This window comes from Platichthys flesus, chromosome 1, assembly GCF_949316205.1.
Source record: "Platichthys flesus chromosome 1, fPlaFle2.1, whole genome shotgun sequence".
Taxonomy (NCBI): domain Eukaryota; kingdom Metazoa; phylum Chordata; class Actinopteri; order Pleuronectiformes; family Pleuronectidae; genus Platichthys; species Platichthys flesus.
Window position 1 is genome coordinate 10,789,822 of NC_084945.1, and position 127,014 is coordinate 10,916,835.

Sequence of the window (127,014 nt, forward strand, 5' to 3'; positions counted from 1 at the left end):
GAGAGAAGATTCAAGTTGTTGTCACTGTCACTCATCAATATTGTGGCAAAACTTCCAACACATTCAAAAGTCTTTCCTTGGCAAATTAAGTTGGTTCTAATTTGGTCTGACTACGCATGTACTCTGTCATCTAATGCCTGTGGCAAGAAAAATGTCATTTCTTTGCAGCCTGCGTCGACACATTTCTGTCGTAAAGACACAAGATGGCATAATACGATTAAAATTAGAAGCATGTATTTACCATATGGTTATCACTTAACAGGAAAATATGCACTTTCCCATATACCATACAGTCAACAAGTGCTGCTGAGCCGGAGAGTCACACATTGATTATTATCCTTGAAATCCCTCCTCTTCATAATGTAGGCTTTTCACACGGTTGCCACTCATTACAGGCTATACTGATAAAAAAAAAAACAGAGTGACGTAGAGAGAGAGGTAACACATATCAGCTGGGCTACACAGCATGCTGTGGTCGAAAAATCCCACTTCATTTGCCTGACACGATTAAAGGCTCAGGATGTGCGTGTCCCCATCACCTCTCGGACTCCTACCATCGTCCTACTCTCGGTCCTTTCTGCCTCCTGACGTGGTTACTTGACTTGCTCCTACTTATGATGTTGTTAACACTTCCTCTGCTCCCACAGCTTTTCGCAGACTCGGTTACTGACTCATGCTCGTCCCTTTTCCACTATCCATGCCCTCCCCCGCACTCTCCACCACGATATCTTATGGCTGACTCCCGAGGTCACAGATCAATCATTGCATCCCCTGGGCTGCATATGATTGCATGGCATTTTGCTCTGTGGTGTGCCAAGATACTTCACCTCTTGTTGAGCGTATACTCTCAGAACTTTTTCGTGTCGAGTGGACTGTGTTTTGGCAGAGGGAGTGCGACGCCGACGGGGTTGCACTGCGGGGCAAAGTCGGAGAGGAAAGTGCACGACTGAAGATCTATGTGGCCTGTGAAAAGAGACTGGGATTGATATAGATATCGATGATCAGTAAGCACAGCAAAGTAAAAGTGTGAAATAAGAAAAAGCTCTTCATCGTTTCTTCCATGCTCGCAACCTGCCTTAAAGATCCTGTGTGATTTCATCCAACCTCTCCCAAGTCTGAAAATGAATCCAGACTCCATCCTTTCAAATGACAACTGCACAAAATCCCCCGCTAAAGAAGCCATTTCTACGCTGCAGCCACCATAGCTCCATGTTTACATCTGCTAATCACATTTGTGCCCTGCCTGGTCTCTGGAATCATTACTAAAATGCAAACAGCCAGCCTAAAATTTTAGTCTATCAGCACTTTCCTCCCCCTCGCCATAATGACAACTATTAGGCGAGGATGGATCCAGTCGGGGCGGTGTGTATCATTACTCTGTCTTAATCTTTGTTCCATGAATATTGATAACAAGAGCCCCGTGTCATGTGTTACTAGCACCTGCTGTTAAAAATAGAAGGCCCACTGATGGCAGGTTATCTCTTACTGTCAGATCCCAGTGTATCTCCCCCCTCTCATACCTCTTGTATCTACAGGAAGTTGAGCTCTGGGACAAACAAAAGAGCAGACAGAAAAAAACAAATACTCTGATTACACAGCAGCAAATCCATCTGCTGCACCTCTTGTCTCTCCTAAGTGTAGATTGTAGAAGAAAAAGAGAAACGGCCTCCCGTGCAAAGTCTTGATTCACTGACATAAAAACACGATTTAAAAAAAAATCAAATGAAGGAGTCACAACAGCTTAATCCAGTTACCCTGTTGACAACGTGCTTCATGCTGTCCATCTGTCATTCTGCCGAACGGCTTCATAATATTTCTGCGGAGTGTGGAATTAATTATCAGGTTCGGTGGGTGACTCAGAGCTCAGGTCTTCAGAAAGTAATGCAGCCCCGTAAATAATCGCCCCGGCGCCGCCATACTTCACGATGATGGCGAGTGCTGCATTTGTGCTAATTTTGCCGTTCTATGTATAGAGTGATGGACAGTGTAGGGATGGATGATATCTGGGCAGCCCCGGTGGCTCGGAGCGGGCTTGAAATTGAAGCCAACGTGCTGGCCCTGATATTGAGGGGTTTCTATCTGTCTTTTCCGCGTACAGTGTGATCCGTCCTCTCCCGGCCCTCCTTCACCAGTAAAACACCCAGGGACTATGTAAACACTGTCTTTTAGTGCCTGAGGGGAGAAATGTAGACCTCTGGGTGTGACATGTAAGTGCATTGATCTCCTAACTTTGACTAACCTCCCGACAGCCCGGAGTGGCGGATGCTGCCTGTCTGCCATTAGCTTTATGATTGCCTGGGTGAGACAGGTAATCTGGGCCTGCCACCGGGCTGGGAGGCTGCCACACAGCACTGGTCAACAAGGCGAGCAAACATAAGAAATGAGATTTTAATTATGTAGAACACCTTGGATACGTTTTGAACACAGGAATATGGATCCAAACTGGTCTCGGATCAAATATCGCCCGAGGAAAGCGACATGAATGAATGCTGTGCAGTGTAATTGTGCAGCGCGGTGCAGCAAGATGGGATTGTTGTGTGAGTGTTTGTGTGAACTCAAATGTGTATGGAGTGGTGTGAATTTGAATAGACGTATTTGCATCTTGTTGCTTAGCCAAAGGCATTATTAGTTCCCAGTAGTGGTGACCTGAAATTTTGCATGCACGGCAACTCTGCGAATGGTAGCCCCTTCATGATCGGCCAAATATTGCACAGTGGAAGTGTGAGGCACTGACCTTCAATGCAGCACATATATGTAACACACGCTGGCAGAGATGTTCACATTGCATGATTGTCTCTGCTTCCCAGATTCTCTGCTGAACTCTACGAGGAAAAGGAGAGACAATAAAAATTAATTTAATTCTGGATTTGGAGTTTTACGCCTCAGTGTCTTCGGTCATAAATATTCAAACCCTGGACTAGACTTTATAAAAAGATGGACGACATGATGGTTTCCAAAAATGAAGCCGTGTTTGAGCTGTTTTTACTGTCGTCTGATATAAAGGACATCAACAGCGGTAGCAGCAGAGGAGGCGGAGGACTGTGACTTGGAGGCTGATAGTTCAAATCCCTGGACTGGCTGACGAAAGCTGTGTGGGCAAGTAACACCGTGCTAGGCCTCAACAGCAACTGTCAAAATGCTGTTGGACAGAGTCACTGAAGTCCCAACTGTTCAATGACACCAGTGTAAGACTGTGACAGTTCACTGGGAAGCTCCCAGGAGCGTGAAGTCTCCTCACCTCGTCTTGTTATATGGATGATTTTAGGGCGTTTCACAGCTTGAAGTCCGGATCAGGGTTCACTTCTTTGTTGCATTTGATCCAGTTAGTTTGGGTTTCACGTTGCAATTCAGCTCGAGGACCACAGACGTTTTGCATGACATGCGCACGGTGCGTCTGGACAGGATCCCCTGGGCTGCGTCTGCCTACACTTGATGTTGATTGTTGGCGTGTTGTCAATTCAGCGGGTTGTAGTCTTTCCCTCTCAATTAGGAAAATGAATTAACTGATTCATTTCAAATATTATGTAATTAGAAGTAAAGACCGCAAGCAATCCTTCAAGCCACTTCCCGGACCGAGACAACCTCTGTGGTCGTTGGTCTGGGGAGTCGTCTGAGGCACCATCACACCTGATATTGTGGTTCGGAATGAACTGGTAAGTTGGTGAGAGGTGTGTTGTCTATATCTGGAACAATTTTCAAAGTCTATGGTTTGCTAAAACATCGATCATTGAGTTTTTATCTACATGCACTTAAACAGATTGTTCTTCTGAAAGTAAAACTTTTAAGGTTAAAGTTTAAGGTTAAAGTATTCAAACTCTCTAATGATGATATAAATGACAGCCACAGTATTGATGTGGTTATGGAGTTTTCACATATTCAAACTGAATGACAATAAGTGAAAGTAAGGTAATATCCTAAAATACACTGTAAAAAGTTTGAATAAAAAAAATTAACATTAAGACATAAAGTGACGATTAGATCACTTTGGATGTTCTGGTGAGTGGATATTGTAACTTTTAACTTAACTCCGCTAAGCTAGGCTAGCTAGCTCCTGACGGTTGCATTAACGATATGATAACTTATGACAAAACAAGTACGTGAGTATACAGCCCCAAATGTTGCTCTATTCTTTTAAAAATTCTCATTTTAACCTAAAAGCTCCAGAAACGCTAATGCGTAATGAGATGTTTTTTTTAGTTTCTACAACTCTCGACTACAAATGACAAACTTCGTAACTTGGTCAGGTGATATTTTTTTCATATCTGAACTACATGGCCCAAAAACTCCACTTCCCCTTGCTACCCGAACCCCCTCCAGGTACAATACAGTCAAACGAGATTCCCCCATTACAGTTGACAGACAGACAGTAGGCACAAAGTTTAAAATAAAGGTCTTAAAGGGAATAAAAGCTTTGCCGTGAATGGTGAGGGGATTGTTAAGGATAATACAAAGGAGTGGGATTTCTGGTGCATTTGTCTGCGAAGGATACCCCAGCCAAAGTTTCTCTATACATCAAAGGGCCGCTGCAAATAAAAGCACACTTGTCAGGGGCGAACAAACTGCCTCCTTTGTGCCTTCTACCAGCCAAATTCAGACGCACAAAGCCTTTGGATGTACAACACTGCAAAGAAGACATACTATTCACATGACATGCTTTGCTCTCTGGTGGTTTGCTGTGAGCTTTTGTCTGCCCTGACCAGAACAGATATATAATATCACTGGATCAAAATCCTTTCAGTCCCTTTTACTCCCCGTTAAAGACTCCCATTACACTCCCTCCCCCATACACCCCTCCACCATTCTTTCTTTTCTTAAACAAAGTAAACTTGATGCAGCCAGATAACACTTGCAGCCCTCAGGCCTAATGCCCAAAAATGAGTCTCAGGTTCATTCAGTTTTTTTGTTTTTTTTTCCTCTCGTACAAACTGCGGTCAGAGTGGACACGTTTCACAGTTGCCTCAGGAAATCTTTGTCCTTTTTGTTTTTTTCCATTTCTATCAACATCTGTCACCTGCATCTTTTACATGTCTGTGAAATAAATCACTTTGAAAGTTTCTCCGTATGCCAAGAAATAAATATACGGAGAAAGTAGTTTTACTGCCCACACAAACTGACTCACAATTACACACACCTGAATCACAAACAACTGTGCGGCTCCTTTTTTCGTCATCCAACTACAAACTGAAACAAACTAAACAAACTAAATTTTAAAAGCATTTTTATTGTTTTTTTTTGTGCAACCAATGGCTATTTCCATTATCATTTAATTGATTGTTGTCTCAGTTAATGTTTTGTGAAATTTATATGAAATAATGTCCATTTCAGTGTCCGGAAGAGACAAGTTGATGTTTTCAGATTTTTTTTCTTTGTCTGATCAAAATTTCATAACGTAGACATTCACTTAATACCTGAAAAAATCTGTCAATCAATGAATCAATCGTCTAATCGTCTCTAAAACGGATTAAATATTTTTCCAAGATGCTTATTTCAGGGTATTTGCCCCAAACGTAATTTTTCTTAGTAATGATTACTTACTTTTTTTTTAATTAGAATATGTTGTTTACAGACATTGCTCTAATCTTTGTTTGTTGTAATCTGGATGGTTTTACAGATTCAAAGCTCCACATCATTTATAAATCTGCAAAAAATAAAATATCTCACTTAATGAAAATGTACCAAAAAAAAAAAAAGAAAAAACATGTTAATTACAGCGGAAACCAACATATTCTTTACTGAGATATTGTGTAATTTATAAGTCCGACACATAATATATTTGCTTTAGTTAATTTATGAAAATGCATTATGAATAATACCGTTTTCCCTGTCACCATAACTATTATCACAGCAGGTTCTAGCTGCCTTACAGAGCTATTGTACTTCCTGCCAGTCTTTATTATAGACTCTTTTCATAATAATGACACATTTACACCTTTAAGACTAATTTCTAAGGAGGACTTAACAATTGATTGGCTGCAAATATTAGTAAAAGCCCAGTATGGTAACTGGAGAAAGGAGCCCTTTTTAATTGTTATGTGTGTGTGTGACTAAGAGTGCGGTCTGATTTTAATGGATTTTAATGACACTGGGCTATTTAGCCCCCTCTCCTTCTTCTTCTTCTTCTTCTTTAAATCAGAGAATAACGTGAAGGAACACCTGAGGCATCATGGCAAGAACCACTGCCTCACTTTGCCTTAAGAGATTTCAGTGTATTGAAAAAAGCGAGTCTGTGAGTGAATGCAATGACTCATCACCAGGGTCATTTGCCTTTCACTGCAAATGAGTGTGGGTGTCTGACTAACTTGCAGTTATAAGCTGGATCTGTTTTTTTAATCATTGGAGAGAAAGAGAGGAGGGGGGGGGGAGAGACCTATGTAAAGTGAGTATATGAAAGAGAGTGAGAGTGAGAGAGAGTGTGTGTGTGTGTGTGTGTGTGTGTGTGTGTGTGTCTGAGTTGTGTGTGTGTGTGTGTGTGTGTGTGTGTTTGCCATGAGAGACAAAGACTGAGGGCCACATTTGGAGTCTGGAGCCACGTGTTTTCCTTATCAAACTGACGCGTCAGCCTGGAAGTGCAGTTTCCTGTCATCTGGCAGCGGAGCCCCTGTGTGTGTCAGCAGTGAAGCATGCCTCGCTCCCACATGCAGTTGAGGGAGAAGCGTGCACATAGTGGGAGGAGATATTATAAGTGCTGTTATTTGTGCTTTCTGACTGATTCCTTAAAGTTAAACTTCACGTCTGTGGGCAGCACTTTCTCTACGAGGGGCATCACGGGGTTCAGTATCTTGCTCAAGGTCACTTCAGCAGGCAGATGGGGCATTTGCCCTTGCTAGATTTTCGAAAGGATTACCCAGCTGAGCTTTAATGTACTAAGGTGTTGTCGAACATTAAAAAGAAGCTGTCAAATTATTGACGCTTTCGGAAGAGTTGTCATATTGTCATGTAATAAACTGTTATTTCACATAGTCATTTCCACATATGTCAGTAGTGTTAAAATGTAGAATAACAGTCAATTATTAAAGGGGATTTATTTTAACCTAGAGATATTAGAGCAAACAAACTTGACAATTTCCACTAAAGTTATTGTTGGACCCTTCTGGTATGTCAGTAAAAAAAGAGATGTTAACACTTTGTAGGTATACACACTATCACATCCTGTATGATACAAACTGCTTCAGCTCTCCTTCAACCACAAGAGCAGTCTTTTCTTTTATCACACTTCACCAGAAATATCCAATAAATTGTCAGCGTGTTGACTGGAGAACAAACTCATAATTATTCTCATATTGACGTATTGATCCCAAAATGCAATCCCTGCTCTCCCTCAAGTGTTTGAGTCTGTCCCACCAAGAACAACGACGGCATTAGTTGTTTCAGCGAGAGCTCGGAAAACAGTTGTTTCTGTTCAAGTGGCAAAGTCCTGCGGTGGCTGACACGAGTGTCATTTACACCAAGGACAAGTCCTCTTGCACATTTTTGTGTCCATTTTTAAAAGCATTATTGATAAACATCTTGCATCATGAAATGTCAGCTAAGTGATTATCAAGAGGCATTCTCAACGGTTCTACATTTGAAATAAAAGGATGCCATACCGCACCAATATTCCCAATGGAATTATTCAGTAGCTGTGTCCCGACTCAGGGACCACATCCTTCAGGGGCTACATTTGAAAACCCTTTCAATTTGAAAGAATGAGACGTTTTAACAAGAAAGAAGAGTAGGCTATGCTGTTAAACTGAGCTTTTTGAAGGGCAATATCCTCTGAAACCAAGAACAGGACAGGTAATTCTGAATGGAATTCAAATATAGAGCTTAGCAGAATGGAATAAAACTTGGCCATGACCAAAATGGGAGGTATAGACCAGATTGATCTCAGACATGAAAAGGTGATTAAGACTATACTATTAGGTATTACAGACCAATTTACATTTTGTGTTGAGTGCCACAAAAAGACCTTTGTTGTCTATGGACAGAACAATAAAGTTTGGGAGAATTGCATTAACTACTGCGAGATCTGTAAAGATGGATTATTCAACAAACATTGCAAAAAGTAAGCAAAACGTCCAGGTTTTGTTTTTTTCTTTCACATTAAGAACACAGAAGAATATTGTCCAGGTAAGACAAGAAAATGTCCAAAAGCTTCAGGTGAGGGTTTTTCTTTACTCACATAGACACAGGCGTTGGCCCTTATCCTCAACAGCTCATGAATTCCATTGTCTTTCCCAGTTGATATCTTCATCGGTACTTCTTGTAATTATATATAATTTCTATATTTGTTGAGTACTGGTACTAGGAGTTTTTAGTCAGAGGCTGGCAGGAGAAACTCAGGAGACTATCATCCTGAAATGTTCCGAGCAACTGACTTTGACATTTCCGTCGTCACACACACACATACCTCTGGATAATTTCAGAAGATTATCTGGAGTTCAGCTTCACCTTTCTCACTCACATTCAGACCTTTAGAGTTTGCCTTTGGACTGTTGGAAGAATCCGGACTACCTGGAGAAGATCAATGAAGACACAGGGGAGAACATGCAAACTCCACACAGTAAGACCCCAGGCAAACCGGCATCTGAACCAGGAACCGTCTTCCAAAAAGGAAACACAGCTCTACGCCTATTATTCACCTAAAGACAAGACTCAGTCGTGGGTTATGGCCACTGGTAGCTAGGATCGGAGAAGGACATCGAGGACACAATCTGCCACAGGGATTAATAGTGTCCAATTTAAATCAAAGGAACCTCTACATAGAGCGGCAGTCATCAGTGGAGAATCCTCCCCAGTAGTGACAAACTTCAGAACACAAACAGCACAGAGACAAAGCACCGAACAACCGGATGCTGCGAGCTGAATGAAGAATGAGGGAGTACGCTGGGAGCATGCAGGTGTGGAGGGCTCCCGGGAAAGAGAGATCATTTGAATGTCTGTGCATTCCCAAACCATACCGAAGAGGTGGAGTCATCCATCCACCGGGCGTGCAGCGTTTCCTGGAAGTTGCGGTAAAGGGCAATGAGCACACACTCATGCACTGTATAATACCAGTAGGTTTGGGACTTAACCCCGTCTCCATGGCAATTGCTGCAATGATGACAAATTTTTCTTATTCAATAACATTAACACGGGAGGATCTCTTACACCGTGCGCCTCACAGTCAGAACACGAGGGGAGCGTTTTGTCTTGAGTTTTGCAGTCGGCTGGGTTCAGACTGGGAGTCAGCCGAGCACTTCAGTGGACTCTGCAAATGGTGAAATGTTTATTTGCAAGGCTACCTGCGCCGTGCAGCTCACTCTCCCGAGGATGAGTCATCCACCGGCTACACACGGCACATTTGAGGTGGGCTTCGGAATAAGCTCCTGGAGGAGAATGTGGAGGGGCGAAGAACGACTGCTGAGCCATCGCAGCCGTACTGATTTTCTGTCACATTGTTTCACAACTGGAGACGTTACCTAGTAAAGGAAACTGTAAATCTCACCCATCCCCCCCGCGGTAACCACTGCACAGTCAGGTCCTGTGCGTGTGTGTGTTGATAAAAGCGGACCCGGGTATTTGCTGCCACATTTTTGTTTTTTTTCCTACAACTTATTTGTTTGCCGAGAAAAATGTCAGAGGGAGATTACGACGTGAAAACTGCAATAAAAGAGGATTCAAAACAAAGCATTGTTTGGTCACATTTGACTGATCTTAAGAAACATTTAGTGATTTTCTCTTTCTCTTCCTTTCTGTTCATGACAGACTGTAAACGTAAAATGTCCATGAGGAGTGATGTCTGACGTTCTCTCAAATGAAACTCACTTCTCTGTTTCTTTGTCTTTTTTTTCTTTTCTCTCCTTTAAGACAAAAGTGAGCCCTCTTTACAATTTGGCATGTGTTCGTGAAGGCTCATCCGAGGCTCCTGCTGCTCACAGAATCTTTCAGTGAAGATTAAGCCAATTGATTCAATATTTGCTTGATTGATTAAGTGTTTGGTTCATAAAATCGCGACAAGCCTGACACAACCTCTGCAATTATTCCCAAAGACCAAAACTCAGAGAAAAGCAGCACATGAAATCAAAACTAATAAATTTTACCTCCATTGTACGGAGACAGGCCGGGTGATTTATCGTCCGGCTCCAGATTTAATCTCTGTAAAGTTGTAATCTATCCAGACTTACCTTATCCAGAATCAGTTTGTTTTTTCTTTTGATCGCAAGTATATCCAACAAACGTGCTCCAATTAAAGTTTGTTTTTTCTGTTCCTTTTGTTCCCCGCAGTCAGATTTACTGGACACAAATGGACGTGGTGTAAACAACAATCTTCCCGTCCCTGCTTTAAATGACAAATCCAGTGTGCATGCCAGGAATTTCCATAACCCCCATTTAAATATTTGCATTAAGCATCACGGGACGGGACGATAAGCAGGAGCCTGTGTCTCGCTTATGATGCCGTTTACTGCTAAATTCAACATTAACCTTTCAAATGTTTTCAGTTTTTTTCTCTCCTTGTTATTTCAATGAACTGATCTATCTTCTAACTAATAAAGAGTCCAAAAAAGGAAGCGTGGAGAAGCATCAAATAATAAATACCGAGGCTGCTCTAGACAAATATTTAAAGCACTACTTGAATCTGAAATATTCATCTTCATTTTTCTGCATGTTCACACCAACATTAGACCCAGTTGGTGCAAACCTATCGCAGGTGACATTTACATGCAATTTTAAGGCTAACAGAGGTAAAAGAAAAGGCAAAAAGCAACACTATTAGTAGCGAAAGGACAGACAGTACTGGAGGTCAGCTCTGTGCGAGTCGTTCCACCGTGACATATTGCTTTAAGATATCAGGTCATCTAATTAGACAGGGGACGAAAAGTTCACAGCTGTGACGTGCTGCCTTGTGGGAGTCGGGAACATCGTAGGAGGGACTGATGCGTATATTTGTATGTGATTATCTGGGTCTCTCTGACTGAAGGGAACAAATGTAAAGGCCCTTTTCAAACGCTGGGTCTACAAAAAAGAAACGCTCTGAGTTTCATGTAGGTCAACACGAGAGGTGTCTCGAATAAGAGTTGTTTTTTTTTTTTAAAGAAAAAAAACTCCAAGCAAAATCTGTGTTTTTTTTTTCACAAGTGCCTTATGTTGATGGTGTGTGGTAGGGTGAGGGTTATATTTACATGTGGAATCAATCTTATCTGTTGTCCATGTTTATTGCCACTCATCTCTGACGCTGCATGAGATTCAGTAGAGGCCATTTCCCCTCCGATCAGAAGAACAACACGACTGTAACATCTGAACTCCTGTGACTGTAGTAACCCGGTGACAGTGAATTAAAATCGCTCTGTCTTCAGGGTGAAATGCCATCAGAGTCTGTGTGATCTCTGTTTAACAATACAGAAATAGAGTTAACAACTTTGTGACGCATTAGCACAGAGGTGTTTTTTTTCTTTTTTTTTTTTTACTAACAAATCACAACACATAGCATGTAACCTCTCTCATGGAGGAAAGATAAAACAATGGGTCCGACATGATCTGAGATTCTACCTGCAGTTGCTAAGCAACACCCACCTCCAACCTCTCGATCTGTCCCATTGGTCAGCGGGAAAAACGCACAAGGCGCCCCATTGGCTAATAGAAAGTTAATAAACTTTAGCCAAGACCTGCCTCCCTGTGTGCGCACACACTCTCTCCCTCTCCACCCCCCCCTCTCTCTCTCACACACACACACAAAATGAAGAGATTCTTGTGAATGAGAGCATGAGAGGGTGTCAGTGCTTGCGCAGTACAGTGCTGATATATGCATTGAGCTCCTGAGCTAAAAATAAAGATCACACTGAACGCTGTGCCACTGAAAGTTGCAAGACTGAATTCAAAGTGACAAGTCTGGTTCTCTCCAGACAGAGCAATCAGGTCCCACCCTCATCACAGATACATGCAGGAGGTATTTTTTGACATTTGTTTTTTAAGTCCTGGAGATCTAATAAAAGCTCGTTCACAGCTTTTCCTCACATCTGATCTGGCTAAATATGCATCGTCTGAAAACCTGACATGTTTTTGAAAATACGACTTTAAAGTGTTGTCTAGCTGTGGCTCCTGAACCTTTTTACCATGGTTGCTGTTGTTTTTTTTATGTTGCGAGCCTGCGTGTGTCATCACGGCACAATGAGGTCCAGGAGACACCCACTGTAGCAGGAACTACCCCGGAGGTGGGTGCTCAGTGCTTCGGAGGGTGTTTGTTCTATGGACAGATTTTGTCACCACATCGTCACGACCATAGAAGATGCCGTCACCAAACATCCCAGGTGTGCAGTTCAGATCGTAATAAAGGCCGTGATCAATCGAGGGTAGCTCAGAGGAGCTGGTTAAGCTTTGTGTAAACAATGCTCCAGTGTGGGTTTGAATCTTGTCGTCCCCTGAATTTCCCACAGGATCAATTAGGTTTTTTTATCGATCTCTGATGGGCGTGGTGTGACCCATGACTATTGAGTAAAATATAGTACTACTGAATACTCATGGGTGAGAACGTCAACATGTTTACAGGAACGCAGTTTTCCTGTGTGAACCCATCACAACAAGATCTCTAACGTTTCCCTAAATCCACATCAGTTGAGCAGTAACCCTTCACTGACAACACAGTCAGTCAGGAATGGTTCTTAAAGTGGCGTGATGTTGTTTAACACCATTTATGGATATCGTTATTATATTTCTTCTTACATTTGAATTGTCAGTGTTTACGTTGCATTTGCATACGATGACTCGGAGTGCAGGAGCTTGACATTTCAATAATCATGAGAAGCTGATTCATGAAAAGAAGGAGTAAGTGGCTCTTGTTTTCCAGATGGGTTTTTCCTGCATAGAGAACAGCGGGGGGGGCCGCCTCCACCTCCCGACAAAAACACTAGTTCTTGTTTTCACCAAAAACAATAATGTATTAGAGAAACTGTCATATGTTGATTATTTAGTTTGTTGTGTTTTAATGAGTACACTGTGTGGTGACTGGACCAGTTTGTTAAATGAAATACAATTATTGCTTTAACTGTCGTTTGTCATTTCTTGAACCCCCCCCCCCCCCCAAGGTTTTAAAGACAATAATGATTGAAATTCAAGACATAAGTCAAGTACGACAGATATAAAGGAATATTGGATCAATTACTTACTTTCCAACAATGACCTTGTTTACCCCGGAAACATGACAGAGAGACTGTAGGTATCCATAGTCTTTCCCACAGATAAGCTGGGTGTACTATGATCAATCGCGACCAGGGTGTTTGTAAGCTTTCAGTTACCAGTTTTATTTTATTTAAATTTATCAATATAAATAACCCACGTTCACAAAACAAAAAGCTACAACAATAAAACCATAAACAACACAAGGGGAAAAAACAACACATGCTCCCACAACAATAACAAACAAATACATTTGTTTGACAGAAGAAGTGTTAATTGAAGGTAGACATAAATAGGACCTACCGATAGATAAGACTTAAGGCCTGAAATTCAGATGAAATGTTATACTTTTTAAGACACTGTGAAAACCCTGTTCATGGAACCACAGTTTGTGACATTTTACCAAAGCCAGACCTTTTCCCAGTATTTGTTAATTTATACATTAGTAAGATAAAATTTGAATAATACATAAATATGAGTCATTAATATTTAAACCCACCTAATGACTAAGCAAGAGATGAAAATACTAATTTTTATTTTTTCTTAATGTGAGTCTTTGAGGTTTTGAGGTCATGACAGCACCCGCTGCAGGACTGAATGTTGGATGTCTCCATACCAATCTCTACACCTAAGAGTTTACCATTATCTCCTCAATACAGATCAAATGTTCGCCTTTTTCATAAGAAAACTAGAAAGTGATCAATGTGAGATGTGCTTCAAGCCACAGTGAGTCATAAAAGGAACTTTACTTTTTGACTCGGTTTTTTCATCTTCCCCGAGCCTGTCCTGACGCTACTTATGTTTAGTGTTGGCACATCTTGAAATGCAAACTTCATTTAAGACCACAATAACACTTACAGCAACTAAAAGTGGATTTATTTGTTGAAAACATTGATTCAGTTACAACCAGTTTCATTATGGATTATCAATAACCCCCATGTTGTGCAACTGTACAAGAATAAAAATACAATGACAAATAAAAACACAAACTTCTCAGTGCAAAGCTGATTCCTTCTTTTTTTTTCAGCCATACCTGCATTTGAAGTCATGTACAGTCTACTTCTGATAATAGCTGCCCTGTGAAATATCGTTACCTACAAGGCGGCTCACTGCTAAAGTGAATAGCTGCATTAGGTAAGGAAAAGTAAAACATCCGGAATCCACAGGACATTTTTTATTTCTCGCAGTCTGTACATGAGTATTTAAAATGATATCTTAAAATCTATGGGTAGGCTTAGAAATAAAAGACTGCAAAAAACAGATGACAACAACTATACATTTATATACAGTGTAATAACATTTTACTGTGGTGTGATGCTGAAGTTAAGAGTAAGAAAACAATACAACTTACACATTCCATGTTACTGTGTTAGTAATTATATGTTGGAGAAACCTACACAATAGACGGCTTCTTTAGGTTTTCAGAGAAAAGGACTAGAGGCGATTCATTTGGATGGAATAGGGGTGGAGAGACTTGGGAGTGTCCATAAAAGCTGAGTTTGAAAAGTTCGACCATGTTGCTTTACATCCGCTTGGCCACTTTTTTTATCTGTTGGGAAGTTCTGTAGAAAAGGGACCTGGATTTCTGAGGCTCGAGGAGGTGGAGATTTCCCTCAGAAACGCTCCTCATAACTCTACCCGGCTTGTTTTCTTCTGAACCTGAGGACAGACACCAAACATCCTCAGAAAATAGTCAGACCCCTTCACCTTTTGCACACTTTATGTTGTGACTGTAATTGTAAATGAACACAATTTGCATCTTGACTCATCAGTCTACACTCTTTAATCCACGATTACAGCGTGAAAACTTGTTTGTTTTTTTTGCCAATGTCATAAAAATGAAGTATTCACACCATTATTTCAGTAGTTATTGAGTCTTAAAACATTTGATTTAGTCGATCATGGTCTTTTTCTCCAAAGTCTGAAACGTTTGGGCTTTAGCATTTCTGTGATTAATTTACCGGAAGAACTTTGTGTGTCCAGAGAAAATTACAACTCTATCTTTAATTGTAAAGGCAGGTGTTCCCCAAGGATCAATTTTGGGACCAATTTTATTTTCTATAGACTTGCTGTAGAATTTGGAAAAAAGGAAACATAAACCATTATGCAGACGATACTGCTGTTTACACTATGGTATCATCCCTAAAAGTGGCAACAAATTTCCCACGGGATTAATAAAGTATCCATCTATCTATCTATCTATCTATCTATCTAACATAAACCATTATGCAGACGATACTGCTATTTACACTATGGTATCATCTCTAAAAGTGGCAACAAATTCTTTAATCTGCTTTTGATGGATTACAAATGTCTCTACGCAAATTAAATAGCTGTACCTCTGGAACTCGTCTGGAGACAGAGTTCCTTGGACTGTATGGCTTGATGTTTGTCCTGTAATGCAGTGTGACTTATGGCAGCTTATACAGTGCTCTTCCATGGCTAGTAAATTCAGTTTAACACCTGTGAGCTCTGATCAACTTCCATGCACATCTCATGGACAGTTAAAGCCAAAAGGATGAGGTGCCACAGCAAAGGGTTTTAATGTGTTTATCAGAGTTATCAGTTTTAAAATTTGTAACAATTTTTTTGCAATGTTTTTAAAAGTGCGTTTTCACGTTTTTATAGTTTGAGGGTGGATAGATGGTCAAAAAACAAAAGGTATGACTGCATTTTTAAGATATTTATTTGATTTTCAAATTTTAGATTAAAAAATACATTAAACTTTTAATCTCACAAAGTGATGAATTAAAAGCATTTTACATTATGGATTATGACACATAAAAAACATCATTATGGTCGCAATAATAAAAAATTAAAATCTCTATTTTATTATCAACACTGTGTGAGGATGTATTCTTCAGGTCACTTTTCCTGTGTCGACACTTACCAGCAAACCGATGCACTCTGAGTGGTCTCTGGGTCACCGACGGGTCTTTCTTTATACGCTTTGGTGCAGATCCCTGAGTGATCTCTTCTCCGATGCTGTTTCATTGAATAAAAGAGAGGGAAAATAGAAAACGTTAAACCAGCAACCAAAGTTCATTGTCATCTGACATCAACTAGATATAGCTATTATTGTTGGTAATCTTTTATATTTTGTAGCCGTAAAATTTATAATCCACTACCAGCACCTTCAAAGACCTTATTTGCATGAATTAAGGGAAACTTACCGATTAAATCTACGCTTTCCTTGCGCAGCAGACGTCAATGCCATGTAGGTCGGCTTGACTCGTCGGATATCTTGTAAAGATGGAATATGCTGTCTATGGAGCAGAGGTTCATGTTACCACGACATTTACCACTAACGTTTTCAAAAATAACATGTTAAAAAAACAACAATAAACAGATTTTTCCTATAGCATTTTGTTTCTGTTCTATTGCGAAAGCTACATGTATTGAACTCTTTTAGTATTAGATTCCTCATTACAGTAGACTGACATTTAGAAATTTGGTTATGAAAAATGTTATGTCTCTCAGATGAATTTGACGTGTTTTAGTGTGCTTGCATAGGTTGTCTTGTTTATGGATTTGACAAGTTGCATAAGGTGTCTCCCTGAATTATCAGTTATTAGGTAAAAAATCATTTAGCAGCTTCATACTTCTTGATGTTTAAATCACTGTTAGAAAGAACAGAAAGTGGACAGGTTTAAGCACGAAAGCCAAACCCAATGTGAACACATTCTATTGCAGGACAGTCACACAGCACCAGCAATTTCAAGACCAAACATGTGATGGAGTCCTATGAGCTGAAGGTGGCATCTAAAAACACAGAGTAATGGATTGTTTGGAAAAACGTGGTGAAATCTGTATAACCTGAAATCACCATATGTAATTAACCCTCCGCAGGTCTATACATTTGTTTTACTGGAGTTTTTGGCCCTAGTCTCCCTGCTCACCACCGTAAACTTGTTCTGCTTTTGCTGTCCCTGTCTGCTGCACTTAGCTTGAACTCTGCCCAGGGAACTGCCACTCAACCACCTTGCAGTTTTAAAAATGTATTTTCTACATTAGCCAGGGTAAAATGTCTCTTACTCTAAATTCACCCACTTCTTCACAGGGCCCTCTACAATATCCTGTGTGTTGGTCTTAATAATTACAAAAGGTTTTGTTTTGTCTTGATACAAGAGTTTCCCTTTGGGATTTGACTTGTCTGTTGCAGACCAGCTTATCAACCAGATGCTCTCATAAAGTCTGATTATCCCAGAGCTTTAGTCTCTGAGGAAAACATGTCCTGAATGTTCATGGGGTAGCACAGATATTGTCCAACAAATAAAATGATCCACACTCAACGTCTTAATGTGAAGCCTCTTCTGCTTGGAACGTCAATCACCAACACAAAGCCATTTTGCTGCAGTAGCTCCAAATGCTCCCTGTTTTGTTTCCCACTTCCAGCTGAAGACACCAAGGAGCTGCTCAGATGACTTAAACCTCTTGACCCAGTGTTCCAGTCTGGAAATATGCCACTGGTGAGAATAATACTATTTGAACTGCAGTGTCTGTCTTGTTTTGAATACCGTTTAGGGGATTTACCACTTCTGAATGGTTTAGTCACCAACAAGACTTTCACACAAGAAACATTGAAACTTTGCATCGGCAGCCAGGGAAAAGTTTTGTTGCTTTCAGGGAGCAATGTTTAATTAAAATGTGTGGGACAGGAGCTGTCCAGATTCAAAAAGGCATTAACACGCAAACCTTCAATCATTGTGCTTTTTTTTTGTAATCATTCCTTTTAGAAGGAGTAGTGGTTCAATTTATTTAGTGACATATGTTAGTCTCTGACATCTAAAAGCAAACAGCCGATAACAACACATTTTCTGTAGGGATTTTTTATGCCACTTAAATGTTCCTACTTTAACATTTCTCTCTTATTCCTTTGTCTGTACAAGTGCAGCCCAGAGAAAATGATAAGAAGTAGATATAAACCTAAGAAATACAAAAACATGAGTACTACATCAATTAGTAATTACGTTTGGAAAACATCCAAGAAAGGCTTTGTCTCAAACTGTAATCATGCTTATCTTGCTCACTGATCGTTCTGCATCGCTCTCCCAGGTTAACTCTCCAGTGCTGAAAAGTGCATGTTGAGATACTTTGTTTTCTGGACAAGAAAGCGAGACAGTTGGTTCTGATAGATTGTGGCATCTGTTACAGTTTTTCCTCCCTGAACTCACCATATCACAATCTATGTCTGCAGCTAAATTGTGGTGTTAAATCAGTTTTTTGTTGTGACAGCAGTATTTTCTATGCCATTTCCCAAAGTGTTCTCAGTTACCATGGATGTTTTGTATGGACTTTTCTGTTTATGCAGTAAGAAATATACAGTTCTGTAGCAGTAAGTTGTGGCGTAACCACAGGAGTGCAGTAGGCAGTATGCCCATGTAGCAATGCATTCAATGTAAAAAAAAAGAAAGGCTGCACCATATGGAGCAGCAAGAGAACCAATGAACTCTGTAGAGTCAAGAGAACTGTAATCCACATTATAGGCCAGCCTGATAACAGACATGTACGGTTATATAACTGACTTTAGTGGGGATCAAATATATTCTGAGATCATGAGAAGTGTGTCGGACGGAGGTTTTAGGTCAAAGACTTCCGTTTTGCTAAGTGTTTCGCTTTGGGCTCTATTTTTGGACCAGTCAAAATAGTACAAGTAAATTATATTTTTATTTCCAAATTTTATTTGGAATCTCTACACATGTGAACACAGGGTTAGGAATGGGGGGAAGGAAAATGGTAGTTGAACATATCCAGTTAAGGGATTTTAAATGATAAAGCTCAGAAACATCTAAAAGTGTTGCTTTAAAATGAGACTAATCCCCTGAATTCATAGAGAAAATAAAGACATTTTCTGACCTTTTAGATGCAATCTGTGTCGCCTCATTGGCCTTAGGAGGCTGCTGTAGTCGGCTGTGACCCGAGAAGTCAATGGACCTGGATGGTTGGCCGGGACTTCCAACGCTTATTATGATGGTTGCATTATTTGCAGTCTGATCATCGTTGTCCAGAACTTCGAAGGTCATGTTGGGATCCATATCAGTGGAAGAGCTCAGCGGCAGCGCCTCAACAGTTTTTCGAGCAGGTTCTGGTGTGCACTGGAGCGGAAACATGCCCTCCTCAAACACTTGGACCTTGGCAGCGGACTGAGGGCTCTGTGGTGGCAGTGACGCAGACAGATTTCTCCTGATGGGCATTCTGGGATGTGGTTCTTGTTTCATGTCGGCCTGATGTCCTCTACCTAAAAATCAAAACCGTCAAAAGTTAATGGGTTAAATTAATTTAAGTTTAACCCAACTGTCCAAAAAACTAAAACCTTTGAAGAATGAGCGTTGTAATGAGGAGAGTTTTCGCCATAAACCGGAGGACATACAGTATGTTCTCAATTAGCGTCTCTGTGGTGGGAATCCGGCATTAAAATAAACTTGTCTGCCAAAGCTACAACCGTTTTGGACATTTGAGATTTCTGTATTTGTGTCTGTTCTGTGCTTTTCTCACAGCGGTGATGTACCACACACTATCTGCATTTAAATCTGTTAAAAGTTTGGGTCTGTTGCTTATGCCTGGCACCGTCAATCCCTGTTATACCTCCTCACTGTGCTTATACAATGCATAAGCTTTATATCCTTATATACAGTATATCATTTTTATTGTGCACCTATTGATATGGTTTTTGCCCTATTGACACCTCAGCTTACTTTAGACAATGAGTAAATGAATTAGCCGGCGTAATCCTTATGTTTCATGGTACTGTCAGCAGACCTGTGGTCAGACTTTGTCTTTGACGTCCTTTATACTTGGTCCAATCATCAAGTCATAATTTTCCATCATTTCCAGCCTGATTTGTATCTGTAACAAGCAAGCTTTAAAAAACACTTATCCATTCATTGTCTTAAAGGTAGGACGACATCAATCCACTTTATAAAGGAAGCGGGCCGCATCGCTCCCATAATCATTCTGTTTCTCGTTCTCAATCAGTAAAATGTGCCAGCTTCAGGCTAAACAGTGCAATTTAAAAATACGTCATGCCAGAGAAATGAGATGGATCATGCCCTTAAGTTACAGTGTGATCAGTAGGCTTGGATTTGTTTTGCACAGTACAAGGTAATTAAAAACTGAAGCCCCTCCTGACACAAGTTTTCTAAGCCACAATGGAACTGGAAATGGAAGTACTGCATTTTATCAAGAAACCAGTACTTGAGAGATTTATCTATCAGTCTAGATGTTTGTTTTTTATAAAGGATGTTGTTTAAAGAAGAAAATGTATTTATGTGCAGTTATACGTGCCAATATAAGCCACTAGTTCTGTGAGATTTAACTGCATTACTGGGACCCAACACAGCAAGTTCCTTTCATGTTCTTTTGTGGCTATGTTCATTATTTTGTTGGACTCTGTTTTTACTTTCTCTTGCACTGCTTTCCAACAGTAGGTCACCATTTAATAGCTGTAACTATAGCTATGACTAGCCAGGAACTTTTGAGGTTTGATACATTTTTATTCGTGCACATAACAGTGGTTGTAAATTAAACCATTTGTGAAGGACAAGGGGACGGGGTCTGAGGGAGAAAACATTTATGCATTCTCTCAATTAAGATATTACTTATTTTTTCTGTGCTACTTTGAGACTGTGATAAAAAGTCAAACCCGTCCAAGAGTTTGCACTAGAATTTAATGTTGTGAAAATGACCACTGTTAACCATAAAACGTTCCATCACTCTGACCACCCTAGAACAGGCTGTTCTCCACCGAGTCAAAGGCACAATCAGAAGTGCAATTGTCCTTCTATTCATTAAATTATTAGTTGTATAAACATTTAATGAGAGAACTAGCCAAGCCCCAAAATGAGTTTGCAACCAGCTTTTAAAGGTTTGTTAGCAAGTGAATACCACCTTACTTTTATAAGATATCTACAACACTGGCAAGACGAACAACGTAATGTTGCATTTAAAGTATGTCATTTCGTTGAAAGGATAATGAACTCCTTATTAATTTTACACTAAAAAGAGAAGTGCCAAATTATACATATTGATTGATATGTGAAATTATATCCAGTGAGTGCTTTTGCTAGGTCTTCATTTAAAAGCGACAGCTGCAGAGCAGAACGGGGTTAAACCGTGGTGTCTGCATCGCATTAGGAACACGATTACACGTGTGGCATTTCCTGCAGAGGTGTGGGGTTATGAATGGGACTAAAAAGGGAAAATGCCAGCACGTAAACGAAGTGAGAACACTTAATAGAAGAGTAAAAGACTGATTTGGACATTAGCCAAATGCAATATTTAGAAAATGTGGGTTGGACAGGATGTAGAGTGATAAATAGCTTTTTTTCTGTGGCAGAGGAGTTGTCCCTAGCAATAAATGGCAGCAGAGATCCTTCTATCACATATTTTTGGCTTGTAGGGGATTAATACATGCATGAGTTGCTATTTCTGTTGGAGGCTGCACTGAATTAGGGTCGCCTGGTTGCTGCTGCCAGTTTTTTATAGTGCGCCTTTTCTGGTTGGTGGAGCAGGGGACTTTACGTCTGTTGACGTTTTTTCCTGCCCTGCTGTGGATCTGCGTTTTCATGAATGAAGCTCAAGAGGGATTGGGAGGGTTAGATGCTAGACAGACAGAAAAAAGGAGGAAAAGAGGAAAAGGAAAAAGCCAGGCTAACAGACATTTCAAGCAGAAGAGACAGAAAAAAATCTATGGGAGAAAAAATAGAAACGAGAGAGGTAAGGGTGGGGGATTGAATAGGAATATAAAAATAAATGTAAGGAGGGGGCCGTGGGAGAAAGCTGAATGAAAAATCTGGGAGCTATTTATAAATGCATGTGTGGACATGTGATAATCAACAATGAGTTGTGGAATGAAGAAATGGTCCTTCAAATAGATCCCTTTTGTGTGGTTTGCCATTATTAAGCAGTCCACAAAGAGTTAATGCTTTTTCAAAACCCCAACCCTCTCTAAAAGCGATGAAATTTGATTGGCTTGGCAAGCTGCAGGGTGGAGCCATTTCTCTTAACATGCTGCAGTGACTACCATTAAGAGCTGAAGAGGCAGTAAAGGACTAACAAACAGCACCAGGATAAGATCAGAGCAGTTTGTCTGAATGCTAAGTTAAAACCGTATTTATTAAAACATCCGTGCTGTTTCCCTACATAACTCAGAATCATTAATTGAGCAATGGTGATTATGCTGGACAACATGTACTAAGCTGTAGCTCCAGACTGTAGTTAAGATGGACAGGGTGGTTTTCAAGGATGCAGGTGTGAGTCAGTGAATGCATAATTGAGAAGGGATGCACAGGAGTTATGATTTATTAGAGAGATGAACCTGAAGCTAAAAAAGTAATGCAAAAACAGCTATTTAAAGACTGAATACATGACACTGATTACACATAAATTATAATTAGTGTAAAGCTAACGTTAAGCCTTTAAAACTAAAATGTATGTCACATCAAGATGGAATCCGTGCCTGGGCAAAGAAATATTTATATAAGGTGTTAATTCTGAATTAGCTGTGACGATTTTGTAATCTTTCCACTACTTTTATTTATTTATTTTTTATAATATTGTGCTGTACATAAATCTTTGTGCAAAGCACTTTGTTTAAGGATGGTTTTGGATTGCAACAAAATATTTAAGTCATTAATCAATAGAAAAATGCTAATGCTAATGGTTATTAATATAAATACTATTCGATTGTATCAAAAATATTAATGAGATTTTTCAAATAGCAGATCCAGAGTTTTTAGTCAAATTCTGCATTTAAAATCAAGTTATAAACATAAAATTATCACCACACTATTACAAGTGTGATAAGGTTTTGCCTCTTGTGATTAACTGACCACAAACAAATTTGCAAAGAAAAGCACAATTATGGTTGAATAACAACAAATAAAGGAATGGAACAAAACAAACTATTAAAACAACTGGCTTGACTTGTAGGGTACAAAGATGGGTAGGACTGACGATACAGAAAAAGTAGGGCTTCTTATCATAATTAAATACTCGATCAGAGTTGACTTATCAAAATAAGTTGTGAGGAAACTTAATAGCAGTGGTGACAAATTCCCTGGTGCTTTCATATTTAATTCCCATTCAAGGAACCAGTCATCTGGAAGAAGTATTTTCTTCAAAAGTTATATTTCCCACAATATGTTTCAGGGAAATCTAGACCACCTGCAGTAAATATCATTACAGCCAATTTGAACTGCAATATTTCACAAAGGCTTATGTATTATATTTCCCCAAAGGTTCCACATGCACAGTTTTCCCTCTCTTAAACCGGTTGTGAGTATTCACATAATTTTATTATTCAAGTTTTGGCCGGGACAGAATGTCTGCAGCAGAGCTATAAATCAATTATATTACATGTCGGATTTTTATTGTGTACTTTACTGCTCTGAAGAAGTCGTTTTAGCAAAAAGGATACAAACGTGTTCAGCAAATAAAAAGCAAAACAGCAAAGTGAAATTTTAGGCTTACACAAAACCGTTAGAAATTTATATTTCACATTAAAAACAAATTTGATCCGTGTGCTCAGCTTTAATAAAATCGCAGCATTGTCTCTTGAAGTATGTTTGTGTGAGTGTGAAGGATGGAGTGAGTGAAAGGTGAAAGGGTGATAGAAAATAAGTGAATGATTGAGGGGTGGGAGGAATTAACAGGGGGTATAGATTAATGACTACAGGATGTCAGCAAGATGGGGGGGCAGAGGAGAGCAGTTTTACCTTTTGGGGATGGAGCCGCTTTGCAAATTGATGCTCTTTTTGCCTGCCCCTCTGCACCTGAAAAAATCGTAATGAGAGTCAAGGAGGAGCAACATTAGCATCTCATCAAAAAATCACTAGACCTAGAAAAGCTTCTGTAGCCCTTATTAGTAAATGTTAAATTATGACAATGTTTTATCGGTCAAGTGGAGATTTAAATTCCCCAATGTCAAATCCTTTCGTTCATCCCATAGTCATTTAATACTTTGTATAAATGACAACAAATTTAATTGAAACTAGTATATGTGATGTGATTTAAAGCAAGCCAGCATTGACGGAGAGAAACCGCTGTTGTTGACACCATCACAGTACTTGAGTATTGCTGGCCAGCTTTGGCTCGTGCTCCACTATATGTCTTGGCTTATATGACATGAGTGAACTGCTGCTGCTTGGTCATGCAGAGATGACAGTTCAAAAGTAACTGCACATTGTATAATCGCATTGGACCCAAAATATACATCTGACCTTGAAATTTGAAAAGTTAAAGATGAATGTGGGAAAAAAAGTTCCTGGATTTTGCCTATGAGAGAAAAGAACGGCCAAGTGACATTTTCTCTCATAAAAAATCTCTCTCTCTTTCATACATTCTGAGAGCAAGAGGGGTAAGAATTGAAAATAATTGATATGTAGTTACTTGGGGAACATGCCTCCCAAAAAAAGTATCCGTTCTCTTTATTTTTTTCACAGTAACATAGTTCTGTTCTGTTTGAATCTTTTTATGAGGTTAGGTTTCCCTTTATTTATCTAGAATTCAAATACATGCTAATGTAAGCACAAGTGGGCGCATTATTGGTCAAACAAAATAGGAAACATTAAAGTGGGCACTGGGACTGTGAGACTTTTTTCACTTCTTCTGATACTTTGAGCTAAACCCTAATCTTGCAGCATTAAATGATTATGTAATTACCCCCCCCAAATCTTTTAAATGCCTGCTAAATAAACACAAACAGTAAAATAAATTGGAGAACGGTGATGACTTACTGCAGGGGCTACTCTGGTGGTATTTCAAATTTGAGAAAGACAGGATGGGTGCCATCTCGCCGTGGAGCCCAATGCTTCCCATCTCATTTTTCTTCTGTGTTTCCACTCCAGTCCTTTCACCTTTCTGCCCCACCCCCTCCAGGTCTGCCCAGACCACGCCCCTCTCCCTCAACACAAGGTGCTCCAGTTCGTCGTTCGCCATCTCATCTGCTGCAGTGACCAGCCCAGACCCCTGCAACGCAGAGTAGTGCCTACTGTATGCGGGCAACAAGATTTCCATCATTCTGAAACACAACAGAAATATTATATTGAGATGTTGTTTAGTTCATTCACCTGCAAAATAGCATTAATTAACTTAATCTAATGGGAATTGATTCTAGGTTTTGTCAACCTACTTCTGAATCCTCTTGTTCTCCAGATCCTGCAGTGTAGTGAGCGCCACGATCTGCTTGATGTGTTGTTGGAGGTCATTTACCTGCAGCTCCAATCTGTGGCAATGTAGTTCCTTCTCTAACACCTAAAGAAACAGAAGAAGTCAGGTCAGATATTTAATTATATCAGCATATTGAATTAGAGGAAACTAAATAATTGTCGGGGGTCAGGATAGTAGAGGTAAGGTGTTAAGCTCTGTTTTCATCGCTGTTTCATCAGACAAGCTGTGTGCTCAGGGTAAGGGAGGGGAGAAAAAAAAAAAAACTCTGACGTAAAGAAACCATGAAACAACAGCAGAGAGAACATTTGACCGGTGGGTGCGTCATAGTTCTGGGTCAGTTCCTGGAAGAAAGGATAAAGAAGAAAAAATAACATGGACATGGTTTTAGGTAACTGGCTGCTGTGTGAGGGATGAGTAAATGGTATTGATTTATTCTCTTCAGTGATCCATGAGTGAGCTGGAGAAATAAAATGAGCACGGTTCTAATTACTGGGTGAACAGATGGGAAGAAAACAAAGACAGTCACGACTTCAGTAGAGACACAGCCTACTTCCAAAAACAAACAAACAAAAACAAAGGACAAGCAATGAGTTTTGAAGTAACTGACACTGAAACGTTTTTCTCTTGATCTAATTAGGCTGATTTGTCTTCTAACATCAACTCTAGTTTCATCCTGTCTACAAGTTATGTAATTAAGCATCTAGCTTTACTCACTGTTCCCTTCTCTAGATCTGTTGTCCACAGTCTTACAATAATTTATGAACCTGTGTAAGTGTGGCCACAACAATGTCAGTTAGGTAAATTAATTAGAAATTTAAATAGAATTTAAAATAACTTCTGCATGTAATTGTTATAAGATGAAAAGTTCAAATGTCAATGTACTGTCACAACAAAAACACAAGTCTTTCAGGCCGATGTGAAAGAGTCGATAGGATCTACTTACCTCTGAAGTCTGGTCATTCAACTTCACCAACTTCATCTCATTCTCGACACGATGAAGCCAGCCGTCGTTTTCCTGGAAACGTGTTTCTGACTCCCTCAGACGCTTGCAAATGTGTTCCTGCTGAGTGCGTAAGCTGGCAATCTTCCGCTCATGCTTACAAGTGGCCTAGTGAAAGCAATACAAAAAAAAGGGCACTTAAGTAATATTATGAATGGACTATATAATATTAGTATTGCATACTATTAAATCACAATAATCACAGCTTGTATGACAACCAGGCTTGAGTCTAGCAGCACAGATTCATTACAACTCTCAGTAAAACTCCCACACTTTGGTTTATTGTGGATAAGAGTGGACCGTTCTGCAGAGTTTGGGACCAGGATTTTTGAGGATTCACTTTTTCTACTTCAAGTGGCATTGGGCCCTAATGCTCAAACAGGAGAGAACAGCCAGGACATGGGGAGCAGTGACCCTTTCCTGTAGTGGCATAAATGAGAGGCTAACCCAACTGTAGAGAACAGAGATGTGAAATGATGACTCAGCAGCTGCTTTTCTGCAGGGTTGATGGAATCTGTGGAGAGCAGTGTAAGCATCAGCTACCTTCTCCGTCTTTTCTTTGGCACAGAAAGTTTGGACCTGCAGGTTGTCCTCCTCGCTGTAGCGCTGGCGCAGCTCGTTCTCCTTCAGTTGCCTCTCCAGATCCAGCTGTTCTCTCCTGATTTGGGTCCGACTAGAGAAGATTTGCTGCAGAGCTTCTGACACCCTAGAGAGTGGGAGAGAGAGACAGAGAAAATTACACTATTTTTCCTTTAAAGGGTTGTATTAGGGAATTTACATTTTTCATGCTATACAAATTGTCTAAAAGATTATATTTGGCTGTCAGACATCATGACAATAAAAAAGGTGGACAAATAGGTCAGTATGCATTTGTAACTCACATATGCGTGGTTCAATGTAGTCCATTACATTATCTTCGCAATATAATGCTGTTGCGGTCAAAGGCATTCATTCATTCATCAATGATAATTTTTAGCCTTGCACTTGTATTGTTTTGGACCAAATATACTGAGAAGTGTTTTTTGCTGTCCTCTCTGATGCGCATACATGAGGGGGGCAAAATAGGAGAAGCACCTCTCAAAGTGCAATCCAATAGAACATCACAGGGATTCAAGCTAGATGTGATAAGATGTTGCTGTGCCACATGTGAAGAGCAAATTTAATTAATTACTGTGCCAGGAATTCTTATAAACCACTTGCTCACTATGTTATCTATTGTGACAGAGTTGAGGTAATTTCCAGATTGAATGCAAGCGGATATCTAGCTGAGATAGAACCGGAGGAGAGACAGGAGAGAAATGCAGGTAAATAAGACCAGAGAGCCGTCTCTGAAATGTGACTGCACTCTTCAATGTAACTCCAGTGACGTAGGAGACGTTGTGGCCTTGCTAGACTGCTGAATTTTTAATAGTGTGAGACACGTGCAGCCTCTATTCAGAGCCTCTCACTGTGCAAGTTGTGAATTCTGATGCCAGTGAATGAAATGTGTGGGAGTGAGACTCATTCAGCTTTTCCATGTCCCCCGCCCCAACCCAAATACCCCAACAGATGCAATAGTATGTTTTTAAGACGCCTGGATAGGATTTGGTTGATCTTATTGATGTTACAGAATGCATATATACAATTTCAATTTATATACATGATTTGAAATTAAAGTGTAGGTGCTAAAAACCGGTCATTATTAAAATGTTGATTGATAAAGACATACTTAAGGATAATAAGGATAAGGGATAGTTGAGATTAAATTGACATTTCTTGTCTTTGACCCACTGTTTGGAATATAGCGCAAAATCTGATAATTAACTGAATTGGAAATCATTTAAAAAATAAAAAAGAAGAGCCATTTGCCAGGGTGATAAACAGTGAGCCGTGCAAATACTGCAATATCAATTACCAGCCATATCACCCAGTCCCACCAACACACACACCTATTTACAGTTTAATATCAATGTTCTAATAGCTAATTAGGCTCTAAAAGAATTTTACAGTTTTACTTCCAAAACAATAACACTAACAAATAAAAGCGTGAAATCATGCAGAAAGAACCTCTTGCACTCTCTGACACCCCATGAAACGGTATGAAACTGAAGGAAAACATTCCAGCAGCAGAGTAGACCGATATAGATCATCTATTAGTGGAAACCAATGGGCAATCAGCTTTGGCGAAAATGGCCATTTATTTTGACAGAAAGATGGGATTCCGATAGAAAACATTTATGATGAGTTTTTGATGGAACTTTTGTTATATCCACCAATGCAGCATGAGGTCATTGCTAAATATTCAGTTTTCTAGCTAATAGCAGTTTCCTTCTTGAAGGTCCAAGCACTGATTTCATGGGACAACAACTCAATGAAAGTAAAACAAACAGCAGTTAAACAAACAAGAAAGCAATCTGGTAAACTAGGGATTTAGTGAGCTGAACACAAGCTTGTATTAGCAATTTGCTGCATTTTGCTGAAAGTCCACTCTGGGAACGTTGGCTGTCAAAAAATAAGTTTGGTGTTGTCAGCCTGTGTATACCCTTGACTACTGCAGAGTCATGTGACCAAGGAAGAAAATGCAGATTCTACCCTTTCGCACTGAAGAGAAAAAGCCTGGATAATCTGATCAAAAGTGGTCAGCAATAAATTCCTTCTGTGTTCTCAATGCGTCTTGAGATCTGGAGGTGGTTTTACGTATGTGGCCCTAATCTTTTTTCCCTTTGTGAACACAAATGTGCTCTGGGCCATTCATTCACTCAGCCCCTCCTGACTTCTTCCTCCATCTCTGTCTCGCGCTTGAACCGGCACTTGGACATCAGACTAATTTGTAAACTCAGACTAGAAATTAGGATTATGTGCAAGTATAGAGGCTAAGTGAGATCCGATCATAAGTGGTGTGAACAGACAAACTTGGAGATGTCCACTTGTAATTGGATTTCTCAGGTAGGATGTTAATGACATGTCTGAACAGGTTTTCCATCAGTAGTTTTTGTCCGTTGAGAAAGGGGCTTTAGGGACACAGTGAGATATTCAGAGATCCAGACAGAAACTGAAGTAGAACTGCTGGTCCTTCAGATGAGTCACTTCACCAGCTGATGTTTTGCTTTTTTGCTCGTCACATGTTCACACATCGACTTCTCCTGGATTTCTACGGACTTTATGGTCGGGGGGACAAAGTCTGTAGAAACAGCAAAGTTTCTCCCTCTGAATTTGCGTTCACATATGCACCTACTCCGGATAAAATACAGAGGAACTGAGCAGTTCAATGCATGTCTGAAAGCAGTTATGGACCAGTCGAGGAAGTAGGGGTGTTTGATAAGGATGCACCAAAGATGCCTCCCTGCGGAGGTATTTCAGGCATGTTCAGCTGGTAGTAGACCCAGAGGCAGACCCGGAGAACACTGAAGGGATTATATATCTATTTGGACTGGGAATGCCATTGGAACCCTCCAGGAAGAAATGGAGACAGTGGGCAGGGAGCGGAGTTCATTTCATAAAGTATTTTTAGATTTCGTCATAGACCCGAGATAAAAGTATGGAAAGAGGCAATAACATGATCTAGCAAAGCAATGAACAACAACTACTGACCAACAGACTTTCCAGCAACAACCACCCTCTATATTAATTAATATGCATTTATAAAAAACGTGGAATGGATGTCATCATGTATCAGATGCTCAAGTCGTGTGTTCTTTACTATTTAATGACATTTTACTGGCATACTGTACATGTTTGTGTGAATCAATAACAATGCTGAGCTCTTGTTTCTTTATTAAAAGGCATATGTTTGTTATAAACACTTAATATAAGAACTAAATGCAATTTCATAGTGATGACAGTACTGCCTATCCCATTGAGAATCAACACCCAAGACTTAAATGATTTTCCCTGCATGGTTTTTTCATAAGAGCCCTGTAAAAATCTGCCATATAAAACAGTTTTGCTGCCACTGTCAGGGTGTAAGCACATGAGCGTCTCTGTATTGTAGACATTAATATTCCTATTACACTGTTTACAATTTAACTGGTTTGAATAAAGACACAACCACTGTCACAAGCTACACTCTGGTTCACACTCATGTGTTCACTTACCCTTTGAGCTCAGCTGGTTTCTGAGAAGAGATTGTGTTGGAAGTCCCAGGCACCATGTTGTTCTCTTCGTATTCTTTTAGTTTTTTCTTCAACTGGAGAATCTTTCGAAATGAAAAATACAAAGAAATAAAAAGTCAGAAATGAATATTAAGTATAAAAACTTTCCACTGGGTTTTGTGGATTTGTTTTACTAGGCAATGAATATTGGTTGTTTCATATTACCTCTTGCCGCTGCTTCTCACATATCACTGCATACTGGCCAATGTGACTGTCCAGGCTTACAACATTACTCTTGAGCTGATAGGTAATGATAAAGAGAAAGATGTCATGGTTTAAGAGAAATTCATAAATTTACAGTCCATGATTCACATCAGTATTATTACAGTTGACAACTATATTACAATACAACAACCTCAATACTAACCGATGACTTTATCTCCTTGGCCCTGTTGGCATATTTAAGTGTGTTGTGGGTGTCATCATATGACTTGGATGAGGGGCCAACATTGGCAATCATGACTGTTCTGCAGTTGCCTCCCAGGGAGTCCTTCAGTATCCGTGTCAGCTTGCTGTCCCTGTACGGTATGTGAGCTTTCCTGCTCTGAAACAAATGAGAACAATGGACATTAGCCACAGAATATAATATAATAATACTTTTTTTAACGATTTAGGTTAAATTGAAGTGTACACAAATTATGGGAAATTGTTAAAATATGTGCCTCATAAACTCTGAGAGGTACTTAATAAGGTCCTAATAACTTCTGATTAGTGTCTGTAATTATTGTTAAAGTGTAAAAGTGAGAGCAGGTCAGCAGGAGAGTGGAGGGAAAACACTCCCCTGCTGACCGGAAACTCTGACCCGGTAAAAAGACGACCGGACCTTAAATGTTTGTTTGTCCTGGCCCTGAGGCAATGGTGGTCATAATTATACAGCGGTGGAACATCCCAAAAAATCGTTCTGTGTTCTGTCTCGGCATTGATGCAGAGTTGTCCATATCATGCATATAAGAATTGAGAATTTCCCCCACCTCTACAGCCAAAATAAGTACTCTACAGTGCTGCAATTTTTTTTGTCCAAACTAGTCCGAGCATGAGAGGAAACAAACCCGACAATCATTCTTATATTTGTGTTTTAACTCCCACCCTAAGCCTGGGGTTTTCCTAAGCTACAGGCAATTGGAATGTAAAAAAAAGAATCACGTAGCTAGCCAAGCTAACGTGATCAAACCTGACCCGATACTGAATATAATTTCAACATTTTTGTTCGTACCAGGCCCGATGGGCCGCATTTGAACAGTTACTATAACCATGTTCAATTTTACTGTGTGGTAGATACAGATTTGATGATTAGGGACAAAATCGAATGTGTCCACTTTATCCAACATTTTCAGAGTGCCCATTTTTGAGGGTGAGAAACCATGGTGTCGATGGAAGATCAACAAAGGGAAGAGATGTGTTGTAAAATGTATCTGCATTGGCTTGGACATCGCCTAAGGCAAACCACTTTCAACAAAACCCTCTGCAGCATAGCATGAGGATGACATACTGAACAGCGCAGACAGAAGGAGCAGACTTTCTCCTCACTCATCGAAAGGCATGTCAGCCCAGACACAAGTGGGGACATTCTTTCCCGTAAACAATGGTCACTACATGAATTCCTTGTCTGCCAACAGTGTTCACTGGACCACCAATAACCATGTGGATTGGGTGGGGGAGCACTGGGGATCAGTGGTTGGCCTTGTAGCCAGAACAGATCAAACTATTCCAAGACTGCAACACTCAAAGAGTGAGAAGGGTAAAACAATAACAAGTGGACAGTGTGTATGAAAGAGCAGAGTTTAAACCCAAGAATGCAGTAACCTGTTGAGGAAGGATCACATTTCAACATGGCTGTGGTACATTTGCAAAGCACTTTCTAAATGCATGTGGCCTTGCATGCGCCTCATCCCTTGAGAGTGGTTTGTAAAATGAGAAGACTGCTTGACAGGTTAATGTATGCAACTGGAATGAATTAAGACCCAAATACTGAGTTGACTCTCAACTTCCCAGGCGCTCTGTTTTATATGGAGGTCAGTGAATCATGTCCTAAACCTATAACCATAATAGTCTTAAAACCATGATGGAAATCCACCTGTTCGCTGAGGGTTTGCTGAACAACTACTGACATAAAAATGTTATATAGAAAAATATATCTTTTACTCAGCTAAGAATTTGTGATCCGTGTAAAACTCTGCACATTCACTGTACTTGAGCACTTTGTTTGCAATGCAATCAGTGTCCATCTCTGAACCCGGTTTATAAAGCATATGTAGGTTTCCATAAACTCACTTTTGGGTCAGCAAGGGCGTTGATAACATTTCCAAGGGCAAGGAGTGAGCGATTGATGTTAGCACCTTCCCGCATACGTGCCCCTTTGGTGTTGGTGGCACTGGCCCTCTCGGAGCCTGCCAGATCAATCAGGCTCATCTTGGCAACACAGGCGTTTGGGTTGAGGCTGGCAATTTTGTCCTGCTGTCTCAAATATATCTGGAAAAAGAACAACAGTCAATTAAAGACAATTCAAAGTTCAGAACTGTGATGCATTGTTAGACAACGTTCCCACAGCTCCTCAAGCATCAAATTCAAGGCATTTTCAAGGGTTATTCAGGCTCACAGATAACACTTAAAAAGAGAGGGGCTTGAATACGTGAACACTTCTCAATCGTGCTATGATGGCAGACTATGTGGCGTCTGCCTTTTCTTACAAAGCACAACAAAATAATAATATTGAGTAAGCTTGAGGATAGAGACAAAGATATACTCATGAGCTGAAGAGTAGACAGACAGGTAGACGTTTTACTTATGCTAAGGAAAAGGATATCAAAACACATTCAATTTGTATTGTTGCACGAAACATTTAAATAGAACCAGTGTAAAGGGACCATGTTTAGCTTTGTTAATTTTCACAAACTTTCCCCCCTCAAATTCATATATTTTAAAGGGTTTCAAGTTGGGATAATTTAAATACTAATTATCTTTAAGCCGAATATATGAATAGTTTGCAGTCAAGCATTTGAATGCAAGTTTATTCTCTCCTGTGTTTTATTTCATGACACCATGATTTCTTTAGGACGGTATTGAAATACCTGAAACACAGCATGGGACCGAGAAGAGGTGGCATTCATATCAGTGGGGTGCTGTGTTCTGTTTCGATTGCCAGAATCCAAAGCCTCAAGAATATGCTCTGCAGTTTTAGGCTGTAAAAAGAGAATAGATGGTGTGAGTCAGTGAAAGGAACCATCACAGCACACCCGAAAAAAACACCATCAACAGAATAGCAAAAAGAAAGTAATTGTAAAGGTAACCGACTTGTGTAGAACAGTAATTGGATGTTCTTTTAGGCGTAACTTTGACAGATTTGATCAATTTCTCTGTTACTTGAGGAAACAGCCAGCATCTTACAGACCACCTGCATAATTGCTGCCACCACAAAGGTCAAGTTTCAGTTCAAAAAGTTCACACAACCTTAATTTATTAAGAGAAAGACAATCGCTAGAGAACTTTTGCTTCCTGAATACCATCTCCTTTCTTGTCTGAACACATGACATGCATTTTTAAACATTGGTGCTTGTCTTTCTTGATGAGACAAACATTTTTCTAGTTTAAAAACTACATCATAAGTTGCAAAAGTGACAGAGTGCCTGTGATATATTGATTTTGTAGCAACAACAGTATTTACAGTGAATAAACCCTATGATCAAGCAGTGTGTGCGATGCATGTTACTACTGACCTGATGCAATGTAAGGCCCTGAACAACCACTCCCTTAGTACCATCGTCTCTAACTGCAAGAGGGCCTACATTAGCCAACAGGTCTCGGATCTGTTCATTGTAAACCTGTAAACGAACAAAAAATACAACAGCAAATTCATTAAAAACACCCCAAGAAATTACTCAGGACACAAATTGCTAAGTTAAGGCTCTGTAAAGGATTGAGTAAACACACAAGCTATCTAAAAATAAATAAAGCTATTAAAACAACGTATAACTGCTGCAGACCTCAGTTAAAGTCTAACACAAAAGTGGAGGGTGATGCTCTAATACAGAGAAGAAAAAGAACCAAACAGAAAAAAAAACACACTCAAATATTCACCTCAAGATATGAGAATGCAACAGCAAACTCCTTCTCCTCCTTGGCATCATCCATGCGTTTGAACAGCTCCTTCATGGTGCGGTACATGACCCCAGGGTTATTTTGCGAGCCTAACATGGTGTGGGTCTTTCCTGCTCCAGTAGCACCATAGGCAAACACTATAATTAAAAAAATGTGTAAATTAAAAGACAAATTCACACATATCAATACTAACCAGAACATTAAACTTGCTTTGAATTGAATACAACCACAAACTGATTTGAAAACAAGAAATGTGAGCAATTAAAGCAACAAATAGTTGATTTCTGAGTCATAAGTTGAATGAAAATTGCTTGCTGTGATAATGCTGGCTAGTGCGAGATTATGATGCAATTATATTTTAAAATCAGCTTGAATTTAAAAGTGGGTCTACACTATGCAATACTGTCTCAAACATAACCTAAATAATAAGCTTTAAACTCACACTAGACCTGGACTTATTTAGTTATTGACCAATAAAAATTGGCCGATATGAATCCCTTACAGACATATCGGTAGCTGGGTTAATTTTGCTAAATGAAAAGTGTTATTCATGTTTACTTAAAAAATTATATTTTCTCACTTCAACAACATGACTGGGCTTTGATTTTGGCTGCCTGGCTTATGTTGTTATGAAAAGCAAAGAGTAGTCACAGTACAGCTAATGAACAACATCCATAGCACCATCAAAACAAATACAAGTGCAGCAATAACCATAACACAGCCACTGCTTCACCCACTACACTTAGACGGAGCAGCTCCAGCTGTTGTGTTACAAAATGAGTAATGTGCAACACATAACATGAAGTGTCACATCATCTCTCCTCTCATATGTGTCTACAGAGCATTTCCTTTAACTGTTCCTATGGATGAGGGGGCAGGCAAAAAATATTGTGATGGAATGCAAATCTTAATGTGAGGTAATGTAAAAGGTAAAGGAAAGGTTAATCAAGGTAACACAAAAAGGGTTGTAAGATGATGCAAAAGTATTGTAAGGTGACAAGTATTTGGAGGAAACTGAAGAAATGAAGGGAAAAAAATCCTACAATGACCCCTTTGTGTTTAAAAAACTATAAAAGAGAAGCAAGAAGTGAGGTGTAATTCTCTTATCTTAACACAGAGTTATCAGTTGCTAATTGCAATAGTTTCACATAAGCCAACATTAGAGTTGGCGCTTTAATTGCAGCTGCAACATTTTACCTGCAACAACAGATTTTGTTAACCTATCATCACATTTAATAAGGTTCACAAGGGGAACTTGTTAGCAAACAGTGCTGCCAAACACTTTGCCAACAAGCTTGGCAGCGTGCTGCAGCTTTGGCTGTGTTCAGACCTGGTATTAACATCTGTCCCGTGAGATCTGATCAGAAGTGGACAGCTCCAAGTACGTCAGCTCACACCTGGCATTAGAATGCATCCTGGATGAGTCTCCAGTGACCACTTGTGATCAGATCTCGCTTCCCTGCTCTATATGCAAATCAACACTTACGTCATTTGTGTTTGCAAAGACCAAATTATGTTGATTTTAGCCATTCTGACTATACAGATGGGTCTGTTGTCAATGTGTTGGTGTAAGAGAGAGAGATGGAGCTAGTGGATTCAGGATGGGCTGAGCAAATCAATGTTCTTCCTTGAGGTTTACAATTAATTAACATTTAACACATTTGGATAAAAAATTGTTCCAGTCAGAGTTAATGTAGTGGTAGAGATAATCAATTCAATCTATGGGAAATAGTAAATATATTTGCATATTCATTATGAAATTGCAGCAGGTCAAAAGATGTTATTTGAGTTGGCAGTCCTTCAACGGGGGCCTGGGACGCATTTGTGTTTGCAATGCTCAAGAAATGTGGCCAGATGCACATCAGACCACCTACGGATGTGGTCGGATCGAAAATGTGTCTTCAAAACATCTTGGAAGCATTCACACCTGTACTAAGAGCCGTCAACCTGTGATCATATCACTCAAGGGAAACTTTAACATCAGATCTGTAAGCGGTGTTCAATGCACCAACTGTATTTATCAATGTGTTACCTGTGCAATTGAATCCATTCATCACACCATCCAATATTCCTTTAGTGGTGCTCTGAAATATGTCGTCCTGAGTAGAGTTCTCGTCGAACACATGGTCAAAAACAAACTTCAGGTCCTTGTTGGCCCTCTTGTTGATGTTTCTGTTTCGTAGTCTTTGAGCCCCAAAACATGATATGTCCTGTTCTTTGGGGTCAAAGACGAGCATGTGGTTATCAACCACCTGGACCACATTTCGGCAGTTCTCTCCCTTCTCGCGGTCATTGGTTGGCCTCACCCGAATGACCACCTTGACATGGCTACACACGTCACTTGCCATCCTGGTCACTCTGAATCGACTTCAATGTTGCTGCAAAAGAGCAAAAACAAAGGCTTAGCTTACATTTCAAATTGAGAACACCAAAGTTATGTTTAAACAATATTCTGGTTACATCAGTGGAATACTGTAATGTTAATCAAAATTTCAATCCATCCATCATTTTGGAAGTATAGAGAAGAAAACCTAATCTTTCAGCTTGCATTAAATTGCCTTGTTTTTTAAACAGGTGTACCCACTAAAGTGTGAACAGGCAAAGACTGGGAGTGCAATGTTTATGTGTTGTATTTCTGCAACGATGATTCACAAGCTTTATTTCTACTCATAACAGGGAAACTGAAGCACTAACGCTATAGCTGCTTTGAGGCGGTTTATCTCACCCGAAATTTCACTTAGATTAAAGAGTAAACAGATAATAATTTATCATCTCAGTTGGCTCAAAAATCAACTCAACTTAAACTAAATAATCATATAAAATCTATCTATGCCCTTCCTCACAACCTGGTTGTCACAGTAACAGATAAACATGATCCTGTAGTAGAGCAATAAAACAACATTAATCATTCCTGTGATTACATTTTCATCAATAGAAACATAACAAATGTTTATACGTCAATATAATACTTATGAATAGTGCAAGCACAGTGTGGAGATTTAACACACAATGGATCTACCTCAGATTTGAGAAATGTTTAGCTGTTTATCAGGTATCTGTCATTCACAGCACATAAAGAAGATTAAACCACAACTGTTTAAAAGTGCCATTTAATCTATTAGCACAGGGTAAATACTTGAATGATGCAATACAACGGTTTTTTTTTTTTAAAGGCGAAGCAATTGAATATGGAGCCCAGCTTCGTGGTGTCATCACAAATCTTTGCTGTGCAGCCCAACAGTGTCCAAACACATTGAGTCTACATGCATTTCACAAACAAAACCGAAAGTTTGAAACCAACCATACAAACAATTCCATGCTATATTTTGAGGAAGCGTATCACAATACAAAGGAATGGAAACGTAGCATTATATGGATATTAATAGAAACGGTGGATGTAGCTCTGTGTGAACATAACAACAATTCAGGGAAGACCAAGACAAAGCTGCTGTGGAGGATGAAGTTGTCAAGTCGTGTAAAACAGCGATATGGAGAAGAAATGGTGGATGTGTTACCGTGGAGGACGGGTCGGCTAACGCCTGCTAGCTTAGCCCTCATACAAAGTCCAACGGTGAGTTAGCATTGTTGTGTTCATGTCGGCTACACGGTCTCTGAGTGTTACACGTAAACACGACTTACCTCTTTACCAGCAGCCGTTATCTCCCGTTTCATTGCCACGGTAATACTCAATGGTGAAAAACAACGATTGTGTGTTCGCATTAAAAACAATACAGCCGCTAGCAGCGCGGACAGAGCGTCATGGAGAACACGGCAAGCGCCAATAAATTCAAAAAACAAGCCCTCTTCCTCTGTCGCAGTGGATTGGCTGCGAGCCGCTGGTCACGGGGCGAGGTCACGGTGACGCGTACGCGGCTGCCATGCTGCCGCGATGGAAGGCGGAGCTACGGCCCCCGGTCCCCTACGGTAAGCTCCAGCCGACTTCCCCGAGTTGAACGCACGGTTGTCCGGTACAGTTCACCCGGGCTAACCGTCCTTGAGTGTAAACGAATGTGCTGCTTTGCTCCACATGCTAATTGATAGTAAGGGTAGCTAGCTAACTGTGCTAACAAACATGTCGGGTGTTAAAATACCACTGCTCATAAATACCGTTACAGCCACCACACACTGTCACGCGTCAGGGTAAGAAACCTAATGTTCGCACTTGCTAACACAGTGTCATGTGCATGTGTTGCTCCACACGTCCATTTGTGTACAGCTGCTCCACATTAGCTCTGGTGATTGTGTTTTTCCTATATCATGGTAGGTCGGTTAGCTAATCTGCTGTAGTATTACCCAATATGTCAACATAGCACGATGTCACGCGTTTGGTTAAATTACATAAACCAGCAACAAACCAGGGCTGTAAAGTCATGCTAACCTCCTACCCACACCTAGCTTCATGGCTAGCAGATAAGTAGCTATGGCAATGAGAGGACATGTGGGCGTTGCTACTATGACAGGCCCTTGGAAAACATAGTACCATAAAATACATAGATATTATTTCTTGTTATTATTATCATTTTTTTTTTATAATGCACTTCATCCATTCACTCAACGTATTGCTCTGGTGAAGAAAACAACAGATTAAATCAACTTAATTATCATGAGAAAACAATTAGGTTCTACTCGATTGACAATTAAGGTAAATAACAAACATCACTAATCACAAAAAGATTAGTACGTGATAAAATAAAGCTATGGCTTGGTGATGTGGCCAAAAAGTTCAATTGTAGCCCTGACCCTGTTCATAGCAGTTGATATTGATAATGATCATTTTATGTCCGATTGTTGATTTATGTCCAATGCACCAAGGCAATTTCCTGTATGTGTAAATATACTTGGCAATTAAAAGAATTCTGATTCTGATAAATGTCATTATTATTTCTTTAGTGCTCTTCTGGTTAGATATAATTCAAGATGTCACGTTTCAATTACGTGTATGAATGTAAAAAGTGGAATTTGATTTCCTGTAGTGTCGCCTGGCCAGCAATCTGACAGCAGTAACCCATCTGCAGTATAATATTGCAACCTATCCAAAAACTGTGTGACTCTGCTGCCATTAAACATTTCCACTGTGTTAACCAATGTCGTGAGCAGACGTGTTTGTGCCATCAGCTTCTGAACAAAATTCTATTTTGCTGGAATCATGCATCTTAACTGAGCCCTTATTTTCAATACAAATGGTTTCCAGGATACACCTGAATACCTTTTCAACCATGTGGCTGACTTTGGTGCATGGTGCGGGTGGTATTGTTCACGTACTATGTTAGACGAATCAGACAAATAATGACTTTCTCTTATTGTAGTTGTGGTGGTGACACGGTATATGATCCAGAGAGAGGTATTTTGTAATGGGTGCAACCGTTAAGAGGGTTCTGTACTAGCTTAAAGCAGCGATGTCCTCTTGTTTTGATTGAGCATCCCCAGGTGGGAAACCATCTGCTTTGTACAATTAAAATATATTTGCACATAACACATGGCCTTACTTCATGTAACCAGTAAACCAGATCACATTATTAAAACTTAATAGTGTCTGTCATCACCTGCTACTTGACTCCATCAACATCTTGCTTCAAAACACTTCCCATATTCTGCAGTTTTACTATTTCCCAGGCCTTGTAGTCAGTATTAACACTCAATGACATTGCTTTTATTTTCTTCCTAGATCATTGTAAGGACCATGATTTCCCACATGTTTCTGCGTTCAAACCCAGTGTTACGGAAAACCCGTCTGGCTGTGTGGAGATCGTGGAGGTCATGGAAATTAAGCCTACACTCTTCTACAGTTGCTGCATCATCTGGTCCTGGTCACATTGACAGATCTGAAGAACTGTCTTCTCCTTCCTCTGAAAAGCCCCCTCACATGCCTGTTATGCTCAAAGAGGTGCTTCATTACTTAGACATTCAACCTGGTCAGGTACGTTTGCAGCTTTGCCTATTTTTGATGGCTTTAGGAAAAGTTGATCTATTCAAATGACATTTATTCAGACCAAATCTGTGTCATGTGAAAGTATTTAAACAAAAATCAATGCTATAATTTTACCTCCTCCTTATTAGCATTATCGACAATACAATGTATTCAATGGTAAAAAAGTTCTTAGAATATGTTTAGACTGGAACATTTCATGTGTGACTGAAATTAATCCTTCACACTGTCCACACTGATATTTGCAAGTGATTAGTTTCTATTTCAGACATTGTGATCTGGCCTGCCTTGGTTGCCCTGGTAATGGCATAGACATGCAAACTCATACTGAGAGATGTTTCGTACGTTCTGTCCATCTAATGTGTGTCAGAACTTATTGAACACCTACCAGTGTCATACATGTCGATACGGCTCGATACTTAGATGATTCTTGCTGTTTTGAGTTTGTACCCTCATGGTTGAATGCACAAATTGTAAGTCGCTTTGGATAAAAGCGTTAGCTTAATGATATGTGTAATAAAAAAATAAAAAAATGCCAATGGTAATAAGTACATTTGAAAATGCTTGTAGTATTATTCCTTTAATTGCAATTTGAAGATAATGTAGTGGAAGTGGAAATAACTACTTTACTGATTGTTGTGTTTACTGAGATGTTAGTTTCTAAGGTAAAAAAAAATCCCTTCACACATTATATCATGGCTTGTTATAAAGGCAAAGAGGAAATTGTACAGGGTGCCTGCATCTTGGCTTTCCCTTAATGTATGTACTATGAGGACAGATGGGCATGAGTCAAAAGCCTTCTGGTGTGGCAAGCAGCATAGGAGGGGAAGTGATGCCCCCCTCCAATATAATGCATAGTCAAGGCAGGTGGGGGCCATGGGTCAACAACTTAGTCAGGAATTGCGCCACTGTAAGTCTGTTGGCAGTACACAGGGTGCTGCGTCGCTCCTGCCTGAACTTTAGCACCTCTAAACTCCTCCGCTGCCCGCCCATTTGCCAACTGTCCCAAGACAGCTTGCCAATCAGATGCTATTAAAAACAGTTTGATAGATCCTTTTTTGTACAGTTCATGCTGTTGCACACAATCAGTTGACATTCTGTGGAAATGTTATCTATTACATTCAGATATTTTAAGTCTTATCTGTTGATTTATTTATTAATGTGATACATATTATTGCAGTTTCACTGATTATTTTATAGCCACAGCAACATTACAAAGATATTAGGGGTTCTTGAACCTTGTCATGTTACACATTCATATGACTAATTGATAATTCTGTAGGGACAGCCGCATGCTCTGTAAGCTGTAGGGACAGCTAAATGCTCTGTCAGTCTTAGTCAGGCAATTAGAAATCTGCAGTCTGACATAACTCTCTGACACAGGCAAGTATGTGGTGGTGAAGTGTTTGTGTCACTGCTGTGAAGAGGAACCCCTTCCCTAATATCAGACAAATGTCCACTATAATCACTGACGGCAGTGATATTAGTAGTATGAATGGCTAAAATAATCATCAATATGTAATTGCTCTTGTCAGCTGAAGCAGAGTACATATGAATGGAGTACTTAAGCGATGATGGGTGTCAGGGCAAATACTGCAGTTAAACTAAAGTGTGTAAATGGAGCCTTTCGGTGTCCTGCTGCCTCCCACACAGGACAGCTGGCTGTAAATGTGTTTGCAGGTAGGCAATTTGAACTGGTAGCCCATAATATATTTTGATACTTTTACAACCAGCCAGATTTTGTACAATGCTTAAAGGTCCAATCCATTTAAATTTATATATGTGGATACAATATTTAATTTGATACAATTTTCTCATTAGTTTATAATCATCTGACACAAAGAATTGTGGTTTTCGTTTTAGAATGGGCCCTTTATATCTAATGGGGGGGGTGCTTCTTCTTCTCTACAGTCCACCATGTTTCTACAGTAGCCCAGAACAGACAAACCAGACACTGTCTCAAGAGAACCTGAAGGCCACCATAGTTTCTTCTATAGCAGTGGTCGCCAACCGTCAATCGCGATCTACCGGTCGATCAAACAGTCTTCACTGTCCATCCCTGAACTATATATGGCGGTCATTGTGCTGCGGATCAGCTGTGTGTCTGTTGTCTGTTTTTCACACGCGCTGTGTGTGCGCTACATTTGGGTGTACTATGCAATTAACCAATCAAGTGCCCTCCCCCAAACCCTTTAAAAGCCAGGTGCACCTGTTTATATAATGCTGTTATAATGCTTTTATGAAACCTCCCCTTAAACTCAGTAATAGTCACTCTCAGTAAGAAGCATGAGGAATCCTTCACGGGCGCAGACTGCTTGAGCAGGGGACCTCCTCTAGAATAGATTAATGAGCCATCAGCTCATAGTCCAGGGGAGAAACCCTGTGCTGCTGTAGAAGTAGAAACAAGCTGCCTACACTTACTTTTCAGTCTCAACACACTCCCCCTTGTGGAATTAATGAGGCCATAAATGTTAAACCTACTTTTGTATCAATCTCAGCCTTTCAACAGTCAAGTTATTTTTTAGCGGGCAAAAGTGGATAGTTATATATGACACCATGTACTTTTTATGTCAGGCAATGTAGAGCGGGATCGCTGACAAGTAAACTGAATAAACTAGAAGATTGAGTGTGTTATGTTGACATTGTTTCATAATTAAGAATTCAAGTTTAGTTTCTGAAATGTGAGCATCCGCCATGGCATTGGGCCAGTCTCATAAATGACCACATACGTAATTCACAGTCGGTATTGTTTTTGGTCTCTTCTGTTTCTTTGTGTGAATATATATTAATATGTAACATGAATATTCAAAGCTTACACGTTTTTCCAATTCAAAGGCAACGGTAAGAACCTAAAGTGTAAATTAAAGTATTGAAAAGTTACAGAACTATTAATGCCAGCTTATGAGAGAGAGAGAGCAGGTGGCCATGAGTGTTGAGTTTGCACATCATAAATAGCATGAACCAGGTTTGACTCATGATGACAATAGAAATGTAACACAAAAAATACAGCAGAACAGACGAACCACAAATCAAAGGTGTTGTATCTTGTTAAGGCCCTGAACCACAGCAGTGGACGAGTGCTGCATTTTTGACTTGTCCTGTTATTTGGGTTATTTGGCCGCCTGCAATCCGGACACTTGAAGAGGCACTCGGTGCTATGGATAGATGACCACAGAACCCTCCACCAGCTGCTACTTCTTGATGTCTTATTTCTCTTTTTGCATTTTTAGATGCAAGATGGAACATAGAGTAGGAAAGGTGGTGTGCAGCAGTCTGACATGAAGGACTTGAGCAGTTACCATCTGTTTTATCTCTCATTTTACATTGAATGTGGGTTTTTTTAATATAGCGTATTGAACAGATAAAGACTTTATCAAAAAGTTTTTAAACAGTAAGATATTTTACAAATCTGAGGTAAATAAATTACGAGTTGTATCTCCTCACTGTGGTAATATTGAGATAAATATCACACCTTTGTTATATCGCTATTTGTTATGGTTATATTTGAATAATTCCAATTTCAATTGTTTTACTGCCCAGGTCTAGTACATTTTGGACCAGTGAGTGTAAAGTATTTTTGTCTGAGACAATTTAGAAGCATAATATAAAATTGGTTACACATCTATTGTTAAAGCAGACATCAGTTTTCTTCATCATCAAGTGGGCTGCTGCATTTTAAATGTACCCAGTTTCAGATAAAAGATCCTTATTGTGTGACTTTGTCTGAGTTACCTTACATTCCCAGCATCAGCCAGGTGAAGCGCTGCTGTGAGTACAAGCAAAGGTGTAATATGATCGTGTCTCTTCAAATTAGTTAAAAGCCTTGCAGTTGCTGTATGGCACATGCAGCATAGGACTAGAAATGGTTGTAGGAGTAGATGGGAATTCGAGGGAGTCACAAAAGCTGCATCCTGAAGATGTTATTTTTGCATCCTTTGTAAAGAATCAGCATTGTTGAGACAGACAAGTTATAAATTACGTATGGTTGTGTTATATATTTATAGTTTTTTAAGTGAACATTCTAATTTTTAATATGTCAGGAATTATTTTACTTATTTTTATTAACTATGTCTAGTAGTAATCTTCTTTTTTTTCTAAAATAAGATTATTTTATTTAAGAAAGTTATATAAGCTTTAAAACAATGTTTTGTCTATGTTGATCTTACAATACATGTAGAAGTTGTTGTATAGCTCAGATACAGAATATAAACACTGTACGTATTATCCTGTACAAGCATCATAGTGTTTTCTCTGTGCTAAATTTGCCCCAACAACTTCTCCTGGGTCATGCCAAAGTTTTTCTTTTTTTTTTCTTTACACTCCTTTTTTGGGAGCACTGAGTAGTGAAAGAGGAGGCTGGTAAATAATTGATCCTTGTAATTAAACACTCCAGCCAGGGATGCTGGGGCTGATTGACGGCCAGATATTAGGCCCTTGTCTCATAAGGTTGCAAGTTTAGTCTGAGGTTATCAGTGGCCAGAAGAGTCTTTCTCCCCCTCCCTGCCTCATTACTTTCATGAGTAGAACATTTCATAGTGGAGCGGTGGGTGGGGTGTGGTGTGAAGACAGTCTGGGACTTCATTAGCCAAATGGGGTGCCTCGCACTACAGAGCGCCAAATCATTCAGCCTTGCTGAGCAGCAACCCCTCTGCTGGTGCTTCACCACACTGTCCCGTAGAGTTGTTTTAGCCCTTTCATCTTACACATTCTCCAGCCTCAGGTTCACTTAAGCAACAACTTAAACAAACATAGCAAGCTTTCCTGTGCCTACCTGAGCAGGTGCCAACCCGCCAACCTACATCAACTCACCATTCAGTTTAATTGCATTGCCGACAAAGCTGTATCTCACACGTCACAGCTCAGTGTATGGTTCAGTAAAGTTTCTGTGCACCTCTAAAAGTAAATCATTTCTCAAATGTTGCACTTTATTGATGTTTGATTGAATTTGCCACCACACTATTGACTGTGAGTGTGAGAGAGCGAGACAAAGGGCGAGAGAGAGTGAGACAGCAAAGGAGATAGAGAGAGCTCCCTTTACAACTGATGCATCTACATATCAACAAGTAACAGTTCATGCTATCGTGAAGGGGGGTAGAATGTGCTGGTAGTTACAGCTATTACTGAAAGTTGCAGTTTCAGCAACATTATGCAACTTTTTTACTTAAAATACCAGCTTCATTATCGTTTTGATTATACACTTACCTGAAATACTGAGAATTGACCTCTTAATTTCTTACTTCATGCCCCAAACACCTGTTCTTGCTCTTCATACCTTTGGTGAGGAGGTAAGATATTGCATTAGATGTCCCTAACTTAATAATAGTCAGGTGCTTAAACTGCCAGAATGAGGTACAGCAAGTTTAAGTGTTAAGCCAAACTGAAGATTTGTCAAAAAGACTTTAAAGTGTGGCACCTGTTTGCTCATCTTGTACCACAGGCGCCAAGCATATGGCATGAGTCACCGAGCAGTGTTTACAGGCTTGGTTTCGGCCCTTTGCTGCAAAAAGACTTTCTTAAAATCAGTGTTCATCTCCAATATTCAGTGAGGGAACTTTTAAAATACCACAGTTTGCAAAAGCAGTGTGGCGTATTTGTTATGGCAACAGATCTTCAGGTTCATGTAGCCTGGGATCATGAGGAAAATGTGCTGTTCAGAGCCAGTCAGTCTGTTTGGTGAAGCGATTGATAGACTGTTTCTTTGTGACCTGAAAGCCGCTTAATTGCTCAGACTCAGAACCCAATAAATTACCACATGTGGCTGCTGAGACGGCCGCAGAATTACATAATGTCGCTTAAATAGCAATCATTGAAGTCATATATCACTATGCTCACAGGCGTCCAATGTTGCCAAACTTGGTAAAAATAAAGTGGAACGGCTCCTTGATCCTCAATTGATACTATTACAGGAGGCCTCATTGCAATATTTACATCTGATCCTGGTGTGAGTGTGGGTATGCTAATCAGATACATGCCCTGTGGACAGCTAGATTGAGATGACTCATTCCTGCAACACATTATCTGGGTGGTCTTTCTTTTGAATATGTTCAGAATAACAAAACATCTATCACTTAATCCAATTTTTACTCATTAGTGTTAAGGAATCATTTTAATATTTGTATTCATATATATATATATATATATATATATATATATATATATATATTCCATTATTTGACTATGACAATGAGCAGAAAAGGTGATTTATCATGCTTAGATATGTTGGTGTCCTCAGCATTAACTGGGGCATTTGTGTACTTTGAAGTGATAAAGGATTAGTCATAGACAGGCTTTCTATCTTGCATGGAATTTAGTTTTACAGTGATCTCATTTTGCTTTATCACTATTTATTGTAAGAGCCTAGCCACACTTATCTGTGTTAGAACAGACTGTCTTATTGTTAACACAGCCTGCATACAGTTGGCTTCTGTGCAGTGCCATAAGTCGTAGCACATACCAACAAATCAGGATCAAAGAGCACTGGGTTCACACCAGTAACAAATGGCATTATTCTACTTTTACCTGATTGACGAGAAGCTGTGGATGTTGATTGTTGTTTTTTTTGTAATCATAGGCCAATTGAAACTGAAGTTCTTGTTCTTAACAGGTGCAATGGATCCTCTGACTGATCTTCCTCAGCTAATGTACCTGCACCTAATTTACTTTTGCTGTTGTAACTGCTGTTGCACCTTTGCTAATAAAAGCAGGTTGCACTGACCTTATGTGGATAGCCAACATTATTTATATTCTCAGCAGCAACCAGAAGAAGTTCTGTTGCTCTCAGCTGGGGTGCCCCCACTCCTCTCCTACTCTGTTTCCAGATTAATTTGGCAGGGAAGAGCATGTCCGCTCGACACTCCATGGCACTGCTGACCTTAACAAATAACAGAAGTTGTCTTGCTTCCCTCTCATTGTTCCTGCACTGTCTATACCGCCAGGTTGACCGATCATATTAAACCCGCAATTTAAAATTAAATTTCCAAAATAAGGGCACTTTAATGCTTCAGTGGCCAGATGTGCTTGAATAACATTCATAATTGAGGAAGTGGGGAGAGGACTGCTTTGTGTGTTTACTGATTAATGGCTGCTTTCTGCTACCTTGCTGGTTTTGAAGAGTTGCACATGTTTTTGTATTTCTGCCCACATAGGTTTCGTTTAGGATTTACAGCACAATTGTATTTTCACTCACAGATCTGTGTTCAATTTTGTGCCAAATGGATCATAATCCATGGTCCGCTCTACTTCTAACCTGTAATTATTACCACCTTTACAAATTATAGTCTGTTCTAGCACCTTAAGCTTAGGGCTGGACAAGGTGACCAAAGAAATATTTGAAAACCATTGAATGTTGATACTGTGATAGCATGGTTGCAGATCTCTGATTTCCCACTTTTCAAATGATGTACCTTCCTGTTGAAGAGTCATTAACAGTCCAAGGGTTATTTGTTACCCACAAAAATAACAAGAGGAGCAGACGAGACGCACCTATGCAGGTTTTAATCAATATATTTTCTTAGACCACAAGACATTTGTGATCGTTACACCAACCACAGCTTCCACTTTGCCTGTAAGTGAAATCATTTGCTATAAATTGGTTACGGTAATAATTCTTCCTCACAAATCGGAAACTGCTAACGTGATCATGATGTCAGAATGGATAATGAAGTGAAACTAAAGGGCAATTCTGACTGATAGTTTATGGCCATCTGTTGACGCTGAGGCAGTCAGTAAGCAAATTATAAAACAATTCTAGATGTTGTGGTTTACAGAAAACACTTGTGCTCTATTTCTGTAGCTCTCTGCCTCCTCTTTAACAGGTACTGTAAATCCAAAACATTGGTTGACTGATGATTGTGCCCGTCATGTAAAGGCTAACGGCAACTCTATTAAAAATCAGCACATAACGCTGCGCTACAAAGCCTCCCTCTGAGCCTCCCCCTCCCCCAAGACCTCTCCAATGCCCCCACCCCATTCCCCAGTTCCTTTCATTGCATATTGTGTTGTCAACCCAGTCTTCAAACTACTGGAAGCATCTTCATAAATGCCTTGAGATGTCTTATCCCTATTACCATGCCTTCCACCACAAGGCCTTCATTTAGCTTGACTCCTTTTTGCACTCCTTAATGGACTTGGCCCTGTTCTTCTTTTGTCTTCCTTTAGTACCATGAAATTCACCTTCAGGAGAGAAAACCATCCTTTCTGTTGCTTCTTTACATTCTGTGAATATAGTTAGATGATTCCACCCCCTCTTTTCAGTTTCACGTCCGTTTCCTCTTTGGCTTTATATAGTTTGTATTGTTTCCTTGGTGCACTGTATTGACAGTAATGTCACACTTAAGAGAAATCTTTCAGAGCAGGCACCAATGAAGCACGTAATCATTTTGAGTATATCCACTGCATCATATTTGACCTTATTTCGTATTTCCTGTTAAAACAAAGAAATAGCCTTTTGACATTTCTCTTTTTACTTTCAACTATATGTTAACAACCACAATATATGCAGAAATAACAGTAATATTATTCTTGAACTACATAATATTGTTGTACGTCATTTTAATTCTAAGCGTTGCTTCTCAACATGTTGTGTCTATTGATGCTCGGAGTGCATACCGTTTACATTTGAAATAAGTCAAGGTACAAATCAGTAAATGCTTATTCAGGGAGCAAATGTGAAAGTCTTAGCTTTTCGCAACAACTTACAGTCTTTGATGCTAGGAAATGGGACTGTATACCAATTTGTACACCCTGACATTTGCAAGACATTTTATAAAAGCCCTGGGGGGAATAGTTAGGTAAATTGTCCGGTGCAAAATTGCGGGAAACTTTCTGGACTTCAGCGCATGTCTGATAGTAGCGTTTTGGTACATATCATATACTGACCGTGATTGTTGTCCTAAAGCCAAGACTGCTTTCCTGCACCTTCTTTTGTATTCTTCCAGGTTGGGCGGCATCAAGGGAAATTTATTTGTGATTCACGCAGCGTAAGGGTCATCTTGAAGATCCCCTCCAGAAATAAAATACTCTGCTTGGAGTAATGATTTGTATCTGATTAATCCACAGAAAGTACAATTACTTTAGTAACATTCCTAATCGCACAGCTGCCTCTTCTAAGTCCTAAATTTCGCATTTTGTAATTGTTAAAAAAAATGTTGCTTCTATAATGTCACTGCTGAAAACAAGATGTCTTTGACTTCACTGAAATGTGAATATTCAGTCTATGTGCAGAAGACAGGTTTGTTTCCACCTCACACTTGTAGGCTGACTGCTGAACTGTGATTGGCTTCCATACCAGTAGCAATGCCATAAAAGTGTATGTGTGTCTGCATGTGTTGAACTCAGATTCAAGGTGAGCACAGAGAAAACATTTTTCCTTCAGCAGATGAATGTGAAAACAACCTTCTTGTGCACATGCATCATTCTGCACAGTGAAGGTCGCAAACCCAAACAAAAGCAAAACACAATGTTTGGTGGAATACAACAATATTGCAACAATTTTTTTGTCAATGCTCTAGAGCCATATAACTCTCAAAGTGAAAGAATAATGATATTGCTGTTTGTTAATAGTCAAATAATATTAACAAAATGAATTCCTTCTGCACCATTTCACTTCTGGCAATTGAGTTGAATGGACCAATCAAAAATAGTGAGGATTTCACTCACAGCAACCCCCCTCCCAACCCCAAACTAACCTGTTTGACTGTGGGAAACATAAATTCAATTATCACGAATGGCTGCCTCGCACAGTTACATAGCACAGAGGTGAGGCTGAAGTCTTTGCTGATTTTAAGAATCAGCATCCTGGAGCCACTTTGCTGAGTTTCCCCGAAAATCTCCTTTACAGATAAGGTAGTTGTAATTTTCAGAAATTTTAAGACATTAAATCCTGCTCCAGTAACATTTTGAAAATGTATCCTAGTCTAACTGTGTTTAAGCAGACTGAAGAATGAAAAGGTGATACATGTGTAATCTGTTTATGTTCAGGATATCTTAGTACTAACTGTAAATAGATTTTTAGCAGCTACTGGACATTTGCTGGAAACCTCCTGCAGATTTGACTCATGATATAGTACTCTATAGTACTATAGTACTCACTATAATTTGCTTTTTTATGGTCTGCGTTCAGTTTAATGTGAAATTGAATGTTTCCTGCAAAGAAAATGTAGCTCAGTAAATCTTCAACCTGCAAGACAAAAACAGGCAGTTTGGGGGGGGGTGGAGGAGAGTGATGACTCATCCTCACAGTAGAGGTCCCTCCCTTTCCATTTCTTTCAGTGTCCATTCAGTTTTTCCACAGCTGTCACTCATTGCCTCCAAATCAGATCCCCACAATGCTTTCCTCTGCCCTATAAATCAGTTTATTTGCAAAGATTTAGAGCATGCAGGGTAAATAAAATTGCCGCTCTTGTCACTTTGACACACAGATTGTGATTGGGTTTAATAATGTGATTACCTTGCAGTGCAAGTGATAATCTTCCATGATGTTCCAGTCATATACAGGCCCCGAATTTAAACAAAACACACATGATCGATGAATATATGTTTCAGAATCAACTTTAAAGTGACTGCTTGAACCAAATTGTGCCATGCTTTAATTTGACAGAAAGAAGTCAAATACTAACAGTCAAATAACAGTTCTCTGAGCAGGTAAATTAATTCATCATTTGTAAATGAAATTACTTTTAGATTACTTTCTCAGAACGCAAGCAGCAGAAGGAATGTGGTAATGAGACTAATCGTTGCCTTGGATTGCCCACGTACAGTAAATATTGAGTTATTGGCTCATAGTTTCAGAGAAGATGCAAGTGCCTGCTATCCCTGCTTCTCCAGGGATCTCCTCGGCACCACTGTGGTGTAAGATCCAGTCTCAGGACTCCTTGAAGTGGGCGGATGCTTGACATGGGCTTTATGAGCTTTATGAAGAGGAGGAGAGGGACCCGGGTTTTCCTCTTTGCAGTCAGATTTTTTTTGAAAAATGTAACTGTAGAAAAAAGGCCTGGCTGGTATGAATTGTATGAACGTGGTGATAAGAAAAAAATGTGAACATAAAGGAGAGGAAGGAAGGGATCATACTGGGGAAGATGTTTGAGAGGCACTGAGGTTTTTATGGCCCTGGTAAAATCTAGGCAGAACTTTAGAGCAGCAGTATATCATCATGTCATCCTCCATGCTCCAGGATGAGTAAACTAGTGAGTCATTCCTTCTCCTACCGTGGCATCCTACCTCAATGACTGTGACCTTAAATGGTGATACAGTTTTTATGTCTTGAGATTTGTAACTGATTGTGCTTATTTAATAACTTCAAGATATGATTTTAAATGTATTAATTCAAAACAGCTTGATGCATCCAACTTCCGTTAATGACTCTTTGACAGACTCTTTGTAGGAAACTGGCCCCGATTGATTAGTTTCACTTTCACTAAAAAAAAATGTTTAAGTGAAAATGTATGAGGAAGAAAGAACTATAGGCGAAACACTTTTGAAAATGTATACATTATTTTTGTACAGCGCCACCTTGAGGTCAATCAGTGTATTTTTAATACTTGCGTAGTTAGCTGAATTTGCCACCATCCCCTTGATTTCCCTGTTTAAATTTTTGCTGCATGAACAGTTTTGCTGAGAAGACAGACAGACAGAGAGACAGACAGAGAGACAGACTGAAGCTGCTGGATCCGAAAACAAGTCAATAAAACAGAATAAAATTAACTCATGGTATAAAAATAAACAGCCTAAGGTTGTGACACTACTTCTAATTAAAAGCCACTTTAAAAAGGCTACGTCTTCTGGTTCCTTTTAAAAATACTAATTAAACCACTGTAATATCCAGAGGCAGCGTGTTACCTAGTTTAAAGGCATTAAAATAGGTACACCTTCTTCTGTACTTGTATGGGACGCATACAGAAAAACAACAAAGTGTGTGGAAGACCTTAATTATCCAAGATCCATTCCTAAACTTTGTCCAACGTTCGTGGACGATTGTAATTAAACTGAAATCTTAGAAGAGCGTCATATTTTTTTTCTTCCTTAGGGCTGACTCAGTCTGTGATATGCTTGATATCCAGATGGAAGCTTTTTGAAAATGATGTTATTGTAAATCAGCAAAAAGTTTATATTAAATCCTTATCCCCAGACATGTACAACGGAAGGTAAGAAACGGGTCTGTAAATAATGTCTTGACTGATCATAGATTGGATTGGAGGCGAGGTTTTACCATTGAAAACTGTGGGAAAGAGGCAGTTTGTTAGGAATGGGGTCTTCTCGGATATTTCTCAAATATCCAAGAAGTCGAACTTCCATCAGAACCCCAGTTCGACTTTTCTTTCCTGCAACACAACCTTTATCCTGTCTGTGTGTTAGAGGTGTCATAAGGTAGGAAATATCAGACGTAGTGGAGGTGTCTCCTCACCTTATTTTATTATTGTATATTTTCATAATACTTTATTTTAATGTATATTTTATTTTAATAACTTAGTGTGATGTCTGTTTGACCTCGACATACAGATGTTGGCTGTTGCATTGTGTGTCTCTGCAGCACTTTACCTGATAACCAAGTATTTGACATCCCAGAGATGCAGATGAAACAATATTTTATTGAGGAAATTACCATATAGAGACTCATCCATGCATGTGTTTCATAACAGCCCGGATTGTGTCTGAAATTGGCTATATATGGTGTGGGGACACACCGTGACAAACAGACTAGACAGCTTCCTGAAATTGTTTAGATAGTTGTCCAGTATGTCTTCTGCCTTGTGCTACACTGAGAACTCCGCACATCTTTGGACCAGTAGGCAAAAGTTCTCTCCTGCAGCCAATCCAAAAAAAAGATGTCTCTAGAAAAATGACCAAAGAATGCTGGTCCCTTCGTGTTTGTGACTATGTCAACAGTTTTGCCAACAAAGGAAGGAAGAAAGCTAAGAAACAACAATATTTAGCGGCTGCATATATTATAATCAAAGTTATGTGCATAACAAACTTAAGTACTGGCCAATACTCAGGGATACCTTTTTAAGGTTCCAGTGACTGACATTAAAAGTCGCCCTTTCCCATTCCTACAGCATATACATTGTGTCTCTATTCAAGGTTCAAGGTTTCTTCATCGGTACCCGAAAGTAAATTTGATACACAGACAAGGTCCAAAGGTCCAGAAGGAAATAAATAATGTTCAGACATCCCTTTGGGTTTGGTGTTTTCTCAGGAGGGTGCATCATCAAACCAAAATTTTGCGGAACTCAGAAACGTGTGATTTATATGTAGTAGCTATGTAGGATCACATCCTCAGACTGAGACTTTGTTTTATCCTCAGTAAAGTAAACTGTTGTCAGCTTTTGTTACACCTGTGTTTATTGGTGTGGTAACAGTTCTAGAAAAACAAACTCTGTTTACCACTTGTTTAGAATATATCAATATTGCAGGTAACAGAAGTGAGTGATAATAGGCCCAAATGTTGTGTGTTTCACAGGGAAATGGCACAGACAACTAGCCTTTGTGATTTAGGTGCTGGAAGGAACCTCTCTAATGGAATCAAATTTACATTTTTACATTATTCGATAATACTTGTAGGTGGACTTAAGTGAGGCTTCAATAACATTTAGTTAGTTAGTAAGTTCCCCTCGACCTCTTTCTAGAAGAAGCAGATAATTCATTAAGGACCTTGAGGAGAATCCATGTTTAGAGTCCTGGATGCAACAAGTGTGACCTATCCTTTATGTATTACAGATTAACGTAGCAATGGTTCATGACTATATTAAAAAAGATGATTTAACAAATAATGCTTTCTTCATGTCCGCTACATAAGAAATTACACATGACATCTCTTTTAACTGTTCCATAAAACTTTTAACTACCTCTTATTTACTTCACACCACTTTTATCATAAAGCAATCAATATGATAACAATTCACCCAAGTAGAACTTAATCCAACTACATTTTATTGCAGTAATGTAAGATTCACTGTTATAGAACCCATCGTCTTTTACACCACTCCACAGGTGTGTTTACATCAAATGTTGAAACATGTTACAAAATCAACATGTCCTGTTCTCATAACTAAGCCCCCCCCCCCCTTCCCTTCCAAGGAGGGACATTTTGAACTGCTGATGACACTCATGTGGAGACTCTACAAGTAAATAACATCACTGAAAAATGTAGGTTTGGAAATGGCCTAGATCAGACATACTTCAGATGGGTGTTGTTAGAGGCGTACGAGCAAATGCTCCTGTTACGCGTGCAGACGTGTCTTGTCCTACCTAACTCAAATACCTCCTCAGGTGCCTTTATTTAAACTCGTGCCAACACACTGCAAATAGCACTGAATAGATGAGGGAATGAAAGTATTTGTTGTAACTCTGCAGCATTCCTTTGACAAAAGAGAGATTAGCTTAACATACAGAGAGGCATTTGAAAGGAGCCCTCTGGCAAAGAGTTTTGTCAACATTTTAGTGCTCCTGTATCACTTGTTCACTGACTTCCCTTTCGCTCTCAGACCCAGGCTGTATGTTAAGTACACGTTAGGTTTGGGCCACACGCACCTCAGACATCACTGGTCACCATCAACATAATCTCTTGACAGAGTAATTGCAGGAAGCTTTCATGCCTTTTGAGTTGTCTGCGCTCACTGACCATCTGTTTTGTGCACCCCCACTTTCAGCCTTTATTTGCACGAACACTGAACACACCTATTACCTTTGTTTAAATGAGTAAAGAGAGGAAAAAGTTATTTGCATCCTTTTTAATGTAAGTTAAAAAAAAATGAGTGGAGACTTAATAAGGGGGTTCAGGTATGAGGTATGGGCAAATATATTCCATGTTAATCTTTGCATAATTGGTAAATTGGTGCTATATCAAGTGCAAGATTTCTATCCATGGTCCACAAAGGCTCAACAGCCAAGTTAGTCAACACATAACCTCTCTCTGCAGTCGACACAACCATCATCGAGCACAACCTGCTCCTTCATCTATTCGTACCAGACTCTCATGCTGCAAACCTGACAAATTCTTGCACGTTTGTGTCTTGCCATGAACTTTGTGTGACAGAGAAAGAAATGCAAACCGGTTACCTCCACTCTTGCCATGGCAACGGACGCGACAAGAAAAGCGATCCTGTACCTGTGTATCTGTCTCCCTAATGGTCTGTGTGTTAGTGTAACAAGATCTGTAAAAACTCCCCTCAATGACATTTTAGATCCCCCACTGTAACTGACCTGGGCTGGGGAGTCACAAGTAGGATTTAGGTGAGTACTCAGGCTTCTCTCAGGTTCCTCTTCCCCTTTTCCTAATGAATTCAACCATAAGAAGACTTGAGTTGAGGCCCCTTCTTTCCATATGGTCAGGATATTATTTACGGTTGTAGGAGCCGTATGTTTGCAAAATCTCAAAGCCAAAGTGAGACTTTTCCTATCAAACATGTTTTTGAAACTCTCAGTCGATGCTCTTCCTCATTTTTCGATGCAACTTATCAAGTGAGATACAGTGTTTACCTTTTCCTTTTGGGTAGAGAAGTTCTCATTAACAATGCTGTTGGGTGGCTGCTGAAGTGTCCTGCATTATAGCACCTTGCAGCTTCCCTGTTGGACTGCACCACTTGGACCACTCCTAACTCTCCTATTCCCTCTGCTGGGAAAGGCAGATATTACACACCCTAAACAGAGTAACACAACACGGGACTACAGTAATTACTTTTATTTTAAGCACCGACTCTGCATTTGGAGACTGCGAGGACCCACGTTGAGTGCTGGCTTCATTCCAGTCTGGTGCTTTCTCTGGTCTGGCCCAGTCTAGGTGAGAGCCTCGCTGACACCCCGCTGTATGAAATATCAATGTGAATGACTCACTCCCAAGTTCGGTGTCAATCATCATCACAAATGCCAAGCCCATTATCACAAAATCTTTTCAAGAAGTTGTTTTGCCCAACTGGTGGTAGAAGTAGCCGGCTCGCTGAAAAAAGAGGGGAGATTTTCACAGCAGCATTCAGGGCTTTTGAAGAAGCTTGTTTTCCCTCAGGGCGAGGAACTAGATTTTCAATTTACCTTATAAATGACCTTGTAGACATGCAGTTCTCAATTTTGTGTTGCATGCACTTAATTATTATTTTTTTGCTTAGTTTACTTGGTGTGTGTGTGTGTGTGTTTGATACTATAACACCTCCCAAAGATGAAGAGTGTCAATTGCTCATTGAAGCAAATGTGAATAAATATAGTATTTAGGTTTCCAAACAACCGCCTCTAACACTGGTGGGAATCTGCTGTCAGTCTGGAATAAATAGGCTTTACCTTTGTTCTTTTGGCCACAGCTTCCTCAGGATGTGACAAAAGATTGTTGTGACAAGTGCAACACTCTCCAGTAGAGGACCAGTTTGTCTCCTGGTTGCTTGTGTCGACTGTTTCGATAAAAGCCAGCCTACTTTGCTGTTTGTGTTTCTGTTTTCCTTTTCCCTTTTTGTATTGAATAGCACAACAGGCAAGTTCATTATGCGTGTGACTCATCCCACTAGCCCACACCCCCTCCCCATCTGCTGCTGTGCGCTGGAAAGGAGAGGGAACCGCCATTGATCACTTCTTCCCTCACACATGCACGCACACACCCCACCTTCAACGTCACTATCGATCGACAGGTTTAATGTTTTTGTGGGGAATAGCTTGCATTTCCTTTTGTGTCATTTTACATCTGTTCCCCAGCATTTGCTGACATTATTATAAATCACAGAACAGACACATAAAAAAGTAAAAAGTAAAGCATAATCCAGTCAATTATTCATGCAATCTCCGACTGTTCACTCAGAACAGGGCTGGGATTTTTATTTTGTTGTGTAGCACAGGTAGTCAACAAATGTAGAAGGTCTGAGGATATGTGGGAACAGGAGATGTTCCCACATTTGACATTTCCCTGGTAAAACATTTCCCCATTTTTTGCCCCTCATAATATGGTATATAAATTCTGTTTCCCGGTTAAACGTTTAGATTTATCACATCCTGAAGTAGATATTTACACATTTTTAAGAATGTCTGATTTAAACACAGTTTTTTACCTAGTCACTTTATGTCAGCGTTCTCTATTGATTGGATCCTCCCCCTTTTAGGGAAAATTTAAAGCTACTTCAGGAGATATCCTTTGGCATTTGGATAAATAATATTTAAAAAATTGGACAAATAAAAGTTTGTAAAATTCACACTTCTCGATAAGAAATTCTTTAAACAACTGATTATATTCTTTACACAGTAGAGAACTATCATTGTCCAATTTTAGAATAATTTTTGATGTAATTTATAATCAGTTTTTTTTAAATTTCAACATTCACAGACAAAATCTATGTGGCTAGCAGCAAAATCACATTATAATGAAGGAATTCTTTTCTTTCTTATTTTTTCTAATTTTTCAGTTAGGGGAGGTGTCTAGCTGGCATATTACAACATAGTGATTAACAACATCTCTACGTTGTCATGTGGTGGTAGAGTTAACATAGCTGTTTTGTGGCAGATCGGTCTTCATAAATACATTTATACACCGCAACAACCATTTTTTTTATTTTTGTTTTTAATGATGTCTTTCGGTCTACGTGATATTTTACGGGCTAGCGTAAGAACATGGGACAAAGCCTAAAAGCTAATGTGTCCAACTATAAGCCTAAGGTATGTAGCATACTATCGTATCACATTATACATTCACCCTCACATAATTAATCAGAGCAGCATGTGGCAATATGAGGACAAAGGGAAGGGAAAATTGAAGTTAACATCTCAGTCCATCACAGGAGGGGATGTGAAAGAAAAAACATCACTGTACCGCAGTGTTACACATCAGCAAGTGTTCCCATTAACTGGTGAACATACATAGGCTGGATTTGTTAACGGTTTCAAATAAAGGTGGCAGAGCTTATGCCACCTTTATGTTGAGTTGGATGTAATATAACATTCATTTAATCAGGTATTCTCATTGATTAAACTGATAAAGGTTTATATATAGGCGAGTGGCAGAGAAGGGAAAGATTCCCATGGTAACGACTTGAAGGTTTTCAGTCCCTCTTATTAAACAATGATCTCTGGCAGATGTGAGGCATCCTGTTTGTTGATGAACAAATCCATTGGCCAAGCACATATATCACTGGTCAAAAATATAAATGTCCTCTTGTGTGATTGTTTGCTTAATACTACATATTGATCAGCAGTTGATTAACCAAATTCAAAAATAGAATATGAAAGCTAGAATACAACTCAAAAAGTCTTGATTTCAAAATTCTGCTGAAAATTTTTTCTACGAAGTGAACTTCAGAGAGGAGGCGCTGACTGAGTCTGAGACGCAGATATGCCGGATACATGCTGTGTTCATGAACATAAATGTTCTCCGGTTCAATGTTTTATGTCTGGCGACAAATTAGCAGCATGAAAAACGACGCATCACTGCAGCCTTTGCATCACATTGGAGCCAGTTATCTGTTGCAGGGGGTCAACTCCCTCCTCCTCTGTGACTGGTTATGCTTGAGTACCATAGATTATATAGAAAGATGAACACTACCAATCTGGACAGTAGCGAATATGGGGAAGGAGCCGCTCTGGTGAGGTTCTGTTGATGCACATGCTCGACCAATTGCATTTCAGTCACGATCTTTCACTTAATTTGTATTATAGCTAATTAAAGCCAAACTTACAAGAGCTACAGAGACCCTCACTTTTGTGGAGTTGTCTTTCAACCATGTTTATATACAGTGGAAGTGGATTTTAATGCTTTTACAAGTTGGCAAATCGTAATTACCAAAATGGGACAATAACAAGGCAACAACCACCGTGCCTAAAATGTCCTTGTTTGAAACCATGAATAAAAACAGCTGCCTATACTGCTGTCAGTCAAAGTGATGAGAAGTGTTGAAGGCTCACTAAAGTTGTTGACATTAAGAACAAAACAATGACCGGCAGAAGTAAAAAATGCTACACAGAGCTGAGTGGACCCGAAGAGTCGTAGGACCATTCACATCACACCCAGTCATTTCCGTCACTGTTAATATTAGGTTAGATCTGATTAGGCCCAATTCAACTGCGATATTGATCCTTGAATAATAAAAATGTTTTGTGAAGGTTGAAGCTGTCAAACTTACGACATCAGTCTTATTTTCGTGGGTTTCGGTTACTGAAGGGGAGAATAAATAACGGTTCAGTTGGTCGAACATAAACACTGCTATGGGAAAAATAATCGACGTTTGCCAGAACTTGCAAGACATCATAGCTAATTTAAAGAATGATTAAACAAGTCCAGCGCAGACATATTTATTTTGTGTCATTTTTTTTTCCAGATGAGCTGTTCCCAAAGTAAATTTTTAATCTACCATGGCCTTTTTAAATGCAAAAGGCAGAACTAAATAACATGATTTTGAACCTCACTATTTGTACTTTATACAGCATGTGAAATATGTTGATAAGACAAATTCAGAAAAATCAGATTCGAGTTGCACTTGTATGTCCTCCACTGTGAACACTTAAATGAGGAACTAACATTGTGATGATAAGATGATGAATCATGTATACGGAGTGCTGTTGTGAGAAGAACGTTTTTTGTTTTTTTTTGCTTTCTCGCATGTAGGTGGTCCTTGACATGACATTTGGAGGTGGCGGTCATACCAAAGCGATTCTGAACACGGTTCCTGAAGTCACAGTCCTGGCCTTAGACCGAGATCCTACAGCAAATTCTCTGGCCCAGCAGTTGGCCACGGAACACTCGTAAGTGATTTAATGAAAAATATCAGCCAGACCAAACACAAGTTAAAGCTACAAGCTGCCAAGACAGATGTTTATCATATATCATGGCTCATGTTTAACCGTAAGTTTTCACTGTCACAGTTGACAGCTTGGCCATTTTGAGCAGTGTTTATAATGCAGTCATTATTTCTCAAAACATACTGTCGGTGTGATATAGTATTGCATCTCGCTGTGTTTCTCCCACTTCTTACCTGGTCCCAATCAAATGCTGCTCACTAAGATACAGTCCCTGAGTTTCACCATCCAATCAGATCCATTCCTCCTTCTTAACTTAAAGCTTTTCTCCCCCCCACGCAAAGCTGGTGGGCTCGGCATGTCATTTGTCAGAGTAAGGGCCCACGCCTGCAGTGTGAGGGAGATGCTGCCTCCCACGGAGGATCTATAAGATATGGGGGGGCAGAGAGAAGCCTAGAGAAGTTAGAAAATTGAGAGAGAGAGAGAACAGGGAGACATGAGGACACAATGCCAGGGTGTGAGGGAGTGTGTGTGTACGTGCATGTGTGTACGAGCAAGGCGCGGGAGGATGAAAATGAGATGTTCCTAAGACCATGGCGTGGGAAGGAATCCTTTTACGTAGATTCTGGGGAAACCTCTCTCAAGGGAATCTGCCAGAGAAATGTGCCTGTGAGCAGGGAATGACAATTAAAAGAGAGAGAATGAGAACACTGTATTCTGTCAGCAGCAATATACCCCTGCTGTAAACTCTTCCACGCCTACTCGTGATGCAAGTTGAGAGAAGCCCGAGAAATCCAGCAATTAACCAATATTATTGGAAGCCTGAGTAAAAGACCCTGTCAGCCCACGCAGTGCATCCACACAACAGGGTTAGAGGATTTTCTCTCTCTTCTCTACTCCCATGTCTTGAGGAAAGTATAACCTTCTCTCTGCAAACTGTGGAGTGTGAGTGTGAATCTGAACCCAGTTTTAATGCGCATTATACTTAAAAGCAATCACTTATGAAAGTGACCCTCTGTTCCTTAATGATATTCACCAATGTCTTCAAGGGAATCTTTCTCCTGCGTGTTTAGCCTCGCTATTCTCTGCCTTTCGACACTCTTGTTGTTGCTATGACTTCCCTGCTCTTGACGCACCGCAGCAGTTGTGCCCACAATAACTGTTGTAAATATGAAAAGGCACCAAGAATAATTGGAAAGTCAAGTCAGGCAGACATTGGTTTTACACGTGTGCATGCACGGGTCACACCGACAGATTTAGTATAAGAAATTATATGAACTGTTTTGCAATGTACTCTGCACTTTGTTGGATATAGTAGATGTGAAAACTTTGGCACATAAAGCTAAGTTATAATTTACATCTGTATATTGTATGTCTCCATTTTCCCTTCGGCTTATTTAATAATCGACAGTTTGTCTATCTTAAGGCTGTAACTATTTTTGAATTAAAATGTTTATTCTTTAATAATTTTTTTTGAACAATGCAAGAAGTGTGCTCGTGTAGTTTATAAAATAATACTTTCATTTAAAGACCCCTTTTTAAGCAATAAACACAAAGTGCTCTCCAGTGGTGAGAAAATTGAAAGCAGAGTTAACACAAATGGAAAGCTTGATAAATCAGGTTGGTCCAAAAATGCTGCTTAGGTTCATGAAATGAACTCTGCACTTTGTCCGGATATTTTCTGGAGGGGCTGTATGTGATAAGGTTTTCTTGAAGTGCTCCCCCAATTTGTAGGGCAGGATTTCCACCACTACCCCCTGTAACTTCGTTTTAGTGGGGCAAGATAAGCCTCGGAAACAAGGGGTTGGGAGAAGGGGTGAAATGGGATTGAGCCTTCGAGTAGCAGACTAATGGTTAAATAATTATAAGATGCCGAAACACACTCAGACGGGATTTAGTTACGCAACAGTTGCAGCTCACATTACAATACACAATACACCAGCATAATGCATTTGTGTGTGTGTGTGATAGATATTATTACAACTACCCACTTGTACGACACACAAGACAGCCATTCCCTCTCATAACCAGCTGATTAATAACCTCAATCAATCGAACAGACTTCATAGACAACATGTCGATTTCCATTTTGGGAAATGTGCCTCACCTGCGGCATAACATTTCCTAAGTGTTGAGGAACAAGCTTTCGAATCAGCCCTTTGAATGAAGATGATAACTGTAAACTGGGGAACCAGTGGGAAAGCATTTAACAAATATTGATGGCTTTTCTTGGAGACGTTGGTGAAGCCACCAACGAGAGAGCAGCCATTTAGTCACATTCACCCATTTCCTTTAGCTTTATTACTGAATATATAAGTCACAAGGAGTGTTTTGTATTAGACTTTCTGAGGTCAACTGAGGTAGAACCAATTGAACTCCTGAACAAAACGCATCATAAAGACCAACCTGTGTGTTTGTACTGTGTGTGTGTTTTTTTTCTTTTTCTTTTTTTTCTTCACGGGACTGTAGATATTTTCATCACCGCTCCCCTGCTGAAAGCAATCAATCAGCATCTTGTCTTAGGCTTCAGTGACGCAGGTAAAGGAACTGAGCAGGTCAACACAAGGGAATATTCCAGGCTTGATATGTGAAGAGGCAGCATCATGTTGAATGAGCATGCACTCAAACTGAGGCTGCTGTGGAGGTTCTTGATGTCCCCACCGAGTGTGCTCTTATTCCAGACGGACAAGTTCATGCCAGGGCACATTCAGTGTGAGGATATATATAAAGGCGTAGCAGAATGTAATGTTATGGGCAAATGTGAATTCTATTTTATGTTTTATGCTAAAATTGATTAAAATATCGTCATCTTCGAACAAGGTGACCTGGAATTATTTCCGGTTAAAAGACTTCTCACTTTTTGTCGACATGTCTTACATTATTTCATGAGGACACTCAAAGTGTAAATTTGGTGAGTTAATAACAACTTGTAGTTTTGAGGCTTTTAAGACTTATTGTATTTGTTAAGTGCTTTGGCAGGTTTAAAGGAGGCTGTAGTCTCAGGGGGAATCTTTATGCACCATCAAATTGTCGGATATCCTTCCTCTTTCCTGGTATCTAACAATTGATAACATGCTTATGTGTTTCCAGTCAACACGTTCACAACAACAGGGAAATGTAAATGGAAAAATAATGTACAGATTCTGCTGTAAAATGCATAGTTTATTTTTGTATGTTTATTTTTTATTTTTTTGCCGCACAACACCACTGGCATCGGCCTGTATCGTCAAAAGATCTAAAAAAGAGAGAAAACCTTTTATGGTGTCTTCAATCTGTTGGCATCTCTTTTTCAACTTCCAGTTTTGCGTCCATCATTTTAGAAATGTCATCAACACGTCCATTTTATCGTTTTTTTTCGGTCATTTTCCTGCTGTAATCTCACATGGACTCGTTTGATTATCATATTGACATTTTGCTCGGGTGCTTGCAGAAAAATGTCCATAGCAACTCCTCCGGACATTTGTGATCTCACGTACAGCCCCTCTGGAAACTGTCAGGAAAATGTCTGAACTTCGCCGCATTTCTGGAAGCAGCATCTGTGTACTTTGGAACAACAGACACTATCCCCTTTAGTCGTATATACAAAACAAGAGCAAGAGAGATATATTTCAGACCATATGACAGAAGTGAAATGCACTAATCCGTAGAACAAAACATGAAAATACCAGGAACGTGATTTAAACAAGACTCTCTGTTTGTTCAGACAGGATACAACAGGAGTTCCGAGGCAGCTCGGCTGCATACAAAGCAGAGTGGAAAGACACAGTTAGACACAAATTTGCATGAGGCCGTGCCACCTGACACAAATACATGTACCTGCAATTCGGAAAGGTCTCAACACGAAAAACGACTTGTTCTTTTAATGGATCATCGTTCAGACGAGAAGAAAGTTTAGGAAATAACAGAACTCAAGTGTAGTGTGGAGTTTGAAGATCTTTAAGAACCTGGGCTTGAACACAAAAACACATTCACTCCCCCTCTGCGTGTGTGTTTTTAACTAGTTTACAACTGTCGTCTGTATAGCAGTTTCAGACAGGACCTCTGGAGGATGACTGAAAAATTGGGTTGGGATTTGGTGAGTCCTGCGGAAAATGTCCTGTGTTTTCCTCACATCAGCTCCTTCAGATATTCTGTTGACTTTTTCATTGGGGCCTGGATGGATAGGGTCTTCAGAAAGTCTGCCAGCTCTGATTGGGTAATTTCCACTCACATACACATTCCCCAATGGAGAATGTCCGAGGGATCTCTGGAGTTCACTGCATGTCTGAAAGCAGCTTAAGGTATATTGGCTATAAAAATGTCAAGGTCTTTATGGATAAAAACACCTTGATAGTAAGTTTTCAGCTGAGGATGTGTGAAATACCATTGTTGTGTATTGGGTTAAAAACATATTCAATGAAAGTTCTTTATTTATTTGTAACTTGTTAATGGCACTTTACAGGAAAATTCAGGAATCCCCAAACTGCTTACTTGTTCTCTAGAGGGGAGAATACATGTCCAAGTCTCGAATATCATGGTAATTTAAAGGGAATAGCTAATTTGATATCAAACCACCCTTGTCCTGGACTTGTGTTGGTGACACCTGCTTGTAACATTATCACAGATATTTCACATGCTCTGTAATTAAAGATAAAGGCTGTCAGACTGTCTTTGTGTGAAATGCCAGAATAACAGAAATTTGCATCATGTCAATGTTGTGGGGTGCTACAACTATAAATAGTGCAGATCTCTTAAGCAATTATGAGCCCACACTTGGACCTCAGTACATACACCACTGAAACTTGTCCTCTTTAATAATATACGACCTTACATAAGGCATTTATATCTCCAACTCTGTGTCTAAGCCACATAAAGAAGTTAATAATTTAGAAATGTTATGTAACTGTTTTGCATATTTTTAAATACTTCTGTGGCTTACAAAAAACACGTTGTAAAGGACGTTGCAGTGCGTAGTGGAAGGTACGTCCATCACCTGCGTGTGGGCGGTCGCAGACTTGAGTTTTTTATTTCTAAGTAATTAAAAAGTAGATTCCACTTGTGAAAAAACATTCCAATATAACAGGAATGCAGCCGCGATAGCACTTTCATTAATGATACAAACTTGTGTGACTGTAAAGGGAGAAAACAAACCGCCTTCGAATTGTTATTGCAGTATGGTTGTGCGGTGGTGAGCACTGTTCCCTCATAAGATTACTGGTTCCAAATGAATTGTCTGGGGTCTTTCTCTGAGGAGTTTGCATGTTTTCCTGTGTTTGGGTGGGTTTTCTCCAGGTACTCCTGCTTCCTCCAATAGTCCAGTCTGTCTTTTGGCTCAGGGATACGCTGGCGACCTGTCCAGGGGGTACTCCTCCTCTTGCCCTCTGTTAGCTGGAATAGGCTCCAGCTCCCCCCACAACCAGAATAAGGCAGAAGGTTGTGTTAGACAGAGATGTTTTCAGCTTTTCCCATTCATGCATAAACAATGTGCAGGGTTGATGATATAGAGTAGAAATATTTAACATAAACTCTGTCCATATCAGTCTGAAGCTAACTCAAACTCCCAGCACTCAACCCTCTTATACCAGTTAGGATGCTGGCTGGCCCTGAAAGCACCACAAAGACGTGGCCTGTGTGCAGTTGCACAGAGAAGGATCCCTTCATAGACTAGCTCACATTCTTTCTGCTCCTCAAGACAAATAGCATTACAGAGTCAGGTTTAGTTATAACGTTTATACTCGAGCATTGGAAAGCTCCTGGTTAAGTTAGCTGCCAACATCCACCAGTCAGCAGAGCTCTGCCCCTACTCTCCTCTCCCCGTCTTCAGTCTCTGCCTCTGCTGACATCTCCAGTCACCACCAGATGAGGCACTCATTCAGTGTAGGTGGATTAGTATTAGCTGTTGGTTACAATTTCCTCTGTTTTAAGAGGCATTAGGCTCCTATTAGAATCCAATGTGGCTAAAATGTTCAAAAATTATATAATAAAAAGATATTAACTCTCACCAAAAAGTTTATATTGCAACTTTGAACAATAAAGAGAAAAATAGAAATTTGGGATGATGGCCAGAGTGCTGTTGAGCGAGGGGTTGTGCATGAGATGGGAGAGAAAAACAAAGCCTTTACTACAGATTTTGCAACAAATTAATCACTGCACATGATGGTGGAAAAGAACAGCAAAGCAGTGAAAGGCCCTGGCTGTGTGGGCGAGGTGCTCCCTTGCCATTTTGTCTTCTGTGGGTTTTGAAATGGAGGACCTGACAATTTGTGTTCTCCCCTGAATACCCCCAGTGACGCTTGAGGAAGGTGGAGTCATGAAACTTAAAACAGACAAGCTTTAAATTTAGTTAACTTTCAGAGAAGTGCTGGAGCCAATCCCAGTTGATATTGGGCTAGAAACAGGATACACCCTGGAAAGGTAACAAGCGTGTCATTGGGCCAACTGACAGAGGCAAACAACCATTTATCCTCCCAGTCATACCTATGATCGATTTAGAGTCTCCAATTGACCTAACCTCAGTCTGCATGTCTTTGGACATTGGACGCTTTAGTGCCATGAGAAAACCGAAGCAAACAGGGAAAGACCCTCGAGATCACAGTCATGTCAGCATATCCCTCAGAGGTCATGACCACCAGAGCAAGACTTCCCTTTTGGGCATTTATTGAATAGTTCTCGGCAATACACAATAGCAATAATTATTGCAATGTAATTTTCCTCAACAGCATTATATTGTATTTTGGAAGAACAGTGAAGTATTATAAGGTCTAAGATTATTATCGATTTAAAGAAGAGTTTAAACTTCACTATTGATATTGATAGACAATTTTTATTTCTATAAAATGTATGGCCATATTGCCCAGCCCAAACATTGAGTCCTTTAAACATACATCCTTAATTTTTAAAACTGATTAAAAATAGAGGTTATATACAACTTGTGCTGCCTATCTCTTGCAGAGGGTTATCATTTAGAGATGTCATTCCGACATGTTTGGCCTCATAACTTGACTGGATACCTTTTTTCATACCTTGGAACCACATGGGCGGAGACAGCTGCAGAAGAACCTCTGCACATAGTCTATAGATGGCAACTCCACTTGCTGTCTTCTGCCATCATCTTTGCTCACACAATGTTAAAAGGTCACATGAAATATTCATGAATGTGGCTAGAGGGTCTCACTACTCTCGCATGAGGAAGTGACTGAGTACATAGCTCTGTCACAGGCAAGCAAGGATCACAATAGGCTATCTAAGACGTCTTGCTGGCTTCCATCGAAATACTTGATTTTTTTTTAAAAGGACGACTGGGAAGCTTCTCATCCTACTAAGAGATTTCCTTTGGATTGAATGTCTTTAGAATAAAACATTAGGTTAAAAATGTCCTTGATTGTCAGATGTTGAGTGTTTTTTCTAGACAGTGTTTGATGCTGAGAACAAAAAATATAGAAAGGATTCAGCATTTCCTATGCACAGACGACTTACCATTCCCATTCAGTAGTATCTGTGACCTAAAGATGGAGAACGTGAAGGAGCAGAGCTTCCCCCGCCCTCATTACTGAAGTCTCGTGGCACGCACTAAGGTGCCCTTGACCACGGCACCCAACCCCCAAACCGTTCCAGTGGAGATTAGACTGTGATTGCACAAAGCCGCCTACAGGATGTTCACTGGCTCCTATTAATTTACCAGGAAATAAAGCAGTATTTTTTTCTTCTCGAACTTAATTTAAAACATGTGAGAAGATGACAAAATCAAACTGATCAAATCAATCATGCATATACTTGTTAGTAAACAAGAATAGCACATAGTTACATAATATCGATTAGATAAATATATACTAATATATTTGTCTTTCAGTTCAATTGTTTGGTTTATGTGATTGGTTTAAAAAAAATCCATGGGTTTTCTCTGACATATTGTTATTTATCAGAATTTATAAAATATTATGAATGTTTTATTCTACATCTTTACAAAAAAGATGTAGGTGTTACTCAGGGAACCGTACTTGGTCCTCTACGCTTCCTACTGCACAAGAATGATTAACTATTCATAAGGGCATCGTGTAAGTGTTCATGTTAACTCTTAAATCTGATAAGACAACAATATCTTGTATGTTTATGGTTGAACTGTAAATATTAAGACTCAATTACATGTCTTTGTTATCCAGGTTCCATTGTAACATCGTAGGACACATATATAACAGTCAGAGTCAGGTCAGGACACATCTCAAGATTCATACATTAATGACAAAAATCCTGCCGTCTGCCAGCAGTTTTAATCTCTTTTCGTTACAGAACGCATTGAACAGTAATACTTAGTAGAACAATAAACTGTAAAATGTTCTGAAACTCTGTCCCTGGACTGACGCACGTGTCGCTTTATCACAGTGTAAAGAGAAGGGAGCTGCTTTGAATTATAAACTACACAACTCCCTTCTGTATTATTTCTATCAAGGAATAATCCAGCAAAGCTTGTGTTGTAACCAGAGCAGCACAAAGTGACTCAACTCGCCATCACTGAATATAATAAGGCGTTAAGATGTTTTTTGGTGAATATGGAAGAAAATTCACCGCAATATTAGAAATAACAATAATCCTCCTCTTAACAATATATATATCCATTCAGAGTCAAATTTTTTGACTTTATATGTACTTATATGTATTTTCACTATTATAATCAATTATCACAGCTATTTTGTATTTGTAAGAAATATTATGTCATTAATTTTCTGTTCATTTTCATTTTGGTCTTATGTCTCATCCAAACTGTCCAAACCCTCTATTGTTATTTTCCTCTATTTATGTTATTCCCAAAAAATTAAGAAGTTGACCAAAGTTAGATATCTTTCTATCTTATATATTCTCTTTTTCTTTCTAGTTTCTAACCTTATTCACCTCGCTTTCTGAAGGTATTTTCGACAATGAGCTGAATAAAAAAACATTTTTACAGTTTTTTTCTCAGCAAAATATTAAAGACTTCCAATGACGAATTGCATTCATATGAGGCCTGTATTTTCACAGCCATTGTGCAACACCCATTGATATACAAATGTTTATTTGTGCTGTGTTCCTTTCTCTAATCCTTTCTCCAGTGGTCGTGTGAAACCATTGCTTGGCCGATTCAGTGAGCTTGAGGTCCTGCTGTCAAATACGAACATTCAGCCAGGCACCATTGATGCTGTCCTGTTGGATGCTGGCTGCTCCTCCATGCAAATGGACCAGGCAGAGAGAGGCTTCTCCCTCAGCAAAGATGGGCCCTTGGATATGAGGATGGATGGAGAGAGGTAGGTTTGGAGGGGCTGGGTAGCCAGAGTCAAACTGTACCAGCACCCATTGAGCACTAATGTCAAAGTGCAGTTAATAAAAAGGGGGAGTGACTAGGGTAAATATCTAACTAAACCAGTTGTAGTGCCATTTGTAATGTTCTTTTCTAATAATAATTTAACATATATATATATATATAACGGGGCAAACTCCTTTTATTTCCTTATTTTAAGACATATTGAAATACACTGCTCTCTCTCAGAATTATTAATGCTGTAAAAATACATTAAAATTAATGAATAAAATAATTTAATTATCCCATGAATAATTGCAGGATTGTAACTGACTCTAACACCCGATTGTGGACATGTTATTTACATTCATTTCTTCCTCTGATGTTTATTAAGCCTTTGTGAATATCTGTGTGTGTGTTTGTGTGTCTGTGTGTCTGTGTGTGTGTAATTTAATAATTCCTGTTTTCAGAAATATAGACAGATAATTTTCCTTTGTCAGCATTCTGTGCGAAGAAACCATTTAAGATAACTCACTTATGAGCGTTTGCACAAGCTGCATTTCTCTTTTCATTCCCTCATATTGGATCTATTCATAACTGTCAAACATAAAGGTTTTCGGCTGTATCGCAGAGTTGTCAGGATTCGCCGCTGTCACCAAGGACGTGACGTCAAGCAGCTTAATTGGGCTTCTCTTTGTGCGTAGGTACCTCGACATGCCCTGCGCTGCTGACGTTGTGAATACCTTAGATCAACAGGCTCTTGCATCCATCCTCACTGCATATGGGGAAGAAAAACGCGCCTGGAAAATAGCTTCAGCCATGGTGAAGGCACGCCGTGTCCACCCCATCACCAGGACACAGCAGCTGGCCAGCGTGGTGGCAGGTAGCTACACACTATCCTGATTAATTCCCTGCAGCATTGTGGAGGCTGTAAGGGAAAATAAAACACGAGTGGAGTTATTAAGGCTGTCCCCCGACGGGACGTGTTTGTCTCGGAAAATTACGTAGTCTGTGATCTCAAACGTCATTCTGTTTCCTGCTTCTGCTTTGGGTGCCTGTCTTGCACATCTTCCCTTTGAGAGCTAAGGATGAGACAAAGATGGAACAGAATGTGGCAAATGCCTTGAAAACAAACAGTATCTCACATGCGGCTCATCTCCCTCCTTCTCCACATTGCATTTTTGCTTTCTCCCCCCCCCTTTTTCAGTTCAATTTCCGCACTCACAAATATGCAGACACACCTGACACAAATGCAAACAACCACATATGCTCACACACGACACATTTGTGCATAAAGCCAGGATTACATTGTTTGTCCTCACTGATTGTTTTTTTTATTTTTTTTATTTTTGGCTCTATGCCTCAAGATTTGAGCTGTTGAACGAGTGAGATGTCATTTCAGTAGTTATTGCACAGAGCAGTGTGCGCGTCAGTGTCACCCGGGGAGAACACGTGTGAGTAAGAGCAGGGGTTTGATCTTATTTGGAAGAGCAAAACGAGTCACCACCGATGTTTATAAGAGGCCTGGATTCAAGAAAGTTCCAAGTGTTGCGCTGTTACACGTCATAGTGATACTGACAAGAAAAAATGGTGGTTTTAAGACAAGGGAGCGGTTCAAGGGACTTTTGAGGCAAAAATTTGGGGGTTCTTAATCAAACCAAGCTGACCACATTTAAGACATTCTAGTCTTTAAACCAACCTCTAAAGATCATTCTTCACTGTTCAAAAAAAACATTAACACCCACCAACATCTGTCTATCTTAACATGTTTACTCACATTTAAAAAACCTGCATATAGCTGTTAATTTTAGAGTAAAAGAGGTATTGAATTCTGAAGCTTTTGGAGGAAAACTACTGGCATGGGGCCTCATAAGATGGTTTCTATCCAATGACCTATACAATAACGCAATCAGCCGTTCTTGGAGGCCCCCTCTCGGCTCAGGGTCCCAGGTAATTGCCTGTTTTACACCCTGTTGCAACGCCTCTGTTAAGATTAATAAGTTATTTTAGTCACGCTACGCTCTCCCCTCATTTCATTATTCTTTACACTCAAGGTTTTAATGTTAGACATTTCAAAACTGGAAATAATTTTGTCCTTTTCACTGGGTAACCTTGGTATGTGATTCATTATTTGAATTAAATTGAAAAGTTATACAAAACTACATCTTTTAAAAAGGCTGTGGGCGAGCGTGGTAAATGACGTAAATGCAAAAAAAGACAACTAATTGTGCTACGACAATGTATGCAGCTCACACATACTCTAACCAAGCACACCAGGGTTTTTCTCTGGACAGGTGATGTGAATATGAAGGTGGTAACAATGTGGAGATGTAACGGTGAAGTGAGGGAGGATTTAAAAATAAAACGGCATTAATTTAAGTTGTTAAGTTGTGGAATTTTACTGATTGTGTTCTGAAACAATTTGTATGAGTCGCATGCAGCAGGGAGGATCGTTGCAGTTCTGAAGTCAAAGGCGCGTCACATTCCCTGGCCTTTGCATGAAGATAACTGACGCGTAAAACCTATTTATAGCATCATCTTCTTCAAACCACCCTCACTGTATTTTATAAACTGGAACTTTTGCAGCATACCAAACAATTTGTAAAACATTATTTTCTCCTGATCTGTCTTTTAGCAGCAAAATTTCCAAGTATGAGTCATTGTGTTTTGTAAATAATTTTCAAACCATCCTGTATAATTTCCACAATTCCTACATTCCCATATCTGTCTCCAGCTGGGATTTATGTATATTTGGCAGAATTTCTCTTCAGCTGTTTATCCAGTATGTTGTAACCAGCCTAGTCTCCCGAGGAGGTTGGCTGATATTGGCCGATTCTGCCGGACTAAATGTGCGTCCACTGCCAACGTTTATTGTCAACATGAAAGGCTTGTGATGTTCATGTTGTAATGGAAGGGAAGATTAGGGTGGTTGTGTATTACATTTAAACACCAAATCATAGTTAATTACCTCTGTGAGTTCCCTGTGCTTGTGTTCTTTTCAGGTTTGTTTCAGTGTGAGCTTAGTAAGTCACTGGAAGCTAATGTGACGGTTAATGATAATGATCAAGGTATGCCTCCCTGATGCTTGATAGATAGATGTGAATGGAAATCCTGTGTTTTTGCAGCACACCAACACTGGCGTCGGCCCTCATCAACGAAAGCTCTTGATTCTCATTGTCTTACCAAGTTGACGTCTCTGTTGGCGTCTTCTATGTGTGGCACTTCTTTTTCCTGGGATTTTTTTTACTTTTGCCTCCGATGACCTGCTGGTAGTGATTCCTCCAGACATTATCCCACTGTATTCTCACATGGGCCCTCTCAGACTTTTACTTGGATGCTGGCGGGAAAAACTCCAGGGATTATTGGATGCAACTGACACTGGCATTTGCATTCCAACATACAGCCCTTCCAGATAATTTCGGGAAAATGTCCCGACTTCATTGTCTGTCATGTCTGAAAGCAGCAGCAGATGTCTCTGCCACTGAAAACTCAAGTAGTTGCAAAGTTTTGCAAAATGGCAATAGAATGAGCCTGTTTATAAAGATTTAAGGTTCTTTGATCACTAGCTGAAAGCTCCACAATCAGTTTCTAGATCATCAAACTGCCAGTGCAACTTATTTTGTGAGGACTTGCAGATTAATTACTGTGTAAGTTGGTCACACATCCCTGATGTGCGATTTTTATTCTCAACAGTGTTTCAGCTCTATTGTGCGACAGCAAACAAAAGTTGTGTCCACGTTTCCCTGCTCAGTTTACCTATTTGTTGTTGTGAACAAACTCGGTCAGACCGTTTGTTCAGCCACTAAAACACAGGAGCATGAAAAAGCACTGCTATAGCCTCTCGTGACACATGGGTAGAGCACAAGAGCTTTGTGATGTTAATTCTAAATGTTAATACCATCACAAAGTCGCGTCTCCTTCTTAACTACTTGATTTCCTCTTTATGTACACATCGTAATCTCTTCTTTTCTCCACGGATCTGTCTGCAGGACCTTTGCAAGATGAATTAGAGAGAGAGCGCACGGCTCGGCGAGACCAGAACAGTGGTGGTCCGTGCTGTGCAGGCATCGTATTGATTGCAGTGTGACTCACACCTTAGGCTGTTTAGTGCAGGAGGAGAGAAATGCCACATCACTCACTTCTCTATTTATTGCAGTTTCTCTTTACGTCTATACAAGTGTCTAATTGTTCTTTGGGCTTCTGTGCCGTGGTTATGACTTGGTCAAGCTGGGCCCTGGACTTATTCATATAAATCTAATGTTTTTCTAACTTGACAACATATTTTAATCAATTCTCAGTCTCTGTATTGGCCCTTACCGCTTATATCCACATCTCATTCATTCTGTGCCTTGCATGTCATTTCTTTCAAGCTGCTTCACACACTTGTAAGTTCAGTTTTCTGAAGCATTCTCTACATTTTTCATGTACATGCATTCTGAGTGAGAATCTCTCAAATAACAAGCAGAGATATTAAAGGTTTTGCATGAAAAATTCTCCATGCACAATTGGTCAGGAGTATTAAAGAGAGAGGTTGTGGTGAGGGGGGGAAACATAAATCACCCTTCATTTTACATAGCGCGGGTCATGACCGAGTGCACCAGCCAGAGAGCAATAACAAAGAAAACCTCAATATTTTAGGTTTCCTTTCTTTTTTAACAGTAACCAGGGGTTGGAGAGAAGTTGTCAGCTGAGACAGATTTAAACATTAACTCTGAATTCTGTGAACTGACAGATCACAAGAGATATTTGTCTGCTTTTACCTCAGTCATTTTTTGAGACACCATCAGAATCTGCTCCTCAGTCTGGGCCAGCCACTCTGTCCTGCTGCAGCTCACTCTGCACTGCTTCTGTTGTGCTTCATCTAGCTTCGTCAATCCATCTCTTCAATTAATGATATAAACCACAGGCACACCAGGTTTGTTTTTTTACAGAAGCATAACCACAAGACAAAGGCGACTAAATCATTGTTGTCATTCAGGATGTTTCATTACTGTTTTGACCAGTGAAGTTTATAGTTATTTGAATCTGTTTGTGTGAACCACACACACCACACAGTGAACAAGTGCTAAAATCACATACAAGTCTTTGCATCTCTTCGGGCAAACTGACGCATGATGAATTCAAATTCACGCTGCTAGCCGGTCACGCATAATGGATCATGAGTATTCATTGCTGTTTACTTCATAACTTGAGTAAAACACACCTAACGACCTAATCTGTGAACATTTTGCACCTCAGTCGTGTCAGCTAGATTTTCATCTGCAATGATGACAACAACTCCCATGATCCCAAGCAGATTCACAATGTCATCAAACTGGGTCTTTTTTTTATGGTTTTCATTGAGAGACCCCCTAACAGCTGAAGATGCTTATCAAACATTTAAAATGTAAAAAATGTTCAGTCTTTCAACTGCCAAACTTTTTTTATGTTCTCTCTACAATATAAATAAGATGTTCAGTCAGATTTTCTTAGGATGCTAATGCAAACATGCTAGTGATGCGCAAATTAGTTTTTTTATATACTCACATATCCTCAAATAACACAGAATGAAATATATATGTATAGTAATAAAAAATGTTGAGCACCAGATTGCATCCATGTTTTAGAAGATTAACTCAGACTTTAAACATTTTTTTGTCTCTAGGATCGTTTCCTCCCGCTGTTATCTATGCTCGCAAAGACCGACTCCACCGACCTGCACATGTGGCCACGAAAACCTTCCAAGCTTTGCGAATATTTGTGAACGACGAGCTGAACGAACTCCACGCAGGCCTGCGTGCTGCCCAGGCAGTCCTGAGACCTGGAGGACGTTTCTGTATAATCACCTTTCACTCACTAGAAGACCGACTGGTCAAACGTTTCCTCCAGGGAGATGATTTGTCTAATCTAGATCAGTATCACTTCAGCCCGAGGAAACAAGCTACAAGGACGGCAAAATTGGGGGATGAAAAAAGAGATGGTGGAAGTGTTCACTGGCTTCCTCTGCGGAGAAAAGTGATCACCCCAGAAAAGGATGATGTGGATGAAAATCCTCGAGGACGCTCGGCTAAACTCAGGGCAGCGCTCAGACGGTGATTACCTGACGTCTCTCTCGTTTCAGCTAAATGTTTGAGCAGAGTTACTCTTTACTGTTAATAATTAAGGCAAGTACACCAAAGAGTGTCATGTAGTAACATAGTAATTCTGCACTGCATTTTGCCTGCTTTTTTTTATAATCTTCTCTCTAATGCAAAAAAAAATGGTTGATTTAATCCTGGGAGAGGCAGAAGTAGCTTGGCTGTTCGTTCCAATGAACAAACCAGGTGGGTTTTGTTTGTGGGAAGCCAGTGAATGTTGTCGCCCTTGACGCTGCATTAGTGACTTCTTCTGGTTGGTTGGGGCACTGATGGGGGGAGGACTATCTATAAAGGAAAGAATGAATCTCCCACACAATATGGCCATCAGCAGCAGCTCAGAGTTTTGAAGAAATTCCCTCAAGGCGTTTTGTCAAGTATCGTGTTCACATCATTTGGACCGATGGACAGGCAACCCAAATGCATAATGTCTCTGGCTGCTGGTTGACGCCAGTGCGGAGGCTTTTAAAGTTTGCACAATTTAAATGAGCATAACCATTAAGAAACAGTTATAAACAAACAACAAGCAGATTGTGTTAACAGTTAAATATAAGTTAGGGTTGGGGTTAGGGCAACCGCAGGATAGCAGTCTGACCTCCAGAGTGTGGTAGCCCAAACTGTGATCACAAAAGTATATGAAAGTTGGTTTATGTTTGAGACATTTATATGAAAATATAAAAATAAAAAAATGTAATACCCAAATTAAATTGTTTTTGTATTTGCTGCCTTTGTTATTAGCCTTTTATATGAATAAAAGCATAAAATAACAAATGTATCTTACGATTCTGTTCATGTATCAAAGCTGTTCTCCGCTATCACATCTAGAACTGTAATGATCCCCCACAATACCTTGCAACAAATAATACTCACTGCACAATTGTTTAAAATTGCTGTAACTATTATTATTATTATTACAATTATTATTAGTATTATTATAATTTGTATTATTGTTTGTTGCTTAAATATCTTACATTTTTCGTTTCAATCAATGGCTGTCTGCTTGATTTCTGTGTGTTCTTTTGTTTTGTTTGTTTTCTGTTTTTATGTATAATTTGTATTGCTACACATCCAATCTGCTTAGGTTACCTGATTCAGTATATATTTGGTCTGCTCTTTCTACATTGTATCTCTGTATTGTGTTTTTAAGATCAGGACCCTATAGACTAGATGCACAACCATGTGCTCCTAACGGGGATCCTTAAATAAACTAAACCAAACTGTGAATGAAGTGACAAATTTGAGTTTACACCCTGAAGAGTTCAATGAAAAAAGGGACATGTTACGTGTTGGTGCTGCTCTGATACATTTCTTGCACAGCTCATGTTTGACATCACATCAGACGTGGATAAATAGCCGAGCAAATGAGACCTAAACCACTTTACTTCATTGACGTCTGTATTTCTCCTGAACGTAGGTTGATGAGTAGCTCAAGTGAAGCCTCTACTGTACCGTATGAATCAGCAGGTGTCAGAAGTGGTGCTGATGACTGAGCTGGATGCTTGTTCCTGAGCATTCCCTCACCTTCAACTGTAAGCAGATAAGGTGTTATAGATCTTTAATATTTGACTTTGACTAATTGTAATTGCTTCATCAAGATTATTAACACTTTTTTTCTTGCGTCTCAGTTTAGTACTCTAAATATACCCTCCTTGTTACCTTGGAAACTAAATGGCGCAAGTAACATTTGACTGTCTAAAATTATATGCTGTTTTTAATTTAATATGAAGTGAAGCCATATCGCGAGTCTACACGGCCCCCTCCCTTCTGACATGATTGGTTGTTGGTTGATGCAAATCGCCGGCCCTGTTGACGAAAGACATCGTGACTTCTTTCTTTTGAAAACCTTGATACTGTTTTATTGTTAAGATCTCCGCTGAATTGCAGCGTTTACCGAGCAAGACATGAACCTGGTAAGAAAATACAGTAAATGTCAGACATGCATCCATTCATTATCTATACATCTTATCCTTTCAAGTGTTGTAATGGGGCTGGAGCCAATCACAGCTGACTTTGGGCGATCGGTGCGGTATATATATATTTTTTAAAGGTTCAACCTTCACATTTTTAATTAGTCTTATGCGCTGCCACCCCTTCATCCATTTTGAAGGATGTGGTGTGTGTGTGTGTGTTTCTGTGTGTGAAAGATGGAAAGTTACTGTCTCATAATTGTTAAATGTTTATTATAGTGTTCATTTTAACGAGTCATTAAGAAGGTCAAGTGCTGTCAGTGCAGTAAATGGGGTACTGTCACATGTTCGTGGAATACGTACTTTGGTTGGTGCAGCATCGATTCCACACATCACGGCCTGTTTCATTTCTTGGGGAGAAAAACTACATGTGAGAAATAGTTGTATGAAGCCTTTTGATAAAGACAAAGGACAGTAATCACTCGAGGCAAAGATCAGACTTTTAATGTTATCGCCTGTTTCTATATCATTTTATGGAGGGGTTGGACATGACCCGAGGAAGAACTTTCGGAGTGGATCCAAATAAATGGGCAAATCACTCACTTTGGAAAGTTTCCCACAGAATAGAATCAATGGCAGTAGCAGGGCTGCATAGTCACTCTCACACCAACAGATTCCGAGTGACAGATACGCAACTTAAGAGTGAAAGAGAAGCTACAAATGTGAGGGAGGGAACCGAATTGCATGCTACCTACTGAAACAATGAGCTCTGACTGCACGTATGGACAGTAAAAACTTTATGGGCGGTACTGTGAGCGCACAATGGGCCAATAGCTACTTTCCGACACAATCCAGTTTGAAGCAGAAATCCCAGACGATAGAGGTAGATTAAGATATCTATTCGTATTAATACGTATAAGTATGTGCAACATACATATACTTTTTTTGGTATCTTTTTTCGTTGTGATGCTACTGCCACGATGATATTTATTTTGAAAATAGTTTCAGATACAACTCAACATTTTCTCAGACAGACTGCTGTTTGTTGCTCCTGTGTAGGAGAAGATCATTTGATCTTGAAATTATTCATTATTATACGACTGCAAATTCTCCAGCACCATGGAAATGGTGACCTCAGATCACAGTAAATATACAGCAAGACAATGATGCTGTTATTGTAGACTTAGTTCGATCCACAAATTGTTGACCAGATACTTGACTAATAACCACTGTTGTTAAATCACTGCAGACAGACGCACTGATCTTCATCTACCTGCTGAGAACAACCCTATAAACACAGAATGAGTCTTCATTCAATACGGGAACAAACAAACAAAACAAAATCTTTATTTCACTGTAGGCTTTCTTTATTTAATTTAAACAAAAGACTAAACAACTACAATACCATTTTCTTTCTTTGAGAGATCCCTATTGCACAAGAGTGTGGAGAAAGCTTCACTGTTGGGAGAGGCGGTGGTCTAGTGGCAGAAACTTCGACTATGGGCAGAAAAGGTCTCTGGTTCGACTCTGGTTCGTCTCTGGTTCGACTCCACGGAGAGACATTTAGGCTAATCGTAGCCTAAATGTTCAAAAACAGTTATTACAGACGTTGCTAAGTGGAGAGGCCCACCTCAGGACCAGATGCCTTGTAATAACATTATATTTGCAGCTACGACTTCCTACAATTATTGACTGAATCTCAGCTGGGCTTTGTAAAGCTTTACACGAATATAAGAGTGAAGAGAAAGCACATTTTGTGAGGGGAGTTTTATATTGTTTTTGGATTGTAGTGTTACTCTATTTGTTTCTCATATGAAGAAAACATCACCGTCTCATTTCAATACTTATTTGGCGACTAAAAAATTTACAAATTAAATGTTTCCTTACAAAACCCAGGATGCAACATGAATGACTTGAAATGAGCTCCACTTTAAAAACAGGACAGTGCGTCTTATGTCTCACTGCATTGCTATTAATGATCTACTAATATAATGTGTAGCAGTCACAGTGGGCATTATTTATTAATTATTATATATACTATGTAAAGTTCCTTGAGATAATGTATGTTGTGATTTGGCACTATACAAATAAAATTGAATTGAAGTATTCAGCATTGAGTGCTTTCAATTGAGTTTCATCTTCAGTGCAGGAATTTAACTTGAAATTGCTTCATTTGTCAGTGTGATTTTATATTGTGTCTTAGTTAAGTTAAGGATCTTAGTACTCTCTTCTCTACAGAATATGTCAAAGGTTAAAAAAAACGAAGCTAATGTGAATGATATTAGCTGACATACAACAGCACTTAGATGAGATAACGCACAAAAAAAATATCAGTAATCTCCACTGTCGGGGCATATGGTTGAATGAAGAATATCACACAACAAGGACGTAGTTGTAATACAGTTTTCGAGCCCTGATGTGTCCTCACATGGCCGAGTGAAGACGTTCTGGGCAACACAAGTGCAGCCGCAGCTGAATAAAACCGCAGGTCAAACATGGTCAAATGCTGCTAAATGTAAGGTAACAAGAAATACCAGTGCTGGTGTCTATCTGCTTTCAGATGGAAGAGTGTTGGGAGAACAGGTTTTGCTTCGGTATCTGACATATAAACAATTAATTGATTCATCGGGGAATTGATCAACAGAATACTCTATCAACTATTCTGATCATTGTCATTATCGCCGTCAAAGAGGTTATGTGTTATTTTGTTTGTTGGTTTGTTTGTTTGTCTGCAGGATTCCGTAATTTAGGGCAACTTTATTCAATTTAAAGGGACTTGGTGGAGGTATGTGTTGTACAGAGTGCTTTTCTTGTTTATGTGATTTTTTGTATTTAAACATATTCAATTTCTCCAGCTCTCAAATGTTTCATTGTTTTTTTTTCTTTGTCTTATGCGATAGCAAATACTTTATACATTGTTCGTTGATCAGACTACATGGATTTTTGAATATAAGACATGTGGAGTTGGTGTTACTGTTAGTTTTCCAGTTTTATGGGATTTTGAAGTAAATATCGAGTCAATGGATATAAAGAGAGTTGACTTTTTAATACATGTGAAACAAAAGACTTTAGTGTTACTGCTAACAGATAAAACAACATCTCACACAGTCATTTATTTCAGTTCCAGGCAGTCGTCAATAACTGAACCTCACTTTAAAATGTTTGTTCAACTTGTAGTGGACACTATTCTGCAGAAAAGACAAATAGAAACAAATAAGAGAAGAGGAGGAGAAAGGGAAAGGGAGAGCGGGAAAATTAAGGGATCACAGATAAAATGAATTTGTGGTAGTGCTGAAAAATTAAACAGCAGCAACAACAGAAAATAAATCAATAAACAATTTTGATAATTGATGAGTAAGCCAAGTAATTAATCTAACAAGAAAACCAAACAGTTGCTGCTCACAGCTTCTCAAATATACATGGACCCACTTAGCGACTGAATACATACTGATACAGATATCGATAACTCCTTTTCAGACGTGAAGCGGAAATGCTTTAGGGAGAAATAGAGGCATGTTGATTTAGAATCCTTCAGGATATCATATTGTGTGTACCTGAAAATCCTTTCATTTAAATTGTAAAGAATATAAATATATTCCTTCAGTATCCGTGCAAGTCAAGGCCTCACTTTTCAAAAGCCCACACAGTCAACCCGCAGCTCACGAATGCACATTATAGAAAATGTTCAACAGCGGCCGATGTGCCTCGTGTAAGACTTTTATTTTTCATTTAGATAACTGAGGGAAGAAGATTTAGAAATTTAGAAAGGATTCCAGACTGTAAGGTACTTTCTGCCTTTTTACAAGACTCTTATACTCGCAGTAAGTTGATATTGAGACATTTATCATCCTGCTCAGGGTCAGACAGAGAAACAGTGGAGATTTACAAACAGTGTCATTTTCAAATTTCAGCTATTTAGAGCATCAGTCTGCTATTAAATTCAACTAATTATCATTTTAGAAAAATAAATGAAAATCTCTCCTGCAGAGGATTTGTTGATTTTTCTGTAATACAATAATAATAATCAATAATTTGCTGGGTTATGGACATTCGTTCAATCAAAGCAAGATGTTTGAAGACATCCCCTTGGACAAGAAGGAAGTTGTTATACAATTCTCTTATATTTTACATTAAAGAAACAATTAATACAAAATAAATGTCTGCAGACCATGAACATAAAAACATTTTATTGAAATTTGTCCTTCAAAATATTCAAGTGTCCCTTGTCATGGAACTTAACTTGAACTATTATTATTAGTAGTAGTAGGAGCATTCGTAGTACAGGTGGTATTGGAGGGCATCCATATGTGAAAGTAAATTATGTATTCTGCAGAGCAGCTTGTGAAAATAACATTTACAAAGGATACAAGGACAAAAACAAGTGATAGAAGAAGAAAAATCTGCTTTCAAGAATGAAGCAATACGTCAATCTTTCTTCCCCCCTAAAATGAATGACTGTGCACTACCTCTGGATATTCATCTGCCCCGATCTGTCTGTTCTTCGTCCATGTCTGGTGGAGAGAAGTGAGCCCGGTGCTGTGACCATTAACTCTGTGTGAGGAGAGAGACATGCGTCAGCCTGTGGCTCCCCCCTGTCAGACTGAAGAATGTATGAGTTTCACAGCATTAGAAAACAGATTGAAACAGCCACACAAAAAAACTCATTCTATCCACACCTTTTCTCCCTCCCTCCTGCTCTTGCTCCCCGCCCATCTCTGCCACTCCGCCTGCTATAAAAAGATTTCTCAGTGAAAAACACTGAGGTCAAAGCTGTTTTGAATAATTTTTGTGATTGACGCAGGCCCTGCAGGTCTCATGGGAAGCAGATACAAATGTAAAAGAAAGGCTGCCATGTTGGATAACAGCGCAAGTGAGCAGCCAGGGGCTGCCACTGCCATTTTCTTACTAACCATCTGAAACTTAGTTCAAGGGATTACAAATCCGCCATTAACCATTAATTGCAGGTGTTTGTGTCAAATTACTCACCTCTGATCAGCCACAAATTAATCTGAGGTGTTTGGAGGATCCCGGAGCTTAAGCTGATCACAGTCTCTTCGTTATGTGTCACCCATCATCGGAGCAGCACTCGCTGTGTCAGGTGGTGTACAGGGTGACCTGATGTCAGCTCACTTACCCGAGAGTCTCAAGCTGAAGGACACAACACCGACTTTCTTTCCTTCTATAATGGCCAAATGCATTTTTGCTCCTTCTTATTTCTGCCTGGCTGTATAACAAACTCTACCACAGCAGAGGGGGGAGTCCCAGAATGTGAAAGTGTGTGTTGAACTTCCAAATGATGATCTATTTCACTTCAAATCTACTGGACGGTGAACAATTATCCGGCAGCTCAACCTTTCTGAGGAGTTCCAGACAGTTTAAGTTAAAGTTCAGACACTGAATTGTCAGTTTGATTGAGATGTATGGTGGCATTAAGTAAGACATCAGTTAGAGCGTCTTAAGAGTCTTTAAAGTGACGTACTGTATTTATGAGACAAAATAACGTGCGAGCTGGGAATCATTTCAGATTTAATCAAACTGTTCTCAGATTTGATTTGATCACATCGGAGTGGATGTGACTCAGCGAGGATGGAGCTGTGGAGGACCGTTCACCTCCACCTACACCTTCCATAACCACGTTGTTCCTTCAGGAAGCTGAGGACGAGGGAGATGTGAATAAATTGACTCTCCTCTGAAAATGTCCAAGTTGTTTCTACGAAGATTCGTGCCCAGCCAATGACGTCACACTGCTAGCTACTGCCACCCACACGCCATCGCAGCCATGTGTGGTTTTATCATAGACTCAATATAAAGATGTACTGGTGCCTAAAGTGAGGCCCAAGCCTCTAGATCGCCACCTGGGGGCTGGTTGCTGTGCAGGTCATAAATCCTGCCTCCTCCATGTTACTGGATGGGGATGAACCACGTCAAAGGATATTTGGCTATGAATTTTTAATAAATAAACAATTTTAGGTAGTTTTTATCACACAGTTTTTTGTTGTTTGCTAAGTTTGGTTTTAAGTAGTTATTTGATGCTGTAAAACAGAGTGGAACATTTGATTGACAGCTGAGAGCGACTCATGAATATTCATAATTTCATCTGAATAGTAGGAGGAAGTGGAAATGTGTCGTTTATGTTTATTTACAGTCAAATGACTGATATGGTTGTTCATGTTGGATGACTTGATGCCTATAACATATTTTTAACATATACAAAGACATGACAGAATAATTTGCCAGATTGTCCCATATTATTGCTCACAAAGGCTCATTCTTGATTTCTTTCATTACTTTTTATGAGGACAGAAGCTTAATCGATGTGTAAAAATATGGTTGTCACAAAAAGCAATGAAACCCGACTGTAGCCTATAAAATAAAGATATTCTTTATGAAGCCGCTTGAGAATGGAAGCTGGTGATCTGTGGTCCGCTTTGTGCTCTCCTAAATTGAGTCTAAGCCGTGTCACCGATACATGTTTCATTTCATAGCTGTTCTGAGAAAGCCTTACCGGGAAAAGCATTTCCCCTGCATAGGCGGTAAAATAACAAAATAATAGAGAGATTAAATAACACTGGAGAAAAACAGCTACCCTCCAATGAGGTTGTAGGAGGAGAGATGGCAAAACCTAGAAACCAGGAGGCTTCTTTAATCAACACCAATGAGGCGATATATCGGACGGTGGCAGCGGAATAAAATCACCACCCTCCAAGTAGGTATAGTATATGACTAAATCTCAGCACCCCCCACTTACTGCCATTATCCCACCGTGGGGAAAATTGCCTGTCTGGGTACAAGCCTGCAATATTCCCAGCAGTCGTCCATTTGGCTCTTACAGAAGCAGCGCTCCGTAGAATGACAGTGAAAGTGAGGTCACACACTCCACAGTCACCCTGGGGTTAAAATGATAGAGTTTGTACGAGTGTAAATTACTTTATAACACAAGACGCCTTCACTCAAGCCTGTAATGGCTACCTTCCTGGTTATGTTTGGTGGTTATCTTATCAGTGGGAGCTCGTGGAAATCGTCCCTACAATACAAACACACCACCTTGTTATGCGTCGCGCATCGGAGATCGTGATCCACTCGGACATTTGGGTTATTTTCTCTCCTGGCAATCCACAATATTTGTAAATGTGTTCTGTGGTAATGCTGCTTTTATGGTTTCTCCATTTTCAGGCCACGTGAGCATCTGCAGCTGCTCGCAAGGAAAATAGTCATAGGATTTTCAACATTCATTTTGATCACTGCTGTCGACCCCGTGAATGAACAATAGAGAAACGTATTTAGCTAAATATCAACTCAATGGATAAACGACTTTATAATAGATTTGATTAGAGCTTTCAACCACTTCTCCTGGTTTAAAGATCTGGAAAATTATATGAACTGGAAAATTGTTTCTGGTTAAGGCCATATTATGGGGTTAAGGCCAGATGATATAAAAAAGCAGTAGCAAGGCATTTTTTTCGTTGTCTCTGTATCAATTTGTTTTTTTTCATCCAAAAACCCCCTTATTGAACAAGTTATTGTCTAATTTAAAAAAAAAGGATGATGTTACAAAACCATTAGGAAACGATTTTGGTTTTGATGATTTTAACTCGGTCAGCTCCGGTGAAACATCACAGTTTGTGTTCAAATGAAAGTGTCGAGCTTTGTCGTCCCTGTTACAGTGATGTGACTACGAGGTTAAGGTTTAGGGAAAGATCGCAGTCGTGCTTCTTGAAAAACAAGTTCACTGTCAGTCGGATATGAGAAGCTAATGTTGAGCTGACTCGGCGGTGACGTCCTCTCGTCACAGACTGTTGCTCGCTGCTTGTTCCTCCTTTGCTTCCTTCATGTTTACTACGACCACTTGAGGGGGGGCGGGGGGGCGGGGGGGTATCACTGGGGACTTACATTTGGGGCGTTTGCCAAAAGGACAGATGCCGATGTTCTTTCTTGGAGGACGATTTTGCAGAGATTTAACTGATTTGCCGGTATTATGAATTACTCGACGTTCATGCAGGGTGAAACTTTTAATTCTGTCCAACCTTGGTGGCTAAAAGTTAAACTGTTTTTTTTTTTTTTTTCTGAAATATAGCCATAATTGGACTAACTTTAGCATTTAATCCTTATGAGTTCTGCTTTTGGGTTTCAACACTGACACCACTGCAGTGCATGAATTATTTGATTTAGCCTGAGGGGTGAACTGAATGAGTGTCTGGCCTGTCAGGGACCAGGTCCTTTCAGGTGAGTGTTTTGATCCAAGAAACAACATTTGGCTTTTGGCTTGTGTCTGTGCACACTGTAAGAAGATGCACGGGTCTACGTTGCACTAGGAATAGACATATGTACTCTAGTGTGTTATGTTATGTTATGTTATGATGGTTCACCCTCCGACCGCCATTCCCCAGACCCTATCTCCACTTTCTGCTCTGCAGCGAGGCTGAAGGAGAAGAGGTGCGTCCTCCTCGTGGTCAGTGCTGCTCACGGCTAAACTCCACAGCAACAGATGAGAACAGCTCACTCTTCTGTTCATTCATTCACATGCCAGACACATTCTGCCTTGTTAATGTTTTCAGTTCCCAAATGTACATGAAGTAAATGCATTTTTTATGCAATGATGATTAACAAGTCATCGATTGGATTAATATATTATACATGGTTAAAAGGAAAGACATGAACTTTGCTCATTCGGTCATTAAACAGTTTGGAAAGTCATGTTATTGCTTCAGGAGGAAGAATTTATTAATGTGCATTTGTTAAAATTAAAAATATTACATTTTCCCTGTATTGTTTTTTTAATCAGGTCTTCAGGTCTTAAAAAACACCAGTGAGTGTCACTGTGGTAACTGCAGCAATAAAAAATTGCATCTCTGAGTATTGGCAAAAGTCTGGAAACGTTTCTATGCAGATGACTTTGCTCTTATTATAATCAACTCATAATGTACGTCTGGTAAATCCTGTCAGTGTGCAGAGCAGACTGCTTTGCTTTTTGGTTGTGATTTATGTGAAGAAACACATGATACAGGCTGCTATAATAAATGGGAAAATTGGTTGTAAGACCAGCAATGAGTTTCTTTCCTCTTCTTTCTTGTCAACTCTGAGGAATGGCAATTTTTTTCACGTCAGATGAAATTTTATAAAGAATAATTTAAACAAACAAACGTAAGACATGACCTATAATTACTGTGCTGCAACACATTACAATGGTAAGTAGTTTCGACTTCTTTGTAACTTTTGCATCTACAAAAGTCTCTCTGTTCAACTACAGGATTTGTTCTTTCCGTCGCCTTCTGAAATGAAGTTAAGAGCACTTTAATAACTGGCTGGAGTGAGGCGGGTTCCATCGGCACCTCAGTGATTTAACTGCCAACAGGACTTCATGTACATTGGAAAGGTGAGACAGAACAGAGCAAAGGTGTACCTACTGCACTCCCCACTTATGTAGAAACCATGGTTTTTCATTTGTTCCCCATTTTCACATGGAATAGAAGCAAAAAGAACATTTCTGTGACTGAATATTTTCTTTTTGACCAATATGGTCAATGTGGTTCCAGGCAGCAACTGCTCCATTATTCACACCATGAGGGATATTAATGTATTCCTTATTACGTGTCATTATTTACACCAGTATGTTCATTTCATGTTCATGTATTGACAATATGTATTTTTATTTATCAATCTCATTGTATGTCCATCATGCCTCGCTTTTAACTTCACCAAGGCTAACTGCAATCAGACAGACATACAGACAGACACACACAGACAGACAGATATGCACAAGCAGACAGAGAGACAGGCAGAAACAGACACACAAAATACACAGACACACACATACACACACACAGAAAAGGACATAGATAGACAGACAGACAGACAGACATGTAGATAGAGAGACAAACACACACATACACACACTAAAAGACACAAATAGACAGACACACGCATACACACACAAAAAGACTCAGATAGACAGACAGACAGATGGCAATGAAAACATGACCTCTTCCTCCTCGGAGATAATGAATTTTCCTGGTGGTTATATTTTCATCTGCCCCACGCACCCCTCTGTGTGTTCATTGGCTAAGGTTCGTCATTACGTGTTGAAATAAATATAACTCAGATGCGTCAACATTGTGAAGATTCTCGGTTAGTATTGAAAATGTACAGAGCGATAGTCTGTTTTCTTTTCAAGTGCAGCGAGCCACACCTTTGCTCAACAATGGTAAATAGACAAAGAACTGCACAACAAAGCTGTGGTAGAGAATTCAGACAGAGAGATAGATAGATAGATAGATAGATGGATAGATGGATAGTACACTTGGACAAATGCACACTTTCAGAGTCTCTCAGATGTGAGAAAGGCTCAAGTGTGGCTGCTGCTCACAAAGAAGTTGAAGCAGAGAAATGCCACAGTGCACGCTGAGTGACGTCAACCAGGAGGCCCCGTGGGGATGAGGTGAGTCAGAGCCAGGGCCGCGGCCTCGCCAGCTCTCCGCAGCCATGAGCGCGTCATCACCAGTCTCACTGACACCCTCTCACATTTCTCTGCATCTGCTTCAATGTGCCTCTGCCTCCCTCCATCCCTCCGCCTCCTCAAGAGGATCTTTTCACATCCATGGCATACGCCAGTCCTAGCTGTGCTTGTCTGTCTTTGTCTCTCTTTTGGGTGGGTACCCATCAAGCATGAAATGTTTTTTATGTAATGGAGATAAAAAGCTTTCTTTATTGTGGTACGTAGTCAAAGAAGGATAAAAAAAAAAAAAAAAAACAGGATTAACATACAAAAGACGCTCCCTGGTTTGACATTATGTGTTAGGTGTGAATGTATTTTTATAGACGCACTGACATGGTGAAAATTACAGCCCTGTATTGAAAATGTACAATAGCAGAGTTTGGTGGTTGGAGTTCAGTGAGTCACACCTTCGATCGACACATCTTCCACACTGAACCACGCACAGGCTAAGAGAGCAAACGCTTCTGGATCGCAGCAGTGTAGGTTTATTCTGATAAGGAACTCATTAAAGCAGGATATACTGTTAGTGATGGATCGGAGCTGGCAGATAGGAGCTGTGATGATTCATCCATCACTAGCGGAGCAGCAGGTTGAATATTTTTGAGGACACTCTCAGACACAAAGTGCCCCGTAAACGCTCATCACCTTACCCACCGCAGGGCTTCTCCTAGCAGTAGTAGTCCAGCCAGCTGGGATCAGTAATAATATATAATAAGGATGAATAGAACCTCACCATAAGAAATACAATGTTTTTTATTGTAGAAAATGCAATTGGCCAATTTAATAAATCCAGGTGTTAGGTTGCAACATCTGATTATTTTGAATATACTTGACAGAAGTTATTCTGTTTTTCTTGCCCTTACTATTTTCTGTACATTTAACGACATACAACAGAACAAAGAGATTATTAATCGAACTTTAACTCTTTTTCCTACTATGGAATAAAAACCAGACTTGTTAATGCATCGTTGTTGAAACGATGATACATAATGACAAACGCTAACTTTCACTGCGTCTTTTCAAAACTGAGCTTGTAAACAACCCAGGACCTCTACACACCCCAGCTTGCTCTGAGATGAAATCTACCAGAGACCAGTTGCTCCACATAGTGGCAGTGCTCCGGTGCCATGGCACAGGCAAGCCTGTAGTGGGGAGGATTGCAGCGGATGCAAGGGAGGGATGGCAGATGCAGAGACACAGGCTTACAGTTTTGTATGAACCTGCCTCCAATTGGTTGACACCTGTCTGCAAGCTGCCTGCAACGTGTTTAGGCTCCATTCATGCCAGCTGGAGGCATCGAATGGGGGGAGGGGGAGGGTGTCTGCTGGGGGTGGGGTGGTGGCGGTGGTGGGGGCAGCGGCGGTGGCGGTGGCGGCGGCGGCACTGGGGTTGCTGATGGGTTGAGAGCAGGGTGGGGGAAGTAGCTCGCCCGGAGAAAGAGGTCTGCACCACATACAACATTCAAGCGGACATCTGACGTCAGAGCATCAATAATTAAAGCATTTTATTCATAGCCTGAGAGAAAAGGAATCAATTGACAAATCACATATTCACTTTGAGTTACTTCAAACGGTAAGACAATTGAAATGCACAACATGTCTTTGTTGTAAGTGTGTTTCTGTGTGATGGCATTTATACGTTTATCTATTTATAGCTTCCATGTTATTTAGGATGCATCCTGTTATATATATGGAGGAAGCAGGTGTGGACACCATGACTCACTGCTTTTCACCCACTGGTCTGTGTTTTACAAGGAGCATGCACCCATTGTGTTAATCAAGCTTTCCTTTTTGTATTCCAGTTATAACTCTTCCTTTCTAAAAATACTCACGTTATATGTTTAGTTTTTGAAGATACATTGACAAAAGTTCTAAGGTTATAACTATATTTGCTGATAAAGAATATATAATTCTAATACAAAATAAAATATATACAGTTGTAAACATCAACTCTTCATGTCGTAACTTTCTTCTTATGGAGCCCAATAAATGTGTCTAAGCCCAGGTATCTGGCTGCTGGCAGTTTTCCTTTTTATATATATATTTTCATTTTCGTTAAATGTTTATTGATAAGCACAGATACACTATAGAGAATTGAACAGCAACAAAACAATGCAATGCATCACGCAATTTGTAGCAACTGTGCCCAACCAAAGGGCCTTCAAACAAGAAACATAAAACAACAGTAACATCAGACAGTATCTACCATACAGACAGTGGTTATGATCTCTAACGCTTTTCCAAAACTATTTCTTTAGGACTACTATTATTACTACTACTACTAATAATAATAATATTAATACAAATAGTAATACCAACAGCAGCCATAATAATACTTTTGTTTGCATAGCACATTTCAAAACACTAGCTAAAATAATAACACCATTTAGAATTGAGATAGCAAATGATAAAATAAAAAAATCTAGATCAACATAACTAAAGGAAAAGCTAAAGAAAAGTCAGTGTCCCTAAATTTGTATTTTTATATATATTTAAATCTCACAAAACAGAAATCAAAAGAAGAAAAAAAAAGCTTACATATCAAATGTCACATGTCAACAATAGACCAAAGCAACATTGTTTTGTTGATTTTTTATTTGACTTTTTTACCAGGTGAAATAAAACCTGACCCATCAACCCAATATGAATGTTGACTTCATTAACTTGCAAAGCATGTCCTCTGTTTTCCCTCTCTGACTGTCTGTGCCCTGCACGCTGGCCCGCCCCTGACCTAACCTGACCTCCACTCTGTCTTCGCCAGTCGCTGCATCCCGGTCTTCGACCTTTGAACCTCCCAAGACACTGCTTCTGGGGACTGAGAGCATGTTATTATATGGTTGTAAGCTATATCTTTAAAAGAGAACATCAGTGGAACCACGACACGACTCAGACAGACGTCCTCGTAGTTAAAGACAACAGTAAACAGTGAAGTATCTCTCTGATAAACCCGACTGTACTCTGAGCTACAAAGGGCTGAGTGAAAGCTGCTAAATAAACTCGTAGACTCCCATATTTTATCTTTATCATTTTCTCTCCCTCTGTTTACCTGCCTTTGGTTTTTCCTCATTTCAAATTTATGAGATTTACGGCAGCGTTTCATCAGTTCCTGTTGATATTGTTTTGTGGAAGAATGAGAGTGGGGCATATTGTTTTATTGTCTTTTTCTGTTAAACACTTTGTGATACATTGTTTGTATGGGAGGTGACCCTAACCCTGATTGATTGATCGATTGATTGATGATAATCATGACTTTTGGCAACTTTGTAAACTATTTCTAGTGTATTGAGATTTTTGCATCCATCTTGTCAAACCCCTTGGTCCAAACAATCGACTTCAAATACTTTAACATTTAATGAATTTGCCAAAAATATGGATATTACAGTTATATCTTCTCTTTTAGAAATTACATTTCAATGCAACTTAACTTTATATATTTTTCCAAGTGGCAAGTTGAGGGAAATTATTTTTTATTCACAAAAGTCATACAGGTAAGTGGTTTTGGCGAATGGAGAGTTTAATTAAGTTTATTCAACAATATCACTCAATGTTAAAGTCACTTTTCACTTTCTGGATATTTAGATATTAATAATGTTCTAATTGTGAAGCTTAAAAAAGGTATTTCATCTGGCAACATGAAAGTGACACAGAGACAGATGTTGAGATTTGTCGTGATTCATCGGGGTGTATCACTTTCTGCTTCGATTGACATTCGTAACATGTGCTGTGATTTAATCAAACTTAGTGCTCTGCTCTTTCACTCAGCTTTACCTTTTATTAAAAACCAAAAGGTTATCTGACATGGTGAGCCCACTCTTGAAAGGAAATATTCACACAATCTTCAAAATCCAATCTTAATCAGTGATCTACATAATGTGACAACTTCTTTATTCACATGTGAGCGTCAGTGACACTAAGCCTCGGGCGTTTTCCCACCTGAGTGTAAACAAAGTTCACGTCTGTTAATTTGTTTACATTTGATCCGGTGAGATTTGGCTTCACAATTAAATTTTTGTCATCATCACCTATGTGGGTTGCAGCTTGTTATTCTTGACAATGATTGGTTTAGAGACGTGCGTGCATCTTACACTGATGTGTTGTTCCGCTATTGTATTTGCTAACTTATTTAATACAGCGCATAGAATAAAACAAGTATTGCCGTTTGAGTGGATAAAATAGATGAACCAGTTCTCTTTGTGGATTTCGTTGCCACTGTAACATCATTATGGTATGACTATCAGCAAAATGAACATTGGGGTCGTTCAAACATTACGTTTGTCAGAGAAGAAGAAAACAAGCCATCCTGAGCTCCGCCTCCCAGTGTTTTCTCCTTCTTTCAATAAATGCTGTCTTAACTTCCTTCAACTTTTCCCCCGAAAAAGGTTCAAGTGATCTGGACCAGCTCTTTTGGTCTGCTCCATCCAGACCGTGGCCCGAGGCCCATTTCACAACGGTTATTTCGGTTCAAACCAAACAAGGTGGTCTGTGAAAGTGCCCTCAGTCACTGGGACTACAGACTGAATGAATTATGTGGAAGCTCTGAGACCAGCAGGTTGCTAGTTTGATTCTTGGCATTGACTGAAAGAATCATAACTCACCTGTCATTAGAATTTTTCAACTCTTGATCAGCGTCCAAAGCATCTGATTTTAAACCGTGGCAGCTTCCACGTTGTGTTTCAAAAAAATAAATCTGTTTTTGAGTAATGACGGTTTCCGAAAGTTTGTTCAGTCTACGACTTAAACTTTATCAGAAATTCATATATTCACAAAATCTGGATAGGGAAATAAAGTCCAGGCTGTATCTTTGACTCTGTGTGAGTCCGGCCATGCCACTGGTGTCAATGTGCCACTCTGATTCATTGTGCTGCCCACTGTGGGGGAGGGAGAGAGAGAGATGATACCAAGAGTGGGATGAAGTCTTTTCTCCCCCTACTAAGTGAAAAGCTCTGTGGTGGTTTTCATTGGATTTCACACAGATGCATTCAAAGACCCATTTTCCTTCATTCATATGTTCTATTTACACCTCTTTAAAGTTAAGATCTTAAATCATCAAAGGTCAGTGGAAGATTTATTTTGAAAACGTTTTAGTGAACAGTAAATATAAATACTTGTCATGTTTTTAAAAGTATAATAACGTGACCAGACCTATTACATATATGTTGTTGAGAAGTGTATATATCATTAATGTTTCCATAATTTTTTTTAACCTGAGCTGCTTTCAGCTTTGCAATGATGTACGACATTTTCCTGTAATTTTCCATCCAGCCCACTGACACAATGTCAACAAAAGGTGACAATTAAATGTTCTTGTTGTTGTGAACGTGTCTTCCTGTGAACATCTGAGCCCGACAATCTCCTGCTGCATTCTTCATTTGTGAAAGATTAACTCCGGGAAATACCCAGGCCCAATATTTGATTGCTTATCATATTCCATATAAATGACTTAACTGAAACCTGCAGTCACTCATTTGTTGGGCCGAGATGACAGAAACCGAGAAGCTATAGTTTTCACTGGAAACCTAATCACAAGTTGCAGGAACAGACTTAAACTGAAGTGACATTATAATGTGAAATGATAAATGAATATCTGACCTATAAGGAAAGCAGGTGTAGTCTTCTTACCTCAGCAGACATTATTTTTTTATGAGCTACTTGCTCCAAGCACAAAAAGTAATAATTCATATTAAAGCTGCTCTGTCACTGTTGAATGTGTAGATGTGAACATTAGTAAATGTTCGTTATTGGATGTCAGTGATTTCCTCATGTATTGTTTCTGCTGCACATATTTTGATGTTTTGTCAAATTAGACAGCATTTACGGTAATTCGCTACAGCGGGAATAAAAATCCCTATTTTCTATACCCTGTTTAGCTCGTATAATAAAAGAGTGAGGACCGATAAAAGATTGATAAGAGATTTGTTAACAAATCTGAGAATCTTATGGATCTACAACCAAATCCAAATTTAAACTGCAGCTAAACTGTGACAGATCTCCACTGAATTATTCAATTGTTAAACTTGAAAATGTTGAAAATCGCAGGAACCCACTGGACCTTATTACACTTGTTTTAAAACTGACAGAGTTTAAAAGGTCAAATTTCAACTCCACGTCAGTCAAGACACAAAATGCTAATTCAAAGTCTTGGGCTTCCACACCAACACAACCACATGTAATACATCACCAGCCCTCTGCTTCAGCCTGGATTCAATATAACCCCCTGTAAACGAAGTAGTGACAAAATAGGAGTTCTATAAAGAAGAAAACTTGAAATACTAAACTTTATAATTAATATAATCTCTCACATTTAAAGAACAACAAATAGACTGAAGGACATTTCCTAAGGGTCCCATGGTTTTCATTTTGAATTCATGTTAACTGATGAACAACATTGATAAAAACGATCACGCTGCCATCAAGGGACTGTGGGAAATTAGCTTTTAGCTCAAATATTTTCCTGATAAAACACAGCAAGTACTAAATCAGAATAAGAAACTAGAGGCAATTTATGAATATCATTCAGTGTCAACAAACAATGAGAGTTTTCTTTTTTTTCCTTTGAATGTTTCCAGGTTCCCATCCCACCATTAGCAAACCATATAGACCAATCAGAAGCAAGCAAACCCCATGACACAACTTCCCGTTTGGCTACCATCTGTTTTATCATCTTTCTTTTGTTCTCTGTTTTTTGTTGTCTTCGTGGACCTGCTAGAACGAGAGGAAGAGGAGGGGATGTTCGCTGGACAGAGCCACCAGATCTCAGACGCACCTCACTCGAGATATATGTTAATACCAGTTGTGAATGTAGTCATGTTAAAGTCATATCTATGTACAAATCTGGACACGAAACACGTTTTTAATGCCATGGGGTCAGAGATCTAGATGGCAGTGATGAAGCAGGAGTCAACAGGACAATTAGAACCCCACTGTGAGGAGGTTACAGGTGAGAGGCAAAAACAAACTTGAGATCTGTCCCTGTCCACAGCAATTCAAAACATGTCCATGTTTAAAGTCTTGTGATGCTTCTGTAGAGTTGAACATAAACATATGAAGCCTTTGAGTCTGTGCCTCATCAGCAGGTGTGAATGTGTATTATTAGAAAAGATCTCATGTGATAATCTGTAGATACAGAGTTTGTGTTCGCAAGATTGTATTTAAACACACACTCACACACTCTGACACACACACACACACGTGATTGTCTGACAGTGAGTGCATGGCTGCACCAGTGTGTGTGTGCTATGTGTTTGTATTTTGATTCTAACATGAAAAGGCACTTCCACACCCATATATTACCTTCTAAAAATAAAGCCATGACGTCAAACGACAGTTATTTCAGTTGATCAGCTAGCGTCCCCCCCTCCACTCTCAAAACCCACTCAATAACAGAACAACTTTCAGGCTTCCAGAATAGAAGTATAACACTATCTCTCAGCAAACAAGTAACACAGATGGTAAATGCACGACGTTTTATCTAATATTAATTGACTAAAGTGCAATGAATGATAATGATTATAACATTTCATTACACTTCTCTCTGTACACCATTCAAAACGGGATGTAAATGGATATTCAGAGAACAATCTGTTGTTCAGGTGCGATGCAGCTTCATGCTCAGCTGTTAATATACATATTAAAAGCAAACATTACGCGCTCCCGCCCCAATGATTGGCTCATAAAAGATTTAAATGTTACTGCGAGGCTTAAGTGTAGAAACGACTTTAGGACTGTTGCCTTGATAAGTATTCACATCACATATAACTCTCTGCAGTGAGGCTTAGATATGAGTCATAGTCTAGAATGGTAGGAGGGCACATTAACAGACTGCCTTTTTATTACCACTCAGTCGAAAACAAATATATTCAACTACCAGCTCCATGACTGTGGACCAATAATTAGGGAGTGACTAATTCAAAATATTAGGGTGCTCATATACATATAGTATGACTATGAAATGTGGGCTTCGGCTGTAGGAGGTGCTGTGACCGAACAAGTCAGTGGAGGTTTTATAGAGACAAGCACATTAAGAAAATAACTTTAAAATGATGTAATCAGGTAAATCAGCACTTTTAATTATATTCATGTCACCATGAAACCTTCCAAGTTGAATACTTCTGGCTTATGTTTAAACGTGCAAATTGGGCGTTGTCTAATTTTGACTGGATGGATTTCCACAAAACTTGGTGGAGGGATGAGAGCCGGACCAAGTAAGAACATCCAGTACTTTTTTCACATTGTGAGAAAGGGCATTTCTTATAATGCATTAAAAAAATCTGGCATATTGAGGGGACTGATATCTATGAGTGTATAATTTGGTGGATTTTGATTGAATGAGCATTGGCGGAGTTATGAGCAGTACTCTGTGCCATTATAGTTTAATATGCACTATTATGTTTACATTTACTCAATGGAAATCTGAACCTGTGATAAAGCTACAATGAAAAACTTAGGAGTTTCAGATCTTAGTCTGGATATCTCTCGCCTTAAAAATACATTTCCATTTTGTTTTGAGGAGTAAAATGTTAAAAATCATTATTGTTATAAACCAGGCTATGAATGATACATGAACTGTTTACATAGATAATAGATCAAAGTAAGACTGAAGTGACTTTCAGGTGTTTGTCACAGCCAATTTAGTCGTAAGTAGGTTTTCAAAAATTTGGCCTTTAAAGATGCATTAGCCATGTGGTGTCGAATTCAATACCTTTTTGTTTGGAAACCGGTTTGTAAAGACATGAGATACAAAGGAAATGACGACCATGTTTGGATCTGTTAACATACGAAGACAAGGTGCAGACTGCGATCACAGTTATTGTGTTAGAATGAAAACATTCTATGAGTTTAGGAGAAATTAACAAAGACAAATTCATGAATTTCAGTAGAATAAACATAGAAATATATATTTTAGATATTTCTTCTATATATATATATATATAATAATATTTTTCACAAGTCTGAGTGAAGATGTACTATGGAAACAAAATACTCTGAATATATTTTTTGTATAAGTTGATAAATCAATAATGAAAAAATCCAGAATTCTCACCCTACAGTAATATTTACAAGCAAAAACAATAAAAAAAAGGAACCGGGAAGGCAGAGCAGGTATTTGAAACTGTAGCACAAAGCCGACTCCCAACACTTACAATAACTGACATTTACAAGACAGAGCCTGTAAATGCCTCAGATTCCATGGAGAGAGTCCAAGTGACGGTACCTCAGATATTCTGAGGATGAGGAGCTGTTTCCGTTTGGAGAACAAAGCAAGGGCTCTGCTCCATACTTACCCTTGTTTTTGTTAAACCCACTTCATTTTGATGCCACAGAAAAATGTAAATATTGAAACTTGTCATGAACGGCGCTGCGAGCTGGACTCCAAGTCGGTCGGCAAATGGCAGTTTACATACTCAAGTTGTGAGAGGCGTATTTCTGAATGGGTCTCACATAAATAACTCACATCAGGAGGGACTAGTCAACAGCCGAGCATCTTCAGTTCAGTGTTTAAAGGACTTCAATAAAACAGGGAGCCAGGCTGGTTTCTGTAAGTCTGGAATTCTTTCCAGTAACTTCCGAATGACTGACAGGTATGTTCACAAACTCATCCTGGTACGTGTACGACTTCAACACACGGAATTCAACAACATGTGACCCGCGCCACCTGAAATATTTCCCCCTCAGTTTCATCACTACAAGTCCATTGTGAAGCCTTGTTCCGATTTACACTGTAAAAATAAAAGGTTATAAAACCTTAGAATTTCAGGTTAACTCACCAAAAGAGATTTTTTTAGAATATTGAAACCTAATCAAAGGCAACTGATACTGTATCTTTCAATATCCTATATAATCAAACCATTTTGTGAAATCCAAACTGTGCCCATGGTGAATAAATAAATCTGACAGCAAATATACACAAAGAAGGAGTCACTGGTAAAACCTGAGTAAGACATGATTTATTTGAACTGGTGCGAGTTCTGTGCCTGGTTGTGGTGATGCTGGTGGTAATATGCCAGCATCAGATGCACAGCTCCAACCAACCAAGTGTCGGTTGACGCAGCCCACTTAGGAGATGATAAGGAGATTATAGTGCCATGACAAAGCAACAGTGAGCGAGGCCTAAACGGCATTAGCGAATCATATTATCGCAAAGGAAGCGCTCTTTACAAACAGGGGATCCTCTTAAAGATGCAAGTGGTGTCAGACTCACGATGTATGTAGCTTCACCACTGAACAAACTGATTTCATTAATTGATGAGATCACTCAGTTTAGTTTAGTCTATTAAAGTAGCTAGATTGAATTTAGCCATGATGACGTCATGGATTTATAAATAGAGAGAGAGATAAAGAGGGTTGTAGGGTTCTGATCTTTTGGTTTAAGTTAGAGGTTTTATTATACAGTCATATTTGCGTTACAAATTCAAGTGTGGCTGAATCTGAGAAAATGATTGGAGAAAAGAAAAGATTTTACCTTGTGAAAAATCTGTAGAATTCAAGATGTTCGTTTGTGAGATATGAGAGCAGGCTGTCCTTTAAGCTAAACGCGGCTAAGGCTGTGTTTCATGAACCTGAGATGTAAGCAATGACGTTACAAATGATAAACCTGCTCCCAAAAGTACAAAACGCAGCTTTAGTGGCTTTTGCGTACATGCGCGTCTTTATGTATGCAATGAGAGCCATTGTACCGAGGCTGTGAATGAAACAAGGTGCTTGTAGCTACAGCAGGAGAGGAAGTAATAATTCTTAATGTTGGGCACTTGGGAGATGCACGAGGCCTCATTATCTCCCTAAACGCCTCAGGCTTCCCGATGTTCTCACCTTACACCCACTGTTGACCTATGACTCACCAGCCCCTTTATCCTCAGAGTAAACCTTTATTACATTACCTCAATCATGAAGCATCATTTTGGAGGGTTGGAGGGCAAACCCCCCGATCCTCGTCATTTATCATCTTACTCACTTTTCCTACAAGTGACGTTTACATGACTTGGACGGCGTCCATCCAGAAAAAGACTGTGCATACATTCTTCTGTACTGATGTACAAAAATAACCAGTTTACTCTTTTATTTGGATTGAGCTGAGAGCTTTTGGCTGACGTCCCTGCATGACACAACAGAGAGCTGTTTGGAGCCTGACGTCACTTCATTGAGACAGTCAGTGGAGGGACTTTTGTCAAAGAACTGGTACAGGATGTCTCAGCACATAATGTATCATCAACTGTTTGAGATGATGTAAATTTGTTTTCTTTTAATCAGTGCAACATTTTGATCCAAATGCGGCAGTAGACCCACAAATCAGCCATGACAAAAACTTTTGAATCAACTTTCAGTTTTAGGATGATATTCAGATTTCACTTTTTGGAAGCTCCATGAAGAAATAGATGAGTTTGCTGTCTCTTGGTTTCAGCAACCAGTTTTTATTTTTTCTCAGTAATTTTTACTTACTCTATTCAAGGGTTTAGGGCAGAGGATGTCGCACTTTGTTAATCCCTTTACGATGAGGCAAATTTTAATTTGTGAATATGGGCTATGATAATTCAATTTGATTGATTGAAGATTAAAGCCATCAACTATCCTTTTAGCTTAAATCTTTGAAAATGACAAAAAATGCCTTCTCTCGCACAGATAAAGTCATACAAAGATTCTTGAATCCACCAATTTTTATGGACCTGCGCTAAAATGAAATGGCTTCTTTCTTGGCCCATGTTCCATCCTGAAACCACGTTTTGTGGAAACCTATTCAAAGAGTCGTTGGTGAAAACATTAGGTCCTTTGTGGAGATAAGAACCTGGTACAGATTTTGAGATTGAGACAGCTGTATTACTGAGAATGTTAGAAGAACAAGTTAGGTTTCTGTCTTCCATACAAAACATCACTCACAAGCCAATTTGATTAAATTTGAGAGCCAAGGAAAAAAATCAAGCTCTCCTGTATTAGAAGAATCTTGAGGAAACCAGAGCCCCTTTTTCACTGGTCAAAACTAGAATACATTCACACGGGCAAAAGTGATTTGTTTATTTTCTTAGTATCAGGCGAGATGTAACACAGGCAGCACTGTAAGGTTTCTGAAATGCTGGTTCGTGACGTTGAACAAGACAAACTCCTCTATTGACAATGGGAAAGGAGGCTTTCTGCTTTTAATGAGTTTCCACGTGTTTAAACAAGCTGCCTCTTCCTGCTTAAATTGATATGAAAAGATATAATATGAGGGTACATGCACTCCCTTTTCTCCAAAGGGCAGGTTATTGAATCCTCCAGGCTAATTTTAACAGTGATGCTAATTGACACGATGTTATGTAAAATTTTCTACAGTTTTGTAAAATGTTAGTTTAAATGTGAATGAGTATTTCTCCAATTTATATTGCATGTGATTATCACTAAGAACCCCAATACTGCTTTAAAAATATATTTTACAATTTCCAACTAGGTGAAAAATACCAGAAAAATTAAAAATGAGACTGAGTTACCAATTTCCAGAGGAAATGGGATTTCACCAATTCACTGAGTGAAACTGCTTTATCTGACTGCCTAATCTGATGAGGTGAGATTAAATGAGTAATTACTTTAAATATTACATGAACAGAGAGGTAAAATAACACTCTGATGTTAGATTGAAGTGGCCATGTTCAGAATGACAACATTTAAATGCAAAGCTAAGTCCTCCAAACGTTCTTGTTTATAATCCTTCATCAGAACTTTCATCCTCTGACTGTGTTAAGTAATAGAGAGCACGACTCCACACCATCATGAGAATTTATTGCACTGGTATGATGTCTGTGATTCTAGTTACATAAGTCCGGCAATTACTTATGTTGTGCGTTTCCCTGTATGTTCTTCTTTCATCTATTATTTTTAAGCACACAGAACATATATATATATATATGTCTCCCTCCATATATAGATATACATATGTCAAATACAGTCAATAAACATCGATTCACACAATTACAAAACTGGATCAATTCCACAATGTTCCTTAATGTTGGTGTAAACATCATGCAATTGTACAGCAGCTGCACTCTCCTGACAAAGTAACGCGTCAGGCAGATACTAGGGAGGAATAGATCCCTAACAAACAAACAACGTCAGTCTTTTGTCTAAAATCCTCAACATGTAGTAAGGCTGTAAGTTGTAAATTATTGTCTTTTATTCAAAGGATGTTAAATTTCATTTAGCCTTTCTTTAGTAAATCTGTCAATGGACTGCAGTACCCTGTTATTACAACACATGCCCGACACAAAAATGGGCGGCGTTTGTATTTCAGCTTAATTTTCGTACAATATGATGAATTGAAGATACGTATTCCATCTTGATTTCCAGTTTATTGTCAAACCTCATAAAGGGATAGTCTTTTCAGGGCCATTACACAAATGTCTTGTTGATTTGAACATGATGTAATTATTGATGGAGAACTGTGGCGATGGTCTCCTTGAGTTCAATCAAAATCACATTGTTTGTCGTGACTGAATGTTCCACTTTTAACTTATTTTAAATGATTGTGTAGAGTAACATACACAACATAACTGGATAACATTTTACAGACTCAGTTTTTTAAAGAATTTATAACAGTACATATAGCTGGTAAACAAGTGGAGGTTCAATGACACAACAAGAGATACAGCGATTGTTGTGCACGAGTGTGTCTGTGTTTTAGAACCAGAGGTTTTCATCTCAGCCAGAGGCCACAGTCTCCACATTCCTTATTTCCAAGCCTCACTTCTGCTGATGACTCATCTCCCCTGCCTTATTACAGGGAGCAGCACTCACTCTCCATCGTCGGACTACAGGATTACTTTACTGCTCACACCTTATAATGAAATGGAGAGGTCGAAGCAAAAGGTAGTGAGGGGCGACAAATTGATTGTAAACTGTTTCTGACTATCTGTTTATAGGGAGGGATTCAGGTGTCACAAGGACGTGAATTTTCTGAATTATAAGGAAAAATACATTGACCCTGGGACAAGGAGAATATGCTAAGAACATCACAGAGATGACATGAGAAACAATGATTTTAAATCTCCCTAAAGCAGATCTTTGATTCAGTGTTCCAAAAACATGGTAATGTATGGGAGCTGCTATTTTTGGGAGGTTATATGTTATATAAAACAAAATGAAGACACAACAATGTGAAAAGCCTGAGGTGTCCCTGAATCAATGTGTGTGTGTGTGTGTGTGAGATAGCTCGACTAAAGAGGCTGTTGGCAGTTCATACCATTAGTTTTCTTTCGGAGTTGAATTGTGTTTAAGGTCAATTAAGATTTATCTCAGTGGATGAAGACAAGCTCAGACAAGGTGTCAAGTGGCTCCTGCATCATCTCCATCTCCTCCCGGTTCAGCTTCAGACTCTCTCTTACTAGTCCCTTTATTGTGAAAACAGATAATGGAATAATAATGGAAATTCCCAGCTCCTGTTATCGCATAAGCAGCCGGTAAACAACAGATAGAGAGACACCTCATCGCTGAAGAGTCCAACATCTTCCAAACTAAAGAACTAGATATTTTTTTCTCAGGAGTTTAGGGAGACCAAATCAGAATTAAACTCTCTTTTAGCTCCATATTTGGTCTCCACCTGCTTTTGACTGAAATATCAGGCACTCAAGCTGCACTATGTTGCCGAACTAGTCAGGGAAGCTGACAGTAAGTGAGAAGTAGATTTGAGATAAAGGTTTACATCATTATGTCATATATATTGCAACAGTTTATATAACAACAAACATCAAACTTAAACACCAAGCCACTGTTAGACTGATGTTATCTACATTGTGTTCTACATTTATCCATCACACAGTCTACTTAAAAAATATAAAGAATAAAATAAAAAAAATGTCATCAAATATTGTAAAAATAAAAAGCCTCTATGCTACTCCCAATTTTTTACTTTAATAAACAAAGTAAAAAAAAAAAACGTTAAAAGCGAACCTTTTGCCTTGCAATTACACCACTTACAAGTAGGGGTCAGCATCGGAAAAAGACGCCATGAGAACAGTGATCGGCTTGATCAGAAGCAGTAAAGTTGCAAACCACACAACTAAACAATGAAGTGAATCTCCTCTGAAGTTCTGTAAAGGCGCGGGGAGTCATTTGACACTCTGTTACTATAAAAATGTAATTATAGCTTCAGTCATTGTAGCTTTGTCATATGGGACTGCAGATTTATTCTCCAGCAGTGGTTTGTAACGAGTGTGGAAGTCTCCGACAAACGATCTTGTCCTGACGATTGGGACGTCATATTAGAAACTGTGTTTTGTTTTTTCATTCGGAAGACTTACTGCCATTTATACAACTCTAAAGGGATGAAAATATTGCTCAGTGTCGGCTGGATGTGTAATTAGGCATCACACGTCAGCCATGTTCATCAGCTTCATTAGGTGTGATAACATTTTAAAACACAAAAGCACCTAGCTGATTGTTTTGGTGCTCTTCTGCCCTCTACTGGTCAAAATTTGATTATTTCATCTTTAAGTGTAGAGCTCATCATCTCCATTGTCACTGGGTAAATAACACTGCTAAGACTCCACAATCTCAGAATTTGAACTCTGGCGTGGGAACATCTATTATTCATGTTGTATACTAAGAAGACTTGAGAGAATTTAAATTCTCAAAAATGCTTTAAATATACTGTTGATTGCTGCCTGTGCTGGCTGCATCACCCTGTTTACGATATCCTCTTTATTTATCACTGGCACATGAGTCCGGCTCAGTACGTTCAATAACTCTCATTTTCTCTTCCTTTATGATTTAATCAGTGAATGTTGGCAGGAGCCTAATGGCAAGGCCAGTGATGAGTCAGCCAGGCTGCAGTTTTGGGAGCTGGAGGTGAGAATAACACTGAGGGGAGGAGGAAGGCAGGGACACAAACAGAAAGCAGGGCAGGGAATGAGGGATACTGTTGTGAATTGAACAACATTGAATTTGTAGACAGGATATATTTTTTTCCTCTGGTAGTCACGCAGCTAGAGAATTGTTGGAATGCAAAAGGTCTGCTCCTGCTGAAACACCCCATTAATTGTGCTCTTTGAAATGTTTAACATCGTGATGACCACAAATCTTTGAAATGAGCAGATTTGTTCCGTGCATAGATCACATTCCCCCGAGGATGCCTTGCCTTAATCAGGAGTCTACGTCTGACCTGCCCTCGTATTCTCCGGCTGTTATTGAAGCAGCTGCACTTGGTTAGGATAACACAAACATCAATGCTGTTGAAAATGTTTCCTCCATGTTAGGCTCACTTATATACCTCCTATCAAGCTGAATGATGAGCCAGACTTGTAGCATAGGCTTCAGCATTCCTTCCATATCCAACCAAATACCACTGTGACAGAGGAGAGTTTCATATCTGTGTTTAGTACAGGGCCCAGCATCTTTATTTTCAAACATTACAGTAAATGTGATGTTAATTATGGACCCATTTAATAGTTGACTGTATTTTTACTGCCAGAGGAATCTAGTGACATTGTTTGGGTATGATACAACGCAGTTCAGACAGTGTGGTATTTTCATTAATAACACTCAAGCTGTTCCTGTTCCTGTTATTGAACCATAGACACTAAATATGTTAGAAAGCATGCTTCAGCCGTTTTATTTTATTTCACTCAACCCAACGCACAATAATTGTATATTAATTTGTATGTATTTGTATGAATATATTTACCTGTTTTTTAAATTTGTACACTTGGCAAAGTAGTGTCTTTAAATAAGAACATGGATTTTTGAAAACTTTGGTTCCCCACTGATTCATCAAATTTTTAAAAGTAAATACATTTGTGAATAGGATACAAAGGTTTGAGGGCTTTTAGGTAAAGGAAAACAAATAATCTAAGTTAATAATATAAAAAATATATAATTAGTAATATCTGTGCTTTTGTCTACTATGACAAATCAGAATGCTGGAGATGTGTACAGGTTCATTGTGTATGATTAACTTGTATCTAGCTATGCAGATACATATAACAACCAACTGAATGTCCCTCCCCTATTTTTGTGGGTGTGTGTAGGAGTATCTACGGTGGCCTAAAGGCCTCAGTATGCTTCTCCGAGTCCGTTGCGGACTGACGGACGGACGGAGCGGACGGACCCTTTTTGATTTATAGTTCTACGAGCCTTTTTGTTGTGAAAACAATTCACCGCCAGAACAGTAGATGGCGCAACGGAAGTCGAGCTTAGCGAAGCCTACCTCATGAGGTATATAGAAGAAGTCCACGCTGGTTTATTTACGTCCTCCCGGCTCCTCACACATAGTGAACGATGGCAGCTAACAGAAAAAGGATGTTGATGACGCGACAGTTTTTGCTGAATAAAGTGACATCCAGCGGGTCATAATGCTTATGTTATCGTGTCTTACCGCAGCGGTTCCCCGGTCTTGTTTCCAAACTGCGTTGCTAATTCAACAGCTGCAACAGCTTGAAGCTACACGGAGGCAGCTAGCTTCCCCCCAGCTTCCACACACAGTCAGCAGGGACTCCCGATACTAACTACTACCAAATGTTTGCTTCTAACCTGACGGTGTTTGAGAAACAGTGTCATGACAGCCGTGGGATTAAAGTCAGTGGGTTGTTGCGCTGTTCCCACCGCAGTTAGCATGGTGGCTAGCCCGCTATCCCCGTTATCAAAGTTCGTTATAACCGTATGTTACCGTACACACATGCCGTAAGTGCTCTAACCAGCAACCATCAGCCGGACAACGCCGCTGGCTTAACACACTTGTCACATTAATCATAGAGTCGTAGTTGTGATTTTGGTTTAATGTGATGTAGGGAATGGAACAGGAAGTTTCCATTCTGAAATGGTGGCGTTAGCGGGCCAATCACAGCCCAGGGTTTTCCGTGGTCTCTCCGCCATTTCGACGTGTAGTTAGAAAAATGAGAGCTGCACGAAAAGCTCTCCAAGGAGCCGCGGCGAGGCCCGGAGGGGGCGTTCCATGTTGGAGAAGGCAGTCCTCTCTGTCCGTGTCCGTCAAAACGGAGAAGCATACATTGGCCTTAAGCGCTAATCCCTAGAGCGCCGGCGCTTGGCGGTTCACACCGGGCGCGGTGACGACGCCGAAGCGCCGCTGTTATCAGCCTGCAATAAAAACGGCATTTAATAATTTTTTTCAAGCATATACTTACTTGTTGCTCCAAAAGTAACTGCAACAGCGTCCCAACATGTGTCCTTTTTAGTCTTGTCTTTATACAACATGTTCCGAGGATCATACAACTCACTGCACTTCTCCACTTCAATTATTAATTTAATCCATGTTGAAGAACTTCTCCGCTGTTTGCTTTGTTAAATGTCGGGTGTCGAGGGTAAATTACGTATTCTCCACTCAAACCTATGTGGAGAATACGTAGCCCACCCCTCTCTCTCTTTTTATCTTTATGTCTGCTTGTGTGGCTGTAGTGGATGGGCAGAGGGTGACATTTAATAATGTGGTCGGTAAAAGTGGTAAAATTAAAACTCCTGGACAACAGAAGGTGAATACAAAGTATGGGATGCATATTTGATCATTAATCTCACATAAAATATGTCATCAATATCATTTAAAATCATTTTTCAGTGTGTTTCCTGTCGCGATACGCTCGCGTCAAGCGGAAAAAATAGACTCGACGCCGAAACAATCGCTACACGGCGCTAGGCAGCCGCGGCGCAAAGCTACGCTTCAGCCTCAGGTGTGTTCAGCACAACGATTTAACATGGGAGTGGATGGGAGCCAGAGGATTGGCTCTGCGCTTACGCCTCGCTTCGGCGTCGCTTCCGCGTCCGGTGTGAACCCGGCGTAAAGGTGACATAAAAACACTAAAGGCTCACTCAGGAGCCAGTCTTTATTTTTTTCCCTCCTGGGCTCCTGTAGAAACATGGTGGGGCTATATGGTTGACGTGGAAGAGGAGGACCTGCTCCTGACATACAGTGGATACAAAAAGTGTACACACCCCTGTTAAAATGCAAGGTTTTTGTGATGTAAACAAATGAGACAAAGATAAATCCTGTCTTTGAAAAAAACTTTTTCCCAGTTTAGAGTGACATTTAACGTGAACAATTCAATTGAAAAAAGAAACTGAAATCTTTTAGGGGGAAAAATAAAAATAAAAACTAAAATAATGTGGTTGCATAAGTGTGCACTCTTCAAAATTAACTGTATTCAAAATTAACCAATCACATTCAAACTCATGTTAAATAGTAGTCAGTACACACATGCCATCCTTTACAGTGTCTCTGATTAATCCCAAATAAAGTTTAGCTGTTTTAATAGGATTTTCCTGACATTCTCTTAGTTGCTACTTACAGCAAGAGCCATGGTCCGCAGAGAGTTTCCTAAGCAGCAGAGGGATCTCATTTTTGAAAGTGGCATTAGCAAGAACTGGACATCCCTCCAAAATTAATGAAAAAACTGGTCAGGGAGGCTTCCAAGAGGCCTACATCAACATTAAAGGAGCTGGAGGAATTTCTGGCAAGGACTGGCTGTGTACTACATGTGACAACAATCTTCCGTATTATTCGTATGTTTGGGCTATGGGGCAGGTGGCAAGAAATAAGCCTTTTCTTACCAAGAAAAACATCCAAGGCCGGCTAAATTTAGCAAAAACATACATGAAGTCTCCAAAAAGCATGTGGGAAAATATGTTATGGTCTGATGAAACCAAGGTTGAACTTTTTGGCCATAATTCCAAAAGGTATGTTTAGCGCAAAAACAACACTGCACATCACCTAAAGAACACCGTACCATCAATGAAGCATGGTGGTGGCAGCATCATGCTTTGGGGCTGGTTTACGTCAGCTGTAACTGGGGAATTAGTCAAGATGGAGGGACTTATGAACAGTTAAAAAATACCAGTTTTGGCACAAAACCTTGAGGCTTCTGTTAGAAAGCTGAAGATGTAGAGGAATGTCACCTATCAGCATGGCAACACCCAAAGCGCACATCCAAATCAACAAAACCATGGCTTCACCAGAAGAAGATCATGTTTTGGAATGGCCCAGCCAGACCCCAGACCTGATTCCAATTGGACATCTGTGGGGTGATCTGAAAAGGGCTGTGCACAAGAGATGCCCTAGCAATCTGAGAGATTTGGAGCCCTTTTGCAAAGAAGAGTGGGCAAATATTGCAGGGTCAAGATGTGTCATGCTAATAGATTCCTAACCCAAAAGACTACAGTGCTGTAATAGAATCCAAAGGTGCTTCAACAGAGTATTAGGTTAAGGGTGTGCATACGTATGCAACCAGGTCACTGAATTGTTCACGTTATAAGTCACCCTAAAGGTGGAAAAAGTTTGGACAGGATTTATCTCTGTCTCATGTGTTTACATCACAAAAACCTTGCATTTTAACACAGGTGTGTACACTTTTGATATGCACTGTAGATTTAAAGGGGTCATTCTGAGGTAACTAAAACTATAAAGATTCTTAGTTTCAGGTGAATGTACACAAATAACAACATTATGAATATTGTGTCGCAGCTTTGCTAGTAAATCCCACTAAATTCCCCCCCAAAACCTTTTTTTTACAGTGTAAGGTTTTTTAACTTAATATTTAACAGCCTCAGGAGAATCAAGATTTTAAGGAACAGTTTAAGTCAGAGATATATTAGAAGATGCATACTCCAGTCTGAGTATGTGGTCGAAATCAAGCAATAATTAGCTTAGCTGAGCATTAAGAATAAAATCAGAAGTTAGTCTTGAGCTTGAAAGTCCACTCACTTACATTTTAACAAATAGAAACATGTAAACAACGTGTTATTCTTTTAACCAACAGTTTCTTGACTGGCTATAGAGACTTCCTGAGGTGAAGTTTCCCGTCATATTTGAGGTGATGATGAGACTTTTTTAAACAAAAAAGATAATACATGTTAACTATTTAAATTTTGATACAAGCCATGTCCCTCGTATTCTCGGCTTTCGCGAAGTTTAGCCAATTAGCTGCTTTCTCTGACTTCATGTTTAGCATATTGACATCGTGTCGAGGTTCTAATCCAATGCTCTGCAAGCAAATGAATAAGGCAAAATTATTTCACTACATGTATGTTCTCTACCAAGGCTATGTTTTAATGATCTATGCAGTTGGTTTTAAGTATTGGGCGCTAGCGCATTTTGAGTGTGCCCACTTTTGCTTGTTCAATTCAGTGGGGTTGTACTTAGTCTCTTAAATAATCATGGATATGTACCAGCGCAGCTGTCCGGTGCATCTTGAGGTTGCTACTCGCCCATGGATAATTCAACATGCTTACTGGAAGAGCCAGGGATCAAACCACCAACCCTCTTAATGTTGGATTTAGAGGTTGGTATAGGATTATTGTGTTATTCAGACTAGAGAAAAGAGCTGAGACACGGCGGGTAAAATAAGTGAAGTACAGTTAGCTGTCTTGTTTTGTTTATGCAGCTCATAACCTGTTTCTTACTCAGCTTTCAGATTTCAGCATAAAACTCAAGCAATGTTCTTGGTATTTTTCTCTCCTTCCCAGTGGCCACCTTGTAACAAGCCCTGTCGATGATGGTAACGATTTTTTGCACTTATAATGAGCAGAGCTCAAAGGTGGCTCACACTCATTTTATCATTGCCAAAAACTAATTTATTCTATATTTCTCTCCACGTAGCACAAGTGTCCACAGGCACCTGACTGAAGCACATGTTTGGAAATTGATACAACTCATATTGAATCGAGATGGTTTCTGGTATAAATGTCCTCACAAAAAAATGCCACTGTCACACAAAGATGTTAAATTAGTGTGAAAATATGTGAATTTGAATTAATTATGTATTCAAGATATGGGCATGAAATGTCATCGTGACATTGACAGTCTGTGAGCTGACTTTCAAAGAAAAGGAGGAATATGCGTGAGATAAGTTGTTGATGGACAGAAGTACCAAGAAATGATGAGGTTCAGGAGAGAGTGTTCTGTTAATTATGCTGTAACATTGACAGCACTGGGTTTCTCTTATTGACTTTTATTACTGCAAAAAAACATTCATCTTGGGATGGAACCTGGTTTGAAGATCAGCTTTAAAAACTGTCTTAAAACAATAACATATTCTCGCCCTTGCACCTCCCTCTGCAACCCTTGGCAGATGTGTTCCCAGTAATGTTAATAAAATAGGATTTATAGACTCCTAAACAGAAACTGACTTTTCGAAGTGTACAAACTCAGGAGCCACCTTTTTCAGAAGCTGGATATTTTGATGGAGGCGACCGACAAAGACGTGTCCTTCAGAGGATCCAGAGGCGAGGTGGAACAGGTGTGTTTGTGCAGCTCTTCTCGTCTCTGGAATTCAAGATTTCTATCACCAGGATTCTGCCGTAAAACAGAAATATACCAGCAGTCAGCTGAGGGCAACTCGTACAGCATTTTAAGAAATAAGCAACTCGTAGAGTAGTTGAGGAATTAAACATAACGTGGGCTGGAGGTGATAGGCAACACGTAGCGTATAGTCACGTAGAGTATTTCGTATCACAGCAAATTTGAACTGTATTGTAACATACTGTAAAACAAATTATTGTACAGTATCATATCGTATTGAATCGTATTGTATCATATTAAAATGTATTACTTCATATAACATATCATATTGCATCGTAGGAACTATCGTATCGTGTTGTATTTTATCACAAAGAAACATATCATAGCAAATCAGGATATCATATTATATCATACTGCATCCTAACGTATTGTATCATAAACAGGGATAACATGTGAACTCCACACAGGGGCCATGGCCTTCTTTCTATGAGCAGCCAACGACTGTGCTGCCCCTGACAACAAATACGACACAAAGAATCTCTGACCAGATTCTCAATCCCAAGACACTTGTGAAATAAACAGCCTGCCCACACAGGTGTCTTGACCTGATTGGCCCTTTTCTCGGAAATGCGTGGGTTAAGTGCACCGCTGACATCTTCCTAACTCACCTGCTATTCTGTTGTACCTCTTAGGGCAATTCACACATAATCGTGTGATCTCCCAAAATGTTCATCATAGCTCCACCTTATGCAGTGTGAGCAAATGTCTTAATCAGCTCATGTATCTGAAAAAAACACCTGTGTGGGTGTGCAGGGCCTCAAATATTCAAAGGAGAGCGAAGACCACCGACCGGTTGCTCATACAGTGGTGTGAATGAATTTACCAAGCTGTCATAGACTTTTGTCATGTTTTATGTGGGTTCACTTGGCATCAGCTTGGTTTTTAATCATCCTCTGCACTTCTCGTCATTAGAGGGCAGAGAGAGTTGTGGGTCCAGAGAGGACATGGATTAAAAAAGTTTGTACTTTATGGGAGTTTTCTGGAACAGCTTGCTTGCTCGTGATGATTCCTACTCCACTTATCTATCTTTGGTTTGCAGCTCTGATGATCCCCAACAAATCATATCTATCTGTTGCCATCATGCTGTCTTTCCTTTTTAAAGTTTGTCAAAGTTGGAGCTACTTCACAGCCTTTAGGTGAACCAATCACAGCATTAACCTCAGCATTTAATGCATCTCTCCATACAGATATGGAATTACAAATGCATCTATCAGGCTGTCAGGTCATTTTTACATTGTACTAGGGGGCAGGCAGGAAAAGTTCCAGAAAATTTCTGAAGAGACTGACTTGAACATTGAGTTTGCTCTGGAAAGGATAGGAAAATGTCCTAACTTCAGTGTATGACACTTTACTTAGAACTTTTTAGGGCTCAGACAGACTGGATTCTCTTGTCTGTATAGTTAATGCAACATACTGTTTGTAATTCCTCTAAGTATTTTACACTAATCTCAGCTGTCTACATACATTTCCTGTGAGTCTTGTGGAAAAAAAACAGAGGACCTGGTTCCTGATCCTTTGCCCCTTACCTTGCATTAAAAAACATATTCCACCATTAAAAACTGCTAAAATGTTTTAATGAAGTCCAGACTGGAGCAACAAATCATTTACCTCACTTAATAAAATTACTGCATTTCGGTCCAAGCGCTGCAAATACAGTCCATACTAACAATGTAAGTGCATTTCATAAAATGTTATGACCAAATAAAATTGCCATCATAATATCTGAGGAATTATATGATGCTTACAGAATTCTGATAACGTAGTTTGTGGCAGGAGTTGGATCAGAAAATGGACTAATATCTCGGTTCTCGGGAACGAAGAATGAAGCTAAACAGCACAAATATTGGGACCTCGCCAGCTTTCTCAACAATGGGTTATATCTTAGTTTGTTAAATTAATACGAAAACCAAAGTGTAGAACTACAAGGTGCGACTTCTTCGAGTTCTGGAAGAGTCAGTGCAAAGGTGAACAAATATCCCAAGAAATCTAAATTTTCCAGTGGCCTTATGATCATTCTGGCCTCCCTTGAACTGTCAAATTGACCGGAGATAATATAGCAAGCAGGAATGATTTGACGGATCTCTCAGATCCACTTATCTGGCCTTCTGACATTATATTGTCTCCCCTCGACGCACAGAGCTGCCAAAGATATTACAGCTTAAAATCTTTGTAGCAGCCATGTACCAGCTCCTGAAAACATTAAACATTAATCAAGTCGCCCTTAAGCAGCAGACAGGTACCAGGAGGCCAGTAGGGCTGCAGCTTCTGCAGTCATGGAGACGTGGAGTTCAGAGAGGTGATGGAGAAGGATATTCAGTTGGCTTCAAGTAAGATCTAGCAGTAAAAACTCAGGAATGGACAGCCGGGCTTGGCTGAGGCTGTGTTTAGGTGAGGTAGAGAATTGCCAATTCTTCCAAGAATGACCAATTTGGAGACCGGGATAGACCCAGAACCAGCTGGAGGATTAAGTATCCAATCTGGCCAGGGTACACCTCGGGATCCCCCCTTTTTTTGTTGCTCTTTCTCTAAAAAATGTTACGCCTGAAAGATTCAAGATGTGTATTCAAATCCTCTTTAGTTGTAAATGTCATATTTAGTAGAAAAAGCGCTTGCATTATCAAAATGAAGCATGTCAATTTGCCATGTTATATGATGTCCCATGGACTGTCTGAAATTAATATAAGGAGACAAATCAAAACAATTACAGAATTGTTGTGGTTTAATAAAACTAAATAACTCTCACACAGCAGTATCTTGTAAACACCAGCTAAGTGATATTTGTGATTTTATTTGCTCAAACATTCGACTGAAGCTTCTGTTCTCAGTGACTTTCCACTTCATCTACAGTCAACAAACCCTGTAAGCTTGGGTGAGTGAGCAGGCCCGATCGAGCTCACCAGCTGCCTGTTCTCGACAGGAACTTGTTACATCTGTTGTCTGGGAGCTGTGACTTTTACTTTTCACTTTTCTCCACTTCTTCTTTGTCATATCAGCCATGTGAGCATTGAGCTCTTTATACTTCTATAGACTCATTCACAGGTAATTTGAATAAATTCTTAACTAAAATCTTAGTTAAGAAAAAGTTACAATTTTAGTGGCTATAAAAGCCTGAATAGCTATAGCTTCAACAGAAATGAGGGAATAGATATGGATATATCTTTAACAAATAAAAGCAATAGACCACATTACCATGTTAATGAGAAAGGAATTGCGTGTTCTTCACAGCTTTAGTTCTGTTCTCAAAGTGTTGTTTTTAAGAGATATATGTTTTCAGTGAAAAAGCTCTACCACCTGACCAAAGACTGTAAATAAAGACTGATGACATGACAGCTTCCTCAAAGTAAAGCCAAAACATCCTTATAGCCCCCTGGTGGCTGGCTGACTCAAATCCTTTTTTCTTTAAACATCAAACATTAGTGAAGACATTTTTTTTTTCCCATTTTCTGCTGGTGCATGTAAAGTTCATTGGTGCGTTACTCTCTACCCGAGGAATACTTTCAAACCCTTGAGTGTAAATAAAGATGGATGACGTGAATGCTCCCCAAAAGTGAAGCCAAAACATCTTGATAGCCCCCTGGTGGCTGGCTGCAGTAATGGTCATAAACCTGGCCTCTTTTGTGTAAGTGGATGGGACATGAACTGTGAAAAAAATTAAAATACAAAGAATGTATCCACATATATATACACTGCAGTGTTTTCTGTTTTCTTTCTCTTATTGTCTTTAAGAATCTTTAATACGATCCAAAACTGATGCAGAGAAACACCAAATAAATGTAGAAACCAGCTCCATATAAGCTTATGTACAGTGGGTGTGTGTAAGTGTGTTAGCATTCATTGTGGGCGTATGCATTTGTGTTGCATGATGCAGACCATCAATTGTCGGGGCAATTTCCAGCAATCTAGTAGAGAAAGAAAAGAGAGGAGCAATCCGCCTTGTGGTTCACAGCAGCTATGCAGTGAGAGCAGTTAAGCACGTTAAGTTCTCATTGATTGTAAATGTGCAGATGATTGAGCCGCTCCGCGCAGCGTAGGAAAGTGCTGAAAAAAAACAACAAAATGTTTGCCTCATCACTCCTCATTTTCCATTGCTCACACAAACAGTCATTCCCTTTCAGTCTCTCTGCATTTCTTTGCTTCATGGTTCCTTTATTAAAAGCATCTCATCAAACACACGCCTGGAGGTCTTTGGAAAAGCCTTGCTTAACTGTGCTGGCAGAAATATGTGAGCAAGAGAGATCCAGGGACGTGATTCAGCCCTCTGATGTTTCTCATAGAGGACATCGGCTGAGAAATTATTAATTAGTTTTGCATAAGAGTGGTAGGGTGGAAATACTATCAGCTATACTTAGGGCTATAAACTTTGGCTCCTATAGAGTGGCATGGTTTCTCTATGTGGACAGGTGGGCTTGTTTACAGTATTTATATTTAAACTGGGTATTCCTATCCGTTGTATTAGTGTAATGGCTTACAGTAATGACACACACTGATCAGCCACAACATTAAAACCGGTAACTGGTTTTATATATACAGTATGTATACAGTATATATATATCTGATTCTCATAAAAGGCCCATCTCCAGTAATACACACCTACACAGGCAGGTCCAAACACACACGCACTCTGCTTGTCACACACACACACACACAGCTGCTCGTAAACAAAGCGAAACCGATTCCTCTACAGAGAAGTGTTGTCTCTTAACTACCTGGAAAATCCAGCCTATTAATAGAATTCTACCAAGGTGTGAGTGCACCCGGATCTTAAATGGAACGGGATTGGTTCATTTCATTTTATGCTCAAAACACCCCCGCTGATGAATTAAGAGACTAATACAACCCTTTTGCTATAGAACATTGAATGATGAACAGGAAATAACAGCAATTCATCCTTCAAAAAAAAGAAAAGCTCCAAAATCCGACAGTAGACTAAACATAGGACAGATAAAATTTGCGAATTTTAAGTGAACAGTTTACAGCATTAAGCAGCTAAAGACCCTCACTTTTCCCCGAACAGTTGGATGAGACCAAACAAAGAGCTTAAAGAGATAAATATTGGACATATGTAAAAAAAAAATGCTACTCCATAATTCCTGTCAGTGATGTGTTTACAACTTGTTTTCCATGAAAGATTGCATCCTAAGTCCACAGCAATACAGCCAATCATGTCTGTGGAGATATTTGAACCCAGAGCCTTAGTTCTGTGAATCGACTATAGCAGAACTGCTGAGCCACACATAGTTATCAAAAATGTTAAATGTCATTATGCAACCAAGCCAAGCTAACGGAAGATGACGTGTTAATGAACAAAAAAAAAAAAAAGAGGCTACAGTAATGAATCATTAGCAGATGACTAATATCAAATTAGCCTCTTCAAACAAATGTTAATGATCCAGACTGGACTAATTTATTTACTATGGACTCTTTGACCTCTTGTTTGCCAGTTAACATCGATGAATGGATGGATGGAAAGGTAGATGGTAGATAAACAGATGGATGGATGGATTGATGGCTGGATGGATGAATGATCAATATTCAGATGGAGACAGACCAATATATTTATATAGATAGGTCCATTCATTTGAGTGGGACATGTTGACCCCACTTTAAACATCACATCACACACATAGACACACACACAGACACACACACGCACGTGCACACACAAACACACACAGTGAGTTAGGAGCAGAGAGAGAGTGTGTGATCTCATATTTTGTTTGCTGAAAGTGCTTTAACAGCAGCATGTAAAAATAGGCTCAGAGGAGACAGAATCTTTAAACAGCTCCTTTACAAGAAAAGGCCGACACTGTGATGCTGTACTCAAGTGTTCATGTACTTCTGTTCATCCTCACATCTGTAGGCCAGTTATTTAATTCAATCCGTTGATTGCTATATTAATAGTAACATTTTCAGTGAATGACTCCATGTTTTGGGAGGGTTTGATGACTCATAGCTTGTTGACATGGAGACCAAAATAGCAGCCAAATGGAAGAGGACATTCAGTCTACCCTTGAGACTTTACACGATGGTGGAGGAAATAGAGAGAGAAAGATAGAAGGAGAGAGAGGGGTGACAGAAGGAGAGAGGAGAGGAGCTTGGAGAACTATGAAGGTTTGTGTTGTATAAGCCAACGGTGAGTCACACTCATCGTTTGAATCTTGAGAACTAATGGAAAATCGTTTGTTTTCTCTCACCAGGGAGTGGGTTAACTCCGAAAGGACAAAAAAGGAAATAGGGTGATTTGAGAAACAAGAAGGAGTTCTCTTATGCAATGTATGTCAGGGTCAGTGCAAAGTGCCTTGAGGATTTGGTGCACCGGGTACATTACCTCCATTCACAGTGGGTCAGGTGAGGTCGAGGACATACAGTGCCTTGCATAAGTATTCACCCCCCTTGGACTTTTCCCCATTATGTACTGTTACTAACTGGAATTCAAATTCCAAACTTGTTCCCATCTGATCAACACAACATGCACAGTACTTTGGAGGTGCAAAATATATTTTATTGTGACACAAACAATAATGAGAACAAAAAGTTGTTGTCTGTTAGGTGCATAAGTATTCACCCCCCTGACTCAATACTTGGTAGAACCCCCTTTCGCTGCAATTACAGTTGCAAGTCTTTTGGTGTATGTCTCTACCAGCTTTGCACATCTAGAGATGGAAATGTTTGTCCATTCTTCTTGGCAAAAAAGCTGAATCTCAGTCAGATTGTATGGCGACTGTCTGTGAACCTCAATTCTCAAGTCTTGCCATAGATTCTCAATTGGATTTAGGTCTGTGCCTTGGCTGGACCATTTTAAGACATGAACAAGCTTTGATCCAAACCATTCCTTTGTAGCTCTGGTTGTATGTTTAGGGTCATTGTCCAGCTGGAAGAGGAACGTCCGCCCCAGTCTCAAGTCTTTTGCAGACTGCATCAGATTTTCTTCAAGGATTTCCCTGTATTTAGCTCCATCCATCTTACCCTCAGTTCTGACCAGTTTGCCTGTAGCTGTTGAAGAGAAGCATCCCCACAGCATAATGCTACCACCACCATGTTTCACTGTTTGGATGGTGTGCTCAGGGTGATGGGCAGTGTTGGGTTTTCGCCACACATAGCGTTTTGCGTTGAGGCCAAAAAGTTCAATTTTGGTCTCATCTGACCAGAGCACCTTCTTCCACAAGCTGGCTGTGACTCCCACGTGGCAAACTCCAAATGGGATTTATTATGGTTCCCTTTCAACAACGGCTTTCTTCTTGCCACCCTCCTTCCATAAAGGCCAGATTTGTGGAGTAGACTACTAATAGTTGTCCTGTAGACAGATTCTCCCACCTCAGCTGTGGATCTCTGCTGCTCCTCCAGAGTAACAATATGCCTCTTGGTTGCTCCTCTGATTAATTTTCTCCTTTTCCGACTCTTCAGTTTGGGTGGACGGCCTCCTCTTGGTAGGTTTGCGGTTGTGCCATATTCTTTCCATTTTCTGATGATGGATTTTATGGTGCTCAGAGAGATGTTCAAAGCTCTGGATATTTTGTTATAACCTAACCCTGCTTCATACTTCTCCACAACTTTATCCCTGACCTGTTTGGTGAGCTCCTTGGTCTTCATGATGCTGTTTGTTCAGAAATTATCTATAACAAACTCTCAGTCCTTCACAGAACAGGTGTATTCATACTGAGATTAAATTGCAGACATGTGGACCCTATTTACTAAGTATGTGACTTGCAAATGTGACTTGTGAAGGCAATTGGTCGCACCAGATTGTTTTTAGGGGTTTCACAGTAAAGGGGGTGAATACATATGCACTCAACACTTTTCAGATTTTTATTTGTAAATAATTTTGAAACCCATTCAATATTTTCCCCCATATAAATGATGGCCTATTTTGTTTTGGTCCATTACATAAAATCACGATGAAATAAATGTTAATCTGTGGTTATACCATGACAAAATGTAGAAAAGTACAAGGGGGGTGAATACTTATGCAAGGCACTGTAGTTGACTGCTCAAATGTGTCATGACACACACATGAGTTTTACCTGCTCAGAGGCAAACATCTGTTTTTCAGTCTGGTTCTCTGGATGGTTGATAAAACTTTATACAGACCTGTCGTGATCCTCAGAGGATGAATCTACCGACATTTTGTCGATCTGCACCATGCGGCACATAGCTGTGGCTTTGGGAACTATTGATTGATTGCCAGGAAATTTGGTGAACCTATTCTGGCCCTCCTTTAAGATGAAATTGCATAATTTGGTCATTTGGTTTCCTGATAGCAACACCATCAGGTAAAAATGTCAATTGCCTAATGTATTTTTGCTGATATCCAATAGTCAGCTGTCCTCTGTGTTAGGTTCTGATCGCAAATGAGAATGTTAGCATGCTGAGGTTAGCGCAAAGCAGTACTATGGCGCAAAGCAGTACTATGGCTCACAAAATAATTAGCAAGGCTGTCGATTCTTGAGCTGCTTTCAGATATGCACTTGAGTCCGGATATTTTTCTGAAACGCTTCCTACCAGCCCCCAAGTACAATGTCTGGGAAATGTCAGAGTGACCCCATGTGGGAATAAAGTGTATCTGTCAATTCTGTTTCTAACACTCGACAGACGCAAAACAGTAATAAAAGGAATGCAAAATCCTCAGGATGAAAAAGAGGCGTTAACTTTGAAAGATAATGATATTTGAGAACTTCTGCGATAAAGGCGCTGGTGGTGACGTGCTACAAACATCTCCTGCCTCAAGGATGCTTTTATGACACCAGCCCTTACCTGAATATATCCCAGATACAAGGGTCTTGTGCAATTGGTGCCAGAGTCTGCACAGCAGCAATCACGGGATGAAGGCGTGGAAGCGAGATCGCACATATACACATGCTTGGCCAATCGCGAGCCAGTCTCAGCTTTTCACCAAACCAAACCAAACAAACCCCAAAAAATGTACACTTGAACAGGCATCAATGTGATACTAAACTACTTAAAATGACAAAAAACATATTTGAGAAAAATGGATTTCCTGCTTGCTTTTTGGTGTGTTCCATGTGCCATCTACTAACATGTAGAAGGTGGGGTTTATGATGTAAACTTGAGCCAGCCACTAGGTGGAGATCGAGATGCTTTGGCTTCACTTTTGGGGAGCACTCATTTCGTCCAAAGTGATTTGAAAAGGCAAGGCACCAGTAAACATAACATGCACCAACCAAGGAACAAAACAATTTATTTTAGTTAACTGGGATGCAAGCAATGATTTTCTGTAAACGTTTTACAAGAAAGAAAAGTAATTTGAATAATTTTTTAAGGCATCAGGACAGACATTTGTTTACAAGAAAACTCCAAATGGGGCCTTAAGGTTTTAGTTACAAAATCTTACACATTAGTATTCATAAGAAAACGAGAATGAAAATTTGATTTCCGTTTGTTCTTTCTGCTTCGCTCCTTCTCAGGGATTTCAGATGAACCTCGCCAATCCCTTTTTATCCTGCAGGATCATCTAACAATTAGTCATAGAGCAAATTTAACAGTCCAACAGAATATTTTAAGCAGAACCTCGCACTCATACTTTATCTACACAATGTCATTATAGATCAGCCAAAAGTCTTATGAATCACATTTTAATTTCCACAATATAAGTCCTAACGTGAGCCTGCTACATTAGATTTCCTCTCCTGAGGAACCAGGAGACCCTCCGCAATTACAGCATTACAACATTTAACAGTGGACCAGTTTATTAGACTTTAGATTTTGCTGCAGTTAAGTCAACACAACAGCCGTAAACGTAGGATTGAGATTTCAATCCCTTTGTCAATACTTTTAACCAAAACATGTTACAAGCTTGCAGCCTTTTAACTGATATTTCATTCCCCACCCCACCCCCCCTACACACTGTTTAAATTACACCACTGTTTCTTTTCATTGTCAACACCCAGTAGACTTGAGGGTACACAAAAGGAAAGCAGCATGGTTGTCTGGTGCTCCATCAATTGCAAATGTAGTTCCACAATGAAGGCGGGATAAGCCAAGCCTCGCCATCAGCGGGACCTTCAGATTGAGAGGTTTAAAATTAATCTGACAGCATGCTTTCAAAAGACAGCCTGGAGCTACAGGACACACACAGGCTAATATTTGTTTCTGTGTTTCTCGTGCCCCTGTGCTTTTCAATTATTATGTTTTGGGACTGTTGGGGCAGAGTTTCACACTGGTTGGTTCTTTGTGACTAAAAAGGTCCACATTTAATTTATCATCAACTGGGAGCTTTTCTTTTCCTCAGTGGTGACAGTTTTTAAGCGTTTAGCTGTTTATTTCTTTGGTTTTCAAGCTGAAACGACAAAAACCCAAACAGCAGAAAGGTGCATTATACTGTAATATAAACAGCTGAAACAATAAGTCAATGAATCAAGGAGTATAATACCTTGTTAAAAAAGTTTTTGTGGTAGTTTATTAATTGTTTATAAGTATTTATGGGGGGAAAAGTGTAAAAAATGTCTTGTTCAAATTGCTTAATTTTGATTATTTTACTTATCTATAAGTTTAAATGAAATAGATAAAAGAGATAGTAATTAATGCCTCTTGAATGAAGGAATTGTCGCAATAGACACTAATTATCTAAAGTGCTATCTCTCAATTGTTTGTTGTTGCATAGTTTCATCTCATATCTGTAAATTGACGTTTTGTGGGTAAAAGTTTGGAACAACTTACTTCAGAAAATATTACATTATTTAATACATTTGCACCACTCTAACAGAAGGGAAATTATACTACAATTACATGATACATGCGGTAAACCCCCTCATTACGCTGTCACTTCTGAGCATTTACAGTGGTCGGACTGATAAAGGCGCATCTTGTTAATCTGAGAGGATTTTCTGTATCGGACAAGTGATGAGAAACAACAGCGAGCTCTGTACTGATGCTAACATTCTCAGCTCGGAGAACATAGCTTGGGGGGGACAGTGTCACAATGAGCATTTATAAAGAGGGAGCGGATGAATGACAGGACCACATGGGCTGATCGTGAAAGAATGCCATGAGTGGACATGCATTCTGGGAGATTTTAGATGGCAAAACATCTTCACCTACACAATTTGTGCCACAATGTTCCTCCACTGAGAGGCTTTCACAATATGAAACAATAGCTCAAATACACGAGAGGGTCTTCAACAATCTAAACTAACCATTCTTTGATTAAAAAAACTTGAACAATTTGCCCTCTTTTGCTGGTAAGGCATTATATCCATGAGTAACTTTTAATGAGAGTGGTAGCTTAAGGCCTTAAGACTTTGACGCTTCTTTAGAGCAATTTGTCCCCCATTGCTGCTGAGGAATTATATCCATGAGTAACCTTTAATATGAGACTGTTAGCTGTAGGCCTTAATAGTTAACATTTCTAGGTCACCATAACCGCAAGCCTCATCTATCTGAGTCTGTACAACCTGATCCACTTTCTTTACAGGTTTATAGTAAATGTAGTGGCTCTCGGTTGGGGGATTTGAATTGACGTAAATTATAGTCAAGAGCAACAACAGCACATTCAATGAGACGGGAATGGGCAGAACGATGTATGTACTTTGTACGATATGTTCCAAGGTTATTCATATAATACTGTCTGAACCAAATGAACAGTGCTTCATTACCTTGAAACATCAATGGAGACTTTTTTCAAGTTCACTTCACAGCCCGTTCTGTTTCTATGATCCTTTCACCGGAGATAATCCTAATTTGTGTCAGCGATGGTCATCTCACAAAAGAAGCTTTATTATCGTCCGGGGAATGACGAACATCGGACCTCCAGTGCAGCTTCTAGAAGAAGGTGATCATTGTGACCACAGACACTCCTCCGAGGACAGACAGATAGCGTCATCTGGCGTTTCGGTCGCACTATCCCTTACTCGCTAATAACTCGCCGAGCCTTAGCGTCAAATTGTCCCTCAGGGCTTGCCTTTCTTATTGGGCATCAGAGCTAAAAGAAACAGCCTGGCAGAGAGAGACACAAAGTGATAATCACTGACATTTTTCTGAGGATACAGTGGAACTGGGTCTCTTATATGACAACGGGGGAGAAAGGATTCCAAACATAGTTCAGGGTGGCACACTGGGGCTGTGGTTAGTGTCACAGCAAGGTGTTTCACGGTTTGAATCCCGGTTCAGCTGGGGTCTTTCTGAGTGCAGTATACATGTAGACCCACAGTCCTAAGACATTAAGATTGGTTTATTGGAGAAACTAAATTGACTTTAGGAATTCTGTGTGGTGGACCTCTGGCGACCTGGGCAGGATGTACCCCACCTCTCACCTGCAGGGATCGGCTCCAGCCCTCAATCTACCCTCATAGGACAAGCAGTACAGATAATGGACAGAACAATTCTGTTCAAATGTTTATAACTGTGTCTTTTAATTTTTATTGTTGGAATACTTGAAAAAAGTAACAGCTGTGTTTTCATACTTTTCCCTTCTTCCTTTTTGTGGGATGAGGTGATAAGTGTGAAGTTGGGGTTGAAGGTGGAACAAGTGCAGAAGGCCATGCTGTCACCTAAAGGGTTGAAACACCTGCATTTACCTGCAGTTTGTTCGGGTTTAAATTGTCAGTTTCATGGTCCATAAAACAATCACCACCAGCTAGCATCTATTTTCTCTTGTGAAACAGTGAAACAATACACACCGACTCCAGATGAGAACGGCCGCTGGTCAAAACAAGCCCATAGGTCAAACAGTTTTATATGACCCGTTACGTATTGGAAGGAAATCGCCACAGCTATTATAGAGATTCAAAGTCCGAGTGAGGAGAAGGAATTTGACACAGCAGACCATCGATGATATTCCATTTTTTTTTACTTTAACCATGACAATGACGGTTCTCTAACCTTATTGAGGGACTTATTTCAAGTCTGCTGCATCTGAAATTGACCTAAAATAAGTTTTCCAATTTTTCTATCAAGCTTCATTTGTCACAAATTTGAGTTGGAGCTTATTCTTTGTGGGTTTGTCAATATATATGCAACCATTTTCACAGTCTCCTGACTTATTATTGATATAAAAATATTGATTAGAGAGGCTTTAATGTCAAAATATTGCAGCTTTGTCAAGGTGGAGCTAATTTCTCGCTGAGTAGTATAAATTAAGTCACATTCATAATATAATGATAAATGATTTTGTCATTGGTACATCTCAATCTGACTACATACATCCAAAAATGTAGTGCAGGAAAAAGGGACAAGAAGAGAAGCAAGTTAATACAATCAAATTAGGTTCAAGTACCTCAAAATAGTACAAAAGTACATTATGAGGTTCTTTATTGTTCCTTCTACTGAATACCACATGTACACAGTGTCTCTGTCTGAGCAGCCTGCAGTGTCATACTCCCGGGGAGAAAAATACATGACCGCTGCGTGTGAGAGGAGTTTGGAGCACTGAGAAAATCGAACCACTGTGGGGTAGTGTTTCTCTTCATAAGAACTCAGCCACATCCATGAAAGATAATAATATAAAAATAATCTTCACGTCTGTGTGCTTTTTCTGAAATAGCACAACACCAACATGAATTTCTGTTGTTTGCACTGCAAATCATTGTGGACCTTGATTAGTGCTTGTTGCCAAATGGTCTTTAAACATCAAGAGAAAGCTTGAGATCAACTTCTCCAACTCTTAATATGAAATAAATTAATCCTAGGGTTGAATATTGGTTTTCATTTAGATCATTTAAGAAAATACTGTCCCTCAGTGCGTGTTTCCATACGTGCCAATACACATATTTTAGTCAAGTAAATGATCTAATAATAATGCCAGAACTCACAGTTAATCTCTTTGGATGTTTTGGTGGATTCATTCAATGAGGCAAAGTGAAAAGTTCATCGTATTAGTTACACACACGACTGCATGTAATCTCTACAGCACTATACCTGGAATGAAGTTTCTCAACGAATTCAGTCGAGTGCATGATTAAGTGTGCTTTGACCTTTCGACTCATGTCTCACTCAGTTAGATCACAAGAGTGATAAGTCATCCCACAACTGCTATGTTTACACACTGAGTAACTGCTGGACTTTATGCATAAATAGATGCTCTGAGGCTATGTGCCTTATGGCAAAAGTACTTCTGGAATAAAAGATTGGTTGGGCATTGAACAAAAAAAAAAAATTTTAGTGTAGGAACCTGACCTAAGGCTCAAAGTCATCACCGTCAATAAAGTTTTACTTCCATCAAAACTCACTGCTCATTTCTTTAACAAGAGGCTTGTTTGTAATGTTACCAACAGTAAAATGAGACAAATTAAATGATCATCTGTGTAGGTCAGACTAAACTGTGAGCCATAGCTGTAGTATTACAGTGTTATTTCACTAATGTTGATATGTGGTGAAAAGGCAATATTTAATATATTAATTTATCTTAGTATATTTTCAGAAATGTTCATATAACTTGACCCTTCCTGGACAATCTTACTGATATTAATACTAATAAACTTTATTAACATAATTTTTTTTAAATATATAACAAACTATAGCTATAATGGTGTTGGACAAGAGAAAGTAATTAAAACGTTATGAATAAGACTTTTAGAGCAAAGAAAGGTAATAAAACAATACAATATTGGAAATATAAAAAGAAGTGAAATTACAGAGAGACCGCAGAGGTATGAGTTGAGGATATAGGTGATAACAAGACAATAGCCCCTTCTTAGGTAGAGCCACTCCGCTGATAACGTATTGCTTGTAATCCAACCCCAGTGTCTATAATGTTTGTGCTGCAGTTGCTCCGACGCCTCTGGCTATAAGAATACCACACATAGTCACCACACCCTGTGCACCTTGTCCCTCATTTGGTTGATTGGTCTTTCCCCATGCATTAATGATTATCTCATAATGTGAGAGGTGGAGATGCTATGCGTGCTGTCAGGTGCTGTAAGAGCTCATGTGTGAATGGTGTGAGAAGAGGAGCGGTAACTAATCAGTCTTTTCAAATATACATACAAGGATGCATCGAATGTAACGTGCTCCCCATAAAAACCTTACTGCAAAAACAAAACGGTTTGTAAACTCAGAGGTTTGACTGGCACAAAAAGTTTAGACATTATGTCAAAAATATGCCTTAACAGTATTATTTGACTATGTCTGATATGATTGGGAAAGTGGTTGAATTTGACTCATATATGAATGTAATGCAGATTTGGCCTAAATCCCACATCTGGTCCACATTCTGTGAGGAATGATGGCGATTGGACGGTCAGCTCTTATTTGCCCGATCTGGGCCACAAGTGAACCACATGTCAATTAAAGGTGTCAAAGCTGGCCTGGATAAGTTTTGTGCTATTTGGGCCATATTCACCATTTTCCCCATTGGCCACTTGAGGTTCACATACAGATTACACCTCGCAGAGAACCGCATGTTTGCCAAGAGTGGCTGAACTATGTGGCATTTCACAAGTGGGCAACAGTAAACTCACATCCATTTCGTTCCGGCCACAAGAAGGCCAGCAGGGCCTCATCATTGCCTGAGGTGACCCACATCAGTATTCTCTCTGGGACTAGATCACTGAATTTCTACATTTGGAGACTTCACTTGTTCACTAACGGTCATGATCATCAAGTATTTGAAAGAAAGGATCTGGGACACTTCCTGGCAAAACATTTGATAGATCAGTTTGAGCTTGTTAGCTCGTAAAATGAATTTATGCTAAATTGACAACTAGTTAAATGGACATGCCAGAGGTTTAGTGTCTTCCTGTAAAAAGCTGTTTGGCAGAAGGGGTTTATTCATGCAGCTCCTTGTGCTTCCCTGGGTGTTGTGGGTTAAACAAACAGGAAGTAATAGTTAACCCTTGAAACAGCAATGTACAATCCGTGATGTGCTGTGAGTGTTACTCTGCATTCTTTAACAGGTTTAACTTTTAACGTCGTCACATTTCTAAGCTTTACAAAAAGAATGTGCAAACTTCTCATATGATTATGACACAAATACATTTTTAGTTAGTATATTTTAAACTCAAAGTATTACTAGTGGTTGGTATTATAAACTGTGTTATTACATATAGTTGTTTTGTAGATTGATTTTAAAATTGTGTTTTTAGAAATCGTTTAAAATAAAAAAAATCTAAAACTGAAAACTATTTGTTAAAAAGTATTGGACCCCTTGTCTGTGATCTTTAAAATCAGTGTAGAAATTGATTGGAGCTCAACTAAATTGATTCACTAGGGTCGTTTCGGAAGTCGCAATTCACACTGAATGTGAAGACACAACCCAAGTCCAGTTGTCAGTCTGGTCAAAGTGAGTATACCACACAATAAGTGTGTCAGTATGATCAAGAACCCATTAATCAGCATTTTCCGACCCCTGGGGAATATCCGCGGTATCACATAGAGACTTTCTTCAGAGGTTGCTTTTCAACATGAACAACGCAGTGGGAGATTCTTAAAAAAACAGAAATCTCCGGAGCGTTCTGGTGAGGGGTCGGTGCGGCAGGCTTAGGCAGAACAGAGCTCAAGAAGTTGGAAGGACAACCATCTAACCAGGAACCTGTCACTTAGGCCTTTATAGTAAAGAGGCAAGATGGAAACTATTTCAAACAACTTTACATCATACAACTTTCTTGGAGTTTGCCAAACAAACAAATCTACCCCATAGTGTATGTGACCTGAAACACTGGCGATGGTTCCCCTTTCAGCACAGTGATCTGAAGCATACTAGCCAAGACGACACTGGCTTCAAGACAACTCTCTATATTAGCCCAGCAGGAGCACAGACTTACACCCAGTAGAACATCTGTGAAGACACATGAAGACGACAATCTACAGATGCTTCCCATCCAATCCTACTGGGTGAGAGAATCTACCCAGAAGAATGGGACACCTTTTCCAAATCTGTGTGTGTAAACCTTGACGTGATTTAC

At 39.5% G+C, this 127,014-nt stretch overlaps 2 protein-coding genes across 5 annotated transcripts; one reads left to right on the forward strand and one right to left on the reverse strand.

The window, feature by feature from the left end:
- Nucleotides 1-13,990: 13,990 nt before the first annotated feature.
- On the reverse strand, nt 13,991-38,285 carry kif18a (kinesin family member 18A). The gene is made up of 18 exons (XM_062382750.1): nt 38,164-38,285; nt 36,557-36,902; nt 34,504-34,661; nt 34,143-34,247; nt 33,498-33,608; nt 32,701-32,898; nt 30,797-30,973; nt 30,595-30,669; nt 30,373-30,473; nt 26,843-27,005; nt 26,243-26,407; nt 25,262-25,383; nt 24,867-25,150; nt 23,847-23,903; nt 18,988-19,369; nt 16,305-16,397; nt 16,022-16,116; nt 13,991-14,790 (listed from the first exon to the last, which is right to left on the reverse strand). Exons 2-18 carry the CDS (start codon nt 36,870-36,872, stop codon nt 14,654-14,656), a joined length of 2,739 nt encoding a protein of 912 aa, XP_062238734.1. The 5' UTR covers nt 36,873-36,902; nt 38,164-38,285; the 3' UTR covers nt 13,991-14,653.
- On the forward strand, nt 38,269-94,943 carry mettl15 (methyltransferase 15, mitochondrial 12S rRNA N4-cytidine). Of its 4 annotated transcripts, none has more exons than XM_062383029.1 (6): nt 38,269-38,448; nt 40,190-40,441; nt 60,015-60,151; nt 69,208-69,399; nt 70,097-70,275; nt 94,610-94,943. In XM_062383029.1, the coding sequence occupies exons 1-6, from the start codon at nt 38,284-38,286 to the stop codon at nt 94,777-94,779; spliced, it is 1,095 nt and encodes a 364-aa protein (XP_062239013.1). In that variant the 5' UTR covers nt 38,269-38,283; the 3' UTR covers nt 94,780-94,943. The 4 variants fall into 4 exon arrangements, with proteins under 4 accessions (XP_062239013.1, XP_062239089.1, XP_062238851.1 ...); XM_062383105.1 differs by lacking the exon at nt 94,610-94,943 and adding an exon at nt 94,470-94,596; XM_062382867.1 differs by lacking the exon at nt 94,610-94,943 and adding an exon at nt 75,037-76,729.
- The last annotated feature ends 32,071 nt before the right edge of the window (nt 94,944-127,014 follow it).

Bases quoted from the DNA above. Each gene is read 5' to 3' on its own strand.
- kif18a (XM_062382750.1), bottom strand. From the start codon at position 36,872: ATGGCAAGTGACGTGTGTAGCCATGTCAAGGTGGTCATTCGGGTGAGG. The intron at 27,006-30,372 runs GTAAGTGAACAC...CCCACTCTCTAG, and splicing joins AAACCAGCTGAGCTCAAAGG to GGTGTCAGAAGCTCTGCAGC. The intron at 16,117-16,304 runs GTAAGTTTCCCT...TCAATGAAACAG, and splicing joins GGAAAGCGTAGATTTAATCG to CATCGGAGAAGAGATCACTC.
- mettl15 (XM_062382867.1), top strand. From the start codon at position 38,284: ATGGAGAACACGGCAAGCGCCAATAAATTCAAAAAACAAGCCCTCTTC. The intron at 69,400-70,096 runs GTAGGTTTGGAG...CTTTGTGCGTAG, and splicing joins ATGAGGATGGATGGAGAGAG to GTACCTCGACATGCCCTGCG. The intron at 70,276-75,036 runs GTAGCTACACAC...TTTTGTCTCTAG, and splicing joins GCTGGCCAGCGTGGTGGCAG to GATCGTTTCCTCCCGCTGTT.